Source organism: Camellia sinensis, chromosome 5, assembly GCF_055761805.1.
Source record: "Camellia sinensis isolate YWXY chromosome 5, ASM5576180v1, whole genome shotgun sequence".
NCBI lineage: Eukaryota > Viridiplantae > Streptophyta > Magnoliopsida > Ericales > Theaceae > Camellia > Camellia sinensis.
In genome coordinates, this window is record NC_138965.1 from 88,835,033 (window position 1) to 88,979,211 (window position 144,179).

Genomic DNA, 144,179 nt, shown 5'->3' on the forward strand with positions numbered 1-144,179 from the left:
TATTGAGAACTGAGGAAAACTTGTTTTTGAAAACTTGTATCTAATTTCGGGGACGAAATTCTTTAAAGGGGGAAGGTTATAGCGATCCCGATTTTCCTTTCCTTTGTTTATTATATTCCGGACTTGGTTTCGTGGTTATGTTATTTTATTCTCATTTTCATCCTTTGCCCTTTATATTTGAGTCTTGGGTTGTGTTGGGCAGGTTTGGAATAGGTTGGTTGTGTTTAGAAACCAAAAGTTGATGCCTAGATTTTGGCCTTAACGCTTGAGCGGGGCTTTTGACGCTCGAGCGGGCCCTTTGTTGTTGCTTATCCACTCGAGCAGGAGTTTTGACGCTCGAGCGTGATTATTCATCTCTCAGTATTTTCTTTGCAGGTCATTGTACGCTCGAGCGGGAGTTTTGACGCTCGAGCGGGGACCATGGTCTGCAAAACTTCTTGAAGTGTGTAATCGACGCTCGAGCGGCGATTTTCACGCTCGAGCATGAGTCTGTGTCTGACACTTGAGCGGGGAGTTCCACGTTTGAGCGGGGCGACTTTTATATCAGTCCGAAAAGTGACATTTTGTATCACTTTTTGACTTTCTTTCTCTTTCTTACTTTTTCAAAATCTCCATTGGAGAGCACCTCACTCTAAAACTCCAACTTCTCTCTAGGGTTTGATCTAGTAGGAGTGATCTTCTATCCTTGGGCCTTTGTAAAAAGTGTGGAGCTTGTTGAGGGTTACATTTTGATCCGAAAATAGTGGGATTTGGAGCATTTCGAGTTTCTTCATCTTCTTCCTTTGAGCTCTGAATTTGAGGTAGGGATAACTACTCCTTTTTATAAGCTTTAACCTAGATGTTGAGCTTTTTGTATAAATGGTTTGATTTGGAAAGTTAGGGTTTGAGATGTGTGATATTGGAAAGAGGGGTTTTTTGTTAGTTTGATTCAAACCTATGTGTTTTGGGTCTAAAAAGGAGATTATTGATGTTGTTGATAACATTTGGACCTTTGGGTCAATATTGAGAAAAGAGGGAAAATGCCATGTTTGGGTATATTTGGGTCATTAGTGTAATTAATGACATTTATTATGGAAATATGAAATTGGATGGAAATAATGGAGTTGACTCATTATGAGGTAGAACGGTGGAGTTGGATTCACTAATCACTCATCATTGAAAATGTTGATAAATTATCTGTTGATGCATTTATTATCTGTTTAGAAACAAATTGTTTTGGACTATCGATGGTGGATAGTCTTGATTGTTGTAGATATTGCATAACGATTAGGCGAATTAAAACTAATCGGTTGAATGTCATTGAATATGATGAATGGAATAATACATCAAATTTGTGTATTGGTTGAACATGTATATGATAGATGCTTATATACATTGTGTTGTGTGGGAGAAGATAGGGGATGTACTCCACGGTTTAGGGGAAGATAGGGGATGGACTCCTAAACCGGATATTTGGGAAGAGATAGGGATGGACTCCTTTAATACAGTAAATCTGTGTATCATATATGAAGTATGGGAGTGTTTTATTTGCGATTGATACAGCAAATCTGTGTATCATATATGAAGTATGGAAGTATTTAATATGAGTTGTTATCTCATTTGAAATGGAAGTATTGTTGATTTGAGTTATAATCTCATTAAATTATTGGCCAGGTTCTGAGTCTTATTCATAAATTGAGAACTGGATAAGTAATGGAAAATAGAACGAAACATGGACATATTTGTCATGGAATTGAAATATGTTATAAGTTGGTTTATATGAATTAAACATTTATCGAATGCTAATGTTTTAGTTATTGCTCATATTATGTTTAGCGTATCTCTACTGGGCGTTAGCTCACCCTATATGGGACATCATTTTCAGGTACAGGTGTTATGCCGCCTTCAAAGACGTAGCTTGGGAGGCTTGAGGCTGTTAGACTCTTTTTTTGTTATTTTTGTTATATTACATGTATATCAAGCCAATGGGCTTATTTTGTGTAGAGTTAGTACTCTCCTTTTTGTAATCAAGTGTTGACTTGGAAAGTTGTAAGCCTATAGGGCATTTACTTTTGTTGTCAACATGTAATATCTTTTGTAAGAATACTCTGATAATTGTAATATGAAATCTCTTTTCTTTATCGTGAATGTATGATATTATGAGTTTATTTTAAGGGTGTTACATGATTGCTCGTAGACGATCGCTGGAAATCACAAAGAGCAAAAGAGACAGAGAAGAAGAAAAAGAAAAACGTTATAAGACTTTTGAGTAAAAACAAAAGCTTATAAGACTAAATAGGCTACACGTTTCTCAAAGAAGACTTCTTGATAATTTGCTCTTTTTTTTTAAAGTTCATTTTCACTTTTTCTGTTATTCTTTTTTCATAATTTTTGATGAGATCGCAGCGTGAACAGACGGGCGGCCCTACCCAAGCCTAAAGCTTGACCTGCATTAAAAACATGATAGGATTTTCATTTCTTCTATATTTGATTCCTACGATCTAGCCTGGATCCAAATCTGACTTAAAGACATGATAAAATTTGACCCTATAATTGAAAATAAATAATATTTCTTTTGTCACTACTAAAAAATTTAGATTTTTCTCAATAATAATTAAAAACAAAAATCCAGTTACGACAAATATAAATCTAATTTATACTTGTATCGGATTAAACAATTTCCTATTCTATTTGATTTGGTCCAATACAATTTAATCTTTCTATTGGTACCTGTGTTTGTTTGTTTTTATTTTTTTATTTTTTTAAGGAAAATGTTTGGTAGCTCAAAATTTTGTGGCTCAAATGGCTCAAATCTGTCAAAACGACGTCGTTTTACACTCAAAATCTGTCAAAACGACGTCGTTTTAAGTGATTTGAGCCATTTGAGCCACAAAATTTTAAGCTACCTAACATTGTTGTTTTTTTAATATCGTTAACTAATTGTCCTTTTGCTAGATCCTCACCCAAACACTAGAAGGAACCAGGCAACCGAGTTGCTAAAGAGAAGTTTCATGCATTGACCATGAATAGCAATAATGGTCTTTCCAATCAGTTTCGAGAAAAAAACAACAAAAACATAGTATCATCCTTCTATCATATTTTTTATAATGTAATTAATTTCCTATCTATTGGTTTTTGTGGTGTAATTAACGCTGTCATATCACAAATATATTTTATATTATTATTTATGCACTGAATAATATTTATATTAACGATTCAGGGAGTCGAGCCATAAATTCAATTTTAAATCTTTGAGATCTTAAGGACAATAACAATTTAAAAAATTGTATTACTTAATCTATTTCTCTACCATTTTATTTATATGTCTACTGTTACTTATTTGTATTTATTTATTCATATCACTACTACCATCAGTCAATGCCAGATGCCACCACTAAGCCACTTTTGGAAACTTTTTAGATGACACTGATGACTGATGGCGTGGTAACAGTGGATAAAATTGGAAAATATTATTTTTCAAAACAAATTTGTCTTTCTCACTGAATAATTTTATTAATCATCTTTTCATAACTAAGGAGTTATTTAGGATGATTTAAATAAATATATTTTTTAATTTTTTAAGAAAAAATATACTGAAAAATAAAGAGATGATATGAGTCAAAAATGTATTAATATCAAAGATGCTAAATAACTCCTAAAACAAAACAATCCTTGGACTTAATGCCATACACCTCCCTACTATTTAATGGATTTCTCAACAAATTTTCCCTATAATTCTTGTTACTATAATCAAAATTTTACCATGAAAGTGAATTGTAAAGTGTAAATTTAAAATTGATACATTGTGAATCGTTTCACAATAAATTTATTTACATATTTTAATTATGGGCAAAACTATAAGGAATCGGGGTGCTACTTTAAGTATCACATAATAATAATTGTTGTGAGATTTGTGAGAATTTATTTTAAAGCTTATTTCAATAGTTCAGACTGTTTTTATTATTAAGTTAATTGAGTAGATCATTAATAATAAGTTAATCGCGTAGATCATCAATAAAAAAAACAAAAATAAGCTAATTAAATAAAGTGATATTACATTTAATTTCGCTTTTAATGATATGATTTTAAAGAGAATCGATTGATTGATTATTATTCGCTAGGTCGGTAGAGGTGCAATTAGGAGATGAAATGAAAGACAGTCGAATCACACAATCACTTTTTATCACAAAACATATATCCTTGTCGAATCACCCATTCACTTTTTATCACAATTTGTTGTGAAACAGATAACCTTGTTGAAGCACTTATCAAAGACAGATAGGAATGGCAATGGGGGGCAATGGGGTGGATATTAATTCCCCATCCCCATTCCCCTATAATAAATTTTCCCCATTCCCCATTCCCCATTCCCCATGGGTACCACCCTCCCCATTTTTTAATGGGTATGGATTTTCTCCAACCCACTTTAATCCCCATTTTTATTTTTTATATTTAATGTTAACAACCACTTTTTTTTTTTTTTTTTTTTAAAGGTTCACAACAAAAATTAAATATACCTTCAATCTTTTTTCTTTCTTTTTAAATATATTTAATGTTAACAATTTTTTTTTTATTTTTTTTTATTTTTTTTTAAGGTTCACAACAAAAGTTAAATATACCTTCAATCTTTTTTCTTTCTTTTTTAATATATTTAATGTTAACAATTTTTATTTATTTATTTATTTATTTTTTATTTATTTATTTATTTTTTTAAGGTTCACAACAAAAGTTAAATATACCTTCAATCTTTTTTCTTTCTTTTTTAATATATTTAATGTTAACAATTTTTATTTATTTATTTATTTATTTTTTATTTATTTATTTATTTTTTTAAGGTTCACAACAAAAGTTAAATATACCTTCAATCTTTTTTCTTTCTTTTTTAATATATTTAATGTTAACAATTTTTTTTTTATTTTTTATTTTTTATTTAAGGTTCACAACAAAAGTTAAATATACCTTCAATCTTTTTTCTTTCTTTTTTAATATATTTAATGTTAACAACCTTCTTGTTTTTCTTTTGTCTTTTTTTTTTATAAAGGTTTTAGCTAAATATACCTTCAATCTTTTTTCTTTCTTTTTTAATATATTTAATGTTAACAACTTATTTTTTTATTTTATTTTTTATTTTTTTAAGGTTCACAACAAAAGCTAAATATACATTCAATCTTATTTTATTTTATTTGGTTCAACAACAAAATCAAATACACATTAATTAATTAATTAAAAAGTTTGTTTTATAATAATCAAATATATAATTTTGAGAAAATCAAAAAGTTTGTTTGAAGAAAGTGTTATAAGACTCATATTAAATTGCATCAGGGCATAAACAAGGAATTGTTAGCCACAGACAATTTAGACATTAAACCATCTTTCTCTTAGCAAATTTGAACAATTCATTTTAATTTATCCAAAATCTAATTATACCTTAACAAATCTGAACCACTCATTTTAAGATATCTATACATTACCACACCCAATCCATCCTCCATCTTCTTCCTTTAGTCCTCTACGAATTTTGTTGTTTGTTACTTTTAAAAAACAAAAAATGTTTTTTCAATTAAATTTTTACTAATTTCACAACACCATCACCACTATTCTCACTTTCACTGTCACACTACCATCACCATAGCCACTACCATCATCACTGCCGCCATCACCCCACCACTATGTAACAATTTCTACTTTCACCTTCGTTCCATCACCACCACCACCAAATATAAAAAAATATATTTTGAATTTTTTTTATAAAAAATATTTTTCATTAAAAAATATTTTCTATCTAAATAAATGAAGCATAACATTGGGAAACAAGCTGATTTCAGTTAAATTGTTCATAACTAAGAAAAATTCTTTTAATTTAAAAAAAATTATTTAGTATGACTTTGTATCCCCTTTCTGTTTTTCTAGCAAATAAATCATGTACCCATCATTTCTAACCAATCACAACTCATGCTTGTTTTGATTCTCTACAATTTTCTTATTTTCAAATACATTCATATATATATATGTTGTATAAATTGTGTGATAACATAAAACAAATAGATTCATACTCGTTAATTGAAATTTCAGAACAAGCAAACCATTCTGAAAATTACAATACACAACAAAATAAAATAACATAGAAAAGCAAACCGAAACCTACACTAGACAATGTCCTTCATTTTTTTTAAATAAATTTAAAAAATTCTAGATATGCATAAAATTTGACAAGAATAATGTGACAATGTTAATTAATGTGTGTTTGATTTTATTGTTGAGCCAAATAAAATAAAATAAGATTGAATGTATAGCTTTGGTTGTGAATCTTAAAAAAAAAAAAAAATGGTTGTGAACCTTAAAAAAAAAAATTTAAAAAAAGAAAAAAAAAATTAAATATATATTTAGCTTTGGTTGTGAATCTTAAAAAAAAAAAATGGTTGTGAACCTTAAAAAAAATTAAAAAAAGGAAAAAAATTAAATGTATATTTAGGTTTTGTTGTGAATCTTAAAAATTAAAAAAAAAGATGGTTGTGAACCTTAAAAATAAAATAAAAAAAGATTGGAGGTATATTTAGCTTTGGTTGTGGATCTTAAAAAAAAAAAAAATGGTTGTGAACCTGAAAAAATAAATAAATAAAAAAAAGAAAAAAGATTAAATGTATATTTAGTTTTAGTTGTGAATCTTAAAAAAAAAAAAAAAAAAAAAAAAAAAAAAAAAAATATGGGGAAATTAGTGGGTACCCATCCCCAACCCATCCCCTGTGGATATTTAAAGAATATCACCTACCCTACCCAATGGATAAGAAAAAGAGGGGAAAACCCATGTATTTGGGTTGGGTCTCCATGAATACCCATAGGGTAGGTTATCCATTGCCATCCCTAAAGACGGAGACCCCAATTCGAAACAGACTCACTGATTTTTGTGAACAACTTTCAACTCCAACCCAAACCAGCTCATTAGGGTTTGAATCCCCAATTCAACTCGGTAATCTCTCTCTCTCTCTCTCTCTCTCTCTCTACACATATTCGATTTTTAAGTTTTGAAAAAATGAGTCAGTAATCTTCTTTGTTGTTGTTTATATATGTTGGATTTTGAATGATTTCTTAGTCGTTGCTTGTTTGTTTTGTTAATAGCAGTTTATTTCATCATATCATTGTGTCCTTTTAAAATTGATCAATCTTTTATCTATTTTCATGTGTGTGTTGATTTATTTGTTTATTTATCCCAAATATATATATATATATATATATTCTTTTGGGGTTGGGGGTTGTATGGCTGTTGAACTTTGAATCATGGTTTAGATGTTTGATTTGTGTGTTTCCGGTTGCTTTTACTGTGTTTATTGATCTCAATTTCCATTAGCTTTTTGAAGACTTTTCAATAAGTTCCCCTGATAATGGACTGTTTTCAGGGATTTTTTTTTTTTTTTTTGCAAACAAATTTAGAGGAAATTGTCTTTAGGCTGTGTAATGGAAAGGGAATAGGAAATGCAATCCCACTGTTTATTTGGTTATAATGAAAAATACAAGGAAAAATAAAGTGAGGGGAAAATATAATCTCACTTTTTTTCTTTTAGGTTCACCTTAGGCTTTTCTTTTTTTTTTTCTTTCTCCATTTCCCAACTCAACCGAACATAGCTTGGAATTCAAATCATATCAATTCTTTGTCGTTTCCTTTCTATTTCCCTTTGTCTTTCCATTTCTCTCATCAAATCCTCTAATCAAACGCAGCCTTAAGGAACAGTTCTTCAGTTTGCTTCACTTGTTTCTGTGAACTTCACTTATAATATATTAGAATTATCTTTGATGTCTAATTTGGATCCGCTTTTGGTTGATTTGATAGAATATATTCAAACATCAATGTGATGAACTTTCTTAGAATACATGCATAGGCAAACTTCTTTGCTGGGTATTTTGTAACCAAAAATTTGTTAGGGGTTGATAATTTTATTCACCGAGAAGAATATCGGTCTCCATTTATTTATGTAGATTGTTTTGCAATCACGTCTGACTCTGCCACAAAAGTAAAACCAGGAAACAATTCATGTACTTTGAATAACCAAGACATATGATGTGTCTTCTTTGCTAAATCTCTGCCCATATTTCTTTTCCTTATGTTTCTATTTGATAATGTCATTTTTTTCTGGATGAACAATAAGTTGCTGAAATGTGATTTTTTATATTGGAAAAATGCATTCACGGAGAACAAAAGCATCAAGTCATTATGGGTTGAGATGAGGAAGTTGTAGTGATGTAGAACACTGTCGGGAAAGAGGATAGAGAAGAAGGGAGAGAGGAAGTACACAAGGGCCACAACTCTAATCACAACCTCACTCAATATTCTTAATTCAAAGCTGAATGTTATGATGCAAAGCCCTAATCAACTTAAGAAACTAAATCTTAACACTATTTGAAACTTAGTCGTTAATAAATACAACTATAATTAAAAATAAAAAATATAAATATTAAAGAAATATATAAAATCAGCAATTTATCCTGGTCCATCAGCTCTGCCTTATCCAGGTATCTTCGATTCATTTCTTTCCAAAATTCTCTCAAGGATTTGGAGTCATCTGAGATGTAAAGGTGAATTGCCATTACCACCTTCAAGAAATTATTGAATAATATTTTAATTGCTCCTAGAACTTTCAATTGGTTTGCACATGTTTATGCATTGTTTTTGAACTCAAAGCATGAAATACTGGTTTTGATTAAAACCAGAAATAATTGTTTGTATGAAATACTGGTTTTGATAGTTTTAGGGTTTGGAAGACTGTTAAATCTTCATATCTCATTATTGAACTCTATTTCTTGTGTCATTTCTTGGCCTTTTTGTACATCTACTTTGGTCAATATAATCTGCTTGTTAAAATTACATCTCTGTAAGGTCCTGGTGATCCTTGACCCTAAAGTATACAGATTTAGAGTGCTGCTTGTTGTATTTTTTTTTCCATTGCTGATAGCTTGTAATTTCTTTGTACAGGTTCTGGGCCTAGTTTGGGAGCATTGATAGCTGGTGGCGCTGCTGCTGCGGCTGCAGTTTATGGGGCCCACCAGCTATCACATGGTGCCCATAATCTTACCCATGGAGGTTTCTATGGTCGTCAAGGAAAGTTTAAGCGTGGGAAGCATGGAAGGTTCAGAAAGCGTGGGGGAAAGTTCAGAAAATGGAAGTGATTATCACTCACTATTTTCTTATCATAGATTGCTAGCATTGGCTTCTTAGTAGTGCTGTTTAGGCTTGCAGTGACTGACTATTGTCTTTTTTATTTTTAAATTTTATGATTCTGGATACAGTTTGGGAGTTATGACACTAGCATATGTGTATAATTACAAATTTCTTTTATGTTATATTTCTACATATATGAATGAATTAGTCTCTTGTAGAAGATGCTGATATGATTCTTAAATAAGTATTTGCTCTGTAGTTGTTGCTTGAAATGATGGCATTATAGATGGATCTGTATTTGCTCTGTAATTGTTGCTTGAAATAGCATTATAGATTTATCTGTCACTAGTTGTTGAAATTCATTTTTGCCAAAGCCGTAAGTCACTGAATAATTTTTGTATCAATGATTGGGGCAATCAAGTCATAAATTCAATTTTGAATCTTTTGAGATCTCAAGGACAATAACAAGTTAAAACACTGTATTTCGCAAATTTATTGTTTTGGGAAGTTGGTAAAAAGTTGACTTTTTGACTTTTTTGACTAAAAAAATTAAAATGTTAAAAAACTAACTTTTTTAGCTTGTTGTCAAAAGACTACTGCTCCACTAAGTGTTTAGTGTCACTTGTTTATCAACATAATCTACGTGTTTGTTTATATCACCACCACCAGCTAATGCTAGATGCCATTAGCCACTTTTGGCAACTTTTTCAGTGAGTGACGGTCGACAGTTTGACGATAGTGGCTAAAAATGAAAAGTATTATTATTCAAAATAATTTTTTTCATCAAATAATTTCATTAATAAGATCTTTACAACCAAAAGTAAAATAATTTTTGGACCTAATATCATACACCTCGCTAGAAATTAATGGATTTCTCAACAAATTTTCTCAATAATTCTAGTTACTACGAAAATTTAATCAAAATTTTATCATGAAAGTGAAATGTAAAGTGTCGATTTAAAATTGGTGTGTTGTGAGTTGTATTCGAAATAAATTTATTTACATATTTCAATTATGGGTAAAATTTTGAGGATTCGAGGTGATGCTGTGAGTATGGCACAATAGTAACTGTTCAGAGGTCTGTGGGTAGTGGCGGAAGCACATGGAGACCAAGGAGCACAATAACAGAACTAAGGTCTGTGGGTAGCGGTAGATCCACATGGAGACTAGGGGGGTCACGTTCCCCTCCCCCTCCCCCTCATCAGGTTTTGGATTTACAATTGTTTTTTAGATAGGCATATAAATAAAATTTTAAACAAAAATAATATTTAGAATAAAATGTCAATGACATTTTTAAATTTATGAGAACAATAGTGATTATTTTATTGAAAATGAAGGGACTACAACATCATTTGCTCTCACGAAGGAGAGTCTGAATAAAATAAGCTAACTAACTAACTAAACTAAGCTAATTATTCCAACACAAATAAAGTTAGCTAACTACTTAACTAATTATTACAACACTTGAAATGAATTAACTAACTATTCTAAGCTAATTAATTATTAAAACACAAAATAATTAGCTACAACTAATTAATTTACAACAAATGAATGATTGATTGCTAATTAAACTACGTAACTAGCTAACTAGTCCTGGAAAGCAAGGGAGGCCCATGCATGCTCGGTTTCCATCTGAAGAGCACCCGTTGTTTGCCCTCAAAAGCCTTTGTTTGCACAACCTTTGCTCTATTTCCTTCTCCAGATTAACTTTGCCATACTTCACAAGTACTCTGCCCAAAAATCACTGGTGGCTGACAGGCCACCACTAAGGGGTTGTCGTCCAACACTGGGGGGTTGCCAGTCAGTAGCAGTGGCCGACAGGCCACTGATGAGACATCATTTTTCCTGCAACAAAGAGGGCAAACAGGGCAAAGATGGGGTATTCTCACAAGTTGTTTGTACTCTGTATCCCTCCTTATCATCAAGACAATCTCAAAAGAGTGATACATTTGGCCCTCAAACCATCAATCAAGTAATTTCCATGCATGATGGCTAAGGGACCAATTTGCACAAATTCAATGAATACAAAACAAGACTCAAATGCCATCACCCTATCATGCATGATCAAGGGCAACGAAGACCTAGGAAAGTGGTACATTTCATATTCATCACTTTTGGGTATGAAATGTCCCATTTTCCTTGTGTTCAAATTAACGTCCGATTTGAACACATGCAATGCAACACAAATGCCACTTCTACTTGCCAATTTTGTTTACACATTTTAGTTACCAAATCATTCTTTAATCAATTTTCCCATTGGTGAGTGTCCTCTAAGATGAAAGAAGTGTCAACCAAGGGATAATGTAAGGCAAGAGAGAGATCATGTTGTTGATAATGAACCCTCAAAGAGGATTAAACCATTAAGCATGACCTAAATCTCAAGCTTAAAGAATCCCAAGCTTGAAACAACCCTCAAAAGCAAATGAAAGAGTGAAGCAAAGAGGGAGGTTGCATAGTTTATAGTGCTGAAATAGAGTGAAAAACAACACCAAAAGATACTATCAACTTAAACAAGAGGTGTCTAAGACCCTAAAACACTAACTTGTGAAGACTATTACACTACAACCATGCAAAGCAAGACACAAATGAACTAACCAGCCCAAAATAGAGCTAAAGTAGGTTACTTTAGATACTAAAACATGCTGGACTTGAGCTAAGTTAAGCTAGAAAAATATTCTAACACGTAAAGCTAACAAAGCATACAAACAAGACATAAGGAGAGGAGGCTAACCCCTCCAAATTTGGACTTCAAAATGAGTTTTTTGCCTCTGAAAAACCTCTAAAATTCAGTGGTTAAAAGGCCCAAAAAAGTTGGTTTGAAAGTGGTGAACAAAGGCACAAAAGCTTTACAAACAAAGAAATAAGAAGTGTGAACCACCCCCTAACTGAAAATGGCCTCACACCACCACCTTTAGACCACAAAAATGGAGTTTTTTACAGTTCAAAATCAGCCCCAAAATAGCCCAAAAATAGTAAAAGAAGATAGCAAAGCAAGTATGTAAAACAAGCTAACAAAGCAAGTGTTATACCTCTTGAAGCCAAGGCACAAATTAGGCAACAAAGCAAGCCACAACCACCTTCTAAAGCTCAAAGAGGGTCTCAAGTAACCTCAGCCCAAAGAGAAGCAACTTTGGTCAAGGGTTGATAGACAAAAGTGTAGAGACACTAAGCAACTAAGCACAAAATTTCAAGAGAGAGAGAATTTTGTAGAGAGAGAGAGAGAAAATTTTGCTCCAAAATTTTCTAACCCTTACAATGGGGGATAAGGTCCCATATTTATAGAGAAACAAGCTTTTAGCTGAGTTATATCCATCCATACATGTGTATGGAGATAGAGTGAGTAGCGGTAATAGCTTGCACAACTGTCACCAAAATATCTGAAAATATGTATTGATGGCCGGCAGGCCACTACCGGTGGCTGGTAGGCCACTTAGATGGCCGGCCAAGGAGCATTGGTGGCCGGCAGCCTCAAATGGTGGCCAGCTGGCCACCAGGGGGTGCAACCTTGAAGGCCAAGTGCTGGTGCAAAATAAGGCTCAGAAAGGATAAGGATTGAAAGGTCAAAGTTAGGGCATTCCGCCGAGAACTTCAGGCACAAAAACAAGCACACACATGCATAATCATTGGGTGCGTAAACGATGACGTCCAAGTTTTGAGGACGGTTAAAAATGGGGTGTCTACAGACGTACGTCTGTTCGGGAGTGATGATGTGATTGATCATTGTCTTTTTTATTGCTGCTATGTAGTTGAATTATTGTGGACTTTTATGCTCTAGACCTTTTATTTATTTTTATTTTTTTTTCATTTTGTTATTTTTGAAATTTGTTTTAAGAAGAAGGATATGTTTGACAATAGTGTAGTTGTTATATTTGTTTGGAGTTTATGTTGTTTTAGTTTGCCTCTCCGTGCAACACAATGACATTTAATTTCACTAGTGTTAGGTGCATTTACTTAAGTTTGTGGTAGGGTAAACTATATATATATTTTTGTTTTGTTTGTTATTGTTGTGAAATTTGCTATTAACTTGTTTTTTTTTTAAAAAAAAATTCGTTGTGTAAATTGTTGCAAGGTAAAAGATATTTTCTTTGATGTTGGTAGATGGGAGGAGTAGGTTTTAACTCTCACTTATAACGTGGGTAATGTCCAACAAGCATACATGCCACTATATGCAACTGTTATGTCACATGTTGCTAATGCCATAGCTTCATGGCAATGGAATCTTAGGTACTCTGTGGGCTACATGCACGATGTACTACCTTTTTCTTAAGTATGCTACAGTGTGTAAGAATTTTTTTTTTTTTTTTTTTTTGTGGAAATTGCTATTAAACTAATTTTTGTATTTATTTATTTATTTTGGTTCTATAAATTGTTGTAGGGTAAAAAAAATTTTTTAGATGTTGGTAGATGGCAAGAGTAGGTTTTAACCCTCACTTATGACGTGGATAATGTCCAACAAGTGTACATGCTACTATATACAATTGTTGTGTCACATGTTGCTAATGCCATGGATATGCATGGCAGTGGAATCTTAGGTACTTTGTGAGCTACATGCATGATGTACTACCTTTTCCTTACGTATGCTACAGTGTGTAAGATTTTTTTTTTTGTGGAAATTGCTATTAAACTAATTTTTTGTATTTATTTATTTATGTATTTATTTGGTTCTATAAATTGTTGTAGGATAAAAGAAATTTTTTTGGATGGTGGTAGATGGCAGGAGTAGGTGTTAACCCTCACTTATGACGTGGGTAATGTCCAACAAGTGTACATGCAACAATGAAACTATTGCTTATTTTGTTGTTAATGCCATGGATGCATAACAATGGAATCTGTTAGCCACATGCACCATATACTAGCTTTCACAAGGAAGTGTCACATCTCTGTTCTTCATGCATCACATGCAAACAGTTGTATGTACTTGATCTTGTCACACAAGCACTATATCTGGACACGGTATGTTCGTATGGAAACAACAGGTTGGGGGCTCATTATCAGTTCATTTGTTGTTGTGCTCCTATTTTCACTGCTGTTGAACAAGTTCTGCATTTCATTTTTTTTTCACTTCACACTAACATAACCCTGCCGAAGGTGTGGTAAGTGGCTGACATTAGTATATATTGGTATTTGCTATTAATCTATTTATTGGAACACCATTTATGGCAAGCAAGTGTTATAAACTATACAAAGTGGTTATTGTGGACTAACGTACCATATGGATCAAATGTTTTTTGTACAAACTTATTTTTTAGTTTGTCTGTGAATTTTGTATTTCTTTCTTCTGTGGTGTGCATCGTCTATAGATCTGCAAAAGAGTGCCAGCTCAGGAGTCGTACACAATGGTCAAATAAATGCGTGGATACGAGAGACGATCGAAGAAATGGAATCGGCGACATCAATGATATGGGTGGAAATTGCACGCATTGCCAATGAGTACGCGTATGTTGGCAGGACTCTATTTCACATAACATCGTTGATTGGTCGCTTATGGATGGAGGATATGCTTTGAGATCGGAACGAAGCATTTCAGCGAAATTTTAGGATGCCAAAGGATGTGTTCTTATTGTTGTGCAAGACATTAGTTGAGGATTTTGGCCTCCTACTGCCACAACGTCCCCATGGTGTGGATGTAGTTGAAAGTGTCGGCATGTTCATATTTGTGTTGCGAGGCTTCCCGAGTTGGGATATTGAAGATCATTTCCAATACTCAGGGGAAACAGTATGGCGTCATGTAATGCGCGTTCTTAAAGAAATGAAATTGTTTACAAGTGTACACTGTCGACCGACGAGGTCACAACACAGTAGACATACGTATTTGGAGTCCCAACGAAAATATTTGCCATTCAGAGTGAGTTTACGTAATTAGCCAATACTGTGATTAGTAACCATATTCACAAAACAAGGAATTACATTGTTGGGCCAATGTATTCGTGCTTGTCGCTTACGCAATTGCTTTGTGTGCTTGCCCAGGACTCTATTGGCGCGCTAGACGGCATACACATGGAGGCACATCTCCTGCCACAGGAGACAGCACCATATTTTGGCCGTAAAGGACGGTGTAGACGTCCCCGAATGCCCCAGGAGGGAATCCCGTTCTGTTCATTGGGCTTACTACAGTTCGGACTCAAATTGTCACGGTTCTTAATCTGATCTCACAATGTGCGATGTGAGATTGATAAATCACCAAAGAGTCCAAATCCGGCAAATCATTTTAGAAAACTGATTTTTAAGAAGTGTCAAACATGGACTGCTTTGCCAGATACAGAGTCGCCACCTAAATATTTTATTTTGGAAAAATTTAGGAAACCCTGACTCGTTTGCCTAAGGCCACGTGTCCGTCATCACCAAAGTTGCTTCGGCTCAGGAACTTGGGTACGATTGGGGAAGGTCAGCTATGAGCACTCCCGCTTGCTCGATCAAAAATCGGCCTCTACTAAACATGATATCTTGTTTTGAAAACATATGCGTTCTTATTCCGGTTAATTAGCTAGAATTTACTATGTGATGCGCACAACACACAAGTATAGACTAGATCGCCTAATTTGGAACAAAGCATTGCATATCCGTTTGCTTGGAAAATAGTTTGAGGTTCGCTACTCGCAAGTAGGCTAAAACACGAATTTCGATGAATTGTTCTAATTCAAGCAATCCAACCTTCACCCACAGGCAACCAGGCAGTTATATCACCTAAGCACATAGCCTCATGGTAAGCATGCTATCATGACAGCCACTCACACACATGCAAGGATGCTAAAGGATAAACGCTTACCGAGTACTCCGAGCCAAAATAGAAAATAGTTAGTAATCATATGCATGATCCTAGTTCATGTTAAGATGGCTAATGCAACACATGCAAGACGCAACAAAGCAGGCTCGGCCATTCTAAGATGGCATGTAGCTAACATGTATTCAACTTAGAATTGAAATACGATGTAGTTAGTATGATGCGCCGAGCCCGGTGCATGCAAGACAAATGAATGGATGCAAACATGCGAGCATAAGTATGCTAATTGAAACATGCCGTAATCTAACCATCGTAAGCTAGTAAATAAAAGGGAGAAAGACGTGGGGTTGGAAGACATGCACACACCCACGCACACTTATTACACAATTGCCCTCGCTCAGAGGGTCCGAACAGATAATACAAATCGGATAAATAATTAACTACCCTAGCTAATTAAATATTACATAGCACTTAACTAATTAAACAAATTAACTAAGCTATGGAAAACAGTAAAAGGCCTCGGGAAGAGGGATGCACGCATGCTCGGATTGGCTTCGCCCGGAAACCCGTTGCCATGCCACTGTTGCCTCTGTTTGCGCTGTTTTGCACCTCTGAGGGATGTGAGAATCCTTAGGATGCCTCTGAAATACTCCCTTAGCACTGTGGAATGTCACCGGCCAGAGTACAAGTCCACCGACCATATAGAAATGGCCATCGACCAAAAGTTTGATCACCGGCTGGAGTTTGGTAGTCGGTCGGCACTTAATGTAGTCGACCGGCCATATGTTGCTGCAGAATACTGGTTTTGCTACAGTAAAGGACAGACAGTGCATGGCAAAGAATTTACAAGACATTGTATGCACAATCACCCTCCCTATCATGTTTAAGACTCAAGAGAGTATGGTACTCGACCCTCGAACCATCAACCGTGCATTTCAATACGTGATGGCCAAAGAGTCAAGTATGCATTTGATATCGAATGAAATGCACATAAAACAAATAAGAGGCCTCCAACCCCTATCATAATTGATTCAAGAGGCTAGAGATGCATGCAATGATATGCAACTTAAACATGCAAGCTAAACATGCAACATGAGCGTGTGAACATGCAATATGCATATAGGCATACAACCTAAACATGTGAATGTGTATAGCATGCAACAACATGCGAAATGAAACAAGCATGCGACAACATGGTGAGATGGACTTACACTAACATGGGTAGCTCTCAAGCATGCCAAAATCAGTGGCCAATGGGATGCAACAAAAGCATGGAAACATACATACAAACATGCATGCACAAAGGCCTATCATCTAAGGCATAAAAGAAGCAACTTTTAAACACATTTAAAAGAGACTATTATGGACAAATGGCAAGCATACTAAGCTCCGAAGTTACATGAAAGATGATGCCAAATCAACTAATCAAGACAAGCAAAGCATGTTAATGGACTTAAAGCTCAAAGCAAGCCACGGGACTTGAACCATGGCCAGGTCGACCAAGCCCTAAAGGGCTAAGGTGATCCAAAATAGTCCTAAGGGAGGCCAAAACAAGGCTAGAACATGCATGGAATGAAGCCACAACATGCTACAAAGGCAAGTACAAAACAAGACGCATACAAGGCCTAAAAGGGGAAGTGCACTACACCTCTTACAACCAAACATGGCATGATTTAGGCAAATAAAATCAGAGTTAAAACACATCAAAATAAGCCCCAAAACCTAATGAGAAGGTCTTCCAAAGACCAAATCATGGAGGCGCATGCAATGGTCTATTCTTAAGGCATAACACACAAACTATCCCAAGCATGGAATGAATGATAAATGCAAGTGTGTGGCCCTAGAACATGGACTGAAATGGCAGGGGAAGTGATTCCAAATCACTAAAATAGCCTAAATGAAGCATGATAATGACTCACACACCCAAAGCTAACAAGCTAGAATGCAAAGAACCTATACAAGGCATGGAAAGCATGACCAAATCGACACCAAACAGAACTTAAACATGTTAAAACATGACTAAAAACTTCACAAAGCTAAGTCAAAACATGCAAGCATGGTGGTCCAAATGCAAGATGCCTTTCTAGGCAAAATAGAGGAATGCAAGGCAAGTGTATGGTGCATGCAAGGGGTCAACAAACCAACCTAAAACAGAGGTAAAGCATGCCTAAATAACACCAAATACCCACTGAAATAGAGCCAACACATGTTAGAATGAGGTGCTCCTTTGGAAGGCCATGCAAGGGGTTGTTTTACACATGCAAGATGAACATTAAATATGAGAAAACCACCTCTGGACAGAGGTTATATAGGTCCTAAAACTCACCAAAAATGGCCTGAACCAAGCTTGGGATGCATGCAAATATGGGCTCCTTTGTAAGGCCAAAAATGCCAACAAACAAGACAACAAGGAGAGGGGATGGCCCTCTCCTTCTTAGAACCTCAAAACACCATCCCCACCATTGAAATCCCTCTGGATTTCAGTGGTGAGAAGGCCAATACAAGGTGGTCCCGAAGCTCACAAAAAAAGCACAAAAATGAGGCCAAACAAGGCCTAAGAGGGGGTAAACAACCCCAAACACAAAAGTGATCTTAAACAAACTTCAAAATCAGGAAAATACAAAACTTTTTTCAGTTTATATCTAAGCTTAAATCAGCATGCAAGATAGGCTAAAAGTGTGTACAAAAACGGGGAATAAAAGAGGGAAAATGAGTTACCCTTGAAGACCACTTCCAAGAACACCAAACCAACAGCCTCTTTGGATCAAAACCAGCTCAAAAACCCCCCAAACAACTCCTTAGCACCTTAGTAACCAAAGAGTAGTGTACTCCTAGGTGTTCTAGTGCAAGAACAAGAACAAAAACTCACTTTGAAACACTTTGACCCACACAAATGTAGAGAGAGAGAGGGAGATATAGAGAGAGAGTGATATATATATTTTATATATTGGATTTTTCAACCCCTGAAATGGAAGGAGAGGCCCTCTTTTATAGAGGAACAAAAGCTTGGAGCAAAAGGGCCAAGCTTCTCTTAGAAGCTAAAGCAAAAAGGGTCAAGCTTCTTGAGGAAGCTAGAGCAAAGGGATCAAGCTTCCTCAAGAAGCTAAGAAAGGTTCAAGCTTCTCTTGGAAGCTTGGAGCAAAAGGGTCAAGTTTCTTGGAGAAACTAAAAAAGGTTCAAGCTTCCTCAAGAAGCTAAAACAAGGGTTCAAAAGGTTCAAGCTTCCTCAAGAAGCTAAAATAAAGGTTCAAAAGGGTCAAGCTCCCTCAAGAAAAGGTCTCAACCAGGAAAAGTGGCCGATTGATCAAAACAATGGCCGGTCGACCAAAAACATTGCCGACCGGCCAACACTTTTGGCCGGTAGCAAGAAAACAGGGCCGGTGGCCTCAGGCCATGGCCGGTAAGGTGTAAGGATGACCAACAAGCTATTTCCCACCCTCAAAAGCAAAACAACAAGTGTTAGGTGCAAAACCAAACACAAAACAAACAAGTCGAGAGGTCTTGAGGCAAGGTGCGTAGCCGAAACCTCCGAGAACTCAAGACGAACACAAACATGGGTGATCATCGAGTGTTCAAACGATGACGTCCAAGTCTTGAGGACGGTCAAAAATGGGGTGTCTACAGACGGCACACGCAAAACATACTCGCGGTGTGTGATTTTGACTTGTGTTTTACTTTTATCTCCTATGGATGGAAGGGTAGTATGCACGACGGTAGAGTTTTTAACGAAGTAACACAGGACCCCACAAAATAATTCCCCCACCCAAAGGAAGGTTAGATGAATTAAGGGTGTTCAATGTTATTGTTAGTTGTGTGCATTTGATTAATAAATAAGGTTACTAATGCAAAATAATCTTATTACAAACAGGAAAATATTATCTCGTTGATGCGGGGTATAAGAACCAAAAAGGCTTTCTAGCACCGTTTAAGGAATGTTGATACCATCAGGAAGAGTTTCGCACTACTGGACGGGCAAAAAATGCAAATGAAGTTTTCAACACAGTACACTCCTCCTTACGGACTGCAATTGAACATACGTTCAGAGTATGGAAAGTGCGATGGGGCTTCCTATATAACATGTCTCGGTATGATTTTGGGAAAGTGTAGGTTCCATTAGTTGAGACTTCAATGGCACTACAAAATTTTACACACCGTTACTCCAACAACGATGAAGCCTTCAACAGGGTTGCCAATGCAGAGACTTTTGTTTTCTACAACATGCCAAATGCTGCGGGTGTTGGTGATGACGATGATGATGAACCGGAGGGTGATGATGACGTACATATGAACCAAGTTAGAAAATCCATTTGGAACGAGTTGGTGCGACATCGACGTGAACTCGGCCTATAATCCTATTCGGACGCACCTATTGATGGGAAATGATACGAATGTGTCACATTGTTGAACTGATTATAATACTATCTATTTGTCTTTGTAAAACAAAGGCCGTCAAATGCATTTAGCATAAATAAATCTTAAAAAAAAAAAATTTGAAGCGCAATTTCTTCGGAAAAACGCCAACCTTTACATTGTTCGTAACATTGAATAATTTTAATATTACATTCCCAAAAAATTGTTCAAACAACCAAGTGGGTAAAAAAGTAAATTTCCTAAGTTGGGTGGGGTATTTTGGTCATTTTAGTGTGATGAAACACCATAAACAAATATTAACCCAAAAAGCAAAAAAGTAACTTTTTAGCAACTTCCCAAATTACTTTATAAAAAAGTCAAAAAGCTTGGTAAAAAGTCAAAAGTCAATTGTCAATTTTTTACCTTCTTTCCAAAACACCTCTATGTATAATTTTTATGTTAATTAGCTTAATTAATCTCAATTAAAATTTAATTTAATCAGTCTTAATTTTATTAATCTGGATCAAATTTTTAATTAAACTCTCATATGATTCTATATTTTAAACTGAATCAATTAAGCTCATCACTTATGGTTTCTTAAATCACACTACAAGAAATTAGTCTTTTAGAGACTAATATTTAAGGGCTAATTAAATTTGGTCCCTAAAAATAATCTTTTAGAGACAAAACTAAACTTGTGATAATTTACTTATAAAACTACCAAAATGACTCTTGATATTTCCTGTTACGCAGTGTAACTTTTTGAGACCAATAATTTTGGTTGTCAACACATATTATTGGCATTTTTTAGGGACCAAATAATGAAAAATTACAAAACCTCACCTGATGCAAATACACGCTGAAAACCGATCCAAGCTTCACGATGCGTAAAAACTTCTCTCTCTCTCTATATGTCAAGCTCCATCGCAAGCTTCATTGTAGGTCTTCGCTCTGTCCATCTCGAGCTCCATTGCAGATCAGTTTGAGATCTACAAGCTTCAGTAGATCTACCTTGTTCTTCACATTTTCTGTAGATTTGGTGCGTCCCCCTCTCTCTCTCTCTATATATATATATCTGTCTATACATACATACATACATACATACATACATATATATATATATATATATATATATATATATATATATATATATATATATATTGTAGATCTATGAAAAACACAATAAGTAGTTCACATTTTTGTTTGATTGGCCTGCACATTGTCATGGATGCAGTTTTTCTATAGGTTGATTCTTCACCTTCTTCTTTATTTTTTGCAGATTTCTGCTACTTTGAAGACATCGATTGGTTAATTCACTCTCTATCAAGGTATTTCTCGATCCTTCAAGTAGCCAAAAATTAGTTTTAATGTTGAATTAATAAAATTAATTTAACTCATTCTGTTTGATTTTTGTTTACTTCATCCTTTTGATGTGAATTTTAATTATATGTATTTCTCGATCCTTTTGATGTGAATTTTAATTTAACTCAGGTTTGTTAAAAGAACTAGATCATATATGTTCCCTGTTCTGTGTTGGTTGGAACATCTTCGGGGAGTGGTGAAGATCCTTGACAAGGATCTGATTACCCCAAATAAATAAATAAATAAATAAAAGTAATGCCAAACTCTAATATAACATGAAATATCATCAGAGCTTAAAAATTACTCAAGTTGTTTTTTTAGTCAGTGTGGAGAGAGCACAATCATCTTGAAAATTACCAGTGACTTCACATTTTCAACCTCATTTTGAACTAGAAAAGATCTTTATTTTTGTGATGTACATATAATTGAATTGGAGCATTGTTACAATTTCCTTAATTTTCAATTCCGTTAGCTGGCATTTGCATGGGAGAAAGCTAAAATAAACGAATGCACCACGAGATTGTGGTTAAAATTCTGTTTATTAATCCCAAGTCTTTTTCAGAGTGATTTGGTTGTGTTACAGGGTTAAAGACAGTAGTTTACTACATTTTTTAAGGGAAAATTATTTAGAGCTCTTAGGGCAAGCCTATGGGCATGTGGATTTTTATTGGTTTAAAATAAATAGTTGAACCCTATCACTCATTTGAGCCAATCTCAAATGAGTTTTAATGGAGCCGATTAAGGGTTGATCGTTCATTTTGTTTTTAAGGATTACATCTCACCTTGCTTTACCTAATTATTTTTTGGTCAGTATACAATTATTTAAGAAGAGGTGTCAAGGAGGCACAACCTGTATACTAAAGATCTATACCATCTATACATCCAGATGCCTAAAAATTGGTTCAAATTTTTGTTGCCTTTGATAGATGGATAAAAAATTGCCTATTAATGGATGGATCATATTTTAACCCTGTCATTAGTATATATGATAGATTAGTTTCCAGTCTATGATTCGTATATTGCCTTTAGCATTGTTGTTGGTATCGTTTCTCTTAGTTCTTGACGTACTAATTTTTGTTGTCAAAATTTGACTGCTAATGACCTTCTACATGGCTTTTTTTTGTAAATAGCTAAGAGGTTGCCTAGAACTCAGCCTGCTCAAAATCCTCCAAGGATGGTTCTCGTGGACAGACCAACAGAAGGATCCCGATCTGCACCATGTTGTGCCTAATATTTGACTGTCATCTTCTTGTACCTATCTTTTTCTTGTTTTCCTTTTTTCATTATTATTATTTTTGATTATCCATCATGCCATAGTTGTCTCATTTTAAAATTAAAGCAACTTTTATTGATACATATCCCGAAGTACACTCCTAATGAGTATATATATTCTAGAAAAATAAATAAATGAACAAATAAAGGAGTGTTGTTGCGGAACATGGACCTGCAAGTTTGGGTGCCTGTTCTTTTTTGATTTGGTGCATAATCTCTTAATTTCTTTCCTCATTCAAAAAGTTACTGTTATCTATGCCTGTTTGCATAAAGTGCATGGCTTTACGGGTAAATCATCATGAATCTGAAAGAAGCAATCTCATGTGCAAATATCTTGTTTTTTTTTTTGTGTTTTGTGTGGTAGTGGGAGGAGGGGAGGAGGTTGCTGTTGAGCATTTCAAGTTGGCAGTCAAGGATGAAGTTGGTAGTCAAGGATGGGTAGCGTGAGGTAAGATGCTAAACAGTGTGCTGTACATGACTATAGGTGTGTTGGGGTTGGATGAAGATAGTAGTACTGTGATTAAGCTCATCTCCTTTCGTTTACTTGTGTAAGGGTTGACCAGATAGTCTTAGGTACATTTGAGAATCAAAACACATCGAGACACTCAGAGGGGATGACTGGGAGAGAAACATAATAGTCCAACCAATGTTGTGACCTAAGTTGGCTTTTGAGCAAATGCATTTGTTTAGGCTGTCAATTTTGTGTATTTTCTGTTTTAGGAAAGTTTTCACTTATCATTACAGATTTCCTGATTTATATGCTGCTGTTTGTTATGGTAAGTTTTTACTCCTTTCTGGTATCTAAATTTGAGCTGAACTCAAATTTACTATCTTTGGCAATTGCATATTTTTCTTTATTAATTTCATGTTTTACAAGGAATTAAATTTGATTACATAACTTCCTAGTGGTGCAAGTCATCTTGTACAGTAGATAGACCTACCATGTTACACTTTCTTGGTGCTTTTAGCAGATTGCCTTCCCTATGAAAAGCAAAAACTACAATGTTGGATTAGATTTATAAACATAATTTTCAAGAAGCTTGAGGACATCACCTTCTTGGTTATGCCTAGAAATCTTTTAGTAGGTTAACAATTCAGTGAAAAATCAATTATCAAATTCCAATCTTAGAATTATAATTTATGATTTCAATCTATATGTTGAATGTCTTTGCTGCATATTTTTTTTTTTTTTTTTTTGACCTTGTCTTTGCTCCATTTGTGAGTGCTTATATTAAAACTCTCTCTCTCTCTCTCTCTCTGTGGCATACTGTGGTTACATTGTCAACTTTTTGAAAGATCCAAGTGCAATTAAGGTTTGATTCCCTCACTTTTTTCAATATTGATTAGCTCCCTTTCCAACTCTAAATCCTTTTTCTGGGTTCCGAACATACATATTGCTTCATCAGGGCCCTGGTTGCCATTTCGTTCTTATTGGATTGGAATTTAAAAGCTTGACGAATTCTAACTTATACCTTTGGTTGTTTTTGTTAGAACAACTAAAATAAAATTTTAGAAAACTGGTTAAACAGAGCTAGATTGAATAGTATATATACAACAAACATCATCTAACCAAAGCTATAAAATAGTTAGCATGAAGTTTTAGAACAATTCTTCAACATTCAGTTTCATTTCTACATTTAAATCCTTTTTGTGGGTTCTGAACATCCATGTTTAATCAGTTTTTAATTTACGATTTCATTTCCCATTGTCTCTACCACAATTGGAATTTAAAAGCTTGGCCAATTCTAACTTACAGCTGAGGTTGCTTTCAATTTGTTCTTGCAGATGTTTCGCTTGGTATTCGATAAACCTGTTGCACCCACCTCAGAGCTCCTGAAGAAACTTAGGACCTATTCAGGTATATTGAGGCTAATATTTGTCTTTTTCTTTTCATTATCTTTCTTTGAAAAACTTATTTTCATATGAAAAAACTAGTCTCACCGATTATGTACCATTTTTACTTTTAGTGACCTATATGAATGAGTATTGAGATGAAGCCTTGAAATCATTGTAGCCAAAATAGATGTATGATAATATTGAGATTTTACTAAGCGATTGACAAATCGTGATGAGTATTACGCAGTAGAGCTCTTCATGACTAGATAACTCTCTAATGTTTATCACATTTTTCTTCTCTAGTGTCAATGAAGATGAAGGAATGCCAGGCAGGAGCAGATTTGGGCGGGAAGGGGGAATTTTGGTTTTAAATAATTATCCCTTTCTACTTTAGGGAGCTTTGGTGTTTGTGATGCTGACGAGGAGTCCCTTGATGAAAAGTATAAGAAGTTTTGATGTGATATTGCTCTGCTTTCTCATGATAGCAACGATTATCGGTTGATTGAGAATTACTTCATATGTCAATTTTCTAAACTTTGAATTTGAAATTTTTTTAAAAGCGTTTTGAAAGCTTTGAGTTTGGAGATTTTGAATATCCTAAGAGCTATGTACTCATTATGATTTGGTAATAGAGTGGCTTTGACATGTGGATGTCAATTTTTTTTTTTTTTTTTTTAAATGATTGGATGACATTTTAATTTTTGTGCATTTTTAACTATCCCAACTTTGATTTTTAGCGACGAAAATGTGTTGTAAAGAAAGTTATTTGTCTTTTAGCGACCAAATATCATTGTCGTTAAAAATGTCATTATTTTGTTTTTCGCGACCAAATTGGGATATTTTATGACGAAGTATTAGCGACCAAATGTGTTTAGTCTTGTAAAATCAAACATTTTGTGACAATATAAAATTGGTCACTAATTGTCATTTTCAGAGACATTTTCAAAAATTCGTCGCTAAAGACTTTTCTAGACGCACTTTTAGTGACTTTTTTAGTGACGAATTTAATTTTGTCACAAAAACTATTTAGAGACCAAAATAATGGTTTTAGGGACCAAAATGATTGGTCGCCAAAAGTCTTATATGTTGTAGTGTCATCTAGGCTTTCAATTTCTAATTCAAAATAAAATCTCCTATTAAACGAATCACTACATGAATTCTAATTAATTAATCATGTCTAACTCCATTCATTTAGAATTAATCCTTGATTTCCATTACTAAATTAATCTCAATTAAACTAATTTAATCTTATTTAATTTCGTTAATCTTAATCAATTTTTTGACAAAATGTCTAAAATATTCTTCACGTCAAATTCATGCTATTAGGCTTCTCAATTAATATTTTTGATACATGTATATATATATATATATATATATATATATATAAACGTTTTAATTTCAAGTCCTAAGTGATTCCTTAGCTTAATTTGATCCACCAAAATTATACAAAAGTTTTAAAATTGATCTAATTTTTCCTTAATCTTATAATTCTTGACACATGTATTTCCTTCACATTCCTAACCAATAGTATTCATTTCCAATTAATTTCTATTTACATTTCTATTCCTTGATATTATGAGGTACTTAAATTCAATATTTTTTTTTATTTTTTATTACATGTTAATGATTATTTCGACAACGGAATGCATGTGCACACATCATATTCTATTCACTATATACTTTTTCAAGTAATAAATTATTTATTCTATATAATCAAATAGCTTAATTTTGGTTTAAGGTATTGAAAGGTGCCTAATATTAATTATCGTTAATTGCATTATTCGAGGTGTTACAGGTATCCTACCATCGACAAAATTGATAGGCTCATGTTTTTCCATAATTAATTGGAAACTCTTCCCCAACATTTAGAACCAACAATCTTCTATGATGGGAAGAGAGTTGTGGTGGTAAGAAGTGAAAAAGATGTCATTGAACCATCTAAGTTAGGAGAAGACAAAGCAAAGGACTCAAGATGCTCCAAGAAAAGATAATTGAAACACCAAACATCTTTGCAGCTATTTTAGAACTCTACAAAATCAAGAGAAGCACCAAATTCACTATGAATCAATGTGAGTCATGGACCTTTGCATTTTTTAAAAATAAGCCGAAGTTCACATAATAAATCAAGCCAAAAAAGGCAAAAATCCTTTAGACAAGTCACATGGAAGACAAAACCAAGTAAGGCTCACATGATAGAAGAAGCCAAAAAGAAAGCTCACATGACATATATATCCAAGGAGACACAAAAAATTGAATCACATTGTGAATGAAAATAAGAAAGTCATGTACTGAATAAAACCAAAGTAGTGGAGATACCACTACTAAGTTGTTAGTTTCAATAAATTAGACTATAAAAGGTTTCTTGTCCTGTAACAAGAACCTCATATTTTAATTTTATGCATTTCAATTCCGAAATTGAAGTCCACTCTTTGCCTATAAAAAGGGTATAGTTGCGTCTTGTAGAAATAGAGCCAAGAAGTAGAGTTTTATAAGTGAGTAAGAGTGTTCTCTTTATTTTTCTTATAATCTCTGTAGTTTTTTAAGTATTCAATAAATGTTTTTATTTCCAAGTACAAGTAACATTCACCGAAAGTAAAAAATTACACTTTCTACTTGTTAAAATGTTTGAAAAGTATAAATAACAGACAAAATAAGGTGGACATGAAAAAGTAAAACCTTAAGGTAATTTTATAAATAATCAATATTTAATTTCGTTAATTACAAATATTATCTTTGAGATTATGATAAAAAAATTCATACTATATATAAAAAAATATTCTTTTATTTCATATGGTCGCCACATTATCACGTCATATCATTAAGGACACATTTAGGAAATTCAAGAATGGGTATGTATCATCACCATTTTTATTTTTAGTTATCATTTATTTATTGTTTTCATGGTTCCTGATACAACCCTATTGGTTTGTCTTGAAAAGTTAGCTGGAGCTCATAATTAGGAGACAATGTGGTTGTTGTTGTTGTACAATAATCATTGATGTGCATATATAGGGGTGTTTTGGGAAGTTAGTAAAAAGTTGACTTTTGATTTTTTATTAAGTTTTTTAGTTTTTTGAAAAGTGATTTGGGAAGTTGGTAAAAAATTGACTTTTGACTTTTTAGTTTAATATTTGTTTATGGTGTCAAATCAAATTAAAATGACCAAAATACCCTTACCCAACATAAGAAATTTATTTTTTTATTTTTTTGTCATAGGCCCCAATTTGTAATTTCACATTTGTGTTTTTATAACTTCCCAAACCAATTTTGTTTCGTTTTTGCCACTTGCGTTTTTGGACCAAAGATAAAAAAAACGTGACTTTTTATTTTAGTTCCCAAAACGGCACATGATGGAGTCCATTCTGGGTTTTATTTTGATATAGATTGTGAAGAGTCAAAATGTATGACAGGAATCACTGAAGATAGAATTCCAAATCTGCATACCATCCCTTCTTTTGCCGTTAAAAAAACGTGTTTGGGATTGCCGATGCGTATGGTGCGAAATAGCAACTGTCATATATTTTATTGAGCCTATTTCAAAGTTTAATTTGATAATTTAAACCGTTTACATTTTAGAAGTTATCGAGTAAAATATATCAGTAAAAAATTACATCAATTAGATATCGTTGGCTTTTTTTTATCAAATTACATTTGTAATTATAAAAAAAAAAAGACAAATGTAATTTGAAATATAAAACTCAATACAAATGTGATTTGATGAAAGAGATAACGATATCCGATCGACGTGATTTTTTACAGATATATTTCACTTAATATCTTTTAAAATGTGAGCGATTTAAATTATCGAATTAAACCTTAAAATAAACCTAATAAAATGTGCGGCAGCGCACCATGTGCAGCTGTAACCCAAACTCTAAAAAATCTACATCCGTCCTTCTTGCGAAAGTAAATTTTGCTGGTTGTTATTTATTTATTTATTTTGTAATGATGAAACAACAGCTTACATAGGCCTACTCAAAAGGCTTCCATTCCATATGGTAGTAGTAGAGTTTATGGTTTGTGGAAGGAAGATCAGCTGCAAGGTGAAGTACTGAATATCCTTAACAGAGTTAACTCTACATGGCCACAATTCCAATTTTTGACGGTACCAACTACGAGTTTTGGAGTGTGAAGATGAGAACTCTGTTTTTATCTAAGGGTTTGTGGGATACGGTACAGGATGGGTACAACCATGAGGCCAATGAACAGAAGGATGCTGCAGCTCTTTCTCACATCCAGCAAGGCGTCTCAGGCTGGATCTTTCCAAGTATCAAGGATGCTACAACAGCCAAACAAGCTTGGGACATTCTCTCCAAATTGAATACTGAGGTCAGAACCAACGGGTTAAGCTTCATTTACAATCATTTTTATTTTTTATTTTTGGGTTAAATTCGTTTTAGCTCATCAGAATTTCAGGCTAAACTTCTTTACCCCTTACGGCCCAAAAATAATCAATGTGATTTTAGACCACATATAAAATGATTATAATACCATTAAATCTTGAAAAATGCTTGAGAGCACTAATTAGTGTTCCCACTAATTAGGTGGCAGTGGGTCCCGCCATTAATGATGTGATGTTTTGGTCTTGGAGTTGTATTTTTTTTTTTTTACTTTTTTAATGCATTAGTGCTATTAGTGGTGATGTTTTTAGTGTGATGAATCATTGTTGTTAAATCTTATATTTTTTTTCTGTTATTTTCTCTCTATCTCCTCACATACACATAATTTATCACGTTTAACATTAATTTAATTAGATCACAATTAATTTTAAATTCTTAATCATTTATTTCAATTCTTAACTTTTTATTCTAATTTTAATTTTATTATATTTTATATCACAATTAATCCTAAATATTTAATTATTTATTCTAATTACTAAATTTCTAATCTTATTTTAATTTAATATTTTAGATCACAATTAATCTTAAATGCTTAATTATCTATTATAATTCCTAACATGTTAATCTAATTTTAATTTAATTATATTTTAGTTCAATTTTTAATTATTATTTATTTTATATTTTTATTTAATTATATTTTAAATCATTTCTTAGTTGTATTTTATATTTGAGACCAATTTTTAATTATATTTTAATTTGATTTATTTTATTTTAATTAACATATTCATCTAATTTTAGGTTTAGAGAAAATTGGGATAAAATTGTTTTTTTGTTATATTAATTTCACTTTAATTTTTTAGGAAATCAAATCCACTCTCAAAAGTAGTGTGTGAAACACACATTCTGTTAGTTTTGATGGAAAAATCAATGGTAGTACTTCAATATAAAATCATATGAGGTTTTTCTAGCTATATTTGAACCATAGGTAGGTAAAATGCTCCAACCCCAACCACAAGGGGATAAAATAAATTTAACCCTTTATTTTTTTTATTTCCTTAAAAAAATACAAGATGTTAATGGGTTAGTAAGTTACTTCACAACGAAAGGATAACAGTCGCTCCATCGACTCAAATCCCGAACGTCTGACTTTCTCGTTATTTTAAATTTTCAAGGGACGACTACATGGTCCATAATATAAATAAATTTTATGGTATTATGCATATAACAACCTTCATAATCCAAGATCTATAACTATCATGATTTTCATATAAATAATTGTACTTACCTAAATCCATTCCTGCGGTACTTACCTAAATCCATTGCTACGGAAAACTTTAGAGATTCAGTAGATAAACACTGGGTCTGTTTGGTACCGTTTACGTTTTCAGTTTACATTTACAAAAATTTTATAAGTTGGTTTTTGTTTATTTTTTGTTTATTTTTAGAAAAACATAAACTACAAACGCGTTTGGTAATTGACAAAATGTTTAAAAATATAAAAAAGAGTGAGAAATTACAAGTGGTGGCAAGTGGCGGCGGAAGACGGTGGTGGAAAGTGGTGATAGTGGGTGGGTAGCGGGTGGTGGTAGATGGGTGGATGACAGTGGTGGGTGGTGGGTGGTAACGAGTGGGTGCTGGTGGCGGGTGATGGGTGGTGGTAGCAGGTGGGTGGCGGATAGCGGGTGGTGGCGGGTGGTGGTGGTGGGTGGGTGGGTGGGTGACGGTGGCGGGTGGTGGGTGGTAGCGGGTGGGTGGTGGTGGTGGTGGTGGTGGTGATAGGTGGGTGGCGGATGGCGGGTGGTGGTGGTAGGTGGGTGGCGGATGGCGGGTGGTGGTGGGTGGGTGGTGGCGAATGTGTGGTGGTGACGAGTAGGTGGCGGGTGGTAATGGTGGGTGGGTGGGTTACGGTGGCAGGTGGTGGGTGGTAGCGAGTGGGTGGTGGTGGCGGGTGGTGACGGGTGGTGGGTGGTGGTGGCAGGTGGTTGGCAGATGACGGGTGGTGACGGGTAGGTGGCGGGTGGTGGTAGTGGTGGGTGGGTGGGTGGTAGCGAGTGGATGGTAGTGGTGGGTGGGTGGTAGGTGGTGGGTGGTGGTGGCAGGTGGGTGGCAGGTGGCTGGTGGTGGTGGGTGGCTGGTGGTGGCGAGTGATGGATGGTGGTGGCTGGTGGGTGATGAGTGGTTGTGGCGGGTAGGTGGCGGGTGGTGGGTGGTGGCAGGTGGATGGCAGGTGGGTGGTGGTGGTGGTGGTGGTGGCGAGAGGTGGGTGGTGGTGGCGAATGGGTGGCAGGTGAGTGGTGGATGGTGGTGGGTGGTGGTGGCGGCTGGGTGGTGGGTGGTGAGTGGTGAGTGGTGGTGGTGGCGGAAGACGGCGGTGGAAAATGGTGGCGGGTAGTGGCTAGTGTTGGGTGGTAAAAAAAAAAAAAAAAACTGACAACTCAAAACGGAAACACATCTTTTGAGTTTACATTTTTTGGCTAAATTTATAAATTGAGACCACTGATTTATAAATCAAAAATTTATCAAACAAGTTTTTATTTGAGTTTTTAAAATTTTTGTAAATATAAACAGAAAACTGAAAACGTAAGTGTTACCAAACGACACCTAAGTTTTTGATTTATGAATAAATGATTTCTCTCTCTTAACCCTCTTTAAAATACGTGAATTCAGAATTTTTTTATGGTACTTTGAATGTTATTTTATAGGCAAAGCAATGACTAATTTCCTTGTTCAAAGATTACTCTACTGGCCCATCAAAATAAGAAACTTGAAAACCACTCTTCTTATTGACCTATCAGTTAAAACTTGTGACTAAAGATATGGGACATAAATCCTATTAAATCTATAATTAATATTGCCATATCATGTGAATCACTATGATGACTAAATAATTAAATTTAATCTTACACACCAGGTCACTCCTAGCATTTACCATTTATTTGTGTTTATAATTGGACAAATTTTACTTTATCACTTTGTGATTTGATCTATGTTGGGATTCCTCGTTTCTCTTTAGGAAATAACCATGTAGCCATATTTGTGAACCAAAGTATACTATTAACCCTGCTAATGATTTAATGAAAAAGATTAAAATGTCTCTATATATAAGTAATCTAGGTGTGGGAACTACGGATATTTTCATTATTTATTTGGGAGACAAAATGCATCTTAACTCCTATACTTTATTTTATGTTTAATTTATTCCTTTAAAATTTAAAATGAGCATATAATCTCCCTTATGTCTATATGTGTTTTACACTTGCTATTAAATTACACAATATTTAATGTTACAAGGGGTTTATGTAATTATTTTCAATTGAGAATGGGATAATTCACACATTTTGCTTTTTATTTACAGAATGTAATAATACCCATAGACCTGAGGCAAACAGGGGCAAACCATTTGATAGTGGCTACACTTGTAGCAACTATGGCCTTTACTGCTGGTTTCACAATGCCCGGTGGATACAATGGCAACGATGGCCCAAACCAAGGTAGGGCGATTCTAACAAGAGAAGCAGCTTTCAAAGCTTTTATGGTAACAGATGCTATGGCCATGTCATTATCCTTTTCAGCGGTGCTCATCCATTTTTATGTGACTATTATTGACAATCGGGATGAAGTAAGGAAGCTAGTTGATATAGCTGCTTATCTTCTTATTTATGCTGCGATTGCAATGGTGTTGGCATTCGCTACGGGGACATATGCTGTCTTAGCACATTCATCTGGCCTTGCTATTTCAGTTTGTGTTATCGGCTGCCTTTCCCTATTAGTTTTCACGAATACCGACATCACGGAAAAAGTTGGTGATGCATTCGTAAAAGCCGTTCAATTCAATACGGAAAAAGTTGGTGATGCATTCGTAAAAGCCGTTCAATTCAATTATTATTCATTCGTAAACGCCATTAAATCTAGAGGGGGTACGTTTTCAAAAACACCATTTATTATAATAATATTAGTTATAATTATTTACAAATTATAGATACTTGCTCCTTCTAAATTTTTCTTCTTTTACAAATTTTAAGAATCATCTTCTCTAGATTTTAAAATAAAGTTTGATTGACTATCACTCTATATTGATGAAACATATAATCAAAATATAAAATTAATATAAAAAAAGACAAAATATAATAAAAGAAATTTATTTTTTTTATAATTAGTGTTAATTATAAGCTATAATATATGAGCATCCGCATCAAATTAGCTAAAATCGATTCTTAGCTAAACTAGTGATATTGTTCATCAAAAATGGATGTCCATCAGTCTCGTTATAGTAGCTCGCTACAACAAGCGAGGTACTGTTCATTGCTACAACACGGAGATTAGTGTTGCCGAATGTCCGCTCGGAAGTCTGGCCGGACGTTAGGTCGGTCAACGACCATTTTTTTTTTTTTTTTTTTTGCATTTGTTAAGAATTATTTGGTTGGTAACTCATCAATTTAATAAAAAAGAAAGAATAACAAACACATTAAGAAAATAATAGTTTAATAAAATTAAGTTAGAATAGAGAGTTTGATATAATAGGCACTAAAGAGGTGATTAGCTAAAATAGTAAAATAGCTTTTTTAGCTATAATTTGACTAAAAATTTGAAGAGGCTGGTGTGGATGCTCTAAAGAATAAAATCAGATATCAGTTAGTTACTTGATCGCGTTAGTAGAAATTAATATTATAATTTGTATTTTATTTCTAAATTTTTTGATTAGATATATATATATATATATATATATATATATATATATATATATTCGTCCTCTATATGATAATTCTACCCTGTCCTATTGTTTATCGATGCTATGGTTTCTTCAATGTATTTAGAGAAAATATCATTTCGCCGTCCAAACTTTCACGTGTTTTTCAATTTGACCCTTAGACTTCGATTAATATTAATTTTACAATTAAACTTTCAAAATTTTGATCAATTTGGCCCTTGTCGTTACATTCCGTCTACAATTGGATGAAATGTGTTGACATAGGGGGTAAATTGATTTTTAAGGTACAAATTGATTTTTAACGTATAGTTCAAAGGGTAAAATGAAATTTCTAATGAACTTTGGTGTCATGTCCGCACATTCCGTTCAATTATAGACAGAATGTGATAGCAGGGGCTAAATTGATTAAAATTTCAAAATTTTGGATGTAAAATTGATATTAATCGAAATTTAGGGGTCAAATTAAAAAATGAGTGAAAGTTTAAGGGACAAAATGATATTTCCTCATGTATTTATTTACAAGTTTGAATTGTGTGGGAAGTGCAGGTTTTAGTTTGAGAGGGTAAGGCACCCAAATCTGTATCAGTAGTGATGTAAAGTCTATGCTTATGGTTCTACGGGTTTCTACGTAAATAAAGATTACAAAAAGTCTCTGATTGTTGACACATATATACACTAGCGGTTGGGCACACACGATGTGTGTGCAAATTAAATAAATAGGCATAAAAGAAAATAATAATGAAATTAATATTATAATGTGTACTTAGCTTAAGTGGTATGAGTCCTCATACTTAAACCCATGGTCATGGGTTCAAGCCTTGCCCATCTCTTTGTTTAATTTTTTTTAAAAAAATAAAAAATACTGCCACATGGCATGAGGAGAGTGAAGCAAGCTTCAGACACCATATTATGTGTTCACTTTATAATAGTATAGATATATATATATATATATATATATATATATATATATATATATATAAAATAGTTGGGGTGTCCGTGAGTTGCATGTGGCATGTGAATTGATTTATAAATGAAACATTGGTCCTTATTTAGATTGTCTTCTCAGATAATCTTGTATTAATGTATTAATGTGAGTTTCTGTTTTATATAGTGATTTTGTGTTTAGTTTACACTGTTGTAATTATAGTTTATTTTGCGGGCATAAACACTCTAAGATAGAAATAAGTTAAAATATGAGTTTGTTTAGGGATGGGTAGGAGTCTAAAAATGGCCTGTGGGTGGCCCGGGGTGGGCCTGGCCCTTTTAGGCCCGAACCTCTTGGCTTGGGCCTGAGATATCATTTTGAAGCTTGGCCTAGCCTGTGGCCCAACCCATTGGTCCGCTTAAGGCCCGGCCCGCCCGAGGCCCAGTGTATTTTTTTAGTAGAAAATAATAAAATTTTGGTAGAAAAAATTAAAAAAAATAAAAAAAATGGCCAAGCCTAGGCCCGAGGTGTGAAACCTTGTATTTTTATATAATAAATATAATATATATATATATATATATATTTAATTTTCTTAAATAATTATTCACAATATTTTGAATTTAATAGTTTATATATTTTTATACTGAAAATTTATTCAAAATAAAATAAAATAAAATATATTTTGACTTTATATTATTACTCAATATTAATTTTTGAATCTTATGATATTTTTATTATATTTTTCTCTATATTTTTTTGTAATCAAATTACACTGGAATCTAATATTTTCTGTACTAAAACCCAATCAAAAAACCATGGGTTTGCTCCCTAGGTTTTCTCGCTTTCCACCTTCAACGTGTAATCATCTTATGTATCAAAAGAAAACATGGTGGACATGCTGATGCCATGCCACCAGGTGTTCAATTTCTTTTTCTTTTTTTTTTAAATTTCTTTTCATTTTCTTTTTTCTTCTTTTACTTTTCCTCACTTTGCCCATAAATTGAGCCTAACTTTTCGTCACAATTTTCACTTCCAGTTTCATCTCTCTCTCCTTCTCGGTTCCCTCTCTTTCTCTCCACCTCTCATTCTCAAAACTCTTTCTTTTTCTTTATCTTTATTCTTACTCCTCCTCCCGACCTCCATAGCCACGGCCTTAACCCATACTATCACCAACCCGTAAACTTCTCCCCCACCGGCACACCGTCGGACCGCCACCACCACCATTACCTAATTCTATTATCATCTAGAACCACCATTCACAACGTGTTGTAGGTGAAGAGAGAGAAGAAGAAGAAGAATGAAGATGGAGGAGAAAGAAACAAAGTTAGAGAAGTTTATTTTAAATTTTAAAAGTTGGTTTTCGGCTTACTTTCGGCATGCCAAAACCATCCATTCCGAGGAGAAATGAGAAAAATAGGCCATGTAAGATGAAGTATGAAGTAAGTTGAAGATATTGGCGAAAGAATGAAGTAAAACCACTAAGAATTAAGAAAGTTATGGAGTCCGAAAGATGGTTTGAAGAAATGTCCGAGACGGTAGGAAAATAATCTTATTTTTCGTCAAATTTTAGAGATCCGATGGCATGCAAAAATAGACGGAACGAGGCGTGTGAGTAGTGAACCAAAAACTAGGCCGTGAGGTAAATCTAATGACAGAAAAATAAGATAAAACAGAGTTATGATGAAAAAGATATAAGAACTTGAACCAGTGGATTTGAAACAAAACTTCTGGGTCATGTTCGTGCATGCTACTGCTGTTTGGAGAAGATGAATTGAATTTTACCCAACGTTTCTCGGCTCATGGTGCTACGGTGCATCCTAGTACATTTAGGTTAATCGAGTGGTCCTATGACACACCCTTAGTTTTTCGACATGTAGAATCCATTTTTGGGGTTATATCTTGCAAATTCTGAGTCTAAGATGATGATCGACAACTAAAAGTTCTAAGAGAATCCAATGGAAAATCAATGGTGAGATCACGTCCGATTAATGTGAAATTTCAACAAGACGATCATGGAGCTAGGACGGTCATATCTTATGATCAGAATCATAAATCAAATTCGGATCGTTAGCAACCTAACATAGTAAGAAAGCCCTCTCAACCCTCTCATTTTTTTTTTTAATCGTTGAAATTTTCAGATGATAAAATGACTAATTTATAGATAGGAATTTTTATATAGATATATGTAAATTTTGTGATGTGTATATCAAATAGTTGAAGATGTTGATAGTCTTAAAGTCATGGTACTAGTGTGGAAATATGCTTGCATGGGTAGTTTATACCATTAAAAGAGGATTGAAGAATTTATTTGGTCCTTGAATCTGCCAGAAAATTTGTACGAATTTTTAGACAATTTTATAATCGAAATTTAAAGATGATTTATTCTAAAAAGTTGTTTATAATGATATCTACTTCATCCATAAATTTTTTAAACAATTATGGAGTTTTGTACGAGTTTATACAGATTTTTAACCAAATCTGGAGCTATAGGCAGATTTTACTCTGTGTTTGAAAAATCATTAAAAATTTTATATTAAACCAAATCTGGTAATTTCTAAACAAAAAATGAAATTTGAGAAGTCTAGTTTCATAATAAATTTTTAGATTATGGAATTTATTTATAAATTTAAGTATGGAATTAATTTAAGAAAGTGTGATAAATCTGTGTCATCCATTTTCTTGGAATTTTTAAGAATTATTTATAATTTATTTTTATAAACTTCTTTTTGAAAAATGACCACAACATGTTTATTGAGTATTTTGTATATTTTTATGAATTTTCGAGTTGTATAAGTTATTTATTTATAATTTTATTTGCGAGATATATATTTTAAAAATTTTGGCAGATTCAGGAGGAATAAAAAAAATTATCTCTTCAATTGTTTATTTGGACTAAAATTTAATATTGTGCTAGTCTAATATTGTGGATTAAAAATACATGCATGTGTGTGATTATGATTTATTTCTTTTCGGTATCGACATTATTATTTCATGCCATGGTTTAAATAAATTGTTTACTTAAATCTTGAACATTTGTTTATTATTGTGTGACATGTGTAATATTTTATGTTGGGATTTTAATGAGTTGGTATAACATTATTGGTAATTAAATTTTGAATTATTGTGAATATCTCAACAAGTAAAGAAAAACGAAATTTAACCAATGATACATTAAAATGTAAAAGTGATGGGGTGAGCCCGGTGTAGGCGATATAAGGTTGGTGGTGCGGGTGTCACAACATAGACCGTTCCCTTGGGGCAGACTGTGATGTCACGACTCGGGTACGTAACGCTGGTACGTGGACATCATTGGTAGTTACAGTAAGTAACATTTAAATATTTGACCAAGGAGGAGTCAGAATTGCCCGTGGCCATTACTTAGCGGTTGAGTGGAAATAGTACTCCGCGGGGAGCTACTTAAACTTATCTGATAAACTAAATCTATGAGAATTTTAAAAAAAAAATGGGAATTTTCCTTATGATGAAATACTGCTTCTGTTTGTCATTGTTATTTATTTATTATCTATTGTTATTATTTCAACTGATGGCATTCCTGTTATGCTTATTAAATGCTACATGTTATTCTGTTACTACGCATTATTCATTACTTGTGAGTATTATTATCGGGGTGGGTATTTCGGGTTGTAGTATCTTATTGAGCTCGTTGCTCATTGGCATTCCCGTTGCCCTAGTGTTTCATGCCAGGTACCGAAGAAACCAAAGGAAACACCGAGGTGTTGGAAGGCAACATTCAACCCTGATTAGCTTGAAGCGTGCCAAAGTTCCATGAACCATTTTTCTGAGTTTCTAGTTTTTCTCTAGTTTTTTTTTTATTTTTTTATTTGTGTACTAAGACAAAGTTTTAAGTTTGACTGGAGTTATAATTTAAGAACTTTTAGTTTTTGTGTTGTTAATTAATGGATGATGGTAAATTTGGTGGCAACATTGATGATGATTCTTAATTAAGAAAATCCATTTTAAGTTTTAAACCTTATTATGATGTCCTCAAATTTTGGGGCGTCACACGAGGCCCGCCCCACCGGCCCACCCAAGGCCTGAATACCCTCTGGGCTTAGGGCTGGGCCTGAGCCTAGTTTTTTGGCTCATGGGCCTGCTCGGCTTGGCCCAAATTTTGGTGAGAGCCCGTGAGGCCTGATATGGGCTGGGCCGGGCCGAGCCAAGGGCCAGATTTACACCCCTAGGGATGGGTTGTCCATTCAAAGCTAAAATAGTTAATAAAACAAAACACCCCATCACATTACTTTCTCTTTCTCTTCTTCTTCTTCTTCTTCTTCTTCTTCTTCTTCTTCTTTTTTTTGTATGCATATCTTTTCATAAAAAATCAAAGAGTCAACTAAAATAGCTTATTCCCAGATGAATTTGGTGATTATTTATGGATATCTAATTCTTTAGAAGTGAAGTTAATCTTTATTTATTATTTTTTTGATAATGTTAAGTACAAAAAAATAGAATATAAAACATATTGTAACGCCCTCAAAATAAACCTACAAATCATACATTCATGATACAAGAAAGAGATATCATATTCCAAACATCATAGTATTCTTACAAGAGATATTAAATGTTGACAACAAAAGTAAATGCCCTATGGGCTTACAACTTTCCAAGTCAACACTTGGTCCAACAAAAGAAGAGTCCTAACTCTTTATACAAAATAAGCCCTCAGCTTGATTTACATGTAATACAAAAAGATAACAACAAAAAGATCTTTCAGCCTCTAAGCCTCCCAAGCTACATCCTTGGAGGTGGCATATCACCTGTACCTGAAAAATGATGTTCCATATAGGGTGAGCCAAAGCCCAGTAGAGATATACTAAACCAAATATGAGCAATAACTAAAACATTAGCATTTGATAAATATTTAACTCATATACAAAAATTTACATCTCTTTCATAACCAATTTATATTCACAACCATATTTCCATTTCATTATCCAATTCAAATCATAGATATGAGCCATTATTTATTAACACTGCTGATGATGAGACTACAACTCATACTATCAGTATTTTAATCATAATCAATTCAAATGAGACTACAACTCATATTATCAACACTTCAATTATCTACGTTATGCAAACGTAATTAAGATTTCGGGACTTTCACCCTGGACACTCCAGCCAACGTAGTTATCAATGGAGTCCATCCCCTATCTTCTCCCAAACAGGTTTGAGAGTACATCCCCTATCTCCTCCCAAACAAGATACATATACAATGTATTTAAACGCTTCATCATATACAATGATCAATCTAGGCACATATTCAATGTATCAATTCAACCGTCATATTCAATGACTTAACCATTTGATTAGTTTCAGTTTTCCCTAATCAACATACAGTATCTACAACAATCAAGATTATCCTCCACCGATAGCCCAAAGCAGTTATTTCTAAACAGACAATAAATTCATCAAATAGATAAATTATCAACAATTTCTTAGGTGAGTGATTAACTAATCCAACTACACCATTCAATCTCACAACTTCCCAATTTCATGATTTTCATCCCAATTTCACATTCTCATACTTTTCCAAATTAATTATACAAATTAATTAATCACATTAAATTAGGGCATTTTCCCTATTTCTCAAATATTGATCCTAAGACCAAATTCCACCAATTTGACTCACAAACCCTCATTTCCAAGGCCTTATATGCACATGGAACTTTAAAACACAAAACCCCTCTTTATATGATTTCAATATAAACCCTAACTTCCCAAATTAGCAAAACTTCACCATTTATACAAAATGACTAAAATCTATGTCAAAACTCATAAGAAGGAGTAGGGTTTCCCTACCTCAAATGAAGAGACCCAATGGAGAAGATGAAGGAAACTCAAGATGCTCCAAACCCAAAAATTTTCGAATCAAAACGTAGCCCACACCAAGCTCCACACTTTTTACAAAGGGACTAGAGTATTTCTAGAGAGAAAGTGTATTATAGAGAGAGAGACAGCCGATCTAGGGTTTGAGAAGAAAAGGAAATCAAAAACTGAGAGAGAAGACTGCTGCTGCGATCTGATATAATCGAGCCTTGCTCGAGCGAAGGAGTGGTTGCTCGACGACCAGACACAAAGAAACCTCGCTTGAGCGCAAAAAGACTCGCTCGAGCCAACAGCACGAAGCTTCAGGTCTGCAACCCAGAAGCACACTCGAGCGCAAGAATGCTCGCTTGAGCGAAAAAACCCAAAACATATAGCTCGCTCGCTCGAGCAAAAGAAAGCTCGCTCGAGCCAAGAAACACAACCTTTAGGTCCAAACTCAGACGTAGACGCATGCTCGAGCGAAGGAACCCTAGCTCAAGCGAAGGAACTAAAACACAGAGCTCGCTCGAGCGACAAAATCCTCGCTCGAGCGAAGACACCAAAAGCTGGGCAGCAACCATTTGTTTCAAAACACATCCAACCTGTTACAAACCTGCCTAACACATTCTAAAACTCAAATACAAAGAATTAAAGGATGGAAATACAACATATACAACAACAGACATTTACGGAACCGAGTCCGAAATACAATAACCAATGGAGGGAAAACCGGGATCACTATACATATAAACTACTATCTAGTTAAAATTTTATTTAAAAAAGTGGTAAATTTTTATTATGTCTTTGAAAAGTGCACATAAGTTCCTTTGGTAAATTTTCTATGTAATGATAAGAGTGATTATCTATAATATTTTTTTTTATTATTTATCTTCTACAATGGTTATTTGCTTGCCTTTATCTAGTCTAGTATTATATGCTAGATTCCGTTTATAATTTTTAATTGATTATTTTTAAGTGTTTTTGTTAAGTTCTTTTTATAACTTAATTAATGTATTATTTTACTCTATTATTATTTGTACCGAAACGTTATTATTTAAGTTTTTTTTTTGGGTGAATATTATTATTTAAGTTATTTGATCCTAGTTCTTCAGTATATCTACTATTCACATCATTTTATTGGTTCTTATAGCGATCCCGGGTTTACCCTTGTTGTACAGTGATCCGGGCATGTGTCTGTGGATGTTGGTAGTTGATTATTATCTTGTTTACATCCTTTTACTTCGTGTTTGAGTTATAGGATGTGTTGGGCAAGCTTGTTACAGGTTGGTTGAGTTTAGAAACCAAAACTAGTTGCCCAGGTTTTGGCCTGTCCGCTCGAGCGGGGGTTTGGGCGCTCGAGCGGGGAATACACCCATCCAGTATTTTTTCCTGTGCAGTGTTGTACGCTCGAGCGTGGGATTAGCCGCTCGAACGGGGTTGTGTGAGTTCTGCTCGAGCGGGGAGTTGGAAGCTCGAGCGGAGACCTGGCTCTGTAAAAGTGCTGGGAGAGTGCATCCGGCGCTCGAGCGGGAGTTTGGACGCTTGAGCGGGGGTCTGTGAGTGACGCTCGAGCGGAGTGTTTGACGCTCGAGCGGGGCGACTGGGTTTAAGTCCCGAGTTGTGACTTTTCAAATCACTTTTTCACTTTCTCCTCTCTCTCCTACTTTTCCAAAAACACCATTGGTGAGCCTCTCTCTCTAGATACTACCTTCTCTCTAGGTTTTGATCTAGTAGGAGTGATTTGCTCATCTTTGGCCTTTACAAAAAGGTTGTTGATCGTCGAGGGCTACATTTTAATCTGAAAATTTCAAGTTTTGCTGCACGTTGGGTTTTGTCATCTTCTCCTTTGGGGCTCCGAATTTGAGGTAGGGATATCCTACTCCTCTCTATGGATTTTGTCTTTAAATTTTGGTATTTTGTGATGTTGGGGTTGGTTTGGTAATTTTGTGAAAGTTTGGGGCTCTTGTGTTATTTTACTATAGTTGGGGTTTTATTCATAATAAACCTAGATGCATGTTTGGCATAGAGAAATCGAATTAATGTTGAATCATTGATGAAAATGGGACCTAAGGGTTGAAATGTTAATTAGGGAAAATGACCTAATTACATTGTTTGATTAATTGGGATAATTAATTGTGAGAAATGAGGAAATGAAATGGAATTGTTGAGATTGGGAATGTATGGGGTTAAAGGGTGTAGTGGAATTGTTTATCACTCGCCGAAATGAAGTGTTGATTAAATATCCATTTGTGCATTTATTTTCTGTTTAGAAATAACTGCTTTGGGCTATCGGTGGAGGATAGTCGTGATTGTTGTAGACAATGCATGATGATTAGGCAAACTGAAACTAATCACTCGAATGTGTCATTGAGATTGACGATTGAAAGAATACATTAAATTTATGTATTGTGTGATGATGTGTATAATTGTTGTTTATATGCATTGTGTTGTGTTGGAGGAGATACGGGATGTACTCCACGGTTTAGGGGAAGATAGGGGATGGACCTCTAAACCGGATGTGTTGGGAGGAGATAGGGGATGGACTCCATAGATAGAGCTCATATGCTTATCTATTATTGTGTTGACAAAGCTCATATGCTTGTCATTGGAAGTGTGAAAGTGCTCATATGCATATCTGTGGAAGTGATGATATAGCTTGTATGCTTATCTGTTGTTGTGTGATATAGCTCGTATGCTTATCTAATATGATATGGGAAGTGTTTGATATGAGTTATTGTCTCATATGAGTTGTTTGGCCAGGTTCTGAGCCATGGTTGAAATTTGAAAATTAAAAGATATTGGAAAATGAGTTGTACTATGGACTTGTATGTCATGAAAATGTAAAGTGTGATAAAGGAAAGAATCAGTGTGGACCAACTATCAACTGCTAATCTTTTAGTCATTGTTCATATTTGGTTTAGTGTATTTCTACTGGGTTGTGGCTTACCCTATATGGGAACATCATTTTCAGGTACAGGTAGCATGCCACCTCCAAAGACATAGCTTGGGAGGCTAGAGGCGGACATACTTTTGTCGTTTTACTTTTGATGTATTACATGTAAATTCAAGCCAAGGGCTTAAGGTGTAAATGAGTTAGTACTCTTTTGGTTGTAACCAAGTGTTAACTTGGAAAGCTGTAAGCCCGTAGGGCATTTTGCTTTTGTTGTTAACATGTAATACTTTTGTAATCAAACTCTGATGAATAGAAAAATGTGGTTATTTCATATGTTAATGAATGTCTTATTTGATGGGTTTAATGTTATTATTTTGAGGGTGTTACAACTTGGTATCAGAGCGTACCGGGTTCGAATACTTTGGGTACGTGGGAAGTGATTAGGATCACAATGGGTTTGTCTCGCTTGATAGAGACTTAGATGTGGTGTCATATGCCATGTGTTTAATTGATAACATGCTTATGTGACTATGTGGGTATGGGATTTAATTTCTAGGATGTTGATTGGATCCTTGGGTTTCTGGGAGTCTTGTTGGAAAAGCACTTGATCAATGTTGTTTCTAACCGGAACTCTAGTAACGCCTCGGGACTGTCATTATCCGGAAATGAAAATTCGTAAGTGCTTATGTGTTTATGTGCTTACGTGGAGTGAATTACAGTTGTCCATGCATTAGGACGTGAGTGTTTAGTTTTGGCACATTTGTGAATGTGCTAACGTTCTGTGTTACCTTTATTAGGATGTCAGGACGAGGAAGAGGTGCTAGGCGTGGTAGACCTGCGAGGCAGGAAGTACCTTTACCGGATGAGATTCCGGCAGTGCAGGAGGGTGTTGGTCAGGCCAACGTGGCCGAGCCAGCGGGTCAGCAGGCTATGAGTGCTTTGGCACGAGAGATAGCAGGAGCTTTGGGTATTCTCAGAGCTGGGAATCAGGCAGCTGAGGTAGGGCCCTCTTTCTTGAAGAGAGAGTTTTTCCGGTCTAACCCGAAGGAGTTTGTTGGGGATCCAAAGGAGCCACTGAAGGCTGACGAGTGGCTAGAGCAGATGAGTAAGACGTTTGAGATGCTCGGCATCGAGGACGGAGCACTGAAAGTGACCTTGGCATCCTTCCAGCTGAAGGGAGATGCGGGTCAATGGTGGAAGTACGAGAAGGCTCGTGTTGGTGGTACATGGAAGGCGTTTGTAAATGCTTTCCAGGAGAGGTTTTTATCTGCAGTGGCTAGGGAGAAGCTGAGGGATCAATTTAGCCGGCTTAATCAGCAGGGCATGTCTGTGGCAGAGTTTGAGGCCACTTTTACTAGTTTGTCCAGGTTTGCACCTGAGTTGGTGGCGTCCGAAGAACGCCGTTGCTACGAGTTTGAGCGGAAGTTGAGGCGGGGCCTCAAGCTGAGAGTTGGTGGGTCTTACATCCGAGAGTATAGACACCTAGTGGATGCTGCAGCTCATATGGAGCTCATGATGTAGGAGGAGGATGAGGGGCAGAGAGGCTCCAAGAGGAGCCAAGATAGCCAGGGTGATGGCAGGAGACAGAGGGGTTCCAACCCTCAGCAGCCTCAGGGAGGAGTTGCCAGATCGACCTTTCCGGTACCGAGTGCAGGATCGGGGAGAGGTAGTCAGAGAGGCCTGACTTGTTTTGCGTGTGGCCAGCTGGGTCACAAGTCTTCAGTTTGCCCGCAGAAGGGAGGGGGTCAGCGAGCTGCTTCTTCTTCAGCTAGACCTCAGGGCCAGAGTCAGGGCAGAGGCCAGCCTTTGTCTTGCTATCAGTGTGGTCAGCCTGGGCACCTAAAGAGGTATTGCCCGCAGTTGAGTGCTACTTCGGGAGCGTCTGGTTCTAGGCAGACGCAGGGTTTTCAGCCAGCTCAGTCCGTGCAGGCCTCGAGGGCCAATCCGGGAGCTTCGTCATCCCAGTCTGTGCAGCAGTCTTTTGCTCCGAGAGGTGAGCAGGTAGACCAGGGGCCTACGGGGCGCGTGTATGCTGTTACCGCACAGGATTTAGTACCGGCTCCATCAGTAGTGAGAGGTACTTTTCTGTTTTGCAACTCGGTTGCTAATGTGTTGATAGACACGGGTGCATCTCATTCTTTTGTATCTGCTGCATTTGCATCTGTTTTGGAATTGGAGTTAGCACAGTTAGCATCTCCTATTTGTGTGGTGTCACCTCTTGGTGGTGAGTTGATTCTGAAACAGGGTGTTAGAGGCTGTGATATAGAGGTCGCCGACTATAGGCTTCCTTTTCCGTTTGTTGTCATGCCCATGAAGGGCTTTGATGTTATTTTGGGTATGGACTGGCTATCGTCATACCGGGCTGTTATCGATTGCTACCGCCAGAGGGTCACGTTATGTACCTTGAGCGGGGAGTGGTTCCATTTCTTGGGAGACCGGGTTGGTTGTGTTTTGCTACCGGGGTATGATTCGCGAGGGCGAAGTGAGCTTAGTAGTCTATTTGCCAATTTTAAGAGTGGTGAGAGTGGTGAGAGTGGTGAGACCCAGATTGTGTTACCGAGGGTGGTTTGTGAGTATTCGGATGTCTTTCCCGAAGATCTTGTTAGTTTGCCACCTCACCGAGAGATTGAGTTCTCTATTGATTTAGTGCCCGGCACGGCGCCGATTTCTATGGCACCTTACCGTTTTGCTCCAGTAGAGTTGGTTGAGTTGAAAGTTCAGCTCTAGGAATTGCTCGATAAGGGCTTTGTTCGCCCTAGTGTTTCGCCGTGGGGGGCACCGGCCCTCTTTGTTAAAAAGAAAGATGGTGCCTTGAGATTGTGTATTGACTACCGGAAGTTGAATCGGGCTACGGTTAAGAATAAATACCCTATGCCCCGTATAGATGATTTGTTTGACCAGTTGAAGGGTTCCCGTTGTTTCTCTAAGATAGACTTGAGATCGGGTTACCACCAGTTGAGGGTCAGGGAAGAGGATATTCCGAAGACGGCATTCCGTACGCGGTATGGCCATTATGAGTTTCTGGTGATGCCATTTGGGCTTACCAATGCACCGGCAGTCTTTATGGACTTGATGAACCGGATTTTCCGGGAGTTCTTAGACCGATTTGTGGTCGTCTTCGTGGACGACATCCTTATCTATTCGCCTTCAGAGGAGAAGCACGAGGAACACTTGAGAGTGGTGCTTGAGTTACTTAGAGCCCATAGGCTGTATGCCAAGTTTGGGAAGTGTGAGTTCTGGCTAGGAGAGGTAAAATTGTTAGGCCATGTGGTATCCGGAAAAGGGGTGTCTGTTGATACATCCAAGGTTGAGGCAGTGCAAGATTGGGCACAGCCGAAGAGTGTGTTTGAGATCCGCAGTTTTCTGGGATTAGCTGGGTATTACCGTCGGTTTGTGAGAGATTTCTCCAGGTTAGCGTCACCATTGACCCGACTGACTCGGAAGGGAGTCAAGTTTGTGTGGAGTGAGACTTGTGAAAAGTCGTTCCAAGAGCTGAAAGTTAGGTTGACCACCGCTCCGGTGTTGATTATTCCGGAGAGAGGGTTGGGTTATGCGGTTTATTGTGATGCCTCACGAGAGGGTTTGGGTTGTGTGTTGATGCAAGAAGGAAAAGTGGTAGCTTATGGCTCACGTCAGTTGAAAATACACGAGAAGAATTACCCTACACACGACCTAGAGTTAGCAGCAGTGATCTTTGCCTTGAAAATCTGGAGGCACTACCTTTATGGTGAGAAGTTCGAGGTGTTCTCGGACCACAAGAGTTTGAAGTATCTGTTTACACAGAGAGACTTGAATTTGAGGCAGAGGAGGTGGATGGAATTCATCGAGGATTATGATTTTGAGTTGCATTATCATCCGGGAAAGGCCAACGTTGTGGCCGATGCCCTTAGTAGGAAGTCCATTAGTGTTGTAGCCTGTATAGCCATCCGGGAATGGGAGATGTTGGGAGCACTTAGCGAGTTTGACTTGCTACTGGGCGAATCTGTTGAGGCTGCGCCCTTATTTTCTGTTGTTGCGCAGCCTACACTTGTAACTAGAGTGTTAGAGGCACAGAGAGGTGACCTTGAGGTAGAATCCCTCCGAGAGAAGATCTCCAGTGGGAAGGTTGAGAAGGGTTTGACGGCGTATCCCGACCTGAGTGTGAGATACCGAGACCGTTTGTTTGTACCGAAGTCTTGCCGAGAGGAAGTACTCCGAGAGTTCCACCATTCGCGCCTTGCGGTGCATCCGGGAGGCACTAAGATGTACCGGGATTTGGGTCGCCAGTTCTGGTGGCGGGGTATGAAGAGAGATGTGGCTGTTTTCGTATCGAAGTGCCTTACTTGCCAGCAAGTGAAGGCCGAGCATCAGAGGCCAGCGGGTTTGTTGCAACCCTTGCCTATTGCCGAGTGGAAGTGGGAGCATGTCACTATGGACTTCGTTGTAGGTCTTCCGAGGACTCAACGGGGTAGTGATGCTATTTGGGTGGTTGTAGACCGGTTGACTAAGTCGGCGCACTTCATTCCTATGCGCGTGAGAGATTCGGTGGATCATCTTGCCGACTTGTATATTCGGGACATAGTGAGATTGCACGGGGTCCCAGTGACGATCGTCTCAGACAGAGATCCTCGTTTTACTGCTAGGTTGTGGCAGAGTTTGCAGAGTGCCTTGGGCACTAAGTTGACCTTTAGTACGGCTTATCATCCTCAGACTGACGGGCAGTCCGAGCGTACTATTCAGATCCTTGAAGATATGCTTCGGGGTTGTGTCCTGGACTTCAGTGGGACGTGGGAGAGGCACTTACCCTTGGTAGAGTTTGCCTACAACAACAGTTTTCAGTCTAGTATCGGTATGGCACCGTTTGAGGCCTTGTATGGCCGACCGTGTAGGTCTCCAGTGTGTTGGGCCGAGGTGGGTGATGCACCTTTGTTGGGTCCGGAGTTGGTTAGGGAGACGACGGAGAAAGTTGAGCTTATCCGTAGGAGGCTTGTTACAGCCCAGAGTCGTCAGAAATCTTATGCTGACCGTAGGAGGAGGCCTTTGGCGTTTGAGGTAGGTGATCATGTCTTTCTGAAGATATCACCTAGACGAGGCCTGATGAGGTTTGGGAAGAGTGGGAAGCTATCCCCTCGGTTTATTGGTCCTTTTGAGATCCTTGAGAGGATTGGCGAGGTTGCTTATCGGTTAGCCTTACCGCCACAGTTGTCCGGAGTTCATGACGTGTTTCATGTGAGTATGCTTCGGAAGTATGAACCAGATCCATCACATGTGTTGGATTGGACCGACTTAGAGGTAGATGAGGATGCCTCGTATGAGGAGAGACCGGTTCGGGTCTTGGATAGGCGGGATCAGGTCCTGCGTGGCAAGACCATTCCTTTGGTGAAAGTCTTGTGGAAACATCACGGAGTGGAGGTGGCCACTTGGGAACGTGAATTGGAAGTCCGTGAGAAATATCCAGACTTGTTTGTTGATATGTAATCTTGTATTTAGATTTTGAACTATTGTTGAACTTAAGAGCTTTTTATTTATATGTCTTAAGTTGTGAAACATTGAAAATGTTTTGGTTTATCGGAAGTATGTTTTGGAACTTGCCTCATATGGAAGTTGAATGTAACATTATATATGTTGAATATATTGTTGAAATTGGAAAGGGAATGCGTAATGTTGATGCATGTTAAAAGTACATATGTTGTTTACATATTGTGAAATGCCCCTTATTGAAGGGATGGGATGACCGGTAATGGGTCGGATTGTTGAATGTTAAAGTGTAACATTGTTTAAAATGGAGGAAAACTTGTTTTTGAAAACTTGTGCTTAATTTCGAGGACGAAATTCTTTAAGGGGGGGAGGTTATAGCGATCCCGGATTTACCCTTGTTGTACAGTGATCCGGGCATGTGTCTGTGGATGTTGGTAGTTGATTATTATCTTGTTTACATCCTTTTACTTCGTGTTTGAGTTATAGGATGTGTTGGTCAAGCTTGTTACAGGTTGGTTGAGTTTAGAAACCAAAACTAGTTGCCCAGGTTTTGGCCTGTCCGCTCGAGCGGGGGTTTGGGCGCTCGAGCGGGGAATACACCCATCCAGTATTTTTTCCTGTGCAGTGTTGTACGCTCGAGCGTGGGATTAGCCGCTCGAGCGGGGTTGTGTGAGTTCTGCTCGAGCGGGGAGTTGGAAGCTCGAGCGGAGACCTGGCTCTGTAAAAGTGCTGGGAGAGTGCATCCGGCGCTCGAGCGGGAGTTTGGACGCTCGAGCGGGGGTCTGTGAGTGACGCTCGAGCGGAGTGTTTGACGCTCGAGCGGGGCGACTGGGTTTAAGTCCCGAGTTGTGACTTTTCAAATCACTTTTTCACTTTCTCCTCTCTCTCCTACTTTTCCAAAAACACCATTGGTGAGCCTCTCTCTCTAGATACTACCTTCTCTCTAGGTTTTGATCTAGTAGGAGTGATTTGCTCATCTTTGGCCTTTACAAAAAGGTTGTTGATCGTCGAGGGCTACATTTTAATCTGAAAATTTCAAGTTTTGCTGCACGTTGGGTTTTGTCATCTTCTCCTTTGGGGCTCCGAATTTGAGGTAGGGATATCCTACTCCTCTCTATGGATTTTGTCTTTAAATTTTGGTATTTTGTGATGTTGGGGTTGGTTTGGTAATTTTGTGAAAGTTTGGGGCTCTTGTGTTATTTTACTATAGTTGGGGTTTTATTCATAATAAACCTAGATGCATGTTTGGCATAGAGAAATGGAATTAATGTTGAATCATTGATGAAAATGGGACCTAAGGGTTGAAATGTTAATTAGGGAAAATGACCTAATTACATTGTTTGATTAATTGGGATAATTAATTGTGAGAAATGAGGAAATGAAATGGAATTGTTGAGATTGGGAATGTATGGGGTTAAAGGGTGTAGTGGAATTGTTTATCACTCGCCGAAATGAAGTGTTGATTAAATATCCATTTGTGCATTTATTTTCTGTTTAGAAATAACTGCTTTGGGCTATCGGTGGAGGATAGTCGTGATTGTTGTAGACAATGCATGATGATTAGGCAAACTGAAACTAATCACTCGAATGTGTCATTGAGATTGACGATTGAAAGAATACATTAAATTTATGTATTGTGTGATGATGTGTATAATTGTTGTTTATATGCATTGTGTTGTGTTGGAGGAGATACGGGATGTACTCCACGGTTTAGGGGAAGATAGGGGATGGACCTCTAAACCGGATGTGTTGGGAGGAGATAGGGGATGGACTCCATAGATAGAGCTCATATGCTTATCTATTATTGTGTTGACAAAGCTCATATGCTTGTCATTGGAAGTGTGATAGTGCTCATATGCATATCTGTGGAAGTGATGATATAGCTTGTATGCTTATCTGTTGTTGTGTGATATAGCTCGTATGCTTATCTAATATGATATGGGAAGTGTTTGATATGAGTTATTGTCTCATATGAGTTGTTTGGCCAGGTTCTGAGCCATGGTTGAAATTTGAAAATTAAAAGATATTGGAAAATGAGTTGTACTATGGACTTGTATGTCATGAAAATGTAAAGTGTGATAAAGGAAAGAATCAGTGTGGACCAACTATCAACTGCTAATCTTTTAGTCATTGTTCATATTTGGTTTAGTGTATTTCTACTGGGCTGTGGCTTACCCTATATGGGAACATCATTTTCAGGTACATAGCATGCCACCTCCAAAGACATAGCTTGGGAGGCTAGAGGCGGACATACTTTTGTCGTTTTACTTTTGATGTATTACATGTAAATTCAAGCCAAGGGCTTAAGGTGTAAATGAGTTAGTACTCTTTTGGTTGTAACCAAATGTTAACTTGGAAAGCTGTAAGCCCGTAGGGCATTTTGCTTTTGTTGTTAACATGTAATACTTTTGTAATCAGACTCTGATGAATAGAAGAATGTGGTTATTTCATATGTTAATGAATGTCTTATTTGATGGGTTTAATGTTATTATTTTGAGAGTGTTACAGTTCTTCAGTAAATCAAGCTCTGATGCTAATTTAAACACAATATAACAAAATACTTTTTAAAAATAAAATGGAAAGTTGAAATTTTTCAAGAATAAAATCTTAATTAGGTAGGATCTTTTACTAATTTATAATACTTATAGGCATATATATTTTATTTTTATAATTATTTTAGGGACTAAATAGGTTTAAATTAAATATTTTAAGAATTTCCGATACGACTATGATATGATAATTTTTTTTTTATAATTGCTTCTTGAATAAACAATAAAAGTTATAAGATTTCGAATTGTTTATGATAGCAAGTTTTTCGTAAATGATATGTTTCAAAGAATGAATAAGTTTCCTTTTGTTCAACTAATGTGATATCTACAAATAAAAATACGCCTTGGATTTTAGAAATCTTCGTTATGAATATGTTTCTCAATTGTTGTGATAACCAATAACAAGTTCTATATGATAATACATGAATTGGACCAGAGGTCGTTTTGTCATATATTGGACCAGTGGCCGTTTTGTCATATATTGAACCAGATGTCATTTTGTTAAGCTTTGTTCTGTTATGTCTGCTCTACTAAATGTTAATGGGAAATACTCCAACACCTGAAAGCTTTGATAAATTTCTGAATAATATGCCTTTGAATATCGTTATGTATTTTTTTGAAAGGTTTAGTAAACTTTGTATAAGATATATTTCTGAACAATGTTTCTATATACATTCTGTATGAGTCGTTCGATGTGGGCGTTCCGTATGCCTCCATTCCATCATGAAGGTTTTGTATGGTTATGAACCGTTGAGATCGTTCTGTCAAGTGTTAATAATGCTTATGGAAATCTACCACGCCATGAATTTATTTATGAAAGGTTTGATGAAGGTTTGATGAGCTTTGTATGTTATAGATATGTATCCGGTAAATGATTTGAACACGTTTTGAATATTGTTTTAAATTAAGTTATGGAACTCATTCATTTAACCTCTTTACATTGAGATTACTCATTGGGCTTCCAGCTCACCTCCTTCCCTTATATATCTGTAGGTGAGCATCAAGAGGGACCACATTAGAAGATTGCATTGGAGTCAACCCCTTTTGTGAAGCCACCCAAAATGTGCCTCTGCGATGAGGATTCAGCTTATATTCTGGCCAAGCTTTGTAAAGTTTTGGTTTATCTAGTTTTGTTATGTCATATGAATGGTCTTGGGTTATGTATTAAAGTTTGTAATATTATAAGTGTGTGAGATGAAGTGTCTGTTTAATTGTGTTCATTTCATATAAGCACAACTCAATGGACAATAATATTCTTCCTTGCTTCCACTTCAGGCCCCAATATTACTTAAATATTTTGATTTTCTGTCTAAGGTCGTAGGTAATCTAATCATTATTGGCCGGTTATGATCTAAAGCTCTAGAGGCGGGTTTGGGTCATGACACTACTGGCCGCTAGAAGTGCTTGGCCGAATAGGAATTTGTACGGCCAAATCAAACATGTCCATCGATCATTTTCTCAAAGTGATCCAGCAAGACAAAATGCTCCAAGTGTGCTTGACAACTCACAGCTAGACCTAATTATGTTCGTTGATCACTTCTTTAAACAGTCCAGCCAAACATTTCTGTTCGACCATTTGTGAAAATATTCAACCGAGCGCTATGAGGTCCGGCAACACTGACTTCCAGAGAATTTTCCCACCTTCTCATTCATTCCTGCTTTCTATACTTGCTTCTTTTGAAATAGATCAACAATTTTTGGAAAACACAAAACTAGAAATGACCGAAATATTTGAGAAGGTTTCTCTTGTCTTTAGAAAATCAATTTGAAAACAAGTTTTGAAGGTTTAACTCTTTGGCTAAAACGGGTAAAGGAGTGGTAGGTCTACTTCATCAGAGACTTATACCTGAGTTGATCTTCCTTTCGTCATCGAAAGTTTTTCACAGAGCACTCAAGTCTTATGGCTAATAAAAAATAAGGTGTCTATGCATAGTAATTTAACAGTCGATGTTGATCGACACCCGCATTTAGTCATTATCCTACATATTCATACTATTGCGATGTTTACAAATATTAAAAGAGTTTTCTCTGCACCAAAGTAAGCCATCAAACAACTAGCAAAAAATTCTTAAAATTGAACCACTATGACAATTAAAATTAGAAAGGTGATTCAAACTTGAGTTGGAGAGACAAGAGTGATGTCACGAACTATTCTCGAGAGCCTTCTACATATACTTCTTATGTTCTTACACATAGAAGACTCCTAAGGATGAGTTACAAATACCACTTAGTGAGACCATGCTACCTGAATTGAATGACTTAGAACTTCAATCACTTGAGAGGAAGGTTGAAAATTTTGATACGAGAAAAACGGTCTCCGTACTTGGACTTTTGATCGAATCTAACTCAAAGACACCAAATCTAAAGATGGTGGCTATGGTAGATAGAGAAAGAGTGGAGAGAGATAGAAGGGAGAGAAAATAAAGATATAGAGAGATGTATAAAATAATGAAAAGAGATGGGGAGATGTGCTGAGAATAAAAATGGGGTCCCAAAACACTTGGTTGGGAGGTTGCCACCTGCAATTCCTCAACCTCTGCCCAAAATCCTTTACTCCCACTGCACTAATCCGCACATGCAGGACACCCCTGTTGCACATACGGTCACACCTATTGAAGTCTAACTCCTTTTGAGTTGTTTCTAACGCTTGAAACTCTAGTATTGAAAATATTACATGCTAAATAGGAATAAATACCAATTTAATCAAATCATCAAAACATAAATTTTCATACTAAGGCTCCAAAAGTATATCAGGGAATCTATATAAGTGGGTTCAAGTTGGGTGTAAGACTCAGGACACTACATTAAGGAATATAGATAGTGAAGTCCCTAAATCACTTCGATTATCATTGAATGAGACACTAAAAGTTCAATTTTTTGTTTTGTTTTTTCTTTATCACCTTCTAAGCATCCAGTAATATCAATCAATGAATAATATTCAATATCCTTTGTATATCTTAACCCATAAAGTCACTCTAAATTTTAATCAGATAAAGAAACTTCATCCAAAATTGGACTAGTGTTTCCTGAACACTAAATCATTTCTTGATTCTCAAACAATCCACATCCACATCCACATAACTACATAAAATGTCCTCCCAAAGAGCATTTTCAAGATCTTTATAAGAATTACTGAACCACCAATGGAAAAAAAAAAAAAAACCCCCCAATAATTATCACTTTTTTATTTTTATTTTTTATTATCCATTCATTCCAAGAATAAAATTAAATTTTGATATTTTATTGTTAGGAATTCCACCAAAGTTTTTGATCCATTTGCAAATGTCGAGAATTATGACTTAGTAATGCGGGAGAGGCAGAGAATCAGAACCGTCGCCTCCCCTCCTCCCGTAGAGAAAATGTAAAAGTAATGAAAAAAAGTGGCTGGAGACTATATATATGTTTTAATTTTGACATTGTAATTTAGTCCAAAATCTTGACAAAGGTTTTATCATCCAAACTAAAATATTGGTCTAATAATTTTGAGATTATGGATTCAAGTCATGGGTCAACTACTCTACATATTATGTCAAAGGTTAGGTGTGAACCTAATCTTTCCCTTCTAAACACACATTAATGTGTACTGTGGGAACATATTTTGTGAGTGACAACATGTGGCCAAGGTGACGCCGAAGTGTTAGCTGAGGTGTCACGTGTCTTGGTCATGACGGCGAGATCATCTCGGCTAGGCCGAGGTTATCTGCGGAAATACTGGAATCTAAGATGAGCGGGTAAGGGACAAGAGTCCTAGAACTAGAGAGGACTTCAGTCTAGATAAAGATAAAGCTCTTAGGGAGTTTATCTCTATCTGGCTGGGAGTCCAAGATGAGCATTGAGCTAGAGTCCATTGAAGCTAGGCTTTTACAGGGATCAGGTTAGTGTTGGTTATAAAAGTAAGGCACCCCTGTGGGTCTAAGGTACGGTTTTTGTATTCTGGTTAGTGAGTTAAGCACTATTTGCTATCTTTGAGAGATAACTGAGTACTGACTTGATCGTCGAAGAGCCCTCGGGAGGACGAACCACCGCCGGAGTCTTATCTTTTTGTGACAGGTTGTTCGGACGTGATCTATTTTGCATCTGCTATCATGCTGAGTTCCTATTTGGCAGCATGGTAAAAAATCAGCACCCACAATTTGGCGCCGTCTGTGGGAATCGTAAGGAGAATAAATGGCCAACGACAGGCAGAAAGAAAAGATTGGGAATGACATCCCTGGTGAGAGTGGTAAAAACGACGATCCTAACGTTAAGGAGGGCAACTGTAATGAAGAACCTCAGGATAAGAATCTCGGAGAAAAGGACGTCGACCAAGAGGGAGACACACTGAAGAAAGCATGTCAAGGTGGGTATTAACGAAAATGACCTCTAGGTATAGAAAGATAGATGTTTGAGGAGAGACAGTGAGATGAAGAGAATGGCAAACAAGTTGGCAAACTTTCAATCAGTTGTCAACTTCATCATGCAAAATAATGTCATGCAGCCACTATTTCCATTAAAGGACACTCCGATTCCAACGGCCAAGAACGATGCCCAGAAATAGGACAGAAAGCAATCCTGGTAGTCCCTCAGCATAACAAGGCAAAGGAGCATTCGTATCAGCCTTCACGAGAGGTCGGGCGAGGAGAATCGATGAGAGGGGAGTTTTAGAAGACACCTCGTGCCAAGGAAACTTATGTCAAGGAACATCGGCATGTTCAGGGAAAAGAGCTTTGTTTTGACAAGATGAATGGAGGGAGGTCCAAGAGGACTCATAACGACACCGGGAGCAGCGCACCAAAAAGGCTGAAATCTATTGACAGCCGAGCTCCTGGACGGACTAAGGAGGATTTGAGGGACTACCTCCAGAGGAAGCAACAAGATACCGAGGTCATATCACCGGTCAAACTGAGAACGTTGTTCTCAGTAGAATTGGATAAGTTTGAGGCCCCAAAAAGGTTCCACATGCCGAGATTTCAAATATACGATGGTAAGTCCGATCCTAACTTTCACGTCGGCTTGTATTTGAACTCAATGGCATTGTACACCGGGAACGAACTGTTGCTCTGTAAGGTGTTCCCCACATCCTTTGGGAAAATCGCATCAGATTGGTTTCACAAGTTGCTGAAAGAAACTGTGAAAAGTTGGGAAGGCTTGGCTGAGATGTTTGTGGCCAGGTTCGTTACAAACAAACTGCAGCATTGAAGGTAGACTCCCTAATGGCTTTGAGAATTGGCGAGGATGAAAGCCTTAGGGTTTGTGCCAAAAGGTATTATGAGGTTTTAAACCGAATACCGGGGTGCAACCAAGAGTTAGAGGTCGTATCTTTTAAGAACGGCCTGAACAATGACTACCTACTTCGAAAGTCACTGTCAAAGACGCTACCAAAAAGTATGGAGGAACTCATGGCTAGGATCGAGAAATATGCAAGAGCTGAAGAAGACACGCCAAGGACAAAGGCGTCGAAACATGAGAAGAGAAACAGCTCGCCGAAGCGAGGCCAAGGTAATACTGGATTTAACAAGCAAGAGGCAAGACTGAGGGCTGGACAGGCAGTCACCACCGTATTTTGGATTCCGATTTATAAAGTTTTGGAAAGAATCAGAAACCAGCCATATTATAGAGTGCCAGAAAAGATTTCTGGCGAATTCATAGGAAAAAGCCTAGGAAAGCATTGTGCTTACTACAATAAAGATGGACACCTGACACAGGGTTATAGAGCACTAAACGCACATTTGGAAGATCTGGTAAGATAAGGTCACTTAAGGGACCTAGTAGATGAGGCCAGAACTAGGGAAGAGCAAGCAAGGCTGCCCCAGGAACCGGCAACACCACCTCCACCAGCACCACAATCGCAAGCGGACGGACCTCGAGTGATCAATGTGATTCACTCGAAGGTCAATGAGAATGAGGTACGTAGGGAGACTCAGAGGGTAAAGCACTTACAGTATGTGTATCAAGTCCAGCAAAAGAGGCCTAGGGTAGACGAGTGCCGGGGACCAATGGTGTCCTTTACTGAAGCTGACCTAGACATGGTGCAGCATCCGCACAACGATGCTCTGGTGATATCCCTCAAGATTGGAGAATGCTAGGTAAGACGCTTTCTGATTGACCAAGGCAGCTTTTGTGACATCATGTATGTCAGATGTTACAAGGAGCTCGGCCTTCACCGAGATGATCTGAAGCAGTCCAACAGTCCAATGGTCGGGTTCAATGGAATGCCGATATGGCCCCTGGGAGAAATAAGTTTGGAGGTGCAGGCAGGCACCAAGAAGATAAGTGCAGAGTTCACAGTAATTGACACCCCCTTCCCTTACAATGTTATCTTGGGGAGGCCATGGTTGCACACAATGAGGGTTGTTCCCTTAACACTACACCAGCTGTTATGGTTCCCCACAGAGCATGGAATTGAGGAGGTCAGAAGGGATCAAGTGCAAGCAAAGAATTGCTCCATGGTAGCAATGAAATCCATTTACAACGTGCGAGAGGCAGCGATAGTCGAAATTGAGGACGAGAACATGGAGGTCCTAGATGACTTCAGCAAAGAGCCGGCCGACAAAAGCGAGGAAGCCTTCAAGAGGATCTTGGTCCAACAAGAGGATGAAGAGCGCTTCTTTCTTCTCGGCTCAGGTTTGGCTGAGGAGGAAGAGAAGGCGTTAGAGTCATTCTTGCGAGCAAGCATAGAGGTGTTTGCATGGACGCCATACGAGATGCTTAGCATTGACCCCGAGGTCACTTGCCACAGACTAAATGTAGACAGGTCGGCCAAACCTGTCATTCAGCGAGCAAGGAGGCTGATGTTGGTCCATGTGGAGGCAATCGAATAAGAAGTGAACAAATTGTTTGAGGACAGAGCCATTCGTGAGGTAAGCTACCCTACTTAGCTCTCCAACACCGTGGTTGTAAAAAAGAAGAATGGAGAGTGGAGGGTCTGCATGGACTTCACTAGCCTAAATAAAGCTTGTCCCAAAGACAGTTTCCCGCTCCCCAAGATCGATCAATTAGTGGATGCCACTTTAGGGTATGGAAGGATGAGCTTCTTGGACACTTACATAGGGTACCATCAGATAGCAATGTACTCCACTGATGAAGAGAAGACTACATTTATCACCCTAAAAGGGTTGTATTGTAATAGAGTGATGCCTTTCGAGTTAAAAAATGTCGGAGCAACGCACCAGAGGTTAGTGACCAAGATGTTCAGACATCTGATTGGCATAATAGTGGAAGTATACACTAATGACATGGTCATGAAGACCAAAGAACCTAAGGATCACCTGGCCGACTTGAAGGCAATTTTCGACATCCTTAGAACATATCAGCTTCGACTCAATGCTTCGAAATGTGCATTTGGAGTTGGGTCTGGTAAGTTCTTAGGATACTTGGTTACCAGAAGGGGCATTGAGGTAAGCCCAAATCAAATTAACGCCATCCTGGATTTGAAAAGCCCAACGTCGACAAAACAAGTGCATATGTTGATTAGAAGGGCCACAACCCTTAACAGATTTATAAACAGAAGTTCATATAAGTGTAAACCATTTTTTAGTCTGTTGAAAAAGACCACAGAATTCTTGTGGACAGAGGAATGTGAAGTCACCTTGCCAACTTGAAAAGGTACCTAACCACAACTCCAGTTCTCTCAAATCCAGTACCTAGAGAGGAATTGCTCTTATACTTAGCAGTTTCAGAGCATGTAGTGAGTGCAGTGGTAATCAGAGAAGAGAAGAGAGAACAAAGGGCAGTATATTATGTGAGTAAAACCCTAGCAGGCGCAAAGACCAGGTATTTTCCCTTGGAGAAATTGGCATTAGCCTTAATGATGGCCTCCAAGAAGTTGAACCATTATTTCCAAGCCCACAAGATTGTGGTATTAACTGAGCACCCCTTGAAGTCCTTGCTACAACAAGGAGATCTAATAGGCAAGGTAGCCAGATGGGCAGTAGTACTGAGTCAATACGACCTGGAATTTAGGCCCAGAACAACAATTAAGGGCCAGGTTTTTGCTGACTTTGTGGCCAAGTTCAAACTTGGAGCAATCCCATGTCGGGCTCCGATGAGCCGCAGCTTAGGGTGTCCAGGGGAACAAGAAGAGACCCAAGTGGGAATGAAAAACCAAACAGCAGAGCAAAAGAAAGAAGAAAAACTCAAGCCCTGTGACATTTACATCCGCGACTCTTTCCGCCTGTTTGTTGATAGGAGTTCAAACCGTCAAGGAGCGGGGGCAGGAGTAGTGCTAGTATCGCCAGATGTGCGGATGTTAGAACAATCTATTTGTTTGGGGTTTAAGGCCTCAAACAATGAAACAGAATATGAAGCACTGATCGCAAGATTGAAATTGGCAGCAACAATGGAAGCCGACGAGGTAGTAGTCTTCTGTGACTCCCAGCTTATTGTGAACCAGGCAACATGCGAGTATGCAACCCGAGATGAAAAAATAATGGCCTATGTAAAAGAGGTTGTCAGACTGTTAGCCTTATTTTAGGATTACCGACTACAGCAAGTTAGCCAAGATGACAACAGCCATGCCGATGCCTTGGCTAACCTTGCTAGTGCAATGAAATCAGGGGAGGCAAGGACAATAATGATTGATTATTTGTCAGGCCCAAGTGTGGAACAACTAATCACAGAGTATGAAGCAATGTGTGTTGAAATGGGTCCAAGTTGGATGGATGCAATAGTAATGTTCCTTAGAGATAGGAAGCTGCCAGTTGATCGCAAAGAAGTTGAATTATATGGCAAAGTTGACTTATTATATGGCAGAGTTGAATTATACTTGCATATAATGGAGTTGAACTAAGTTGGCGATGTTTCTGATAGAAACATGACGAATAACTTAGACTCATTATATGACAGAGTTGAATTACGCTTGTATATAATGGAGTTGAACTAAGTTGAATTGAAACTAGACTTGCCATGACTGCAGAGCCAAACTCATAATGGAACTAAGTGCATTTTAGTTGGATTAATAGAGAAACCCAGGTTGACCACCTCGGCTATTCTTTGTTCGAATCTGACTTCAGCAGGAGGCTATACATGCTTAATATGAACTTAAGTGGAACTTAGGTTCACATTAAGGGGCAGGAGGTAAGAGTGATAAACTTGAAAGCAAGAGCTTGGGACTTGTTGGAATTTTATAAACAAAATTTACAAGTCAGAATGGGCTTAACACTTGTTGAAATTTCAGAATAATTTACAAGTTGAAGTTAGCCGATGTTATATTGAAAAAAGTATCCGAGATACATAATGGCCGAGGAAAACATTCAAGATTAATATCCGAGGTATTATACCCCGGAGTCATTATACAGCTAAGGTATACTTTAAAGAAATGAAAAATTATTCTAAGTATGGAAGTGGTAAACATACATAGAAGAAAAAAGAAGAGGGCATACATTCAACACTTGGAAGAAAAAGTAAGACTTGCAAGAAACTTTTGTTCAGATACAAGAAGGCACTTTGGCCTTGCATAAGAGATTACTTGTTCATCCACAAAGACAGAAAGGGCACATCAGCCAGACTAAAACTTAACATTGTTCAGAGAAAAAGTACAACTACAAAAAGAAAAGTTCAGATGGAAAGAAAAACTAAGTGTTGGAAACATGGGCACTGGTTTCAGATTGCTCAACCTCGGCTGTTAGAATTGTTTCGGCCTTGGTTGGCAAAGTATCTTCCTTCTTTGCCATTATCTCGGCATCAATTTCTAGCAAGGTCTGGTCCAAGCTCTTCTTGGCTGCCTGGACCTCTGCCTCAGAAGTTGTTTGTTTGGGAGAGGGTACTTTGGAAATCAAGTCCTCCTCCTCGTCATGGATCAAGTCTATAACTTGATCATTCAGAGTTGGGGACTTGACCCTAGTAGCAATTTCCTCCTTGTCAGCATCGTCGGCCTCAGAGTCCTCGTCCTCGGCATCATCTTCATTATCCTTAGGAATAGGAGGGAATGGCAATTTGAGTTGGTTGGTATCCCGGAACTGACAATTTGTCTAAAGCTGCAGTCCAGCCAAGGAGAAAGCCTCGGTTACAGGCTTGGGTAACTTAGGCTTTGTATGTGTCATGAATGGCGGCCTGTCCCTCTGAGAAAGCTTTCTTATCAACAACTTTGATTTCAGCCTCTTTAGTGGTCAAGGCATTTCGGAGCTCAGCTTGGGCTTTGGCAATTTTTGCTTCGGCCTCTTTTGCCTTAGATTTGAGGACCTCTGCCACGGCCTCGACAACATTCGTCTTCTCCTCAATTTGATCTTGAGCTTTTTTGGCAGCCTTGGCCTGATCCAGCAGCATCTTCATTTTTGCCTCGGCGTTATTAAGGGATGTGAGGAAGCCAGCAGCCTCTTTGGTCTTGCTGACCAATTCATTCTTCATGTCCTCGGCTTTCACTGCAAAAGAATGAGCGTGTTGGATCACCTAGAAGAAAAAAAAGTGAAGAATTTAGTAAACTTTTTGCAGTATAAAAAACTTAAATGCTAAAAAGGTACCAAGAGTTGAAGAATTACCAAAACCGAGTACTGCATCATTAAGACAAAGTTTTCATACTCGGTGACCTCGACCATACGATTTAGATCATTTGGAAGAATGACAGTGGTAGAATAAGCGACGCCGACCTCAATGTTGTCAATGGCACTGTCACCGGCTTTGATTGGTTGATCCCCAATCGTAATGGCAGGTGCCTAGGGGTCATCGGCTTTGAAGGAGCTTCGGCTTGCAGTCTCTTGGGACCTCGACTTCTTCGAACGTGAGGTGTCAGATGACTGGTCCTCGGCAGGCCTCTTTTTCGCGCTGGAGGCGCTCTTCTCAACTTCGGCCAATTTTGCGATTGGCAAGGTATAATCGGTGTCAACTTGGGTAATTGAAGCCTTTGCCTTAGCCCTTTTTACCCTCTTGGGTTTTTGCTTAGGTTGGGATTCTGATGGAGAAGACTGAACAAAGACAACTCCTGGAAGGTCGGCCAATAGGTCCTCCACAACGGCTTTGTTGTGGCCCATTTCTTCGACGGTTGCAGCAATGGTGATTTTGGTACCCAAATGAATTGCTGCACAGCAATTGGTGGGTTTGTTGGGTCAAGTGCTAATTCTTTAGAATCTCGTCGTCTACGGCTTCGGGTTCTGCCGGCAGGGACGTTTGGTAAAGCTCAACATCGACATTGTTATTGTGATATCAGGATGAGTTGGGGGGCAAAGGTTGATGGTAGCTTAACAGGATCAGAAGAGGAGGCCTGATCAATTCTTGGTGAGAAAGTGATTGGAGGGGTCGAGCAGATGGTGGAGTTAGACTTCTACGAGGGACGTCGGGTAAAGCTGACTTGTACGTTGGAATGTAATTAAGAAGAAAAGGGGCTTTGCGCTTATCAATAGGCAAGCCGATCAGTTTTTTTAAGTCATTGCTAGGGAAAAAAGTTTGTTGGAAGTCCTTTGCTGGCTGGGGAAGAGCTGCAAAAAAGAACAAGAAGAAAAAAGTGTTTAGACGAAGATATATGAGTTGACAAGTCCTAACAGAAATACAATTAAAAGGATGACTCAGTTCTTACCATCACCGTCTTTAAACACCAATCGGCGCAGAGGGAAGAGATGAAGATCATCATCAAAAGCAAACTCCCAGTTGCCCAAGACGATGAGGTAATCATCTCTAGCACCCTTGTTGGAGTCTAGGAGGTTGACTATGATTTTGTATGCAGTGGATCTGGGTTTCAAGTAGTAAATGTAGCCTTTTTCAGATTTTAGGCCACACATGGTATAACAATACTAAATGTCGGCCAATGTTATCTTAGCGTTTTCTCGGTGAGCTAGGGCAATTTTACCATTAATAACCCTGTAGGAATTGATGGCTAGTTGCATCGGGTTGAGTTTATAGTAGTGAAGGATTTCCCTGAAAAGAATATCTAAGGGAAGCCGAAGTCCGCATTCTATGAAGGCTACAACAGGGAAAGGGCATGGAGTCCTCCCCGGCTAACCTAATTTGGACATCGGCAGGAATGGAAAATTCTCTCTTAAAATATTCGAGCTTTTCTGGGGTGTCAACCCTCCACCTGAACATATCTATTATTTCGGGGTAAAGGGGTTGGACAACAGGGTGATGGATAAAAGTATGAATACCTCGGCTTAAACCTAGACTAGCACTGGGGCTAAGGTTTTCTTAGATCTATAGGGATTTTGTTTTAGTTTCTCCTAGGTGTTTGGTTTTTGGGCAAATCCTAAGCCTAACAGCTAAAACACGAAAACAAAGATGCAAAGGCAGGAATTTGGAAATCAAAAAGTCAAAGAGAAACAGAAAAGAACATGATTTAGACTCAAGAAAGAAACAAAGATTCAAAAACACTAACCAGGTGTGTGCAAATGTGTCAGGGTCAAGAGCGGTGACAGATTGTCAAAACATCAAACACTTGAACAGTGCGTATGTGTGTGCAAAAACCACGAACAGTGCGTATAGACATAGAGATAAATTGGGCAGCATAAATTGCAAACAAGCACATTTGACATTTTGAATGATGAAATTCAAAGTGTAGTGGAAATTCAAGGAACCAGAAAAGACTTATGATGACTAGAACATAAAAAAAAAAAAAAAAAAAAAAAACGGAGAACAGTACAAATTACTCAAAAGTACGAATAGTAATGTCAGGGACTTAGCGATTGAAGCTGAAAAAGGAGACGCCTGAGTCATTGAAAGATCAAAGTCAGATGATCGCCGGAGGAGGTAATCAGAGCAAGTATAGAGCTTCAAAGGTGAAAAAATGGCGAAATCTAGAGAGCGAAAACTTGAGCACAAGAGAAGGGAATGTAGGAATGAGAAGTGAAGAGGCAGAGGGAAATGGAGAAATTTCGTTAAAATTATGAAAAGGCACTACTAAAAATCGGAGCTTTTGCGACGGCCGTGAACGTCGCAAAAGGTGCACTAGCTGTCACAAAAGACTTTTTGCGACGAAATAGTGACAGGAAATGGAGAGTGGCCGAAGGAGGCGTGACAAAAGGTATTTGCGACGGTTATAAGCCATCGCTTTCTTGTAGCGACGACTAATCAATAGTTTTTGCGACGGTTTAACCTGACACAAAAAAGAGAAAAACTTCATTTTTTGTGACGATGTTGATTGCCGTCGCCAAAAACCTTTTTAGTGATGGTATTTGACGTCGTGAAAAGTATTATTAGCGATGGTCTACAACGTCGCCAAAAAAGTAAAATTAAATTCATACCGCATTTGGGGCAGTTCAAACCGTTGCAAAAGATTTGTTTGTGACAGTTTGAACCGTCGCAAAAGATTTGAACTAATATATATATGCAACAGGTTAACCCGTCACTAATAAAATGTAAGCAATAAAATTATTTTAATAAAATCAATATATATTTTATTAATTCATTCACTATAAAAATTATTAATATTTTATAAAATAAAATACATCCACATCCACATCCACATCTAAATTCAAATTCACAAAATCATATATCAAGAATAATATATATGTACCTTGTAACAATTGCCAACCAAATATTCTTTACAAAAATATATAAAACAACCTCCAACAAGACTAATAATTTTTAATATTCAAGAACTCAAATTTTTAACATCGACAATACAAATAAAAAAAACATATATATTATAGCCTGTTTTGATATCAATAGTAAGCTCCAATATCGATATGCGAAGATATCATCACGTACTCAAAAGAGTTGCATCTGCAAAAGAAACAAAAAATAAAAAAATCATTTACAATATAATTAATTTCAAGCTTACAAAAAATGTGAAACATTTAATATTTATTTCAATAAATAAATAAGATTGTAAGCTCCAATATCGATATGCGAAGATATCATCACATACTCAAAATGGATGCATTTGCAAAAAGAAACCAAAAAAAAAAAAAAAAAAAAAATTCATTTACAATATAATTAATTGTAAGTTTACAGAAAATATAAAACATTTGATATTTATTTCAACAAAAAAAACGGCCACGTATCTTGTGTTTTCATGGTCAGTGAGTGGTAAGCTGCTAGCGCCATTTATTTCATACACATATAGCTTAAATTTGTACATTTCACTATTTGGCGGTTCTTTCCTTCGTCAAAGTAAAATAAAAAATTAAAAAAATAAAAATTGTTCTCTTTTGAGAAGAGTTCTTCCATTTAATTTCTATAAAACTTATGTTGGTGTAGAAAATTTCTAATTAGTAAACACTCAATTCAAGTTTTGTAATATTTATCAATCAGCCCTGTCATATACCCGAGCAAATTTGCATGCCTCAAATCATGTAGGAATATCAGTTGCACAAATGCAAGGTAGAAAATTTCAAAGGCTTTGACATTAATCCAAAGCGAAGCCAAATTTTAACCCAAAAATCAAAGATCAAAAATTAACTTGCTATATATTTGTTTCGATCAATTGCTATCAAATCCCACTTTAGTTATTGGTAGGGAAGAATTACCCAAATGAAAATTATAAGCAAATCAAACAAAATTAAACTTTGACACAATTAGATCAGGCTATATGTATCTTTTTTCATAATTTCACTACCTAAAGAATTATGCAGTTAATTAAATTAAAAAAATTATAGAAAAAAATTGCATTTATCAATAATACTAATATGATGCCCACTAACAAGGAGTCTAGTACTTACCCCCAAAAAAATAGGGAGTCTAGTGAGTGGTCCTTTAATTTGAAGGGACACTACAAGTGTTCATTGCTTGCATGCTGATTTGGCTTTTTCTTTGGGAATGGCCCATTTCATTACCTTCATGTCATAATCATTGGCTTTATTAAAGTTAAAGAAGATGGGGGGAAAAAAATAACATAAGAGCAATGCAAATCCCAAATCTTCTCAAAAGAGTTTAGTTCACTGTTGAGAGAATTCAATTGAATCGTATAGTTGAAATGACTGTTATACTAAATGCTAAGGGAGGGAGATTATGTGGAATTCCTAATTCATCACAAAGAGCATGGGATTAATATATAATGTATAATTTTATTAATAAATTATAACAAAATATTTAAATCTTTCCACATAAATATATGTATCCATGCATATAAAGTTAAATTTGTCCTTACAAACCCCTGTAAATGTGCCATTGGCATGAAATCTAAATTTGTTGTTAGATAGTGACTGCAGGTCATGCAATGCATTATGCATGTAATTAAATAAAGTACCCTCAAATTCTGTGTCAAGATGCAGCAAATCTATCATACTTATATCAATTTCATGTCTTATCATCAATCTTGTAAGCTCACAAGAAAACACTTTCACACACTGTTCCATATATGTTCATATGCTCACATACTAGTTAATTATGTTCATGTACTTTTGACATATATTTAGTGTAAACACTGACCTGAATTTCTTGCAATCCAAGTGCTTTACCAATGGTTGTGGCTGTCAAATCACTGCCAGCCCTACCTAATGTAGTCACTGCACAAGATCTCCAGCCCTGCAATCATAATGGTTAAAGAATATCATTACTGCAATCCCTCAAATGGACAAGTCTCAAGCAGATAATGACTCCTTCAAAGTAGAAAACTATAATGGAATTGGAGGCAGGAGGACCTTTCCAAGGTAGCCAGTAACAATAGGAATTGCAGGATCACTAATCCAATCACTGTGTAACCTCCTTGCAAAAGCTGGATAGGTTGCTTCCAGAATATTCGCATTTGTGAAGTCATCTGTTATTATGAAACCAATATCAAATGCATCATACTGCAAAATGATAGTGTCATAATTAGTCATGATCATAGAAATCATTAACAAGGCACTTAAAAGTACAGCAGACATTTTAACCAGCAGGAAAAGTAATAGAAAAATGTCAATATTATATGTGTTAAATAATACTGAAATTATTTAACCAATTATCTGAAAGTTTAGCAGAAGGAAGTAACTAGAAATGACAGGCTTCCAATAGAGTTCGCTATACTAAAAAGAATAGCTTTCCAGGATGGTTCATTGTAGATGGTTCATTGAGGTAAGACTATTGCCTTTGCTGCCAATATGACTTTCATTAAACAAACAAGTAATCATCAGTATCTTGCCTCTGTTGCTTACCAAAAAGCATAGCAAACAGATAATTAATCACAGAAGATTTAGGTATTCTTCATGCTAATGCAGCAGCTTTAGATGTAACATGTTATGCATAATAGTTGATAATATGGTATCAAGAAGATCGAGCCTGCTCAGACAATGACATACATGTACAAGTGAAATCCCAATAGACAACTCTACAACATAATTCTTCATTGGAACTCAAAAAATCAATAAACATGCAAGGAGAAGAAACATATTCAAATGCAACACAATTTACAGTTGTAAAAACCAATCACAATATTAAAAACCTACATAGCCCTTTCCATTTTTTTATCACACATAATCTTTTCCCTTTTGGTTTAACTAAACCTGTCTCGTATAAGGGCAAGCAAAAATTGTCAATTAACACCAGGCTTATATATAAGTCTACCTCAAATTGAATATAAGGGGATTAAGCAAGTACTAAAACATTGCTCAAAAATAATAATAATAATAATAATAAAGTAAGAGATATTGAAGGGACTTCACATCCTAAATCAGAAAATCATAGAGTTTGACCACAAATTAACATAATACGAAAATCATAGGCCTAGCAGCATTGTTCAGTATGGAATTGCTTCATTATTTCATTGGCCATTGAAGAAAACAGATTTTCAAAAACCAGAGTCCTAGATAATGATCCGAAGACAAATACCTGGCGAGCTTTAACACCAATTTTATTTAAATATGCAGCAAAAATTCTTGTTGACACGCACTCCCCAAATGAGACTAAAGTAGTCTTTTGTGAGTAAAGTCAACTCTTTGACTTGAGCAATTGCCTTCAGAAGTTGATCCAATTCTTCTAGGTGTGCTGTAAAATATTTTCACAAGCAAAACATGACAACCCAAGCATGCATAAGCATACATGGATGGGGAGTGAGATACAAAGAAAGAGAAGATGAACCTACCGAGCCAGAATGAAGCAGCGGTGGTCCAGCAACGGCAAACAGCGGAAACCCGACGGTCGACAAATGTCTCTGCCATGTGGGGTGGCTATCCTAGTTCAGCATAGTGTTCCAAGGAGGTGAACACATTACGCTGCTCTTTAAAAGAATAAAAAATACTAGTTAAGAGAGGAAAAATAAAAGAGAAAGGATGAATGAAAAAACAGATGTCCTTCTGAAAGCTATGATCTGTGCCTATGTTCATTTTTGTTCTAATGTGACCATATCACTTATTTGTATATGGACATCCATGATTTATCACATCGATTGAAAATAACAAAGGTACTAATTACCAATAAAATAAAGTATTCATCAAAGAAAATGTAATGCAAACATACAGCCATTCAAAAGCTGAAAAGCTTTGCTCTTAGAACACCCATGCAAGGACATTAACCCTGAATGAGGATTGTCATTAGCAACATTGCTGCCAACTAAATCCACATGATCAGCAACATGAATGTTTCTTGAGGCTGCAACTAGATTCTTCTCTCCATCATTCATGTAATTGTTGTTTGTTCGTTCAAATCGATCTGCACAATGAAAAGGACAATCTTCAGCATATGAAACATGGTACAATAGTTTTGCATGCAATGTTTGCAAATAATGTACCAAGTGTTCTGTTTCCTTGGCCATTAGGCTAAAAAAGTATATGACCTGCAAAAGGATAGAGAAATTAATCAAAATCAAAGAAGTTAATCTATAAAATATCCCAGGGCACTCAAATATATAGAAAGTTCTTGAATGAATATACACATGCAACCAAAAAAATTGTACACTATGGCCTACAATATCACTAATATTTTCCAAAAAACAAGCTTAGGTGACCACGTAATTGTAAATTATTCTTAACTAATACTACTATAAATTATAGTAAGGCTGGTTTTCAAAACTTCGGGGCAAGTCATTATGGTCAGATATTGTAGTTGAAGTAATGTGTTAGGGTCTTTTTAGATCTATATGTGCATGTATCTCTAACAAAATGAGAGGAAAAAAAGATATTTCTAAAAAAGTCAAATACCATAGTTTTTTTCCTCAATCTTTTTCCACCTTGAACTTGATTTTTCAATTTGTTCTTGAGGCTGATTTTTAATTGGGTCTGCCTAAGTATATATTAGCATTTAGCACTATATATTATTTTTTCTAGCTCAAGACTTTTAGTTGTTTGTGCGCCCATATCTGATATTCAGCTTGAGCTATTGTTGGGTAGTTTCATTAGATGCCACATTATAGCTTAAACCAGTCATGAATATTGTGAACCCGGAGTTGTCAGTTGGGCCCATGCGATTGATAGATACATGTTAAGTAAATCTTGTTATGAATGCACTATGAGGAAACAAGGTATGCAGGTGCATCCTAATTCATCACAATGGACATCAAAATCAATTTTTGGCCATGGGACAAAAGATAGATATTTGAAAGCTGTAGGCTCCCTAAAAACATTGAGATTGCAATAAAAGAGAGAAGCATTGCTGGATATTTCAAGAGCATTGACATAAAATGGTTATGCACATTTTGTTTCAGTTTTTGTTTATTCTTTTGAATGAGCAATAATCAGGTAGTAGAGTTCCTGGCATTGGGATTAATCTGAGGCATTTCATGACCTTATAATGAATAAAAAAGCAGAATCAGCAGCTCAACTGTCCGGTAAAATAGCAAAATAAGTTCTCAGCAACATGAAGATTCAGAATCATAAGATTTAATCATGTAGAAAGAAGTAAAACTTGTATTAGGAACTGGTAGTTTCTAATATTCCCATCAAAAATTATGTCCTAATACATCAAACCAAACTCAAACAAATTGAAAGAATGAGGGATAGAACCAAATTCACCCAATTCTGGATTAACAAGGCTACAAAGTCAATTAGGATCATTAATTTGTGTGGCCGTGCAAGTGAGAGGGAACTTTGAAATTAACAACACAAGTTTATTATTCTACGGGATTTCAATCTGTAATACAAATTTCGAATGCAAAGAGATAACCTTTACCTTCAAGCTCTAGGTTTTTACAAATTTCAAATTCATAACACAAATATCAAATGCAAAATTCTTAAATTAAAACCGAGAGAAAGAGAGAGTCATTACCTTCAAACTCTAGGGTTTTCGAAGGAAGTAAAAGAGAGGTACCGATTGAACGTTGAAGACTCCTAAAGCTCCTAGAGAGGTGATATCCATGTACTGACCGAGATCGATGGCGAGATCGAGAGAGAGTGGGCGGTGATGTCGGCTTGGTGAAGGTGGATCAACAAACTTATGCCAGCGGAAGTGAACTCGTAGATGGAAGATATGGGAAAGAGAGAGAGAGAGAGAGAGAGAGAGGGAAAAATGAAAATATCAGAGGCGCCAAGTGCTTTATAAATTTAGGAAATTTGGGCGTTTTGTGGCTATTAGCGACGACACAATGATGCCTGTCGCAGAAAAAAAAAATTAAATATATATTTACGTCGGGAGGGAATAATTACCGCAAACAATGAGCCTTTCACGACAGCCATAGTTTTGCTGTCACAAAAACAATTGAACATATGCTCCTTTCTTTTTGAAATAGAAATTACCGTTGCAATAAGTGACCATTGGTGACGGAATATTTGCCGTCGCAAAAGTCAGCTTTTTGAGACCAAAAAGTATGTCGTCGCAAAAAACTTCGTGTCATATACCCCTTTTTCTAGTAGTGAGGCGGCAAACCATAATGATCTGCCTTGGACAACGTGTCTATCAGGCGGCATGCATAGAAGCGACGCAACTTGATAGTGCGTGTCAGGTACAAACTAATGAGGGAGCGACGCGTGGAGAAAACGGTTAATGGTTAGATTGTATGGCTTTTGTTTTTAAATTAAAACTTATAATTGTTGGTATGTTATTTTGTAGTGTCCGGACCCTCATTTCAAGAAAAAGGATCATAAAAGAAGGGTTTTGCAGAAGCCTTTAGTGGAGTCTATTGTAGATAGTTTAATGCCTAGAGGACAGGTATTGCTCAACATATCAATGATTTTGCAAGACCGGTCATATTTGCTACAGCTAGTGAATGCATTTGCATTATAAATGCTTCTTTCTACAAGCTGGACAAACTCTTTATTTGATTATCAGTTATCTGATTATGACTATAAATGAATTGTTTTAAGTATTGTTCTGTTTGACTATAAAAAAAAAGAAGTTACGTTCTGTGTAAACATGAATTTACTTCTTGGGACCGTGGAGACCTTAACTGGATGGGATTTTATCAGGCCATATTTTTTTACTTGGTTACTCTGATTGACTCAAGTGATTAACATTCAGGAAATTAGATAACCAAAAAAAAAAACACTTAATTCTCCAAAGACATTTTAGTTTTTCCATTCAAGCCTGTAGTTAACTCTTAAAAGTCATGGGGGATACCGAGGCATTTAACTAACACTTACACATCACAAGAAATAAGAGAACAAAGAAGACTGAAGAACCAGAATTGGCCTTAAACAGAAATAATAACAAATTTCTGAAGATAGCTGCTTCACCCTATTAGCGTAACATCTTGGCTTCATTTTTATGTAGACATCCTATCCAAAGCATAGACTTTTCCAAAATGTTGCATGTTTCTTCACGTGTGGCTTATGTTGATCAGTTCCTTGTGTTGATTCACTCTTTGTGATTGTTTGAACCACTGGATATAGAACTAGCCACTTTTATTTATCTCTTTTGTACAGGGATTAGGTAATTTGTGTATAACCAAGTGAACTATACTTATATTTTTAGTTGAATATGATAATTGATATAGACCCTCGTTAAACTTCAGGCCTCCTGTGTGTTATGTATGATTCCTAGTCTTGTCCTATCAAAAAGGAAATGCTAAACATACAAATTTTTTATGCAAAAAAGTCATGCAGAGTTGCAATTATGATTCGTAGTGACGGGCTTTTTAATTTTGAATAAATGAATACATGTAAATTATGTTTGTGTATCGTTACCCAGTCAAAAGGCTTTCCCTGTTGCAAACATTACATCAGAAGATATTTTGCTTGGTTAAATGGCTTCGTCTTTTATAGAAGCCATTCTAGAGTTGACACTATTGAATCAGCACTAGGATTACACAAAATGGCTTCAGAATGCATTTCACACCTCGGAATGCACTGTTCTTATAGAGATAAACTAAAGATAAATGCGCTTTCACATCTTCTTAACCCGAAATGGCTGGGGAGAGGAATGTCTTTCACTTACAACTAGAATAATGAGTAACCTCTTGATTTTTAAATGGCAGTTCCAAAAAAATGTACTTCTATATCAAAAAAGCGTATTCGTAAAAAAATTTGGAAAAAGAAAGGATATTGGACAATCTTTTTTTGTCTGTCCTTTTTGTTTTCAAGTTTTTGTCTTTGATGGATGGGTTTTCTTTTCCCATCATGTTCATATTTGCAGTGCAGAGAGAAATTCTATTTTCATTGACATTTGAATTCACCTTAGATGATAGTTGATCAATTCTTACATTTCAGTGCTAAGCCTATGTAAATAATCTTGAAATGTTTGTTGTTTCTTGCTTAGATTCATTTTTTTTTTCACTGTGCATATTTTTTTTACTCTATTTATCTTCTTTTGTTTTCTTTCCTTTTTCTTCTTACTTCTCATAAAAGAGAAGTGCATCGTATTTGTATGTAAACTAGGTTTTTTTGGACAGTTATTCAAATAGGTAACTAGGGAAATCAACTAGAGCTTGCAAAATCATTTTGTTTCTGAACATTGCTTTCTCCCAAATCCCATCAACATTTGAATTGTACTTCAGTAATTTGCTAGATTGCTGCAAAATCACAAAGCTAGAACTGTGTTGACTATCTTGTATTTAAAAACGCAAGAAGGGATGTAACCTTTGTACACTGGGGGGGTATATAAATAGATAACAAAAATATCATATACATCATCTACAGAAGATAACTCCCCTATAAAATCAATAATGCAAAGATAAAGGAACACAAAATTTTCATTCTATCCAAAAATTGAAGGAATGTAAAAGTGCCACATTGATTCTATGATTTCCCTCTTCCACTTTCTCAAAAGTCCTATTACCCACTCCTCCCCCTTCCACAAACATGACATCAAACAAAGTGGGATAACACCTATGCCATCTCTCACAAAGATGAACCACCGAATCTGCCATCGCTAACACCAAAAAAAATAGAGAAGAGATGCTCCAAAGCTCATTAGCCACCTCAAAGAGTAAAAGGAGGTGGTCCACCAGTTCTTCAGCCTTCTTACACATACAACAGTAATTGAGAAGCACATTTCCCCTTTTCCCCAAATTATCAATGGTTAACATAGCCTCCAAAGCCGCATTCCACACAAAGACACCTTCGCTGTGATCACTGGAATCTGAATGCTTTTCCATAGAAAGAAAGCTCTAAAGCTATATTATCTAAAATGTTGATTGTTCTTGTACGTAAAATGGGAATGGAAATGTGGTACGCCATATGCTCTAAAAAGTGATATGATTAGGGTAGATTTGTATAATTATACTATAAGATTTAAAGATACTTCTAGAGTAAACTTTAATATATATATATATATATATATATATTATTAGGCATCCAATAAAATTTAGTTTCTTCCCTACAAATTAATCATGTAGCAAAACATTTCTACGAGCATTATGACCCAATTTTGACATTGTCTTGTCAAAACTTCACTCACCTTATATTATATTTGATTCTTTTTCTTCTTAAGACACTTTTAAGGAAACATAGCGGAACATTTTTTTGGGATCGTTTTGAATCACTATATTTATTTTGGAACGGAAGTGTACTTTGTTTCGGAATGTGAGTTCCAAAACGTAATTCATTATGGTATTAGCTTTTTTTGGTAACATTGCTCTGACATCGCGAAGAAGGTGATGGAATGATTAACGTTGCTAAGAAGAAACCTATCCCTCCTGTTCTTTTTCCCCTTGAGTATATCTCAACTAGGCAGGAGAGTATAGATCAGGTGGTTAGATATTTTTTATTTGTCATATTTTCGTGAAGTCATGAGCATCTCTCTGCCTACATGAAAGTAACAGACTGTTTTATGAGAAGAGAGGGGAAAAAAAAAGAAGGAAAGTTCTATAGCATACAACTTTATTACTTCTACATGATGATATTTGCAATGTAAATTGTATTGTGGGCACGACTGTCGTGCATATAACGCTTGCTGAGATGTATGATTGTTGTGGAACAGGTATTTATACAATCTAATGTGCTTGAAGTGACACTTGACATGAGGGAAAAGTTTGATGCTGTTTCGGATGAGCTTATGCACATTGACAAAATTGACACCGGCATGCTTTGTGACGATAAGGGGTGGTTAGTGAGTAATCCAATGGGAATAAGGACAGAAAGAGAGATCCATGCAGAATTTGAAGGTGCAAAAATATACAGGAGGATGTATCAGAAGCGGATATAAATATAATTTATTTTTGTCTAGCCATTATTTGCTTAGGAAGGATATCTTGTTATGCACTTTTGCTCCAATCCTGTTGTGTAGAACCATGTAAGAACCCCAGGTGCCCAGTTCCTTTGTGCTTCAAGAGTCAATTAGTTCAGCCTCTGAGTTTTGAGACGTGCAGAAGTGGATTTTTTTTTTTTTTTTGTTTCTTATCTGTTGCTCACCCTCTTGGTGGTCATTCATTCTCATTTGAGATTTAATCCTCCATCAAACTAAAAATATGAAAAACAAAAAAGATAGCCATCATAAAGCAGCCCAATTGCAGTCTTTTTGGGAGTAGGTAGACAAGTACTTGAGATGATTTCCTAAAACAAAATCAAGGGTTAGGAAAACCAGTTCAACTTATCAAGTTTTACAAGGAAGAGCTTATGCATAAGCTTTGGCATCAGGCCGGACTGAACCATGAAAATAGAGCCCAAGATTGCCTAGGGGTTTTGGCTGAGCCGGCTTGTGGACGAAAATCTTAAGCCCAATCCTTGCCCAACAGGTTTGACCTACTTGAGTTCGCGGGCTATGTTGATAGGTCGGTCAACAGGCCGTCTCCCACATACCAATAAGTTGAACTCGCGAGCTGGCCTGCGGGTTGGGTTAAGTTCAACGGATTGAGATTTAAGACTTCTATCTTTTATTTTTTAAGCTCATTTTCACTTTTTCTGCTATTTTTGATGAGATTGCAGCGTGAACAAACGGGTGGCCCAACCTAAGCCTAAAGCTTGACCTGCATTAAAAACATGATAGGATTCTCATTTCTTTTATATTTGATTCGTACGATCTAACCTGGATCCAAATCTGACTTAAAGACATGTTAAAATTCGATCCTATAATTGAAAATAAATAATATTTCTTTTGTCACTACTAAAAATTTAGATTTTTCTCAATAATAATTAAAAACGAAAATCCAGTTACGACAGATAAATCTAATTTATGCTTGTATTGGATTAAACAATTCCCTATTCTATTTGATTTGATCTAATACAATTTAATCCTTCTATTGATACATGTTTTTCTTTTATTTATTTTTTATTTTTATTTTTATTTTTATTTTTGGTAACTAATTGTCCTTTTGCTAGATCCTCACCCAAACACTAGTAAGAAGCAGGCAACCGAGTGGTTGAAGAGAAGTTCCACACAATGACCATGAATAACAATAAGGGAAGTTCTTGGCCGGTTCTTTGGATTGGACTTAATTCCTATAAGGTCCTGACTCAAAAAGATTTAGTACATCTTTCCATTTTATTCTTGACATTCAGTCTAAACAAAGAAATCACTCAACTGTTCTACTCTCTCTCTCTGTCACAACTGTTTGAATCTCTCTCTCTTAATCAGCCACCAAAGACTACTTCTGACTATCGGTGACCATCATTGACCTCCGATGATTTATTTGGCCTTCATCTTTGATTGCCGACAACCATTACTGACCTCCAGCAACTACCTTCGAATTTTGACAATATTTTTTTGTGTGACCATTTTTCGTCTCCACCATGTCAATACTGCCAGTACCTCCTCAAACAAGGTGGTGACAAAAGAAAAAGAGAAGAATAAGGATGAAGAAATAAAGGAGAGAGATAAGGAATTCTTACCAGAAAAAAATTCTTCACATTCATAGATTAACACAAAGAATCAAAGACAAATCTAGTAAAAAAAATTATGATTTGACACATTCAGTAATAAATTTAACCACTATATTGAACGGTCTTGGAAAGAATATGTGTTGGTTAAGAATATTGCACATTTATCTGATGCTTACATCTTAGTTAAATCTCATATATTGTTTTAGCATATCTCTAACCAGCTTTGGCTCACCCTACTTGGGAAACCATTTTCAGGTACAGATGACATGCCGCCCCCAGGACATAGCTTGGGAGGTTTAGGAGCTGAAGGCTCCATTTTGTTGTTTTGTTTGTGTTAAATGTTTATTCAAGTCGAGGGCTTTGCTTGCATAGAGACTTGGACTATTCTTTTGTTGTAGCCAAGCGAAGTCTTGGAAAGATGTAAGCCCGTAGGGCATTTATTTTGTTGTTATCAATTAGAGTTACATGCTATAGTTTCAAGATGAACATTTATGAAAGTATAATGCATGTAATATCTTTTGTAATTATAGCGATCCCGGTTGTCCCTTTACTGTTCTGTTGTATTCCGGACTCGGTTCCGTAGAGTTGGTAGTTGTATCTATCTTGTTGTCGTCCTTTAATTCCATTTGTTTGAGTTATAGGATGTGTTGGGCTTGTTTCGAACAGGTGGGTTGAAACTTGGTCTGAAATCTTGTTGCCAGGTTTTTTATCGTCCCACTCGAGCGGACCTTGTTGCGCTCGAGCGGAGATTGCACGCTCCCAGTTTTTCGTGTCCCTGCAAAACTTCTGCAGGTGTGATTTTTACGCTCGAGTGGGTTTATTTATGCTCGAGCGGTAGCGCTTGAGCGGGTGCTGTGAAGCTCGAGCGGGTAGTACTTTTTGGTGTAAGTTCTGGAAGGGGAAAATCTACGCTCGAGCGGACTGATTTTCGCGCTCGAGCAGATGTACTTTATTCTTGTGTCTTGGCGCTCGAGCGTACCTAGTTTTTTGTTCTTGACGCTCGAGCGTTGTGTTCTCCGCTCGAGCGGGAATGTCGTATATCAGTTGGCAGTTGGGCATTTTAAAATCACTTTTAACATTCTCTCTCTCTCTCTCTCTCTCTCTCTCTCTTACTTTCTAAAAAGCTATTTTGAGAGCTCCTCTCTCTAGAAACTCCCTTCTCTCTAGTGTTTGATCTAGTTAGAGTGTCTCTCTATCCTCCGGCCTTTGTAAAAAGTGTGTTGATCGTCAAGGGCTTCGTCTTGATCCGAGAATCATAGTGTTTGGAGCATTTTCACTTTCTTCTCCTTCTCCGTTTGAGCTCTAACTTCGAGGTAGGGATATCCTACTCCTTCTCATGAGTTTTGTCTTTGAGTTTTAGTATTTTGATGAGTTGGGGGTTGTTGGGTAATTTTGAGAAAGTTTGGGCCTTTGTGTAATTTTACAAAAGTTTGGGTTTTGTTTATATAAACTTATATGCATGTTTGGCATAGAGAAATGGGATCAATATTGGTTTATTGGTGAAAATGGAACCTTAGGGTTGTGATGTTAATTATGGGAAATGCTCTAATTACATTGATAAATTAATTGGTATAATTAATTTGAAGAAAAGAAGAATTAAATTGAGAACGTTGAAATGTTGATTATATATCCATTTGGTGCATTTATTTTCAGTATAGAAATAACTGCTTTGGGCTATCGATGGAGGATAGTCTTGATTGTTGTAGACAATGCATGATGATTAGACAAACTAAAACTAATCAATTGAGTAAGCCATTGAATATGGTAGTTGGTACAATACAGCACTCAAATGTGTATTGATTGATTTAATTTGTATATGATAATTGTTTATATACATTGTATTGTGTAGGAGGAGAAAGGGGCTGCACTCTACGGTTTATTGGAAGAAAGGGGTTGAACCTCTAAACCGAATCTTGTGACAGTGATACAGCACTACAATGTGTATCAGGCTACGAATTAGAAGTGTTTTCTTGTGACAGTGATACAGCACTACAATGTGTATCAGGCTGCGAATTAGAAGTGTTTGTTTTGATTTGATATAGCACTAAAATGTATATCGTTATCAATTGTGAAGTATAGAAGTGTTTCTATGTTATGTTGATACAGCACCAAAATGTGTATCGCTCGTATAGTATGGAAGTGACTTATGTGTTATTGATACAGAATGTGTATCGCTCGTATAGTATGGAAGTGACTTATGTGTTATTGATACAGCATCAAAATGTGTATCCACCATGAATTTCGAAAATGTTTTAAGATGAGTCTTATTCTCATCAAGTTATTTGGCTAAGTTTTGAGCCTTGTTTTCAAACTCAAAGTTGAAAAAGAAATGAGAAATGAAATGTAACATGGACTTAATGTCATGAAATCGAAATGTGATATATGTGGATATACCTGTGTTGACCATCTATCAACTGCTAATCTTTTAGTCATTGTTCATGGCTGGTTTAGTGTATTTATACTGGGCTGTGGCTCACTCTTTATGGGACATCATTTTCAGGTACAGGTAGCATGCCACCTCAAAGGACTTAGCTTGGGAGGCTAGAGGCAGACTGACTGCTTGTTATTTGCTTTTTTTTTGATGTATTACATGTAAATTCAAGCCAAGGGCTTAATATGTATTAAGTTAGCACTCTTCTTTTTGTAACCAAGTGTTAACTTGGAAAGCTGTAAGCCCGTAGGGCATTTGCTTTTGTTGTTAACATGTAATACTTTTGTAAGAACTATTCTGATCTAATGGAAATGTGGTTGGTTTCTTTGTATCAATGCATGTCTAATGAGATGGGTTTTATTTATTATTTTGAGGGCGTTACAACTTGGTATCAGAGCGTACCGGGTTCGAATACTTTGGGTACGTGGGAAGTGATTAGTATCACAATGGGTTTGTCTCGCTTGTTAGAGACTTATGTGTGACATTATGTGTTTATTTGATAACATGTTTATGTAACTACTTGGGTATGGGATTTAATTTCTAGGATGTTGATTGAATCCTTGGGTTTCTGTGAGTCTTGTTGGAAAAGCACTTGATCAATGCTGTTTCTAACCGAAACTCTAGTAACGCCTCGGGACTATCATTATCCGGAAATGAAATTCGTAAGTGCTTATATGTTTATGTGCTTACGTGGAGTGAATTACAGTCGTCCATGTATTAGGACGCGAGTGTTTAGTTTTGGCACACTTATGAATGTGCTGACGTTCTTCGTTACCTTTATTAGGATGTCAGGACGAGGACGTGGTAGACGTGGCAGACGTCGTAGGCAGGAGATGCCTTTACTGGATGATATTTCGGCGCAGCAGGAGGGGGTTGGCCAGGCCAATGTAGCCGAGCCAGCAGGTCAGGAGGCTATGGGCGCTTTAGCCCGAGGGATAGCCAACGCTTTAAGGGAGTCTGTGGGTATTTTTCGAGTTGAGAATCCAGTTCAGGCTCCAGTTCAAGCCCAGGTTGTTGAGGCAGGGCCTTCCTTCTTGAAAAGGGAGTTCTTTCGGTCTAACCCGGACGAGTTTATTGGGGATCCGAAGGAGCCACTGAAGGCTGATGAGTGGTTAGAGCAAATGAGTAAGACGTTCGAGATGCTTGGCATCGAGGACGGAGTGTTGAAAGTGACCTTGGCATCCTTCTAGCAAAAAGGGAGTGCGGGTCAGTGGTGGAAATACACGAGGGGCCATATTACTGGCACGTGGGAGGCTTTTGTGGAGGCTTTTCAGGAGAAATATTTATCTCCGGCAATCAGGGAGAAGCTGAGAGACCAGTTCTGTCAGCTTTTGCAGTTGAGTTCTTCAGTAACCGAGTATGAGGCTGCTTTCACTAGCTTGTCCAGGTTCACACCTGAACTTGTGGTGTCCGAGGAACGCCGCTGTATTGAGTTCGAGAAGAGGTTGAGGCGCGACCTCAAGATGAGGGTTGGAGGTTCGACGATCCGAGATTATGGGCGCTTGGTTGATGCTGCAGCCCATATGGAGATCATGATGCAGGAAGATGAGGGACAGAGAGGCTTCAAGAGGAGCTATAGCGATCCCTGTTGTCCCATAACTATTCTGCTGTGTTTCATACTCGGTTCCGTGAAGTTGGTAGTGGTATCTATCTTGTTGTGGCCTTTAATTCCACATGATTGAGTTTTAGGATGTTTTGAACAGGGTTGTTACAGGTTGGTTAGGCCTTGGTTTCAATTCCTTGTTGTTCAGTTTTTAGGCATTCCGCTTGAGTGGGTCTTCTTGCGCTCGAGCGAGGATTGCACACCTCCAGTATTTCGGGTTTCTGCAAAACTTCTGCAGATGTGATTTTTGCGCTCGAGCGGGTATGTTTACGCTCGAGCGGTGGTGCTCGAGCGGGTTTGTTGCCGCTCGAGCGGGTAGTACTTTCTGGGTGTAAGTTCTGGGAGGTGGAAATCTACGCTCGAGCGGACTGGTTTTCACGCTCGAGCGGAAGTGCTTTATTCTTGTGTCTTGACGCTCGAGCGGGCCTTATTGCACTCGAGCGTGTCCAGATTTTTGTTCTTTGCGCTGGAGCGTCGTGTTCTCCGCTCGAGCGGACGCTCGAGCGGGTCATACGTATATGAGTTATCCGTTGGGTGATTTCAAATCACTTTTTTCTTTTCTTTCTCTCTCCTACTTTTTCTAAAAACCATTTTTGAGAGCCTCTCTCTCTAGAAACTCCATTCTCTCTAGGTTTTGATCTAGTTAGAGCGTCCTCCTTCTCTTCGGCCTTTGTAAAAGTTGTGTTGATCGTCGAGGGCGTTGTTTTGATCTGAAAATCTCGGTCTTTGGAGCACTTTGGTTTTGGTCTCTTATCCATCCGAGCTCTAACTTCGAGGTAGGGATATCCTACTCCTCTTTATGAGCTTTGTCTTTAAATTTTAGTATTTTGAGATGTTGGGGTTGGTTTGGTAATTTGGTGAAAATTTGGGGCTTTTGTGTAAATTTACAAAAGTTGGGGTTTTAGCTATATAAAACCTAGATGCATGTTTGGCATGGAAAAGTGAAATTAATGTTAAGACATTAATGAAAATGGAACCTAAGGGTTGTAATGTAAATTATGAAAAATGCCCTAATTACATTGGTTAATTAATTTGCATAATTAATTATGAGAAATGAGGAATTGATTTGGGAAGACATGGAATTAAAGGGTGTAGTTGGATTGCTTATCACTCACCTAGTTGGAATGTTGATTATATATCCATTGTTGCATTTATTTTCTGTATAGAAATAACTGCTTTGGGCTATCGGTGGAGGATAGTCTTGATTGTTGTAGACAATGCATGATGATTAGGAAGAACTGAAACTAATCACTGGAATGTGTCATTGAGTTTGACGATTGCACGAATACATTAAATTTATGTGTTGTGTGATGATGTGTATAATCATTGTTTATATGCATTGTGTTGTGTTGGAGGAGATAGGGGATGTACTCCATGGTTTAGGGGAAGATAGGGGATAGACCTCTAAACCGGATGTTGTTGGGAGGAGATAGGGGTTGGACTCCATAGATAGAGCTCATATGCTTATCTAGTAATGTGTTGACAGAGCTCATATGCTTGTCATTGGAAGTGTGATAGTGCTCATATGCATATCTGTGGAAGTGATGATATAGCTTGTATGCTTATCTGTTGGTATGTGATATATCTTGTATGCTTATCTGTTGGTATGTGATATAGCTAGTATGCTTATCTATTATGAAATGGGGAAGTGCTGAATATGAAGTACTGTCTCATATGAGTTGTTTGGCCAGGTTCTGAGCCATGGTTATAAATTGAGAATTGAAAAGAATTGGAAAATGGATTGTAATATGGACTTGTATGTCATGAAACCGTAAAGTGTGATAAGGGAAAGTATCTGTGTTGGCCATCTTTCAACTGCTAATCTTTTAGTCATTGTTCATATTTGGTTTAGTATATTTCTACTGGGCTGTGGCTCGCCCTATATGGGAATATCATTTTCAGGTACAGGTAGCATGCCACCTCCAAGGACGTAGCTTGGGAGGCTAGAGGCAGGCGGACTTTTGTTGTTTTATTTCTTTGATGTATTACATGTATATTCAGGCCAAGGGCTTAATGTGTAAATGAGTTAGCACTCTTTTGTTGTAACCAAGTGTTAACTTGGAAAGCTGTAAGCCTCTAAGGCATTTGCTTTTATTGTTAACATGTAATACTTTTGATTATGGGACGCTGATGAATAAAAGAATGTGAAACTTTTGTATATCAATGCATGTCTATATTGATGGGTTTATTGTTATTATTTTGAGGGCGTTACACTTGGTATCAGAGTGTACCGGGTTCTAATACTTTGGGTACGTGGGAAGTGATTAGGATCACAATGGGTTTGTCTCGCTTGATAGAGAATTAGATGTAGTGTCCTATGCTAGGTGCTTAATTGATAACATGCTTATGTGACTATGTGGGTATGGAATGTAGTTTCTAGGATGTTGATTGGATCCTTGGGTTTCTGGGAGTCTTGTTGGAAAAGCACTTGATCAATGCTGTTTTTAACCAGAACTCTAGTAACGCCTCGGGACTATCATCATCCGGAAATGAAATTCGTAAATGCTTATGTGTTTATGTGCTTACGTGGAGTGAATTACAGTTGTCCATGAATTAGGACGTGAGTGTTTAGCTTTGGCACATTTGTGAATGTGCTAACGTTCTGTATTACCTTTATTAGGATGTCAGGGCGAGGAAGAGGTGCTAGGCGTGGTAAGCCTGCGAGGCAGGAAGCACCTTTGCCGGATGATATTCTGGCAGTGCACGAGGGTGTTGGTCAGGCCAACGTGGCCGAGCCAGCGGGCTATGAGTGCCTTGGCATGAGATATAGCAGGGGCTTTGGGTATTCTCAGAGCTGGGAATCAGGTTACTGAAGCAGGGCCTTTTTTCTTGACGAGGGAATTCTTCTGGTCTAACCCGGACGAGTTTGTTGGGGATCCAAAGGAGCCACTGAAGGCTGACGAGTGGTTGGAACAAATGAGTAAGACGTTCGAGATGCTTGGCATCGAGGACGAGGCACTGAAAGTGACCTTGGCATCCTTCCAGCTGAAGGGAGATGCGGGTCAATGGTGGAAGTACGAGAAGGCTCGTGTTGGTGGTACATGGGAGGCGTTTGTAAATGCTTTCCAGGAGAGGTTCTTGTCTGCAGTGGCTAGGGAGAAGCTGAGGGATCAGCTTAGCCGGCTTAATCAGCAGGGTATGTCTGTGGTAGAGTTTGAGGCCACTTTCACTAGTTTGTCCAGGTTTGCACCTGAGTTGCTGGCGTCCGAAGAATGCCGTTGCTATGAGTTTGAGCGGAAGTTGAAGCGGGGCCTCAAGTTGAGGGTTGGTGGGTCTTACATCCGAGAGTATAGACACTTAGTGGATGTTGCAGCTCATATGGAGCTCATGATGCAGGAGGAGGATGAGGGGCAGAGAGGCTCCAAGAGGAGCTAAGATGGTCAGGGTGATGGCAGGAGACAGAGGGGTTCTAACCCTCAGCGGTCTCAGGGTGGTGTGGCTAGATCGACCTTTCCGGTGCCGAGTGCAGGCTTGGGGAGAAGTAGTCAGGGAGGCCTGACTTGTTTTGCGTGTGGCCAACTGGGTCACAAGTCTTCGGTTTGCCCGCAGAAGGGAGGAGGTCAGCGTGTTGCTTCCTCTTCAGCTAGACCTCAGGGCCAGAGTCAGGGCAGAGGCCAGTCCTTGTCTTGCTATCAGTGTGGTCAGCCTGGGCACCTGAAGAGGTATTGCCCACAGTTGATTGCCACTTCGGGTGCGTCTGGTTCTAGGCAGACGCAGGGTTTTCAGCCAGCTCAGTCTGTGCAGGCCTCGAGGGCCAATCCGGGAGCTTCGTCATCCCAGTCAGTGCAGCAGTCGTATGCTCCGAGGGGTGAGCAGGTAGATCAGGGGCCTACAGGGCGCGTGTATGCTGTTACCGCGCAGGATTTAGTACCGGCTCCATCAGTAGTGAGAGGTACTTTTCTGTTTTGCAACTCGGTTGCTAGTGTGTTGATTGACACAGGTGCATCTCATTCTTTTGTATCTGCTACATTTGCATCTGTTTTAGAATTGGAGTTGGCACAGTTAGCATCTCCTATTTGTGTGGTATCGCCAATTGGTGGTGAGTTGATCTTGAAAGAGGGTGTTAGAGGTTGTGATATAGAGGTCGCCGACCATAGGCTTCCTTTTCCATTTGTGGTCATGCCCATGAAGGGCTTTGATGTTATTTTGGGTATGGACTGGCTATCGTCATACCGGGCTGTTATTGATTGCTACCGCCAGAGGGTCACGTTTTGTACCTTGAGCGGGGAGTGGTTCCATTTCTTGGGAGACCGGGTTGGTTGTGTTTTACCACCGGGGTATGATTCGCGAGGGCGAAGTGAGCTTAGTGGTCTACTTGCTAGCTTTTTGAGTGGTGAGTGTGATGAGACCCATGTTGTGTTGCCGAGGGTCGTTTGTGAGTACCCGGATGTCTTTCCCGAGGACCTTGTTAGTTTGCCACCTCATCGAGAGATAGAGTTCTCTATTGATTTAGTGCCCGGCACAGTGCCGATTTCTATGGCACCTTATCGTTTTGCCCCAGCCGAGTTGAGTGAGTTGAAGATTCAACTCCAGGAGTTGCTAGATAAGGGTTTCGTTCACCCTAGTGTTTCGCCATGGGGAGCACCGGCCCTCTTTGCTAAAAAGAAAGATGGTGCCTTGAGATTGTGTATAGACTACCGGAAGTTGAACCGGGCAACGGTAAAGAATAAGTACCCTATGCCCCGTATAGATGATCTGTTTGACCAGTTGAAGGGTTCCCGTTGTTTCTCTAAGATAGACTTGAGATTGGGTTACCACCAGTTGAGGGTCAGGGAGGAGGATATTCCTAAGACGACATTCCGTACGCGGTATGGCCATTATGAATTTCTGGTGATGCCGTTTGGGCTCACCAATGCACCGACAGTCTTTATGGACTTGATGAACCGGATCTTCCGGGAATTCTTAGATCGATTTGTAGTCGTTTTTGTGGACGACATTCTTATCTATTCGCCTTCTGAGGAGGAGCAAGAGGAACACTTGAGAGTGGTGCTTGAGTTGCTTAGGGCCCATAGGCTGTATGCCAAGTTTGGGAAGTGTGAGTTCTGGCTAGGGGAGGTGAAATTCTTAGGCCATGTGGTATCTAGGGAAGGGGTGTCTGTTGATACATCCAAGGTTGAGGCAGTGCAAGACTGGGCACAGCCTAAGAGTGTGTTTGAGATCCACAGTTTTTTGGGATTAGCTGGGTATTATCGTCGGTTTGTGAAGGATTTTTCCAGGCTAGCTTCGCCGTTGACTAGATTGACGCGGAAAGGGGTTAAATTTGTGTGGAGTGAGACTTGTGAAAAGTCGTTCCAAGAGTTGAAGGTTAGGTTGACCACCGCTCTGGTTTTGATTATTCCGGAGAGAGGGTTGGGTTATGCGGTTTATTGTGATGCCTCAAGGGAGGGTTTGGGTTGTGTATTGATGCAGGTGGGGAAAGTGGTAGCTTATGGCTCACGTCAATTGAAAATTCACGAGAAGAATTACCCTACACACGACCTAGAGTTAGCAGCAGTGATCTTTGCCTTGAAAATCTGGAGGCACTACCTTTATGGTGAGAGGTTCGAGGTGTTCTCGGACCACAAGAGTTTGAAGTATCTGTTTACACAGAGAGACTTGAATTTGAGGCAGAGGAGATGGATGGAGTTCATTGAGGACTGTGATTTTGAGTTGCATTATCACCCGGGGAAGGCCAATGTTGTGGCCGATGCCCTTAGTAGGAAATCCATTAGTGATGTAGCTTGTATAGCCATCTGGGAATGGGAGATATTGGGTGTACTTGGCGAGTTTGATTTGCATCTGGGCGAATCTGTTGAGGCTGCGGCCTTGTCTTCTGTTGTTGCACAGCCCACACTTGTGACTAGAGTGTTAGAGGCACAGAGAGGTGACCTTGAGGTAGCGTCCTTCCGGGAGAAGATCTCCAGTGGGAGAGTTGAGAAGGGTTTGACGGTGTATCCTAACCTGAGTGTGAGATACCAAGATCGTTTGTTTGTGCCGGAGTCTTGCCGAGAGGAAGTACTCCGAGAGTTTCACCATTCACGTCTTGCGGTGCATCCTGGAGGCACTAAGATGTATCGAGATTTGGGTCGCCAGTTTTGGTGGTGGGGTATGAAAAGAGATGTGGCTGTTTTCGTATCGAAGTGCCTTACTTGCCAGCAAGTGGAGGCCGAGCATCAGAGGCCAGCGGGTTTGTTACAACCCTTGCCTATTGCCGAGTGAAAGTGGGAGCACGTCACTATGGACTTCATTGTAGGTCTTCCGAGGACTCAGTGGGGTAGTGATGCCATTTGGGTGGTTGTAGACCGATTGACTAAGTCGGCGCACTTCATTCCCATGCGCGTGAGAGATTCGGTAGATCATCTCGCCGACTTGTATATTCGGGACATAGTGAGATTGCACGGGGTCCCAGTGACGATCGTCTCAGATAGAGACCCTCGTTTTACCGCCAGGTTGTGGCAGAGTTTGTAGAGTGCCTTGGGCACTAAGTTGACCTTTAGTACGGCTTATCACCCTCAGACTGACGGGCAGTCCGAGCGTACTATTCAGATCCTTGAGGATATGCTTTGGGGTTGTGTCCTTGACTTTAGTGGGACGTGGGAGAGGCACTTACCATTGGTAGAGTTTGCCTACAACAACAGTTTTCAATCTAGCATCGGTATGGCACCGTTTGAGGCCTTGTATGGCCGACCGTGTAGGTCTCCAGTTTGTTGGGCCGAGGTGGGTGATGCACCTTTGTTGGGTCCGGAGTTGGTTAGGGAAACGACGGAGAAAGTTGAGCTTATCCGTAGGAGGCTTGTTACAGCCCAGAGTCGCCAAAAGAGTTATGCCGACCGTAGGAGGAGGCCTTTGGCGTTTGAGGTAGGTGATCATGTTTTCTTGAAAATATCACCTAGGCGAGGTTTGATGAGGTTTGGGAAGAGCGGGAAGTTATCCCCTCGGTTCATTGGGCCTTTTGAGATCCTTGAGAGGATTGGCGAGGTTGCTTATCGTTTAGCGTTGCCACCATAGTTGTCCGGAGTTCATGACGTGTTTCATGTGAGTATGCTTCGGAGATACGAGCCGGATCCATCACATGTGTTAGATTGGACTGACTTAGAGGTAGATGAGGATGCCTCGTATGAGGAGAGACCGGTTCGGGTCTTGGATAGGCGGGATCAAGTCCTGCGTGGCAAGACCATCCCTTTGGTAAAGGTTTTGTGGAAACATCACGGAGTGGAGGAAGCCACTTGGGAACGTGAGTTGGAGGTCCGCGAGAAATACCCTGACTTGTTTATTGATGAGTAATTTTGTAATGAAATTCTATAATATTGTTAGACTTAAGAGCTTTAACTATGTCTGAAGTTGTAAAACATTGGTAATGTTTAGGTTTAATGAAAGTATGATGTAGAACTTACCTTGACATGGGAGTTGATTATGATATTGCATGTGTTGGCTATATTGTAGAATTGGAGTTGTATCATGTATATTGATTATGATATGAACTGTGGACCATGTATATTGGAAATGGTTGGAAATGGAAGAAAATTGCATGTTGATAATGCACTTGTAATATTTGTTGTGAAATGCCTCTTGAAAAGAGATGGAATCGACCGGTAATGGGTCGGGTTGTTTAATATTATGTTGTAATATTATTGAGAATGGAGAAAACCTGTTTTTGAAAAAAAAAAAAAAAAACTTGTGTTTAATTTCAGGGATGAAATTCTTTAAGGGGGGAGGTTATAGCGATCCCGGTTGTCCCTTAACTATTCTGCTGTGTTTCGGACTCGGTTCCGTGAAGTTGGTAGTGGTATCTATCTTGTTGTGTCCTTTAATTCCACATGATTGAGTTTTAGGATGTTTTGAACAGGGTTGTTACAGGTTGGTTAGGCCTTGGTTTCAATTCCTTGTTGTTCAGTTTTTAGGCGTTCCGCTCGAGCGGGTCTTCTTGCGCTCGAGCGGGGATTGCACACCTCCAGTATTTTGGGTTTCTGCAAAACTTATGCAGATGTGATTTTTGCGCTTGAGCGGGTGTGTTTACGCTCGAACGGTGGCGCTCGAGCGGGTTTGTTGGCGCTCGAGCGGGTAGTACTTTCTGGGTGTAAGTTCTGGGAGGTGGAAATCTACGCTCGAGCGGACTAGTTTTCGCGCTCGAGCGAAAGTGCTTTATTCTTGTGTCTTGGCGCTCGAGCGGGCCTTATTGCGCTCGAGCATGTCCAGATTTTCGTTCTTTGCACTCGAGCGTCGTGTTCTCCGCTCGAGCGGGTCATACGTATATGAGTTATCCGCTGGGTGATTTCAAATCACTTTTTGCTTTTCTTTCTCTCTCCTACTTTTTCTAAAAACCATTTTTGAGAGCCTCTCTCTCTAGAAACTCCCTTCTCTCTAGGGTTTGATCTAGTTAGAGCGTCCTCTTTCTCTTCGGCCTTTGTAAAAGTTGTGTTGATCGTCGAGGGCGTCGTTTTGATCTGAAAATCTCGGTCTTTGGAGCACTTTGGTTTTGGTCTCTTCTCTATCCGAGCTCTAACTTCGAGGTAAGGATATCCTACTCCTCTTTATGAGCTTTGTCTTTAAATTTTAGTATTTTGAGATGTTGGGGTTGGTTTGGTAATTTGGTGAAAGTTTGGGGCTTTTGTGTAAATTTACAAAAGTTGGGGTTTTAGCTATATAAAACCTAGATGCATGTTTGGCATGGAAAAGTGAAATTAATGTTAAGACATTAATGAAAATGGAACCTAAGGGTTGTAATGTAAATTATGGAAAATGCCCTAATTACATTGGTTAATTAATTTGCATAATTAATTATGAGAAATGAGGAATTGATTTGGGAAGACATGGAATTAAAGGGTGTAGTTGGATTGCTTATCACTCACCTAGTTGGAATGTTGATTATATATCTATTGTTGCATTTATTTTCTGTATAGAAATAACTGCTTTGGGCTATCGGTGGAGGATAGTCTTGATTGTTGTAGACAATGCATGATGATTAGGAAGAACTGAAACTAATCACTGGAATGTGTCATTGAGTTTGACGATTGCACGAATACATTAAATTTATGTGTTGTGTGATGATGTGTATAATCATTGTTTATATGCATTGTGTTGTGTTGGAGGAGATAGGGGATGTACTCCACGGTTTAGGGAAAGATAGGGGATGGACCTCTAAATCGAATGTTGCTGGGAGGAGATAGGGGTTGGACTCCATAGATAGAGCTCATATGCTTATCTAGTAATGTGTTGACAGAGCTCATATGCTTGTCATTGGAAGTGTGATAGTGCTCATATGCATATCTGTGGAAGTGATGATATAGCTTGTATGCTTATCTGTTGGTATGTGATATATCTTGTATGCTTATCTGTTGGTATGTGATATAGCTAGTATGCTTATCTATTATGAAATGGGGAAGTGCTGGATATGAAGTACTGTCTCATATGAGTTGTTTGGCCAGGTTCTGAGCCATGGTTATAAATTGAGAATTGAAAAGAATTGGAAAATGGATTGTAATATGGACTTGTATGTCATGAAACCGTAAAGTATGATACGGGAAAGTATCTGTGTTGGCCATCTATCAACTGCTAATCTTTTAGTCATTGTTCATATTTGGTTTAGTATATTTCTACTGGGCTGTGGCTCACCCTATATGGGAATATCATTTTCAGGTACAGGTAGCATGCCACCTCCAAGGACGTAGCTTGGGAGGCTAGAGGCAGGCGGACTTTTGTTGTTTTATTTCTTTGATGTATTACATGTATATTCAAGCCAAGGGCTTAATGTGTAAATGAGTTAGCACTCTTTTGTTGTAACCAAGTGTTAACTTGGAAAGCTGTAAGCCTCTAAGGCATTTGCTTTTATTGTTAACATGTAATACTTTTGATTATGGGACTCTGATGAATAAAAGAATGTGGAACTTTTGTATATCAATGCATGTCTATATTGATGGGTTTATTGTTATTATTTTGAGGGCGTTACAGGAGCCAAGATGGTCAGGGTGATGGCAGGAGACGGAGGGGTGCTAACCCTCAGCAGTCTCAGGGAGATGTTGCTAGATCGACCTTTCTGGTGCCGAGTGCAGGCTCGGGGAGAGGTAATCAGGGGGAGTTCACCTGTTACAAGTGTGGTCAGTTGGGCCACAAGGCTTCAGTTTGCCCACAGAGGGGAGGAGGTCAGAGAGCTGCTTCATCTTCAGCTAGACCGCAGAGCCAGAGTCAGGGCAGGGGTCAGCCCTTGTCTTGTTATCAGTGTGGTCAGCCTGGGCACCTGAAGAGGTTTTGCCCACAGTTGAGTGCCACTTCGGGCGCGTCTGGTTCTAGGCAGACGCAGGGTTTTCAGCCAGCTTAGTCTGTGCAGGCCTCGAGGGCCAATCAGGGGGCTTCATCGTCCCAGTCTATGCAGCAGTCGTTTGCTCCGAGGGGTGAGCAGTTGGATCAGGGGCCTACAGGGCGCGTGTATGCTGTTACCGCGCAGGACCTAGTACCGGCTCCATCAGTAGTGAGAGGTACCTTTCTGTTTTGAAACTCGGTTGCTAGTGTATTGATTGATACGAGTGCATCTCATTCTTTTGTATCTGCTGCATTTGCATCTGTTTTGGAATTGGAGTTGGCACAGTTAGCATCTCCTATATGTGTAGTATCGCCTGTTGGTGGTGAGTTGATCTTGAAACAAGGTGTTAGAGGTTGTGATATAGAGGTCGCCGACCATAGGCTTCCTTTTCCTTTTGTTGTCATGCCCATGAAGGGTTTTGATGTTATTTTGGGTAGGGACTGGCTATCGTCATACCGGACTGTTATTGATTGCTACCGCCAGAGGGTCACAGTTTGTACCTTGAGCGGGGAGTGTTTCCATTTCTTGGGGGATCGGGTTGGTCGCGTATTGCCACCGTTGTATGATCCGCGAGGGCGGAGTGAGCTTAGTGGTCTACTTGCTAGCTTTTTCAGTGGCGAGTGTGATGAGACCCATATTGTATTGTTGAGGGTGGTTTGTGAGTATTCGGATGTTTTTCCCGAGGATCTCGTTAGTTTGCCACCTCACCGAGAGATAGAGTTCTCTATTGATTTAGTGCCCGGCACAGCGCTGATTTCTATTGCACCTTATCGTTTTGCCCCAGCTGAGTTGAGTGAATTGAAGATTCAGCTCCAGGAATTGCTAGATAAGGGTTTTGTTCGCCCTAGTGTTTCGCCGTGGGGAGCACCGACCCTCTTCGCTAAAAAGAAAGATGGTGCCTTGAGATTGTGTATAGACTACCGGAAGTTGAATCGGGCTACGGTCAAGAATAAGTACCCTATGCCCTGTATAGATGATTTGTTTGACCAGTTGAAGGGTTCCCGTTGTTTCTCTAAGATAGACTTGAGATCGGGTTACCACCAGTTGAGGGTCAGGGAGGAGGATATTCCGAAGACGGCATTCCGTACGCGGTATGGCCATTATGAGTTTCTGGTGATGCCATTCGGGCTTACCAATGCACCGGCAGTCTTTATAAACTTGATGAACCGAATATTCCGGGAATTCTTGGATCGATTTGTAGTCGTTTTCGTGGACGACATTCTTATCTATTCGCCTTCTGAGGAGGAGCACGAGGAACACTTGAGAGTGGTGCTTGAGTTGCTTGGAGCCCATAAGCTGTATGCCAAGTTTAGGAAGTGTGAGTTCTGGCTAGGAGAGGTCAAATTCTTAGGCCATGTGGTATCCGGGGAAGGGGTGTCTGTTGATACATCCAAGGTAGAGGCAGTGCAAGATTGGGCACAGCCTAAGAGTGTGTTTGAGATCCGAAGTTTTCTAGGATTAGCTGGGTATTACCGTCGGTTTGTGAAAGATTTTTCCAGGCTAGCTTCGCCGTTGACTAGGTTGACGCGAAAAGGGGTCAAGTTTGTGGGGAGTGAGACTTGCGAAAAGTCGTTCCAAGAGTTGAAGGTTAGGTTGACCATCGCTCCGGTTTTGATTAATCCAGAGAGAGGGTTGGGTTATGTAGTTTATTGTGATGCCTCACGAGAGGGTTTGGGTTGTGTGTTGATGCAAGAGGGAAAAGTGGTAGCTTATGGCGCACGTCAGTTGAAAATACACGAGAAGAATTACCCTACACACGACCTAGAGTTAGCAGCAGTGATCTTTGCCTTGAAGATTTGGAGGCATTACCTTTATGGTGAGAGGTTCGAGGTGTTCTCGGACCACAAGAGTTTGAAATATCTGTTTACACAGAGAGACTTGAATTTGAGGCAGAGGAGATGGATGGAGTTCATTGAGGACTATGATTTTGAGTTGCACTATCACTCAGGAAAGGCCAATGTTGTGGCCAATGCCCTTAGTAGGAAATCCATTAGTGATGTAGCTTGTATAGCTATCCGGGAATGGGAGATGTTGGGTGCACTTGGCGAGTTCGATTTGCTACTGGGCGAATCTGTTGAGGCTGCGGCCTTGTTTTCTGTTGTTGCACAGCCTACACTTGTGACCAGAGTATTAGAGGCACAGAGAGGTGACCTTGAGGTAGAGTCCTTCCGAGAGAAGATCTCCAGTGGGAAAGTTGAGAAGGGTGTGACGGTGTATCCCGACCAGAGTGTGAGATACCGAGACCGTTTGTTTGTGCCGGAGTCTTGCCGAGAGAAAGTACTCCGAGAGTTCCATCATTCACGCCTTGCGGTGCATCCGGGAGGCACTAAGATGTATCGGGATTTGGGTCGCCAGTTTTGGTGGCGGGGTATGAAGAGAGATGTGGCTGTTTTCGTATTGAAGTACCTTACTTGCCAGCAAGTGAAGGCCGAGCATCAGAGGCCAGCAGGTTTGTTGCAACCCTTGCCTGTTGCCGAGTGGAAGTGGGAGCATGTCACTATGGCCTTCGTTGTAGGTCTTCCGAGGACTCAACGGGGTAATGATGCCATTTGGGTGGTTGTAGACCGGTTGACTAAGTCGGCGCACTTCATTCCTTTGCGCATGAGAGATTCGGTAGATCATCTCGCCGACTTGTATATTCGGGACATAGTGAGATTGCACGGGGTCCCTGTGACGATCGTCTCAGATAGAGATCCTCGTTTTACTACTAGGTTGTGGTAGAGTTTGCAGAGTGCCTTGGGCACTAAGTTGACCTTTAGTACGGCTTATCATCCTCAGACTGACGGGCAGTCCGAGCGTACTATTCAGATCCTTGAGGATATACTTCGAGGTTGTGCCTTTGACTTTAGTGGGACGTGGGAGAGGCACTTGCCCTTGGTGGAGTTAGCCTACAACAACAGTTTTCAGTCTAGCATTGGTATGGCACCGTTTGAGGCCTTGTATGGCCGACCGTGTAGGTCTCCAGTGTGTTGGACCGAGGTGGGTGATGCATCTTTGTTGGGCCCAGAGTTGGTTAGGGAGACGACGGAGAAAGTTGAGCTTATCCGTAGGAGGCTTGTTATAGCCCAGAGTCGCCAAAAGAGTTATGCCGACTGTAGGAGGAGGCCTTTGGCGTTTGAGGTAGGTGATCATGTCTTCTTGAAAATAGCATTTGATGAGGTTTGGGAAGAGTGGGAAGTTATCCCCTCGGTTTATCGGTCCCTTTGAGATCCTTGAGAGGATTGGGGAGGTCGCTTATCGTTTAGCTTTACCGCCGCAGTTGTCCGGAGTGCATGACGTATTTCATGTGAGTATGCTTCGGAAGTATAAGCCGGATTCGTCCCATGTGTTAGATTGGACCAACTTGGAGGTAGATGAGGATGCCTCGTATGAGAAGAGGCCAGTTCGGGTCTTGGATAGGCGGGTTCAAGTCTTGCGAGGCAAGACCATTCCCTTGGTAAAGGTTTTGTGGAAACATCACAGAGTGGAGGAAGCCACTTGGGAACGTGAGTTCGAGGTCCGAGAGAGATACCCGGATCTATTTATGGATGTTTGAGCATGTATTGTATATTTTGTTGTATTGTTGAACTTTAAGAGTATTGAATATATCTTAGGTTGTAAAACGTGGTTTATGTTTTGATTTAATGGAAGTTTAATGTAACATTGCATGTGTTGGATGTATTGTAGAAATGGAAATATATCATGAATACTGAATATGATATAGAATTGTGGAATGCAGTATTGAAATTTGTGAAATTTTAGGGAATGCATAACTATAATGCATGTTGTGAAAAATGTTGTAAACTGCCTCTTGAAAAGAGATGAGATGACCGGTAATGGGTCGAGTTGTTAAAATTCACATTGTGATAATGTTAGGAATTGAAAAAATCTTGTTTTTGAAAAACTTGTATTTAATTTCGAAGACGAAATTCTTTAAGGGGGGGAGGTTATAACGATCCCGGTTGTCGCTTTACTGTTCTGTTGTATTCCAGGTTCGGTTCTGTGGAGTTGGTAGTTATATCTATCTTGTTGTCGTCCTTTAATTCCATTTGTTTGAGTTATAGGATGTGTTGGGCTTGTTTCGAACAGGTGGGTTGAACCTTGGTCTGAAATCTTGTTGCCAGGTTTTTGGTCGTCCCGCTCGAGTGGGCCTTGTTGCGCTCGAGCGGAGATTGCACGCTCCCAGTTTTTCGTGTCCCTGCAAAACTTCTGCAGGTGTGATTTTTACGCTCGAGCGGGTTTATTTACGCTCAAGCGGTAGCGCTCGAGCAGGTGCTGTGGAGCTCGAGCGGGTAGTACTTTTTGGTGTAAGTTCTGGGAGGGGGAAATCTACGCTCGAGCGGACTGGTTTTCGCGCTCGAGCGGATGTACTTTATTCTTGTGTCTTGGTGCTCGAGCAGGCCTTCTTGTGCTCGAGCGTACCTAGTTTTTTGTTCTTGACGCTCGAGCGTTGTGTTCTCCGCTCGAGCGGGAATGTCGTATATCAGTTGGCAGTTGGGCATTTTAAAATCACTTTTTACATTCTCTCTCTCTCTCTCTCTTACTTTCTAAAAAGCTATTTTGAGAGCCTTTGTAAAAAGTGTGTTGATCGTCAAGGGCTTCGTATTGATCTGAGAATCATAGTGTTTGGAGCATTTTCACTTTCTTCTCCTTCTCCGTTCGAGCTCTAACTTCGAGGTAGGGATATCCTACTCCTTCTCATGAGTTTTGTCTTTGAGTTTTAGTATTTTGATGAGTTGGGGGTCGTTGGGTAATTTTGAGAAAGTTTGGGCCTTTGTGTAATTTTACAAAAGCTGGGGTTTTGTTTATATAAACTTATATGCATGTTTGGCATAAAGAAATGGGATCAATATTGGTTTATTGGTGAAAATGAAACCTTAGGGTTGTGATGTTAATTATGGGAAATGCTCTAATTACATTGATAAATTAATTGGTATAATTAATTTGAAGAAAAGAAGAATTAAATTGAGAACGTTGAAATGTTGATTATATATCCATTTGGTGCATTTATTTTCAGTATAGAAATAACTGCTTTGGGCTATCGGTGGAGGATAGTCTTGATTGTTGTAGACAATGCATGATGATTAGACAAACTAAAACTAATCAATTGAGTAAGCCATTGAATATGGTAGTTGGTACAATACAGCACTCAAATGTATATTGATTGATTTAATTTGTATATGATAATTGTTTATATACATTGTATTGTGTGGGAGGAGAAAGGGGCTGTACTCTACGGTTTATTGGAAGAAAGGGACTGAACCTCTAAACCGAATCTTGTGATAGTGATACAGCACTACAATGTGTATCAGGCTACGAATTAGAAGTGTTTTCTTGTGACAGTGATACAGCACTACAATGTGTATCAGGCTACGAATTAGAAGTGTTTGTTTTGATTTGATATAACACTAAAATGTATATCGTTATCAATTGTGAAGTATAGAAGTGTTTCTATGTTATGTTGATACAGCACCAAAATGTGTATCGCTCGTATAGTATGGAAGTGACTTATGTGTTATCGATACAGCATCAAAATGTGTATCCACCATGAATTTCGAAAATGTTTTAAGATGAGTCTTATTCTCATCAAGTTATTTGGCTAAGTTTTGAGCCTTGTTTTCAAACTCAAAGTTGAAAAAGAAATGAGAAATGAAATGTAACATGGACTTAATGTCATAAAATCGAAATGTGATATATGTGGATGTATCTATGTTGACCATCTATCAACTGCTAATCTTTTAGTCATTGTTCATGGCTGGTTTAGTGTATTTCTACTAGGCTGTGGCTCACTCTTTATGGGACATCATTTTCAGGTACAGGTAGCATGCCACCTCCAAGGACATAGCTTGGGAGGCTAGAGGCAGACTGACTGCTTGTTATTTGCTTTTTTTTTTGATGTATTACATGTAAATTCAAGCCAAGGGCTTAATATGTATTGAGTTAGCACTCTTCTTTTTGTAACCAAGTGTTAACTTGGAAAGCTGTAAGCCCGTAGGGCATTTGCTTTTGTTGTTAACATGTAATACTTTTGTAAGAACTATTCTGATTTAATGGAAAGGTGGTTGGTTTCTTTGTATCAATGCATGTCTAATGAGATGGGTTTTATTTATTATTTTGAGGGCGTTGCAGTAATGTAGACTCTGATGAATGAAAATATAACATTTCTATCATATTTGTAGATCTTATGAATGGTTGATTTATATCATATTTTGAGGGCGTTACATTCCTTTAATGAGAAATTTACCTACAAGTCTCATCCTAGAAAAGAACATACCAAAAAGTCCCATGAATTTTTTTGTAGACTATTAAGTCCCATTGCATTTGAAAAGGTACAGAATGGAAAAATTTACCAAAAGAACTGATGCTCACTTTTTGAAGACGGAATAAAAATTTAAAACTTTTTTTAAATAAAATTTTAACTAGATAGGGTCTTTTACTAATTTATTGTAGTTATGGGCTTGCATTTTATTTTTATAATCCTTTCAGGAACTAAATATGTTTGAATTAAATACTTTAGGGACTTAATGGATTTAATTGATAGTTTAGGAATTAAATAAATTTTGATTTATATACTTTATATTTATAGGGACGTAGTAAACTAAATCGATAGTTTATGGACTAATAGATTATTTGGCGATAATTTAGGGGTTGAAAGTGCAACAAACTTTAAAAAAAAAAAAAAAAATTGATTCCTTTAATGAGAAATTTACTTAGAAGTCTCATCCTAGAAAAGAATGTACCAAAAAGTCCCATGAATTTTTCGTAGACTATTAAGTCCCATTGAATTTGAAGAGGTACGCCATGAGGTCCTTTCATTAAATTTCCTGGAGATTTCAAATGTAGGTATGCATTATAATATATGTGCACTATTGTCTTATTAAATGTTTGTTAAATGTAAATGTGACAATGAGATATTTATACACTATTGTCATATTAAACATTTATCAAATGTGTCATTCTTAAAATGTGACAATATGACATAATCTATATATATAAGGAAAAGAGACTTTTTAGTGAGAAGCCTTCTAGAAGCTCCAAATTCTCATTCTAATTTTCTTGATTTTCTTAATTTTAAATAATTACTTTTATTTGATAATCCCACATCGGGAAAAGAATTAACAAAATGTGTTGTTTTACTCATATAAAGAGAATCTTATACTCTCATCTCATTTAATGAAGAGCCTTGTGAGAGTTTCAATATCTCATGCTAATTTTCTTGATTTTCTTAATTTTAAGCAATTAATAAAATCTCCATTGGCTAACTTTTATTTGATAATCTCACATCGGGAAAAGAATGAAAAAGTGAATTGTTTAGGTTGGGATAGTTTAAGTTGGAAGCTTTTATCATAGTTTAGGTTGATGGTTTACCAAACTATACGGTGAAAACATGTCTCTTTAATAGGAGGCCAACTTATATAATTTAAAGGCTTTTTTTTTTTAATAATTAATGTTATTATTATTATAATAAAAGGGTTTCGAAATTTGGAGACCGTCACCCATCTCTCCTAATTGGGTTCATCTTGCTTGCATGACTACAATTAATTATATTTTTAAAATAATGTTTTGCTTCAAATGCAATGATGCAAGTTAATTTCACGATTATGACCACATGGATGACAATGTAACAAGACACGTGTCGGAGAGGAGAAGAGGTTAGTTGATTGACTTTGATTTATTTTTAGTTTTTATTAGTAACATTTTGAATAAATTAAAATTCGATTTACTTTGAGCGAGACTATCATTTATAATCACGTAATTTTATTATATTTAATTTTTAAAAATAAATAATATGTATAATTTTATAAATAGATCACATATTTTTATTAAAGATAAATATATTGAAATCACATGAACATGACTTTAGAATGAATTTGATTTTTTTTTTTAACATGCATATGAGTTTACAAAATGATCGGGTATGATAAATTCACCAACCTAAACGATGCCTCTCTAATTCCTGTTGGCAAGCTTCCATTTACCTTTTATTTTACAATCCCACATTGGAAAATAAAAGAAAAAATGAATTGTTTTACCTACATAAAATGAATCATATGCTTTCATTGATATAAGCAAAATGAGATTTTTAGTGAAAAACCATATGATCAATATCTCATACTCATTTTTTTTTTATTTTAAACAATTAAGAAAATCCTCATTGGCTAGCTTCCATTTAACTTTTATTTTACAATCCTACATAGTTTTGATTTTAAAAATAATTTTGTATGAGATTTTGAAATTGTCAAAATATTTAACTTTAAAATAATTACAACCTCACATCGAGAAAAGAAAAAAAAAATTGAGTTGTTTCACTTATATAAAATGAATCTTATAAAATGGAGTTTTAACGGAGAAGCCTTGTAGAAGCTTCAAACTCTCATTCTAAAATTATTAAATTTTCTTAATTTTAAACAATTAAGAAAATTTTCATTGGCTAACTTCCATTTACCTTTTATTTTACAATCCCAAATCAGGGGGAAAAAAATGAATTGTTTCATTTACATAAAGCGAATCTTATGCTCTAATTTACATAAATTATTAAAATTTCTTAATTTTAAACAATCAAGCAAATCCCAATTGGTTAGCTTCCATTTAATTTTTATTTTACAATCCTACATCGGAAAAAGAAGGAAAAAGTGAATTGTTTCACTCATATAAAATGAATCTTATACTCCTATTTATGTAAACAAAAAAAGATTTTTAGGGAGAAACCCTATTATCAATACCATTTTTTTTATTTTCTTAATTTTAAACAATTAAGAAAATCTCCGTTGGTTAGCTTCCATTTAACTTTTATTGTACAATTCCACATAGACCTTTTGATTTTAAAAATAATTTTGTATGAGATTTTGAAACTCTCATAATATTTAAAATAATTACAATCCCACATTAAGAAAAGAAATAAAAAGTGAGTTATTTCGCTTATATAAAATAAATCTTATACTCTCATTTAATTTATAGTATTGTGCATGTGTTCAGTACAAGGTGGTTTAAATTTTAAAATAAAATGTAAAGGTTTTAATTAATTAATTTTGTTGTAAATTAGTTTGTCTTTTAACTTAACAAATTAAGCTAAATCGTTTTCGATTTAACTGATTCACTAGTTTCACCGTAGTTTTAGCTGTTTTATCAAAATATATTGTTTAGATTTGTTTGATTTGAAATAAACTAAGATTGACCTTATTAGAAATTGAACGATTGAGATTGCTTGATTAGAAATGAATTTCATGTCCAAACAACTATTAACTTTTGTTTTACAATCCCACATTAGGAAAAGGAGGAAAAAATGAGTTGTTTCACTATATAAACCTTATGCTCCTATTTAATATTGTAGTGTTGTGTATGTTTCAGTTCAAGACAATTTAAAATTTAAAATTAAAATAAAATTTAAAAGTTTTAATTAATTAATTTTTGTATAAGTTGGTTGGTCCTTTGACCTAGCCGATAGGGTGAACCGTTTTTGGTTTGACCGATTCGCTCATTTAACTGTGATTTTAGCAATTTTATCAAAATATATTGGTTAAATTTGTTTGATTTTAAATAAATTAAAGATTGACATAACTAAAGATTAAACGGCTAAGATTGTTGATTCGAAATAAACTTCTCGTCCAAACAATTGTTAAGTTTTAAACAATTAAGAAAATTCCCATTGGCTAGCTTTTATTTAACTTTATTTTATAATCTCACATCGAGAAAAGAAGGAAAAAGTAAATTGCTTCACTTATATAAAGTGAATTTTATACTCCCATTTATATAAGCAAAATGAGATTTTTAGTGAGAAGACTTATGATCAATATCTCATACTAATTTTTTGATTTTCTTAAATTTAAACAATTAAAAAAATCCCGATTGGCTAGCTTCCATTTAACTTTTATTTTATATAATATAAAAAAATTAAATTTAATTAACATATTTTTATTAAATAATATATCTATCTATCTATCTATCTATCTATTACATAAGGAAAATGGACTTTTTAGTAAAAACCCTTCTAGGAGCTCCAAATTCTCATTCTAATTTTCTTGATTTTTTTTTTTAAATTTTAAACAATTAAGAAAATCTCCATTGTCTAACTTTTATTTGATAATCCCACATCGGGAAAAGAAAGAAAAAAATGAATTGTTTTACTCATATAAAGTAAATCTTATACTCTCATCCCATTTAGTGAGGAGCCTTATAAGAGTTTCAATATCTAATATTAATTTTCTTGATTTTCCATTCGCTAGCTTTTATTTGATAATCTCAGATTGGGAAAATAAGAAAAAAAAATGAGTTGTTTTACTCATAAATCTTATGCTTTCATCCCATTTAATGTTGTTGTGTTGTGCATGTTTCAATTCAATATAGTTTAAATGTTGAAAGTTTTAATTAATTAATTATGACATAATCGATTAGGCTAAATCATTTTTGATTTGATCGATTCGTTGGTTTAACTGCGATTTTAGCGATTTTATACTTTTATTTGATAATCTTACATCGGGAAAAGAAGGAAAAAAATGAGTTGTTTTACTTATATAAAGTAAATCTTATACTTAGTGAGGAGCCTTGTGAGAGTTTCATCAATATCTCATATTAATTTTCGCGATATTCTTAATTTTAAACAATTAAGAAAATCTCTATTGGTTAGCTTTTATTTAATAATCTCACATCGGGAAAGTAAGGGAAAAAATGAGTTTTTTTACTCATATAAAATGAATCTTATACTCCCATACCATTTAATATTGTAGTGTTGTGCATGTTTCAATTCAATATAGTTTAAATTTTAAAAGTTTTAATTAATTAATTATGAGATAATTATAATTAATTAATTAATTAATAAAAATGATAATTTTAAAATAATTAATTACTAAAGTATTAATTATTTTTTTCACCTCATAATGTAATTAAAAAGTCAAACAATTATTAAAAAATTACTTCTCAGACAACTTCTTAGAAGTCTAAACAAATTTATCAAATATTTTAACTGATACGATACGAGACTCACACGCCATATAAATATTGTGTAGAAATTTTGAATTTTTTTTTTTTATAGTATTTAACATCTATCTATCTATCTATATATTATATAAGGAAAATGGACTTTTTAGTGAAAAGCCTTTTAGGAGCTCCAAATTCTCATTCTAATTTTCTTGATCTTTTTAATTTTTAAACAATTAAGAAAATATCCATTGGTTAACTTTTATTTGATAATCCCACATCGGGGAAAAGAAGAAAAAAACGAGTTGTTTTACTCAAATAAAATCAATCTTATACTCTCATCCTATTTAGTGACGAGCTTTGTGAGAGTTTCAATATCTCATATTAATTTTCTTGATTTTCTTAATTTAAACAATTAAGAAGATCTGCATTGGCTAGCTTTTATGTGACGATCGGGTCTTTTTTTTTCTTTCTTTCTTTTCATTTCTTCGCTTCATTCCCCTTTTGCTCTGGTTCGGTTTGAAACATCCAGAAATAGTTCTCAAAATAAAGTTATTGTTCTTGTTTTCGTTCGGGTTGAATTTCACTTGTTCCGGAGGGTGTACAGTTGAATCTGGAGTGCCCGGGGGTTGAACTTGAAATTCTAGACTGCTTGGCCAGGCTCGTAAGTGTTGGGCCCTAAGCCGCACGTGCGGGAGGCGGGGCCGCATGTGCGGGGAGTAGGAGAGGCCGGACAGTGCATGCCAAAATAAATGCACGTGCGTGAGGGAGGTGAGGAGATGTGCCGCATGTGCGGGAGGGAGAGCGGCACGTCCGGAAGGCACTCGCCGCACGTGCGGGAGTGGGCTCCGCACATGTGGGAAGGACCCAGATCCGAGGCTCTGTTTGTTTCCCCTCTTTTTAGCTGTGTATATCACTTTTGATATACCTCTCTCTCTCTAAAAATACATCTCTCTCACATCGCTCTACATTTCTCACCAAAAACCCACAAGATCTTTGATTTCTCTACACCCAAACACATTTTGACCCAAGATCCTTCATCAAAGTGGAAGAACACCTCTAGAACTACGTTGTGTTCGGTGGAGATCTCCTTTCAACACCATCAAAGCTAGGGTTTCATCTCCATTTCTTCATCAAACCTTGAGGTAAGGACTTCTTGAGTTATATATATATATATATATATATTGCAAGTATTGATGAGGGTTTTGGGTTTTGGTTTGTTGATTTTATGAAAATAAACTTTTGGCTCAACAATGTAAGATTCATCATTTTACAAAAATGGGTTTACCTCTAATATCTCTTGCCATACTAGAAAAAATTGACTATATTATGGGAATGAGAACCCCAAGAAAAGATTTCTTGTGAGAAATAAACAAATGTTGGTTTTGGGGCAAAAACCTAGAAATTTGAGGCTTTGTGAAAAATGTTGGAAATGTATGGATATTTTTACATCATCATGCTAAGATATATTAATGATTAGAAAAGTTTCTTGTTTTTACTTGACAATAGGATAAATTCTTTGGGAACATGGTAATTGGGGAATTTTTGGAAGGTCATTAACCACAATGAAATGTAGTTATGAAATGATTAAATTAAGAGAGTTATACAAGATGGAAATGTTGTTATTTATTGATAATCTAGTTAGACATGTAGTTATCCTTGTGAAATAATATTGAAGAGAGAAAATGGGAAAGGTGATTATTATGATGTTATTGTTTGAGATACTTGAAAATGGAGAAATGCTATGAGGCATGGTTAATTGTTGCTTTGCATACTCATTTAATTAATTATTATTCATTGTGAATTGAGATTGGAAACTTTTACTTCGTGAAAAGTTTATATTGCAATAAGAACTATGGAAATGTGTTGTGGGGTAAATACGTTGGTAAGTCTGGATAGGTGGTGTAGATGAGATTTATAGCGATCCCGGGTTTACCCTTGTTGCACAGTGATCCGGACATGTGTCCGTGGATGTTGGTAGTTGTTTATTATCTTGTTTACATCCTTTCTTACTTTGTATTTGAGTTATAGGATGTGTTGAGCGGGTTTGTTACATGTTGGTTGAGTTTAGAAACCAAAACTAGTTGCCCAGATTTTTGGCCTGTACGCTCGAGCGGAGGTGTTGGCGCTCGAGCGTAGATTACATCCATCCAGTATCTTGTTGTGCAGTGTTGTGAGCTCGAGCGTAGGGTTGGGAGCTCGAGCGGAGGCCTGGTTCTGCAAAAGTGCTGGGCGAGTGCATTCTGCGCTCGAGCGGGAGGTTGGCCGCTCGAGCGGAAGTCTGTGAGTGGCCGCTCGAGCGGGGTGTTTTACGCTCGAGCGTAAGACTGGGTTTAAATCCCGAAATTGTGACTTTTCAAATCACTTTTTCACTTTCTCTTCTCTCTCTTACTTTTCCAAAATCACCATTGTTGAGCCTCTCACTCTAGACTCTACCTTCTCTCTAGGTTTTGATCTAGTAGGAGTGATTTACTCACCTTTGGCCTTTACAAAAAAGTTGTTGATCGTCGAGGGCTTCATTTTAATCTGAAAATCTCGGGTTTTGGAGCACGTTGGGTTTTGTCGTCTTCTCCTTTGGGACTCCGAATTTGAGGTAGGGATAACCTACTCCTCTCTATGGGTTTTGTCTTTAAATTTTGGTATTTTGAGATGTTGGGCTTGGTTTAGTAATTTTGTGAAAGTTTGGGGCTTTTGTGTAATTTTTTACAAAAGTTGGGGTTTTATTCATAATAAACCTAGATGCATGTTTGGCATAGAAAAATGGAATGATTGTTGAATCATTGATGAAAATGGAACCTAAGGGTTGAAATAGTAATTATGGAAAAAAAAAAGGCCTAATTACATTGTTTAATTAATTGGGAAAATTAATTGGTGAGAAATGAGGAAATGAAATGTTGATTGAATATCCATTTGTGCATTTATTTTCTGTTTTAGAAATAACTGCTTTGGGCTATCGGTGGAGGATAGTCGAGATTGTTGTAGACAATGCATGATGATTAGGTAAACGGAAACTAATCAATGGAATGTGTCATGGAACTTGACGGTTGATAGAATACATTAATTGTGTGTATTGTGTGATTGTATATAGAACCAATGTGTTTATATACGTTATGTGTAGAGGAGGAGATAGGGGATGTACTCCGCGGTTTAGGGGAAGATAGGGGATGTACCTCTAAACCGGATAGGTATTTGGAGGAGATAGGGGATGTACTCCGTAGACAGAGCTCATATGCTTGTCTAGAGAAGTGAAGATAGAGCTCATATGCTTATCTTTGTGAAGTGAAGTGTGGATACAGCTTGTATGCTTATCTGTGGATATTGTTGTATACATATCTGTTGTAGAGTGTGGATACAGCTTGTATGCTTATCTGTGGATATTGTTGATATACATATCTGTTGAGAATGTGGATATAGCTTTTATGCTTATCTGAATGTGAGATATAGTTTTTATACATATCTGTGGAAATGATGATAGAGCTAGCATGCTTATCTGTTGAAAAAGGGAAAATGAAAAGTAATTGGGACTTGTAAGTCATTGGCATAAATATGTAATTTATGTGATTGTATCAGTGTTGACCAACTATCAATTGCTAATGTTTTAGTCATTGTCCATGGTTGGTTTAGTGTATTTCTACTGGGCTGTGGCTCACCCTATATGGGAATATCATTTTCAGGTACAGGAAGCATGCCACCTCCAAGGACATAGCTGGGAGGCTAGTGGCGGGCATAGTTTTGTCGTTTTACTTTTGATGTATTACATGTAATTTCAAGCCAAGGGCTTAATGTGTAAACGAGTTAGAACTCTTTGTTGTAACCAAGTGTTAACTTGGAAAGCTGTAAGCCCGTAGGGCATTTTGTTATGAGGTTAACATGTAATACTTATGTCTTGGAATTCTAATGAATGAAAGGAATGCGGTTAGTTTATATGTAAATGCATGTCTTATCTGATGGGTTTAATGTTATTATTTTGAGGGCGTTACAAGATTGATAAGTTGGCTTGAGTGTCCGGGGTGAAAGACTGAAAACACGCGTGGAGGAGGTACCACTTCCCTTCCGGTTAACAACCGATAAAGTGGGATATTGGTAGTGCTCGTAGAGCCTACTTGCAGACACCAACCTAGGGATTACCTGTGTCGTATTTACCGCCCCCATTGATTAAAATTGGAAGTTTCGGAAATTGTTGAGATTGCAAATTTTTATTGAAACATGATGATTATCAAGAAGAACATGAAATGAAATTTTCCTTAAAAGGACATTGCATGGCATTGACATTTGCATTTTTACATTGAGAGTATGCATAACTGTATATACTTTGTAAGAATTCTCTACTGGGCTTTGTGCTCACCCCTATGGGATTTTGCTGCAGGCAATGACGTGTTGATCCCGCCAAGTTAAGGGCGTGGATGATTTGTGAAGAGTATATAGCTCTATTTTGTTGTGGATTAATTGCTAGCCAAGAGCTATTTTTGTATAGGTCCGAGAGGCCACTTTTGTGTAACCGAGCTTAAGCCTTGGAAGTTGTAGCTCATAAGGGCATTTATTTATTTTGAGAACTATATGCTTCACATGCTATAGATTCATGCGTTTTCTCACCAATGAATGTATAATTCGCATGTGAAACTTTTGTGTAAACTCGTTTATTAGCCATGTAAAGATGGAAAGATTATTACCATTTAATTAATGAATGTGGTTTTATAGCGATTCCGGTTTTCCTCTCATTGATTATTATATTTCGAACTCGGTTCTATGGATGATTGTGTTGTCTGTATCGTATTTCTGTCCTTTAATTCTTTGCATTTGAGTTTTGGGGTGTGTTGGTCAGGTTTGAAACAGGTTGGTTGTGTTTTGAAACAAAAAGTTAATACCCAGATTGTGGTTTTCACGCTCGAGCGGGCCCTTTGCAATTGCTTCTACGCTCGAGCGGGCAGTTTGACGCTCGAGCGAGATTATTCAATCTTCAGTACTTTTCCTGCAGATCATCGGACGCTAGAGCGTTCACTTTCACGCTCGAGCAGGGACCTTCGTCTGCAGAACTTATGGAAGTGTGCATTCGACGCTCGAGCGTCGCTTTTCACTCTCGAGCGGGAGTCTGTGTTTGACGCTCGAGCAAGGCTTTCCACACTCGAGCGGACTGTGATGTATATCAGTCTGAGATGAAGCTTTTTGAACCACTTTTTTGACTCTCTCTCTCTAGCTTTTCAAAACCCTCATTTGAGAGCTCTTCTCTCTAGAATACATCTTCTCTCTATGAAATCATCTAGCTCTAGTGATCTTCCACCCTAGTCCCTTTGTAAAAAGTGTGGAGCTTGGCGTGGCCTTCGTTTTGATCCGAAAAAGTTGGTGATCAGAACATCTTGAGTTTTGTCCTTCTTCTCCTTTGAGCTCCGAAATTTAAGGTAGGGATAACCTACTCATTTCTATGAGTTTTGACATAGATGTTATGTATTTTGTATAGATGGTGTTGTTTGGGGTATTTGGTTGAAGTTAGGGTTTTGAAATTGAAATTATGAAAGAGGGGTTTTCTATTTTTTTGGGTCCGTAGTGTTTGAGTGGTCCCTAAAATGATGTTATGGTGTTTGATTTATGAAATTTGGCTTAGGGACTAATATTTGAGAAAATGAGGTGAAATCCCTAATTTAATGTAAATGATTAATTTGTATAATTAATTCGGGAACTATGGAAATATGAAATTGAGTTGAAAACCATGAAATTGGAAGATTATGAGATTGAATGGTGGAGTTGGATCTATTAATCACTCACCTTTGGAATTGTAGATAATTTATCAATTTGACAATTTATTATCTGTTTAGAAATAACTGCTTTGGGCTATCGGTGGAGGATAGTCATGATTGTTGTAGACACTGCATGATGATTAGGTGAATTAAAACTAATCGATTGAGTATATCATTGAATATGACAGATGGAATAACACATTGAATATGTACTTTGCTTGATCATTGTATATGATAAGTGTTTAAATACATTGAATATGTATGTTGTTTGGGAGGAGATAGGGGATGTACTCTCAAACCTGTTTGGGAGGAGATAGGGGATAGACTCCATTGATAATTAAGTTGGCCGGAGTGTCCAGGGTGAAAGTCCTGAAATCTTGATTACGTTTGCATAACGTAGATAATTGAAGTATTGAAGTGGTTTTAATATGAGTTACAGTCTCATTTGAATTGTGGATAATGGAAGTGTTTTAATATGAGTTGTAGTCTCATTTAAATTGTTTGGCTAGATAGTGAGCCATGTTTATGAATTTGAACTGGATAAGTAAAGGAAAAGTGGAATGAAACACGGATGTATTTGTCATGATACTGAAAAGTGTTGTAAGTTGATTTACGAGTGTTAAACATTTATCAAATGCTAATATTTTAGTTATTTTTCATATTTGGTTTAGTATATCTCTACTGGGCTTTGGCTCACCCTATATGGGACATCATTTTCAGGTTCAGGTGACATGCCACCTCCAAGGACGTAGCTTGGGAGGCTTAGAGGTTGAAAGATCTTTTGTGGTTATCTTTTGGTATTACATGTAAATTCAAGCCAAGGGCTTAATGTGTTTGAGTTAGTACTCTCTTTTTTGTAACCAAGTGTTGGCATGGAAAGTTTTAAGCCCGTAGGGCATTTACTTTTGTTGTCAACATGTAATACTTTTGTAATGAATACTCTGATAAATAGAAATATGTTTTGTTCTCTTATGTCTATGGATGTCGTGATTGTTGGGTTTATATGTATTGTTTTGAGGGCATTACAACTTGGTATCAGAGCGTACCGGGTTTGAATACTTTGGGTACGTGGGGAGTGGTTAGTACTGCAGTGGGTTTGTCTCGCTTGTTAGAGACTTAGGTGTAATGCTATGTGTTTGTTTGATAACATGCTTATGTGACTATATGGGTATGGGATTTAATTTCTAGGATGTTGAATGGATCCTTGGGTTTCTGGGAGTCCTATTGGAAAAGCACTTGATCAATGCTGTTTCTAACTGGAACTCTAGTAATGCCTCGGGACTGTCATTATCCGGAAATAAAATTCGTAAGTGTTTATGTGATTATATCTTTACGTGGAGCGAATTACAGTTGTCCAATGCATTAGGACGCGAGTGAAATAGTTTCGGCACATTTGTGAATGTGCTAATGTCCTTGTTACCTTTATTAGGATGTTAGGTCGAGGACATGGTGGTAGGCGTGGTAGGCCTAGGAGGCAGGAGATGCCTATACCGGATGAGATTCTGGCGCAGCAGGAGGGGTTGGTTAGGCTAATGTGGCCGAACCAGTAGGTTAGCAGGCCATGGGTGCCTTAGCCCGCGAGATGACAGGAGCACTGAGGGAATCCATGGACATTCTCAAGGCTGAGAATCAGGTCCAGGCCCATGTGGCTGAGGCAGGGCCGTCCTTTCTAAAGAGGGAGTTTTTCCGGTCTAATCCGGACGAGTTTGCGGGTGATCCTAAGGAGCCACTGAAAGCTGATGAGTGGCTTGAGCAGATGACGTAGACGTTTGAGATGCTTGGCATTGAAGACGGGGCCTTGAAGGTGACCTTGGCATCATTCTAGTTGAAGGGAGACGCGGGTCAGTAGTGGAAGTTTGTGCGAGGTCGTATTGGAGGGACTTGGGAGGCTTTCGTTGATGCCTTTCAGGAGAAGTTTTTGCCTTCTGTTGTTAGGGAGAAGTTGAGGGATCAGTTCTATCAACTCAAGCAGCTGAATACACCAGTGGCCGAGTTTGAGGCCGCATTTACCAGTTTATCGAGGTTTGCACCTGAGCTACTGGCGTCTGAGGAACGCCGTTGTTTTCAGTTCGAAAAGAAGTTAAGGACCGGGCTTAAGCTTAGGGTTGCGAGGTCCATGACTCGGGAGTATGGGCGCCTTGTGGATGCTGCAGCCCATCTTATGATTATTATGCATGAGGAGGAGGAAATGATGAGGGGCTCCAAGCGGAGTCAGGATGGTCAAGGGAACGGTAGGAGGCAGAGGGGTCCTAACCCTCAGCAGTTCCAGGGTGCATTTGCGAGATCTACCTTTCCAGTGCCGAGTTCAGGTTCTAGGAGAGGCGGACAGGGAGACTTCACTTGTTACAAATGTGGTCAGCGGGGCCACAAGTCTCCAGCTTGCCCGCAGAGGGGAGGAGGGCAGAGAGCAGCTTTATTTTCGGCTTGTCCTCAGAGCCAAAGTCAAGGCAGAGGCCAGCAGCTCTCTTGTTACCAGTGTGGTCAGGCGGGGCACCTGAAGAGGTTTTGCCCGCAGTTGAGTGGCACAGCTGGTGCGTCTAGTTCGAGGCAGACGCAGAGTTTTCAGCCAGCACAGTCAGTTCAGGCCTCGAGGCCCAATCAGGGAGTCTCTTCAGCTCAGTCTGTACAGCAGTCTTATGCTTCGAGAGGTGAGCAGGTAGATCAAAGACCTTCTGGGCATGTGTATGCTATTACCACGCAGGACCTTGTACCGGCTCCATTTGTTGTGAGAGGTACCATTCTGTTTTACAACTCGGTTGCTAGTGTGTTGATTAATAAGGGTGCATCCCATTCCTTTATATCTGTTGCATTTACATCTGTTTTGGGGTTGGAGTTGGCACAGTTAGCATCTCCTATTTGTGTTGTATCACCTGTTGGGGGTGAGTTGATTTTGAAACAAGGGTGTAGGGGTTGCGATATAGAGGTCGTTGACCACCGGCTTCTATTTTCTTTTGTAGTAATGGTTATGTCGGGTTTTGATGTGATTTTGGGTATGGACTGGTTATCGTCATACCGGGCTGTTATTGACTGCTACCGCCAGAGGGTTACTATATGTACCTTGAGCAGGGATTGTTTTCATTTCTTGGGGGATCGGGTTGGTAGTGTTTTGCCACTAGTGTATGATCCGCGAGGACGGAGTGAGCTTAGTTGCCTTCTCGCTAGCTGTATAAGTAGTGAGTGTGATGAGACCCAGGCTGAGTTACCGAGAGTGGTTTATGAGTACTCGGACGTCTTTCTTGAGGATCTTGTTAGTTTGCCACCCCATCGAGAGATTGTGTTCTCTATTGACTTAGTGCCTGACACGGTACCGATTTCCATGGCACCGTATCGTTTTGCCCTAGCCAAATTGAGTGAGTTGAATATTCAACTCCAGGAATTGCTAGATAAGGGCTTTATCCACCCTAGTACTTCGTCGTGGGGAGCACCGGCCCTCTTTGCTAAAAAGAAAGATGGGGCTTTGAGACTTTGTATCAATTACCAGAAATTGAATCGGGCTACGGTTAAGAACAAGTATCCTATGCCTCATATAGATGATCTATTTGACTAGTTGAAAGGGTCTCGTTGTTTCTCTAAGGTAGACTTGAGATCAGGTTACCATCCGTTGAGGGTCAAGGAGGAGGATATTCCGAAGACGGCATTCCGTACGCGGTATGGCCATTATGAGTTTCTGGTGATGCCTTTTGGGCTCACCAATGCACCGGCAGTGTTTATTGACTTGATGAACCGGATCTTCCGAGAATTCTTAGATCGCTTTGTAGTCGTTTTCGTGGACGACATTCTGATTTATTCACCTTCTGAAGAGGAGCACGAGGAACACTTGAGAGTGGTGCTTAAGTTGCTTAGAGTCCATAGGCTGTATGCCAAATTTGGGAAGTGTGAGTTCTGGCTAAGAGAGGTTAAGTTCTTAGGCCATGTAGTCTCTGAGGAAGGGGTGTCTGTTGATACATCCAAGGTAGAGGCAGTGCAAGATTGGGCACAGCCTAAGAGTGTTTTTGAGATCCGTAGTTTTCTGGAATTGGCCGATTATTACCGTAGGTTTGTGAAAGATTTCTCCAGGCTAGCTTTGTCGTTGACTAGATTGACGCGAAAAGGGGTCAAGTTTGTATGGGGTGAGACTTGTGAAAAGTCGTTCCAAGAACATAAAGTTAGACTTACCACCGCTCCTGTGTTGATTATTCTGGAAAGGAGCTTGGGTTATGCAGTATATTGTGATGCCTCACGAGAGGGTTTGGGTTGTGTGCTGATGTAAGAGGGGAAAGTGGTAGTTTATGGCTCACGTCAGTTGAAAACACATGAAAAGAACTATCCTACACATGACCTAGAGTTAGTAGCTGTGATTTTTGCCTTGAAGATTTGGAGGTACTACCTTTATGATGAGAGGTTCAAGGTGTTCTCAGATCATAAGAATCTGAAATATCTGTTTACACAGAAAGACTTGAACTTGAGGCAGAGGAGATGGATGGAGTTCATTGAGGATTACAACTTCGAGTTGCATTACCATTCGGGGAAGGCCAATGTTATGGCCGATGCCCTTAGTAAGAAATCCATTAGTGATGTAGCTTGCGTAGCCATCCGAGAATGGGAGATGTTGGGTATACTTGGCGAGTTCGACTTGCTTCTAGGTGAGTCTGTTGAGTCTGCGACCTTGTTTTCTGTAGTTGCGCAACCTACACTTGTGAATCGAGTATTAGAGGCACAGAGAAGTGACCTTGAGGTAGAATCCCTTCAGGAGAAGATCTCTAGTGGGAAGGTTAAGAAGGGTTTGACTGTGTATCCTGACCTGAGTGTGAAGCACCAAGGCCGTTTGTTTGTGTCGGAGTCTTGCCGAGAGGAATTACTCCAAGAGTTTCACCATTCACGCCTTGCAGTGCATCCGGGAGGCACTAAGATGTATCATGATCTGAGCCGCCAGTTTTGGTGGAGAGGGATGAAGAAGGATGTGGCAATTTTTGTATCTAAGTGCCTTACTTGTCAGCAAGTGAAGGCCGAGCATCAGAGGCCAGCGGGTTTGTTGCAACCCTTGCCAATTGCCGAGTGGAAGTGGAAGCATGTCACGATGGATTTCGTTGTAGGTCTTCCGAGGACTCAGCGGGGTAGTGATGCTATTTGGGTGGTCGTGGACCGGTTAACTAAGTTAGCGCACTTTATCCCTATGCGCGTGAGAGATTTGGTAGATCATCTTGTCGACTTGTATATTCAGGACATAGTGAGGTTGCTCGGGGTCCCAGTGTCGATCATCTCAGATAGAGATCCACGTTTTACTGCTAGGTTGTGGCAGAGTTTGCAGAGTGCCTTGGGCATTAGATTGACCTTTAGCACGGCTTATCATCCTCAGACTGACAGGCAGTGTGAGCGTACTATTCAGATCCTTGAGGATATGCTTCGAGGCTGTGTCCTTGACTTTAGTGGGTCATGGGAGAGGCACTTGCCCTTAGTGGAGTTTGCCTACAACAACAGTTTCCAATCGAGTATCGGTATGGCACCGTTTAAGGCCATGTATGGCCGACCATGTAGGTCTCCAGTGTGTTGGGCCGAGGTGGGTGATGCACCTTTGTTGGGCCCGGAGTTGGTTCGGGAAACGACGAAGAAAGTTGAACTTATCCGTAAGAGGCTTGTTACAGCCCAGAGTTGCCAAAAGAGCTATGCCGATCGTAGGAGGAGGCCTTTGGCATTTGGGGTGGATGATCACGTCTTTTTGAAGATATCACCTAGGTGGGGTTTGATGAGGTTTGGGAAAAGTGAGAAGTTGTCACCTCGGTTTATTGGTCCCTTTGATATCCTTGAGCGGATTGGGGAGGTCGCATACCGTTTAGCTTTACCGCCGCAGTTGTCCGGAGTACATGACGTGTTTCATGTTAGTATGCTTCGGAAGTACGAGCTGGATCCGTCACATGTATTGGATTGGACCAACTTAGGGGGGAGACCGGTGCGGGTCTTGGAATAGACGGGACCAAGTCTTGCGAGGCAAGACGATACCCTTGGTGAAGGTTTTATGGAAACATCGTGGAGTGGAAGAAGCCACTTGGGAACGTGAGTTGGAGGTCCGTGAGAAATATCCAAACTTGTTTGTTAATGTTTAACCATGTATTGGAAATTTTATGTCTTGATGAAATCTAAAAACATTGTATATGTTTTGATTTATGGAAGTATTGTTGAATATGCCTTGAAAATGGAAGTTTAATTTAACATTGTATATGTTGAATGTGTTGTAGAAGTGCAAATCCATCGCTATCATTGAATACGTTATTGAATTGTGGAATATAAGTGTTGAAATTGGTGGACTTCCAAGGAATGCATGTTAATGATGCATGTTGAGAAAATATATTGTAATTTGCCTCGAGAAAAGAGATGAAATGACCAGTAATGTGTCAAGGTAATGAATGTTGAATTATAATGTGTTAAGAATTGGAAAAGATCACAATTTTGAAACTTTTGTTGTTAATTTCGAGGACGAAATTCTTTAAGGGGGGAAGGTTATAGCGATTCTAGTTTTCCTCTCATTGATTATTGTATTCCGGACTCGATTCCGTGGATGATTGTGTTGTCTGTATCGTATTTCCGTTGTTTAATTCTTTGCATCTGATACCCGCAGATAATTGATTCCTGAAATACTGAATTGGTGCCCGCAGGCCTGATACCCAAATTTGAAAGCTGATACATGCATTCCTGTAGAGGCTAACTCTAAAACACATAACAGATAAGTGAGAGCCAAAACACCCCTATGTTGGGGTAGGGTTTCCCTGTCCTATTTTGTCAGGGGCTAGGGTTTCACTACGCACGCAGCAGTTTCAAACAACCTAACATCGGGCAAGCAACCTGTCCTAGTTTAGAATGGTCACTATGGATTCCGAATATGCACTAGGCCGAATGGTCAAAAGGGTGCCCCAGTAAAAACTGGGGTTTGTGTTCCCATACTGGCAGAGCCTGTAACCGGTCAACCTTATAGCACGCAGCCTCAGGATAACCGCTCAGGAATAGCAGATGGCAAACACAGTGTCCTAGGCGCACCAATGCACATGCAATGCAAAGAAACACATAAGTGTAATTAAAACAAGATATCACGAGTTCGAGTCAAGCTCTCTAAGTCCCCAGCAGAGTCGCCAGAAACTGTAGACACGCCCGTGGGCCTCATGCTACAGTTCATGACTCAAATTGTCACAGTTCTAAATCTGAACCAAAGAGTCTAAATCTGGCAAATCGTTTTGAGAAAACAGATTTTTAGAAAGAGGTGCCAAGCAGGGATTGCTTTGCCAGATACAGAGTCGCCACCTAAATATTTTTTATGGGGGAATTTAGGAACCCTAACTCGTTTGCCTAAGGCCACGTGTCCGTCATCACCAAAGTTGCCTCGGCTCAGGAACTTGGGTACGATTGGGGAAGGTCAGCTATAAGCACCCCCACTCGCCCGATCCGAAGATCGTGCTCTACTAACCATGATATCTAGTTTTGAAAACATTATGTGTTCTTATTCAGATTAATTAGCTAATCTTACTATGTGATGCGCACAACACAAAAGTATAGACTAGATCACCTAATTTGGAACAAAGCATTGCATATCCGTTTGTTCAAAAAATGGTTTGAAATTTGCTACTCACAAGCAGGCTAAAATACGGATTTCAACGAGTTGTTCCAACTCAAGCAATCCAACCTTCACCCACAGGCATTCAGGCAGTTATAACACATAAGCACGTAGCCTCATGGTAAGCATGCTATCATGGCAACACTTACACTCATGCAAGGATGCTAAAACATAAATGCTCACCGAGTACTCCAAGCCAAAACAGAAACCAGTTAATAACCATATGCATGATCCTAGTTCATGTTAAGATGGCTAATGCAACACATGCAAGATGCAACTATAATAGGCTCGGCTATTCTAAGATGGCATATGCTGATGCTACAACTAACACGTATTCAATTTGGAATTGAAATACAATACAGTTAGTATGATACGCCGAGCCCGGTGCATGCAAGACGAATGTATGGATGTACGCATGCATAGCATAAGGTATGCTAATTTAAATATGCCCTAATACTAACCACTGAAAGCATGTAAGTAAAAGGGAGAAAGAAGTGGGGGTTGGAAGACATGCACACACACACCCACACTTATTACACATTCGCCCTCGCTTGGAGGGACCAAAAGAATAATACAAATTAAACAAATAATTAACTACTTTAGCTAATTAAATATTACAAAGCTTCTGATTAATTAACAAATTAAATACAGAAGGAAAGTGGCCGCAGCCCCGCCTCGGAATGATAGGATGATGCGTGCTCGGTTTGCCTCACCTGGAAACCCGGTACCATGCCACCGTTGCCTCTGTTTACACTGCCTTGATCCTCTGAAATTTATGAAAGTTTCCAGAATCCTTCTAAATCACTCCCTGAGTGTTGTGGAATATCACCGGCCACAATTAGAATCCACCGGCCATGAGAATAGGCTTATCGACCAAATATTTAACCACCGGCTGGACACTGATGGTCGGTCGGCAGCAGAGCCCTGTTTTGACAGCAGCAGAGGACAGACAGTGCATGTTATGGAATTTTCAAAGCAATGTGTGCATGGCCACTCTCCCTATCATGCTATGGGCTCAAGGGAGTTTGGGTACTCGACCCTTGGACCACCAATCGCGCATTTCAATGCGTGATGGCCCAAGAAGTCAAGTATGCATCTCAATGTGAATGAATGCAACAAAACACATGAGTGCTACACGTCCTATCATGTTGAGATCAAGGACATCGGCGACCGAGGACTGAGGCGCATTACGTCACTTTGAGTACGAACACCCCTCATTCCTCATGCTTAGTTTGACACCCCAAACCAAGCGAAATGTAATGCAAGTATGCAATGTGAATCAAGTATGCAACATGTTTCAAGCATGCAATATGAGGCTAAGGTAACAACCATGCCAAGTGCAATGTGCCAAACATGCAAGATACAATGCAATGCAACCTATCATGCAAGCTAGGATATGGAATGCAACTAGCTAAACAACATGCAAACGTGCAAAGATGAGACAATGCAAGCATGAAACCAAAGTAATGCAACATGTCAAAACATGCAATGGTAGACTTAAACCGCAAAGGGCAGACCTCAACCCATCCCAAAACGGTGGCCAAAATGATGGGTGAAGGCGACAAAAATGCAAAGCAAACAAGCTTACTAATTGGTCCATTACTTAGACCACGATGCACAACCTTCAAGCATGAGTGAAATGAGATGAATATGAGGATATGGCATTATAGTAAACTCTGAAATCTCATGAGGAGTGATGCAAACTCAAACAAAACATGCAAGTAAGGCATGCAATAGGGCCCCAAACTTGAGGCCAACAAGGGGGTTCAAACCATAGCTATGACAACCAAACCCCAAAGGACCAAAATGACTAAAAACAGTCCTAGGGCATTCCAAAACATGACTAAAGCATGCATAGAACATGATCAAAACATGCCAAGAAATGGGCTCAAAACAAAGGGTATTCAAAGCCACGAAAGGGAGCATTGCTCTACACCCACCCCAACCAAACATGGCATGGATTATGTGATGAAAAACAGAGTTATAATACATCAAAATGCACCCCAAAATCCACTAATATGGCAGCCCAAAGTCTCAAACACATAGGCATACACCAAGGCCCTAACATGGAGCATAAGATCACATCTCTTCAAGGCATTGAAAGGGTAGCAAATGCAAGCATGTAAGCGCAAAACATGGACTGAAATGGCACAATAAGTGATTCCAAATCACTGAAATAGCCTAGGTAATGCAAGCTAATGACTCACACACTCAAGGCTCACAAGCCAAAATGCAAAAAGGCTATACCAAACATGGCAAACATGATCAAATCAGCACCCAACAGACCTTGAGCATGATGAAATATGACCAAAAGCTTCATGAAGTCAAGCTAGAACATGCAAACATGGAGGTCTAAAGGCAAGATGCTTTTCTAGGCAAAAATGGAGGAATACAAGGTGAGTATATTATGCATGCAAGGGGTCAACAAACCACCATGGAACAGAGGTACAACATGCTAAATAAACTCCAAATAACCTCTGAAACAAGACCAAACAAAACTAAGCATGCAAGCTACCCTTATGAGCCAAAAACATAGACAAATGAGACACAAAGGGAGAGGGGTGTCCCTCCCCTATGCAAGACCTCAAAACTGCTTCTTCACCACTGAAAATCCTCTAGATCTCAGTTCAGTGGTGAGAAGGCCAATACACGAAAGTTACAAAGGCTCAACAAAGGAGGCACAAAAAGGGGCCAAACAAGGCCAAAGAGGGGGAGGTCGACCCCCAACACCAAAGTGACCTTCATAAAACATCTTAAGCATGAAAAATCAGAGTTTTTATCAGTTATACACAAAGTTCAAAACAGCATGCAAAGTACGTTAAAAGCTAGTGCAAGATTAGGGAATATAAAGTAATAGTGTTTACCCTTGAAGAACACTTCAAGAACAGCAAGTCCAGCCCCCTTTTTCTTATCAAAACCAACTCAAAACTCCAAGAACAAACCCTCAACACCTCCAAAATAGAAATATGGTGTAATACTAGGTGTTTTAGTGCAAAACTAAGAACAAAACACCCTTTTAGGCCCTCCAACGCACACAAATGAAGAGAGAGAGGGAGATATAGAGAGAGAGAGAGAGTGGTGTATATATGCTATATAACTCTAATTTTACTGAACCTCTTCAAAGAACAAGGAAGGCTCTCTTATATAGACAAGGCAAAGGCCTAAGCTTCCAAGAGAAGCTAACAAAAGGGGTCAAGGCTTCTTAAAGAAGCTAAGGCAAAGGGGCCAAGGCTTCTTTAGGAAGTTAAGACAGGTGTTCAAGCTTCTTGAGAAAGCTAAGACAAAGGTCCAAAGGGGTGCAAAGGGTGCAAGTTTCTTCATACACGTGTATAGAGGACAGGTCTGTGCACTCCAGCTGGCACAGCTGGCATGCACAATGCTTGAAAAAGACAAAAAGGAGGTGTCGGCCAGAAAAGGAGTCAATCGGCCAAATTAATGGTCGGCCGACCACACAAAAAGGCCGATACACCTAGCATAAGTGCCGACCGACCAAATATTTGGTCGGTAGGAAAAACAACCAGGCCGATGGCATCATGCCACGGTCGGTGGGTTTCAGGGATGGCTAACAAACCTCTTCCCACCCTCAGAAGCACAAAACACAAGTCCCTGGTGCAAAACTAAGTACAGAACAGACAAGTTAAGAGATCCTGAGACAAGGTGGGCAGCCAAGGCCTTCGGGAACTCAAAACAAACACGAACATGGATGATCACCGAGCGTTCAAACGGTGACGTCCAAGTCTTGAGGACGGTCAAAAATGGGGTGTCTACAATATGAAAGCATCCACAAGACCTACATATCCATATGCCACTGGGGCCAATCTAATTTCATTTTCTATCTATTCATTTCCAGTTCATATACACTACTCAATTCATGAGTTAAATTCATTATCTTTCAACAACCAAATGAGACCACAACTCAATGGTTTTCCATTTATGCAAAACACACATAAACACTTCAAATCTGCCATTTTACAGATATTTCATCCGAAGGAATCGACACCCATGTATATTTTCTCAAATATGCCATTTTACGGATATTTCGTCTGCGGGAATCGACACCCATATATGTTTTCTCAAATATGCCATTTTACGGATATTTCGTCTGCGGGAATCGGCACCCATGTATATATATGATTTTCGGGTCTTTCACCCAGGACACTTCGGCCAACTTGCTTTCAGTAGAGTCCATCCCCTTTCTCCTCCCAAATAAACATACATATACAATGCATTTATAAACATAGTCATATGCAATGACAACCAACATTTGATTAGCATTAAATTGCCTAATTTTCATGCAATTTCTACAACAATCATAGTTATCCTCCACCGATAGCCCAATACATTTATCTCTAAACAAATATTCAATCTCGGATTTAATAGTTTATTCAAAACTTCCATAGGTGAGATAATACATACCCAATATCACCATTTATATCAATAATCATCCAATTTAACATATTCAATGTTAATTCCAATTACTTATACAAAATAATCATTTATTCAAATAAGGGCAAAAATCCCCCTTTTTCCAATAATAACCCAAATACCCAAAATAAACTATTTTGGTACACCAAGAGTTTATATTCAACCCCAAGCATCATTTATCTCATATACATCAAAAACCTCTCTTTTCATTTTACACCCAAATCTTAGATTTGTCCAAACCACAATCAAATCTCATCATCTATACACAATAGCAAATAACTAAGCTAAAAACCATACTAGAGTGTAGAAAATCCCTACCTCAAGTTTGAAGAAGAAATGAGTTGAAACCCCAAAAATCAACGATTCTTAAACTCGATCTCCACCGCACACAACGTAGCCCTCGCCTAGATAACCAACTTTGATGAAGGACTTGGATCTAAATCCCAACGGATTTGGAGAAATCAAAGATCTTGTGAGGTTTTTGGTAGGAAACGTAGAGAGAAGGTAGAGGAAATATTTTTAGAGAGAGAGAGAGAGAGAGAGATATACCAAAAAGTGACATTCAATTAGCCCAAAAAGAGAAGAAAAGGAAAAATTCTGGATCTACCTAACTTCCCGCACCTCCAGCCGCACCTGCCTTTTTAGCAGTGTGCTTTAGCCCCCCCTGCCCTGTTTTTCGCACATGTGGCCTCATTCCCCGCACGTGCGGACAAGCAACTTCAAATGAATTTTGAATTTTTGTTTTGAGGGGCGCTACCCCTCAACCCTGCCAGGGTGCTACCCTTGGAACCCGCGAGCTGACCAGGCTGCCAGGGCGCTGCCCTTGGACCCGCGAAGGGGCCCTGCCCTCTCGACCCCCGACCAGCCCAGTCGAAGTGGCAAAACATAAAAGAAGGATTGAAACTGGGATTGCTACACAGTTTGACGCTCGAGCGGGATTATTCAGCCTTCAGTACTTTTCCTGTAGATCATCGGACGCTTGAGCGTCCACTTTCACGCTCGAGCGGGGACTTTCATCTGCAGAACTTTTGGAAGTGTGCATTTGACACTCAAGCGTCACTTTTCACGCTCGAGCGGGGCATTCCACGCTCGAGCGGGGCTTTCCATGCTCGAGTGGACTGTGATGTATATCAGTCCGAGATAAAGCTTTTTGAACCACTTTTTCGACTCTCTCTCTCTCTAGCTTTTCAAAACCCTCATTTAAGAGCTCCTCTCTCTAGAATACATCTTCTCTCTACGAAATCATCTATCTCTAGTGATCTTCCACCCTAGTCCCTTTGTAAAAAGTGTGGAGCTTGGCGTGGCCTTCGTTTTGATCCGAAAAAGTTGGTGATCGAAGCATCTTGAGTTTTGTTCTTCTTCTCCTTTGAGCTCCGAAATTTAAGGTAGGGATAACCTACTCCTTTCTATGAGTTTTGACATAGATGTTATGTATTTTGTATAGATGGTGTTGTTTGGGGTATTTGGTTAAGGTTGGGGTTTTGAAATTGAAATTATGAAAGAGGGGTTTTCTTTTTTTTTTTTTTGGGTCCCTAGTGTTTGAGTGGTCCGTAAAATGATGTTATGGTGTTTGATTTACGAAATTTGGCCTAGGGAGCAATATTTGAGAAAAGGGGGTGAAAGCCCTAATTTAATTAATTTGTATAATTAATCCGGGAACTATGGAAATATGAAATTGAGTTAAAAACCATGAAATTGGAAGATTATGAGATTGAATGGTGGAGTTGGATCGATTAATCACTCACCTTTGGAATTGTAGATAATTTATCTGTTTGACAATTTATTATCTGTTTAGAAATAACTGCTTTGGGCTATCGGTGGAGGATAGTCGTGATTGTTGTAGACACTGCATGATGATTAGGTGAATTAAAACTAATCGATTGAGTATGTCATTGAATATGACGGATGGAATAACACATTGAATATGTGCTTTGCTTGATCATTGTATATGATAAGTGTTTAAATACATTGAATATGTATGTTGTTTGGGAGGAGATAGGGAATATACTCCAAGGTTTGAAAGGAGATAGGGGATGTACTCTCAAACCTGTTTGGCAGGAGATAGGGGATGGACTCCATTGATAATTAAGTTGGCCGGAGTGTCCAGGGTGAAAGTCCCGAAATCTTGATTACGTTTGCATAACGTAGATAATTAAAGTATTGAAGTGGTTTTAATATGAGTTGCAGTCTCATTTGAATTGTGGATAATGGAAGTGTTTTAATATGAGTTGTAGTCTCATTTAAATTGTTTGGCTAGATAGTGAGCCATATTTATGAATTTGAACTGGATAAGTAAAGGAAAAGTGGAATGAAACACGGATGTATTTGTCATGAAACTGAAAAGTGTTGTAAGTTGATTTACGAGTGTTAAACATTTATCAAATGCTAATGTTTTAGCTATTTCTCATATTTGGTTTAGTATATCTCTACTGGGCTTTGGCTTACCCTATATGGGACATCATTGTCAGGTTCAGGTGACATGCCACCTCCAAGGACGTAGCTTGAGAGGCTTAGAGGTTGAAAGATCTTTTATGGTTATCTTTTTGGTATTACATGTAAATTGAAGCCAAGGGCTAAATGTGTTTGAGTTAATACTCTCTTTTTTGTAACCAAGTGTTGGCTTGGAAAGTTGTAAGCCCGTAGGGCATTTACTTTTGTTGTCAACATGTAATACTTTTGTAATGAATACTCTGATAAATAGAAATATGTTTCATTCTCTTATGTCTATGGATGTCATGATTGTTGGGTTTATATGTATTATTTTGAGGGCGTTGCAGGTTTGATATATTATACATGTTGGGATTATTTGCGGGGTGTTATATTTTATTTGATAATCTCACATCGGGAAAATAAGGGAAAAAATGAGTTGCTTTACTCATATATAGTGAATCTTATACTCTCAATATCTATCTATATATTTTATAAGGAAAATGATGTTTTTAGGGAGAAGCCTTCTAGGAGCTCCAAACCTTTATTCTAGAATTATTGAATTTTCTTAATGTTAAACAATTAATAAAATTCTCGTTAGCTAGCTTCCATTTACCTTTTATTTTACAATCCTACATAGGAAAAAGGAAAAAAAAAAAAGGTGAATTGTTTCACTTACATAAAGTAAATCTTATGCTCCCATAGTTTTGATTTAAAAAATAATTTTGTATGAGATTTTGAAACTCTCATAATATTTAACTTTAAAATAATTACAATCCCACATCGAGAAAAGAAAAAAAAATGTTGTTTCACTTATATAAAGTGTTACAATCCCGCATCGAAAAAAAAGAAAAAGAAAAAGTGAGTTGTTTCACTTATATAAAATGAATCATATAGAATGAGTTTTGTCGCGCCCCACTTTTATTACTCGAAGTATTACCAATTTCATTTACTTAATTCCATTTCAGAGATAACATGCGGAAATAAACTCGTATATTCAATTCGTAGAAGTGAATAACATTGCTCTCATTCGTATGCAAATAAATACAACATGAGTATAATAAATAAATAACCCTTGGGCTTACATCATTAACAAATCAAGAAGAAGGGTACGACCCTTTTACACATATGGCATTCTGCCAATACAAAAGAGGCCCCGTGGCCAACAAATAAGAAGATCCAAATCTTGTAGCACATTTAGCTCAACACCTGAAAAAGATTAAACAACATGGGATGAACATATAGTCCAGTAGGGATCTCAACATGGTCCTCAACAATAACAACATACAGATAGCTATGATCATGAATACCCAATCTCATACTAGAATAGTAATGTGACAGTTTATACAAAATATACATAAGTATGAACTTTCCTTGAAAACAACCATTTCAATCAACGCCATAGGCGATTCAATTTTCTTTTCTTTTCATTAACCCCCCGTTCCCAATCTTTCATAACATTAACAATACCTTAGGAAATAAATTCACTAAGCCCACTACTCTCTTTCATTTTCCTAACATACACAGATACGCCTTTTCAAAACATATATCTCTTTAAAATATCCGTTCCCCTACATATTTTCCAAAAGACAAAAAAAAGACATTTTGGCTTCTTCCCGATACAATCAAATCTAGACATGCACCACTATAAAAAGGGAGATAACAACTAACCAACATGCATAAGATAAACCAATGAGGCAATTCACCCCTCCAAAACCGTAATCAACACAATCCATGATATTCCCAGACATACAAAAACATCAATAACAAAACTTTGCTCTACTAGCTATGTGCGTAGTAAGCCAAAGATATACTTCTAACAATAACATGCCAGTTTACCAGGCGCTAGCTGGAAGGGTATAGTGCCTTATATTTTTAGCGCAGTCAGTTCTCCAGGCGCTAGCTGGAAGGTCACGGTACCTCTGATTTTTAGCGCAAGGTATAACACCACCAATCAAAACACAGCAGGGCAACATGTATAACACATATACATAAACCATCAAGATACAAGCAGTGTGTCAAAGTATATAGCAATCCCGATTATCCCTTTACTGTTTTGTTGTATTCCGGACTCGGTTCCGTGAAGTTGGTAGTGGTATCTATCTTTTTGTCGTCCTTTAATTCCACTTGATTGAGTTTTTGGATGTTTTGAACAGGGTTGTTACAGGTTGGTTAGGCCTTGGTTTCAATTCCTTGTTGTTCAGTTTTTAGGCGTTCCGCTCGAGCGGGTCTTCTTGCGCTCGAACGGGGATTACACACCTCCAGTATTTCGGGTTCCTGCAAAACCTCTGCAGATGTGATTTCTGCGCTCGAGCGGTGGCGCTCGAGCGGGTTGTCTGGCGCTCGAGCGGGTAATGCTTTCTGGGTGTAAGTTCTGGGAGGGGGAAATCTGCGCTCGAGCAGACTGGTTTTCACGCTCGAGCAGAAATGCTTTATTCTTGTGTCTTGGCGCTCGAGCGGGCATTATTGCGCTCAAGCGTGTCCAGAGTTTTGTTCTTGGCGCTCGAGCGTCGTGTTCTCCGCTCGAGCGGGTCATACGTATATGAGTTATCCGCTGGGTGATTTCAAATCACTTTTTGCTTTTCTTTCTCTCTCCTACTTTTTCTTAAAACCTTTTTTGAGAGCCTCTCTCTCTAGATACTCCCTTCTCTCTAGGGTTTGATCTAGTTAGAGTGTCCTCCTTCTCTTCGACCTTTGTAAAAGTTGTGTTGATCGTCGATGGCGTCGTTTTGATCTGAAAATCTCGATCTTTGGAGCACTTTGGTTTTGGTCTCTTCTCCATCCGAGCTCTAACTTCGAGGTAGGAATATCCTACTCCTCTTTATGAGCTTTGTCTTTAAATTTTAGTATTTTGAGATGTTGGGGTTGGTTTGGTAATTTTGTGAAAGTTTGGGGGCTTTTGTGTAAATTTACAAGAGTTGGGGTTTTAGCTATATAAAACCTAGATGCATGTTTGGCATGGAAAAATGTGAAATTAATGTTAAAACATTGATGAAAATGGAACCTAAAGGTTGTAATGTTAATTATGGAAAATGCCCTAATTACATTGGTTAATTAATTTGCATAATTAATTATGAGAAATGAGGAATTGATTTGGGAAGTCATGGGATAAAAGGGTGTAGTTGGATTATTTATCACTCACCTAGTTGGAATGTTGATTATATATCCATTGTTGCATTTATTTTCTGTATAGAAATAACTGCTTTGGGCTATCGGTGGAGGATAGTCTTGATTGTTGTAGACAATGCATGATGATTAGGCAAACTGAAACTAATCACTGGAATGTGTCATTGAGATTGACGATTGAAAGAATACATTAAATTTATGTATTGTGTGATGATGTGTATAATTGTTGTTTATATGCGTTGTGTTGTTTTGGAGGAGATAGGGGATGCACTCCACGATTTAGGGGAAGATAGGGGATGGACCTCTAAACCGGATGTGTTGGGAGGAGATAGGGGATGGACTCTATAGATAGAGCTCATATGCTTATCTATTAATGTGTTGACAGAGCTCATATGCTTGTCATTGGAAGTGTGATAGTGCTCATATGCATATCTGTAGAAGTGATGATATAGCTTGTATGCTTATCTGTTGTTGTGTGATATAGCTAGTATGCTTATCTATTATGAAATGGGAAGTGTTTGATATGAGTTACTGTCTCATATGAGTTGTTTGGCCAGGTTCTGAGCCATGGTTGTAAATTGAGAATTGAAAGGAATTGGAAAATGGACTGTAATATGGACTTGTATGTCATGAAACCGTAAAGTGTGATAAGGGAAAGTATCTGTGTTGGCCATCTATCAACTGCTAATCTTTTAGTCATTGTTCATAATTGGTTTAGTATATTTCTACTGGGCTGTGGCTCACCCTATATGGGAATATCATTTTCAAGTACAGGTAGCATGCCACCTCCAAGGACGTAGCTTGGGAGGCTAGAGGCGGACACACTTTTGTTGCCTTATTTTTTGATGTATTACATGTAAATTTAAGCCAAGGGCTTAATGTGTAAATGAGTTAGTACTCTTTTGTTGTAACCAAGTGTTAACTTGGAAAGTTGTAAGCCTTTAGGGCATTTGTTTTTGTCGTTAACATGTAATACTTTTTGTAATGGAACTCTGATCAATAGAAGAATGTGGAGTTTTTATATATAAATGCATGTCTATATTGATGGGTTTAATGTTGTTATTTTGAGGGCGTTACAACTTGGTATCAGAGCGTACCTGGTTCGAATACTTTTGGTACGTGGGAAGTGATTAGGATCACAATGGGTTTGTCTCGCTTGATAGAGACTTAGATGTAGTGTCATAAGCTTCGTGCTTAATTGATAACATGCTTATGTGACTATGTGAGTATGGAATGTAGTTTCTAGGATGTTGATTGGATCCTTGGGTTTCTGGGAGTCTTGTTGGAAAAGCACTTGATCAATGCTGTTTCTAACCGGAACTCTAGTAACGCCTCGGGACTATCATTATCCGAAGATGAAATTCGTAAGTGCTTATGTGTTTATGTGCTTACGTGGAGTGAATTACAGTTGTCCATGCATTAGGACGTGAGTGTTTAGTTTTGGCACATTTGTGAATGTGCTAACGTTCTGTATTACCATTATTAGGATGTCAAGGCGAGGAAGAGGTGCTAGTCGTGGTAGGCCTGCGAGGCAGGAAGTACCTTTACTGGATGATATTCTGGCAGTGCAGGAGGGTATTGGTCAGGCCAACGTGGCCGAGCCAGTGGGCTATGAGTGCCTTGGCACGAGAGATAACAGGGGCTTTGGGTATTCTCAGGGCTGGGAATCAGGCAGCTGAGGCAGGGCCTTCCTTCTTGAAGAGGGAGTTCTTCCGGTCTAACCCGGATGAGTTTGTTGGGGATCCAAAGGAGCCACTGAAGGCTGACAAGTGGTTGGAACAAATGAGTAAGACGTTCGAGATGCTTGGCATCGAGGATGGGGCACTGAAAGTGACCTTGGCATCCTTCCAGCTGAAGGGAGATGCGGGTCAATGGTGGAAGTACGAGAGGGCTCGTGTTGGTGGTACATGGGAGGCGTTTGTAAATGCTTTCCAGGAGAGGTTCTTATCTGCAGTGGCTAGGGAGAAGCTGAGGGATCAGTTTAGCCGGCTTAATCAGCAGGGTATGTCTGTAGCAGAGTTTGAGGCCACTTTCACTAGTTTGTCTAGGTTTGCACCTGAGTTGGTGGCGTCCGAAGAACGCCGTTGCCATGAGTTTGAGCGGAAGTTGAGGCGGGGCCTCAGGCCGAGAGTTGGTGGGTCTTACATCCGAGAGTATAGACACTTAGTGGATGCTGCAGCTCATATGGAGCTCATGATGTAAGAGGAAGACAAGGAGAAACATAAAGGCTCCAAGCGGGGCCAGGAGGGCCAAGGTGATGGCAGGAGACAGAGGGGTTATAACCCTCAGCAGTCTCAGGGTGGAGTTGCTAGATCGACCTTTCCGGTGCCGAGTGCAGGCTTGGGGAGAGGTAGTCAGGGAGGCCTGACTTGTTTTGCGTGTGGCCAGCTGGGTCACAAGTCTTTAGTTTGCCCGCAGAAGGGAGGGGGTCAGCGAGCTGCTTCTTCTTCAGCTAGACCTCAGGGCCAGAGTCAGGGCAGGGGCCAGCCTTTGTCTTGCTATCAGTGTGGTCAGCCTGGGCACCTGAAGAGGTATTGCCCTCAGTTGAGTGCTACTTCAGGAGCGTCTGGTTCTAGACAGACACAGGGATTTCAGCCAGCTCAGTCTGTGCAGGCCTCGAGGGCCAATCCAGGAGCTTCGTCATCCCAGTCAGTGTAGCAGTCTTTTGCTCCTAGAGGTGAGCAGGTAGATCAGGGGCCTACAGGGCGCGTGTATGCTGTTACCGCGCAGGATTTAGTACCGGCTCCATCAGTAGTGAGAGGTACTTTTCTGTTTTGCAACTCGGTTGCTAGTGTGTTGATTGACACGGGTGCATCTCATTCTTTTGTATCTGTTGCATTTGCATCTGTTTTGGAGTTGGAGTTGGCACAGTTAGCATCTCCTATTTGTGTGGTATCATCTATTGGTGGTGAGTTGATCTTGAAACAGGGTGTTAGAGGTTGTGATATAGAGGTCGCCGACCATAGGCTTCCTTTTCCATTTGTGGTCATGCCCATGAAGGGCTTTGATGTTATTTTGGGTATGGACTGGCTATCGTCATACCGGGCTGTTATCGATTGCTACCGCCAGAGGGTCACGTTATGTACCTTGAGCGGGGAGTGGTTCCATTTCTTGGGAGACCGGGTTGGTTGTGTTCTACCACCGGGGTATGATTCGTGAGGGCGAAGTGAGCTTAGTGGTCTACTTGCTAGCTTTGAGAGTGGTGAGTGTGATGAGACCCATGTTGTGTTGCCGAGGGTGGTTTGTAAGTATTTGGATGTCTTTCCCGAGGACCTTGTTAGTTTGCCACCTCATCGAGAGATAGAGTTCTCTATTGATTTAGTGCCTGGCACAGCGCCGATTTCTATGGCACCTTATCGTTTTGCCCCAGCCAAGTTGAGTGAGTTGAAGATTCAACTCCAGGAGTTGCTAGATAAGGGCTTTGTTCGCCCTAGTGTTTCGCCGTGGGGAGCACCGGCCCTCTTTGCTAAAAAGAAAGATGGTGCCTTGAGATTGTGTATAGACTGCCGGAAGTTGAATCGGGCTACGGTCAAGAATAAGTACCCTATGCCCCGTATAGATGATCTGTTTGACCAGTTGAAGGGTTCCCGTTGTTTCTCTAAGATAGACTTGAGATCGGGTTACAACCAGTTGAGGGTCAGGGAGGTGGATATTCCTAAGACGGCATTTCGTACGCGGTATGGCCATTATGAGTTTCTGGTGATGCCATTCGGGCTTACCAACGCACTGGCAGTCTTTATGGACTTGATGAACCGGATCTTCCAGGAATTCTTGGATCGATTTGTAGTCATTTTCGTGGACGACATTCTTGTCTATTCGCCTTCTAAGGAGGAGCACGAGGCACACTTGAGAGTGGTGCTTGAGTTACTTAGAGCCCATAGGCTGTATGCCAAGTTTGGGAAGTGTGAGTTCTGGCTAGGAGAGGTGAAATTCTTAGGCCATGTGGTATCCAGGGAAGGGGTGTCTGTTGATATATCCAAGGTTGAGGCAGTGCAAGACTGGGCACAGCCTAAGAGTGCGTTTGAGATCCGCAGTTTTCTGGGATTAGCTGGGTATTACCGTCGGTTTGTGATGGATTTTTCCAGACTAGCTTCGCCGTTGACTAGATTGACGCGGAAAGGGGTCAAGTTTGTGTGGAGTGAGACTTGTGAAAAGTCTTTCCAAGATTTGAAGGTTAGATTGACCACCGCTCCGGTTTTGATTATTCCGAAGAGGGGGTTGGGTTATGCGGTTTATTGTGATGCCTCAAGAGAGGGTTTGGGTTGTGTGTTGATGCAAGAGGGGAAAGCGGTAGCTTATGGCTCACGTCAGTTGAAAATTCACGAGAAGAATTACCCTACACACGACCTAGAGTTAGCATCAGTGATCTTTGCCTTGAAGATTTGGAGGCACTACCTTTATGGTGAGAGGTTCGAGGTGTTCTCAGACCACAAGAGTTTGAAGTACCTGTTTACCCAGAGGGACTTGAATTTGAGGCAGAGGATATGGATGGAGTTCATTGAGGACTATGATTTTGAGTTGCATTATCATCCGGGGAAGGCCAATGTTGTGGCCGATGCCCTTAGTAGGAAATCCATTAGTGATGTAGCTTGTATAGCCATCCGGGAATGGGAGATGTTGGGTGTACTTGGCGAGTTTGACTTGCATCTGGGCAAATCTATTGAGGCTGCGGCCTTATTTTCTGTTGTTACACAGCCCACACTTGGGACTAGAGTGTTAGAGGCACAGAGAGGTGACCTTGAGGTAGAGTCCTTCCGAGAGAAGATCTCCAGTGGGAAAGTTGAGAAGGGTTTGACGGTGTATCCCGACCTGAGTGTGAGATACCGAGACCGTTTGTTTGTGCCAGAGTCTTGCCGAGAGGAAGTACTCTGAGAGTTTCACCATTCACGTCTTGCGGTGCATCCGGGAGGCACTAAGATGTATCGGGATTTGGGTCGCCAGTTTTGGTGGCGGGGTATGAAGAAAGATGTGGCTGTTTTCATATCGAAGTGCCTTACTTGCCAGCAAGTGAAGGCCGAGCATCAGAGGCCAGCAGGTTTGTTGCAACCCTTGCCTATTGCCGAGTGGAAGTGGGAGCATGTCACTATGGACTTCGTTGTAGGTCTTCTGAGGACTCAGCGAGGTAGTGATGCTATTTGGGTGGTTGTAGACCGGTTGACTAAGTCGGCGCACTTCATTCCTATGCGCGTGAGAGATTCGGTAGATCATCTTGCCGACTTGTATATTCGGGACATAGTGAGATTGCATGGGGTCCCAGTGGCAATCATCTCAGATAGAGACCCTCGTTTTACTGCTAGGTTGTGGCAGAGTCTGCAGAGTGCCTTGGGCACTAAGTTGACCTTTAGTACGGCTTATCACCCTCAGACTGACGGGCAGTCCGAGCATACTATTCAGATCCTTGAGGATATGCTTTGGGGTTGTGTCCTAGACTTCAGTGGGACGTGGGAAAGGCACTTGCCATTGGTAGAGTTTGCCTACAACAACAGCTTTCAGTCTAGTATCGGTATGGCACCGTTTGAGGCCTTGTATGGCCGACCGTGTAAGTCTCCAGTTTGTTGGGCCGAGGTGGGCGATGCACCTTTGTTGGGTCCGGAGTTGGTTAGGGAGACGACGGAGAAAGTTGAGCTTATTCGTAGGAGGCTTGTTACAGCCCTGAGTCGCCAAAAGAGTTATGCTGACCGTAGGAGGAGGCCTTTGGCGTTTGAGATAGGCAATTATGTCTTTCTGAAGATATCACCTAGGCGGGGATTGATGAGGTTTGGGAAGAGTGGGAAGTTATCCCCTCGATTTATTGGTCTCTTTGAGATCCTTGAGAGGATTGGCGAGGTTGCTTATCGTTTAGCGTTGCCGCCACAGTTGTCCGGAGTTCATGACGTGTTTCATGTGAGTATGCTTCGGAGATATGAGCCGGATCTCTTATGTGTTAGATTGGACCGACTTAGAGGTAGATGAGGATGCCTCGTATGAGGAGAGACCGGTTCAGGTCTTGGATAGGCGGGATCAAGTCCTGCGTGGCAAGACCATCCCTTTGGTAAAGGTTTTGTGGAAACATCACGGAGTGGAGGAAGCCACTTGGGAACGTGAGTTGGAGGTTCGCGAGAAATATCCGGACTTGTTTGTTGATGAGTAATCTGATATTTAGATTATGTAATATTGTTGGACTTAAGAGCTTTAAATATGTCTTAAGTTGTGAAAGATTGGTAATGTTTTGGTTTAATGTAAGGTATGCTGTAAAACTTACCTTGATATGGGAGTTGATTATGATATTGCATATGTTGGCTATATTGTAGAATTGGAGTTGTATCATGTATATTGATTATGATATGAACTGTGGACCATGCATATTGGAAATGGTTGGAAATGGAAGAAAACTGCATATTGATAGTGCACTTGTAACAATTGTTGTGAAATGTCTCTTGAAAAGAGATGGAATCGATCGGTAACGGGTCGGGTTGTTTAATATTATGTTGTAATATTATTGAGAATGGATAAAACCTATTTTTGAAAAACTTGTGTTTAATTTCGGGGACGAAATTCTTTAAGGGGGGGAGGTTATAGCGATCTCGGTTATCCCTTTACTGTTCTGTTGTATTCCGGACTTGGTTCCGTGAAGTTGGTAGTGGTATCTATCTTGTTGTCGTCCTTTAATTCCACTTGATTGAGTTTTAGGATGTTTTGAACAGGGTTGTTACAGGTTGGTTAGGCCTTGGTTTCAATTCCTTGTTGTTCAGTTTTTAGGCGTTCCGCTCGAGCGGGTCTTCTTGCGCTCGAACGGGGATTACACACCTCCAGTATTTCGGGTTCCTGCAAAACTTCTGCAGATGTGATTTCTGCGCTCGAGCGGTGGTGCTCGAGCGGGTTGTCTGGCGCTTGAGCGGGTAGTGCTTTCTGGGTGTAAGTTCTGGGAGGTGGAAATCTGCGCTCGAGCGGACTGGTTTTCACGCTCGAGCGGAAGTGCTTTATTCTTGTGTCTTGGCGCTCGAGCGGGCATTATTGCGCTCAAGCGTGTCCAGAGTTTTGTTCTTGGCGCTCGGGCGTCGTGTTCTCCGCTTGAGCAAGTCATACGTATATGAGTTATCCGCTGGGTGATTTCAAATCACTTTTTGCTTTTCTTTCTCTCTCCTACTTTTTCTAAAAACCTTTTTTGAGAACCTCTCTCTCTAGATACTCCCTTCTCTCTAGGGTTTGATCTAGTTAGAGTGTCCTCCTTCTCTTAGGCCTTTGTAAAAGTTGTGTTGATCGTCGAGGGCGTCGTTTTGATCTGAAAATCTCGATCTTTGGAGCACTTTGGTTTTCGTCTCTTCTCCATCCGAGCTCTAACTTCGAGGTAGGGATATCCTACTCCTCTTTATGAGCTTTGTCTTTAAATTTTAGTATTTTGAGATGTTGGGGTTGGTTTGGTAATTTTGTGAAAGTTTGGGGGCTTTTGTGTAAATTTACAAGAGTTGGGGTTTTAGCTATATAAAACCTAGATGCATGTTTGGCATGGAAAAATGTGAAATTAATGTTAAAACATTGATGAAAATGGAACCTAAAGGTTGTAATGTTAATTATGGAAAATGCCCTAATTACATTGGTTAATTAATTTGCATAATTAATTATGAGAAATGAGGAATTGATTTGGGAAGTCATGGGATAAAAGGGTGTAGTTGGATTATTTATCACTCACCTAGTTGGAATGTTGATTATATATCCATTGTTGCATTTATTTTCTGTATAGAAATAACTGCTTTGGGCTATCGGTGGAGGATAGTCTTGATTGTTGTAGACAATGCATGATGATTAGGCAAACTGAAACTAATAACTGGAATGTGTCATTGAGATTGACGATTGAAAGAATACATTAAATTTATGTATTGTGTGATGATGTGTATAATTGTTGTTTATATGCGTTGTGTTGTGTTGGAGGAGATAGGGGATGTACTCCACGGTTTAGGGGAAGATAGGGGATGGACCTCTAAACCGGATGTGTTGGGAGGAGATAGGGGATGGACTCCATAGATAGAGCTCATATGCTTATCTATTAATGTGTTGACAGAGCTCATATGCTTGTCATTGGAAGTGTGATAGTGCTCATATGCATATCTGTAGAAATGATGATATAGCTTGTATGCTTATCTGTTGTTGTGTGATATATCTTGTATGCTTATCTATTATGAAATGGGAAGTGTTTGATATGAGTTACTGTCTCATATGAGTTGTTTGGCCAGGTTCTGAGCCATGGTTGTAAATTGAGAATTGAAAGGAATTGGAAAATGGACTGTAATATGGACTTGTATGTCATAAAACCGTAAAGTGTGTTAAGGGAAAGTATCTGTGTTGGCCATCTATCAACTGCTATTCTTTTAGTCATTGTTCATATTTGGTTTAGTATATTTCTACTGGGCTGTGGCTCACCCTATATGGGAATATCATTTTCAGGTACAGGTAGCATGCCACCTCCAAGGACGTAGCTTGGGAGGCTAGAGGCGGACACACTTTTGTTGCCTTATTTTTTGATATATTACATGTAAATTCAAGCCAAGGGCTTAATGTGTAAATGAGTTAGTACTCTTTTGTTGTAACCAAGTGTCAACTTGGAAAGCTGTAAGCCTTTAGGGCATTTGCTTTTGTCGTTAACATGTAATACTTTTTGTAATGGAACTCTGATGAATAGAAGACTGTGGAGTTTTTATATATAAATGCATGTTGTAGACACCCCATTTTTGACCGACCTTGAGACTTAGACGTCACCAGTTGAGCACTTGGTGATATTGCATAATGTGCTCGTTCAGAAGTTTCAGAGTCTTGGCTGCGAGCCCCGCCTCCGGATTTTCGAACCCTCTTCTCTGCCTTGTCTCGGTTTGCGAACCAGACTCGGTTTTCTCTGTTTCTTTTCCTGAGGGAAGGGAGAAGTCCCGTAGACTATCTCTCAATGCCCGTGGGCTACATTTGGTGGCCGTAGGCCATTTTGCCCATTTCGGAGCCCGGTTCCCGGTTTTTGGGACCGTAGGCCGTGTGCCTCGGTTCGGGACCGCTTAACCATCTCCGTTTGCTCTGATTTTTTGGCATAATTCCTATTTGCTCCCTTTTGAGGGACACTGGAGTCCCAGAAACCCACTTCGTGGCCGAACGCCACTTTCGGTGTTTAACAGCCCATTTTCGGGATCCCGAACTGCGCGTTTTGGCCCCCGAACATTCGTTTTGCAACGGTTTTCGTTCATTTTTGGCAGGTACCTCTGTTTTATCACTGGAGAGGTCACTGAAGGGTGGGAGGCCAGCAATTGTTGCAGCAGCCAGTTATCTCTCCTCCAGAGCCTCCCGGCGCCCGTTTTTCCAACTTCCGGGCTAATGTTGAACACCTTGGAGTTAATGTTGCCAACTTTCAACCACATATCTGTGATCTACACACTTGAGAGGCCCCTAAAAGTTGGTGGCCGACCATTAAGGTTACCTGACCCTTTTGACCCCTTTCTTCCGGGCTAATGTTGAACCCCTTGGGCCCACATTCTTGAACTTTCAACCACATATCTGTGATCTACACACATGAGAGACCCCTAAAAGTTCATGGCCGGCCAGTAATTCAAATTGACCCTTTTGACCCCCTCCTTCCGGGCTAATGTTGAACCCCTTGGACCCACTTTCTTGATTTTTTAACCACATGGTTGTATTGTACACACATGGGAGTACCTCCCCAATAGCTGGCCGGCCAGAAAATCTCATTGAACCTTTTGACCCCTAGCCGGCCGGCTAGGGGGTGTGGCCGGCCGGCCACCTCCAACAAAAGTGAGATGCCGGCCGTGTTCCTCGCACTGTGCACTTTACAGCTGTGAGGCAATATCCCCCAGATATTATCTGTATCCGGGGGATATTTTGTGGGGGAGTTTTCCTTTCCTTTTCCCCCACCTTTACACCCCCTTTTGAACCCTTATAACCAGCTGGTGGCCTCCTTTGTTGGGGTTAGAAAAACTCTCCTTCAAGCTTCCATAGCCAACTCCATCTCCATAGCTTTCAATTCTTCAAAAAACCCTAAGTCCCTAACCATTATTCCTTCTACACCACTAAGCTCTACCACCACCATCTCATTTCCAGCAACAAGGAAGGTTTCCCAAAGGTCAAAGAAGCTGCAAATCCATCCAAGAAGCAACAAAAGTTAGAGTCTTCAAGGGTAAGTAATACTTTTACCCTTTTGACCCTTTTTCTTGATCTATTTCTAAGCCTCACTTCCTTTTTGTTTCAAGCTCCGGCCCTAACTGAAAAGGGCCATCTTTTGAGCTGGTTTTCACTTTTCATTAAGGGCTCAACCCTGTTTGAGCCCTCCATGGCACACTTGCTTCATTGATCCTCTTGTATGTCATAGTTTTGCATGCTATTTTTGACCCATGAACAATCTGTTTTTGAGCATGTTGTAAACTGATATTAGGCTTATTTTGAGCCCCTCTTCAACATTGGAGAAGTGCTCAACATTGTTTGGTGCTTCCATGTGTCACTTGTAGTTATATCCCTTATTTGGCCCCTTTTTTGCATAAATTGGCAGCCCCCTTTTCTTCTGTTTTTGGACCTTGGTCCGAACTGAAAGTGGCCTTATTTTGGCCTATACTTCATGTTTCATTCACACTTTTTTTCTGTTTGGTGATTATTTTATATACCTCATGTTATAGCACCTTTTGAGCCTTGTCTTGCATCACATTTTTGGCATATTTGTATACTGATTTGAGGTCTTCCATATACTGTAAATATTCATAGTTTTGGTCCCTCTTCAATGTTGTAGAAGGAATTTTTTCAGTTTGGATTTTTCTTATACCACTTGCTTCATTACCCCCCTTTTGGCCCCTATTCTTGCATGCTATTTTCCCCTACCTATACTTGCTGTTTGGCCATGTCTATAACTGTGAAAGTGCATTTTTTGGGACTGTCTAGCTTCTGTCTTTGCATTGCATGTCCATATTGTGCATGTTTAGCATAGCTATAGGCCATTTCGGGTGCCTAGTGTTGCATTTCGGGACATTTCCTTGCATTTCATGTCATTTCGCCTCATTTCGGGACTGTTTTCCCCCATATTTTAGTGCTGAAATTCCCTTAGCATGCTTGCATATCATTTTTGCCACATTTCATAACATTTTGTCACCGTCTCGGTTTGCGTGCCCGTGTGCACACATTTCGAGGCACCTCATTTTCTGCCACCGGCATCCCATGTGAGTGTGGCTGAGGCTCACTCATGTTGGTATAAGCCCATTTGTCATTTCCATGTCATTTCATCACATTTTATCATCGCCTCGGTTTGCGTGCCCGTGTGCACGCATTTCGAGGCACTTCTTTTTTATCCGCTGGCATCCTATGTGAGTGTGGCTGAGGCTCACTCATGTTGGTATAAGCCCATATCATGTTTTCATGACATTACATCGCATTTTACCACCGCCTCGGTTTGCGTGCCCGTGTGCACGCATTTCGAGGCACCCCTTTTTTATCTACCGGCATCCTATGTGAGTGTGGCTGAGGCTCACTCATGTTGGTATAAGCCCATATCATGTTTTCATGTCATTACATAACATTCTGCCATCGCCTCGGTTTGCGTGCCCGTGTGCACGTATTTCGAGGCACCTCATTTTCATAGCATTCTGCCATTGTCTCGGTTCGCGTGCCCGTGTGCACGCATTTCGAGGCATCTCATTTTCATTGCATTTACCATTGCCTCGGTTCGCGTGCCCGTGTGCACGCATTTCGAGGCATCTCATTTTCATTGCATTTACCATTGCCTCGGTTCGCGTGCCCGCGTGTACGCATTTTGAGGCATCTCACTTTCATAGCATTTTACCATCATCTCGGTTTGCGTGCCCGTGTGCACGCATTTCGAGGCATCCCGATTTGCATGCCCGCGTGCACGTATTTCGAGACATCTCATTTTCCATAGCATCGTGTATGTTAGGATTGTATCTTAGTCGCATTTCATCCATATCATGCATATTGCATCATGTCCGGAATAGGAGTTAGCCCGGGTGCGGAAAACGAGGTACATTCGTACTCCGAGTGACGGAATGTGTCTCAATTCCCCAGTCACCGACACTCCGGATTATCCATGATGGAGTTAGGTTTTAGCTGTAGTTTCATGTGCATTCATTCTATATTGAGTTGTGCATTTCGACTCCTCGACCATCATGCCTCGGTATGCGTGATTGGTGGCACGAGGATCGAGACATGCATATATTTGTGCAAATACATTGCTATGCCCCTTTCCTGCTCTCTGTTGCAGCAAAATCAGGAATCAGCAACCTTTTGGAGCTTAGCACGCATTTCAAGAACAGGTGTAAACAGAGGCTAATTGGGGCATTCCGGTGGATTTCTGCACAAGACAATCCGGACATGCATCATCCATCAGAAGCAAGGCAGTCCCTGGCTTGCATGCCAGTTTTATTTGCTTTCTTAGTTAATTCTTTAATTAATTAGGAATTTGTATGTTATTTGGACTGTAATATTCTTTTATTTGGGACTGTAATATTTGGACTGTATATTTATTCGGACCCTCCGAGTGAGGGCACAACTGTAATAAGTGTGCGTGAGTGTGTTGTATGTCTTCCAACCCCACGTCTTTCTCCCTTTTATTTATCTGCTTATGATGGTTAGATTAGGGCATGTTTAAATTAGCATACAGTATGACAGCATGTTTGCATCATTCATCTGTATTGCATGCACCGGGCTTGGCGCATCATACTAACTGCATTGTACTTTCAATTCCAAATTGAATACATGTTAGCTGTAGCATTCCATATGCCATGTTTAGAATAGCCAAGCCTGCTATAGTTGCATTTTGCATGTGTTGCATTAGGCATTTCTGTATACTTAGGGTCATGCATGATTTCTAATACAGTTTTTGTTTTCGCTTGGAGTACTCGGTAAGTTCTATGCTTTAGCATCCTTGCATGCGTGTGAGTGAATGCCATGAATAGCATGCTTACCATGAGGCTATGTGCTTATGTGATATAACTGCCTGAATGCCTGTGGGTGAAGGTTAGGTTATCTAAATTGGAATAGATCATCAAATGTTTCAAGCCTACCTGCGGGTAGCAAAACCTCTTTCAAAAATAAACATGAAATGTTTTGTTCCAATTCAGGCGATCCGGTCTATATTTGTATGCTGTGCGCATCACATAGTAACCTAGGCTAATAACCGGAATAAGAACTCACGATGTTTTCAAAAAATTGATATCATGGTTAGTAGAGGCCGGTCTATGACCGGGCGAGCGGGGGTGCTCACGAAGTGACCTTCCCCAATCGTACCCAAGTTCCCGAGCCGAGGCAACTTTGGTGATGACGGACACGTGGCCTTTTGGCACCGAGTCAGGGTTTCCTAAATTTCCCAAAATAAAATATTTAGGTGGCGACTCTGTATCTGGCAAAGCAGTCCATATTTGGCACTACTTTTTCAAAAATTAGTTTCTCAAAATGATTTGCCGGATTTGGACTCTTTGGTTCAGATTAGGAACCGTGACTACAAAGTCGAGTCCGAGCTGTGGCGAGGTCCCCTGCGGGCTTGTTACAGTTTCTGGCGACTCTGCTGGGGATTTAGAGAACTTGACTCGAACTCATGATATCTGTTTTTGACTACACTTGTGTGTTTCTTTGCATTGCATTTGCATTGGTGCGCCTAGGACACCGTGTTTGCCATCTGCTATTCCTGAACGGTTTGCCGGAGGCTTGTCTTGTCAAGGCATGACCATAAGGCTGACCGGTTGTGGGCTCTGCCAGTATGGGAACATGAACCCCGGTTTTACCGGGGCACCCTCTTTGACCATTCGACCTAGTGCATATTCAGATCCATAGTGACCATTCCAAACTAGGACAGGTTGCTTACCCGTTTATAGGTTGTTTGAAGCCGCTGCGTGCGTAGTGAAACCCTAACTCCTGACAAAATAGGACAGGGAAACCCTACCCCTTCATAGGGGTGTTTTTGGCTCTCACTTATCTGTTATGTGCTTTAGAGTGCGTCTCTACAGGAATGCATGTATCAGTGTATGAGTTTGGGCATCAGGCCTGCGGGCACCAGTTTGCGAATTTTGGCATCAGGCCTGCGGGCATTACTATCAGTATTTGGGAGTCAGCTTTACCTGTGGGTATCAGACTCAGATTTTGAGGCCGAATTTTGGGCAGAATTCAGTAGAGGGCACACTCATTCAACTATGCTCGTATCTATTCTGTTTTCTCTTTTGCTAGGTAGTCTTGGAACTATCGCTTCAGAAGGCTCCGATATCCCCCGAGGTTCATCGAACTTGTGCTGATAGACTTTGTCAGGTCAGAGATTCAGTTCAAGGGTAATCAGTGTTCTGTCGCTGAGGCAAGGTAAAGAAAAGCCGGTCAGGGCTCATATGTTCATCTAATCCGTCAGTCACCAGTCACATCATCAGCAGACCCGCGATGGCACAGGGTTTAGAAGAATTTGTGGCCATGATAGCAATATTAAAACAGGGAACTGCCATGCAGGCTAAGACCAGTATTGAAACGCAACGCCCATCTGGGGCATCTGTTTCGTATCCAGCTTTGGGACCCTAGCCGAACTTCGACCCACTTCTACTAGCTGAAGATTTGCAGGGTCCAGATCCCCGAGAAAGGTTGACTCAAGCTCGAGTTTCCACAACCCTGGTGCAGCCTACTGAGAGGCTTCATCTCTCCGATGTTAATGAGCTCGATCCGACTGCAGTGAAAATTGTGAACCTTGAGAAGCAATTCAAAAGGGCACAGGACCTTAACTCCATTCACGACATTGAGGATTGGTCCACCGAGGTTGCCGTAAGGCTCCCAGTCGAGAGTACCAATGCTGGCGGTAGCACTATTTCCAAACCTGCTAAAATCAATACAGTCGCCATAGCTGACCCTTTTGCCAAGGCCAGCCTACAAATAACCAGCCTAGCCCGAGCTCAGGATAGATTTTTCACCCCCCTCCATATGAGCCTAACCAGCGCATTCAAAGTTCTGATGGAAAGGAGGCATCTCAAACCCCTTAGTCCTCAACCTTTGCCAAATCCACTCCCTGCCAGGCATAACCCCGCCAAGTACTGTATGTACCATCAGCAGCGTGGTCATGGCACCGACCGTTGCTACCGCCTTCGTCATGAGGCCCAAAATCTCATCGACAACCGGACGATAGCTCCACCTTCAGACCCCAATGACCAAACATCTCCTGCCTACCTCAATCTCATCCGTATACTGCCATCCACCTATGACCCCAGCATATACATCACCCCGGCCCATCTACCCAAACCTGAGGTGTTTATCCCAGAAAGTATGGACTTATGCATGATGGGTGCACCTGAACCTCAATCATCTCAAGCCCGTGAACCCACTACTTCTGAGCTGAAGAGAATGATTGAAGATCTTCAGAGAACTGTGACAGATCTGGCCTTCAGGACATTGGCTCCATCATCAACCACACCACATACCGGGAACTTCATGTCAAAAGGCTCCCTGATGTTGGGACGGGCTACATTTGAGGAAGGCCAATCCCTTGGCAAAGTGGAGGTGAGTGGAAGGAACAAGATAGGGGTGGACATGGATCCCAATGAACATCTTCTGTTGGCTGTTGAGGCTTTGAAAGTCAAAGGACTGAACAAAGAGCAAGTCCTCGCAGTTGTTGCAAAAGCTGTGGATGACACTTTCGCTACTCAAGTTGGGGGCAGTCTGAATCAAAGGGAGCATCGGGAGAAGGGCTGTCATACCAGAGACGATCCTGTTACCTCTAATCCTCCACTCGGAAGAGATCGGCCAACCAGGCCAGCACCTGCCAATCCCTTTGCTGGTGCGCCCAGTAAAAATCCACAAGCCTTGAAGTACCAACCCCGAGGTCGGAGGGTCTTCTATGCCCTCTATATGCCTTTGTCCAAGGCTTTCCAAATCCTTGTTGGACAAGGCCATCTCAAACCCCTTGAGCCTCGGCCTCTCCCGAACCCTCTTCCGGCTACACATGATGTTACCCAGTACTGCGCGTACCATCAACAAACTGGCCATACTACTGACGACTGCTTCCGTCTTCGCCATGAAGTACAGGATCTATTTGACAATGGGGTCATCCCCGCACCAGGTCCTGCAAAGTCTATCGGCACTTGATCAGTGAACTTGTAGGAGATAATGTGATGTGATCGAGGGATGAACCACCTGCGGGCGGCGTTCAGTTTATTTCAGATATGGTGTATAGCACGCACTGTTTTGAGCATTTGCAAATACCAGTTTTTGTACATTCTGACTTAGGTATTGGGTCAGTCTTGTTGTTTTGTTTTGAGTCTGTCTCTTTGTTTTGAGTCGGTCTTTTTGCTTAAGTGTCTGTCTTGTTGTATCGAGTCAGTCCTGTTTTGTTAGAGTCGGGTGATTCCGGGGGGTGTTACCTCGGGCGTCACCATTTTGTTTTGTGTTTGTCCTTTTGTTTTCTTTTGAGTCTGTTTCTGCCGGGGAGCCAGTTGTGCCAACAGATTTGAATAAAACAGCAGTGATTTTCACACTCTTGTGGTTGCCTCGGCCATGCGCCAATTGTACCAGAAAGTTTGAATGAAACGGCAGTACTTTTCGCGTACTCTTCTGCACCCCAAAATCATTGCATTGACCTAAGTTTTTCAAAACTTTTTGAACACTGTGGTGAAAACGAAGAGGAATGAATTCCTCGGGTTTTTCAAAATTTGATCATTTGAGAGAAAGAAAGGCGTGCTAAGCCCTTAATGAATGAAATCATGCTTGTTAGCGTGAGTACTGAGAAGGACCCTGGCTTGATCCAGACTGGTTTCACACTATCTTTAGCGCGAGCGATTTGTCGCTTTCTTAAAAACTTTCAAAAACAAAATGTTTTGCGCGGTCCCGCGAAGACCTGTGTGGAATCGCTCCTGAGATTGTGCAGCCTAGGATCGCTCTCAGCCTCGAGACTCAACCCCTTCGCTTCCAAACCATGAACTTGAATTCAGAAGGTTCAACGGTCAACTACGATGTGAGGCCTGTGTGGCCAGATTTGAAGCAGCCCTCGAACAAGAGGCCAGGAAAGTCAGATCAAGAAGATCAGACCTTATCAGGAGAAGCATGCGAAGCTAGAACAGAAACACCCCTCGAACTAGGGGCGAAAATGTCTGATGTGCTCGAAGAGCCGAAGATGGATCCTTCTGCAAATCAATACAGCAGCCACTCTCTTGGATAACGGATGGCTTCGAGATCCTAAAACCATTTGCCATGGACTTGTTATACTTTTACCCTTGAGAGGCTCGCTGGGCCGAAAACCCGGAAGGACGACCCAGGCAAAAGTTAGGGCAAGAGAAAAATACAAAAAAAAGAAGAAGCAAAAAATGCAAAAAAAAAAAAAGAGAACAAAAAAGAAAAAATGCAAAGAAAAGAACGAAAAAATCAAAAAAGGAAAAAGAAATGAAAAGAATTGAAAAGAAAAGAAGAACAAAGCTCGCAAGGTCGAAAACCCGCAACGGGCGCCTTGGCAAAAGTTAGAGCCTAAAAAGGAGAGGTTAATACCCGAGTGCACCTTAACCCCGAACTACGTAAGGCTTGATTCCCATCTTTGCGATACGTAGGCAACTTCATTCTGAAGTCCAGCCGTAAAACACTTCAAACTCAATCATGTGCATGTAATGGTTCTGATAATCTTTGCCTTCTCTATATCTGAGAGTCTGGTTGCGTTCGTCGCTCTGAGGACTGACTACAATACACTACGGTGCCATTCAAACAAGGGGCAACTTTCCGTTGCCATTCAATGCGCTGCGGTGCTATCCAAACAAGGGGCAACTTTCGGTTGCCATTCAGAACGCCGCGGTGCCATTTCAAACAAGGGGCAACATTCCGTTGCCATGCAGTGTCCTTCAGACAAGGGGCAATTTTCCATTGCCATGGATCCGAGGTTGCGCATCTCAAGAGTAGGTCCCATGCTCGTTGAGCAGTGGTCGTTTGCGAAAATAGTTTTTGAGAATTTTTACTGAGGTTGACTAATCTTCTCGAAAAGTATTCCATTTTCAAAACTGAACCATTTCTTGGACCCAAAAGAGGAAAATTTTCAGTGCTCACAGCCTAACTTGCATGATTTTAAATCAGAAAATTGAACAAGCATGTTAATCTAACTCTCATTTTGGTCAAATTTTTTTAGGAGAAAACCAAAATAAAAAAATGGTCAAAATGATGAAATAGGGGCATAGTTGAGTCAGGCTTCCTGTCTTTCCCATTGTCAACATACTTGCCAAGAAGGGCACTCTACCTGCCAGGAAAGGGGACAACCAAGGGCAGAAAGCTCTCACATCCTCCAAGCAACGACGTATCAAGAAAAATGCGAAGCACGAACTAGAATGGGGCAAGATATTCCACTCCGTCATCTGGATAGATCTTATCACGTCCAAGCTCCCCAGCAAAGCATCATCAATTGATGTTAGCTGCGGATTTGCCACACACCCAGTTGTAGCACAACCCTTCCGTGGGAGGAATTCACTAGCTGTGAGCGGAAGAAAGAGAATCTAGCAGAATGCTAGGGGCGTGAGCCCGCAACTTCCTGTTCATCCATCAACCACCCAGGGGAGGGATGAAAAACGAGAGATTGAAGAATAGAGAGATGTACGATGAGAGAAAAAGTGAGAAAGGGGCTTTTTCAGAAAAAACAGAGCTTGAGGGCCGAGTGATGTGAGAACCACAAATAAGAAAGGGTGGGAAACACTACCCGGTGAAACAGGCTCCCTGTGCACATTTGAGTGTCATGTCTTTTTGTTTTATCTCGATTCTTGTTTTGAGTCGTCTCGAGTGTTACCCGATGTGTCTAGGTTGTGTGCCTTTTATTTCCGTGTTGAGTTGTCTTGCTATGTGCAGTCGTAGGCTCAATACCCGGTTAAGAACTCATTTCCCAATTTCCATAAATATTTTTTGTGCCCAGAGTGCTGTGCCATTCTCCACATTTGTACAAAACAAGATTCATTCTTTCATAAAACCACAGGGTTCAACCCAGGTCATGCAAGAACGGTAAAACAAGGACCTATTTGAAGCTATATGGGTTCCCGACTACAAAGCAAAAGAAAAGAGGGAAAACCGAAGCATCTGAGTATGTTTCACCTTCTTCAAACTCCATGATTGTGCTCCGGATGTACCTCTTCAGGCCTTGCCAGTGCCCTGAAGAATGAGTGTGCCTCTACTCCAAGCTTAAGCATGCTTCAAGTCAGAACGGCAATTAAAGCAGCAGCAGCAGATGTTATCTCTCGCCAATATGAACAGGGTGTGCCTTTTTTTGAGCTGAATGTGTTGCAAAGTCCTCTAAGAGGTAAATCAGAGGCACCAGAGTACATATTTGATGCTCCTCTACTACATAGAATGTGCATTTTCATATACACTATTGTTGCATGCGTGCCACACATCGTTATGATTCATGCATAGAATATGCTTGCTCTCGAT

At 39.1% G+C, this 144,179-nt stretch overlaps 3 protein-coding genes and 1 long non-coding RNA gene across 17 annotated transcripts; 3 read left to right on the forward strand and 1 right to left on the reverse strand.

Moving 5' to 3' along the window:
• The first annotated feature begins 6,843 nt into the window (after positions 1–6,843).
• Positions 6,844–9,350, forward strand: LOC114289936 (uncharacterized). Its single transcript, XR_014329730.1, has 2 exons — positions 6,844–6,946; positions 8,945–9,350. It is a non-coding gene; the product is annotated as an uncharacterized LOC114289936 (long non-coding RNA).
• Positions 9,351–28,552: 19,202 nt separating this feature from the next.
• Positions 28,553–52,592, forward strand: LOC114289993 (uncharacterized). 3 transcript variants are annotated; one of them, XM_082867980.1, is made up of 3 exons: positions 28,553–29,000; positions 32,367–32,928; positions 52,366–52,592. In XM_082867980.1, exons 1-3 carry the CDS (start codon positions 28,752–28,754, stop codon positions 52,389–52,391), a joined length of 837 nt encoding a protein of 278 aa, XP_082724106.1. In that variant the 5' UTR covers positions 28,553–28,751; the 3' UTR covers positions 52,392–52,592. The 3 variants fall into 3 exon arrangements, with proteins under 3 accessions (XP_082724106.1, XP_082724104.1, XP_082724105.1); XM_082867978.1 differs by lacking the exon at positions 52,366–52,592 and adding an exon at positions 38,337–38,516; XM_082867979.1 differs by lacking the exon at positions 52,366–52,592 and adding an exon at positions 38,350–38,516.
• Positions 52,593–64,749: 12,157 nt separating this feature from the next.
• Positions 64,750–70,658, reverse strand: LOC114271698 (aspartokinase 1, chloroplastic-like). 12 transcript variants are annotated; one of them, XR_014329740.1, is made up of 7 exons: positions 70,432–70,631; positions 68,647–68,838; positions 68,273–68,402; positions 66,855–67,004; positions 66,643–66,738; positions 65,934–66,047; positions 64,750–64,995 (listed from the first exon to the last, which is right to left on the reverse strand). XR_014329740.1 is itself a non-coding variant. In XM_082869215.1 (3 exons), exons 1-3 carry the CDS (start codon positions 67,077–67,079, stop codon positions 64,981–64,983), a joined length of 336 nt encoding a protein of 111 aa, XP_082725341.1. In that variant the 5' UTR covers positions 67,080–67,222; the 3' UTR covers positions 64,750–64,980. The 12 variants fall into 12 exon arrangements, 2 of the variants coding, with proteins under 2 accessions (XP_082725341.1, XP_082725340.1); XR_014329733.1 differs by having other exon boundaries at positions 68,647–68,962; positions 70,432–70,599; XR_014329734.1 differs by having other exon boundaries at positions 65,934–66,067; positions 68,647–68,962; positions 70,432–70,599.
• A 269-nt stretch (positions 70,659–70,927) lies between these two features.
• Positions 70,928–74,700, forward strand: LOC145791517 (uncharacterized). The gene is made up of 3 exons (XM_082871875.1): positions 70,928–71,062; positions 71,170–71,268; positions 74,476–74,700. Exons 1-3 carry the CDS (start codon positions 70,928–70,930, stop codon positions 74,698–74,700), a joined length of 459 nt encoding a protein of 152 aa, XP_082728001.1.
• Positions 74,701–144,179: the final 69,479 nt, after the last annotated feature.

What these genes read in the sequence shown, in the direction of transcription:
- LOC114289993 (XM_082867978.1), top strand. Translation starts at nt 28,752, where the DNA reads ATGGCCACAATTCCAATTTTTGACGGTACCAACTACGAGTTTTGGAGT. An exon ending in TCTCCAAATTGAATACTGAG is followed by an intron (nt 29,001 to 32,366) that starts GTCAGAACCAAC and finishes TTTTATTTACAG; the next exon opens with AATGTAATAATACCCATAGA. An exon ending in CGCCATTAAATCTAGAGGGG is followed by an intron (nt 32,929 to 38,336) that starts GTACGTTTTCAA and finishes CCGTTGCCCTAG; the next exon opens with TGTTTCATGCCAGGTACCGA.
- LOC114271698 (XM_082869214.1), bottom strand. Translation starts at nt 67,079, where the DNA reads ATGTCTGCTGTACTTTTAAGTGCCTTGTTAATGATTTCTATGATCATG. An exon ending in TTACTGGCTACCTTGGAAAG is followed by an intron (nt 66,739 to 66,854) that starts GTCCTCCTGCCT and finishes TTATGATTGCAG; the next exon opens with GGCTGGAGATCTTGTGCAGT.
- LOC145791517 (XM_082871875.1), top strand. Translation starts at nt 70,928, where the DNA reads ATGTCGTCGCAAAAAACTTCGTGTCATATACCCCTTTTTCTAGTAGTG. An exon ending in AACTTGATAGTGCGTGTCAG is followed by an intron (nt 71,063 to 71,169) that starts GTACAAACTAAT and finishes GTTATTTTGTAG; the next exon opens with TGTCCGGACCCTCATTTCAA. An exon ending in GTTTAATGCCTAGAGGACAG is followed by an intron (nt 71,269 to 74,475) that starts GTATTGCTCAAC and finishes GTTGTGGAACAG; the next exon opens with GTATTTATACAATCTAATGT.